Raw genomic sequence first — 144,179 nt, 5'->3', positions numbered from 1 at the left:
GTCCACCCAATGAGGTATGAGATCTGCCTTAAAGAGTTGGGATTCTTGTTGAGTATGGAATAAATGGGTGTTGAGGAGATTATCGTCAACCCTAGTTACTTCCTTCCCATTAATGATATGAGACATGTGTTTAGCAATGAAATGTTACTTTCCTTTGTGTATAACCACGAAAAACCAACTCTAACATAGATAGAAGTCATCGAATCATGAACACTATAGCGTAAGGCTTGCTAACCCAAAGAGAGTAGTGCCTAATGGTTTATCAAATGGGATAGCCAATAAGTAGTGAGATGAAACTTCTCAATGGCATACATCATTGCTAATACTTCACATTTTATTGTGGGGTAATTCATTTCAGCTCCAATTGACTATTTGCTAGCAAAGCTCACCATATGAGAGTCCACATTATGCTCATTGAGTTGGCACAACACAACTCAAATTGGGATTTTGGATGCAACCATATGCACTTGAAAAGTGATTGTCCAATTCAAGGCTTGTAAAATTGGTGCAATCATGAGAGCCTTTTTCAGAGCTTCATATGAAGCTTGGCATTCCTCTATCTATTCCTAAAAAACTAGCAGCTTGTAAAGAGGTTGTGCTATGGAAGCATAGTTTAGTATAGAGTCATTATAGTAGCCAGTATGTTTGAGAAAACATTGTATGCTTTAGGGGTGGTTGGTGGAGGATCCATTATCGTTTTGATTTTAGTTGTATCCATTGCAATGTTGCTCTGATATGCCACATGGCCTAAGATGATGTTGTGTTGGCACTTTAAGGGATACAAAGATAGATGGTATTGCTACTTCACTTGGAAGTGTTTCTCCCAATTGGAATGGACTTAATTTCTTGTAGTTAATGCATACTCAAAATTTTTCCTTCTTCTTGAGTACTACAATAGTAGGTGATACTTAGTTGTTTTGCTCAATCTTATAAATGAACCTATTGTCTATAGTTTCTTTGGCTTTTCTCATATAGAGGGGTTGTTGCTTAGTAGGCCTAGCAGCCAGTTCGAGTAATTCCAAGTGAACACACCATGATATTCCTTGAATAGGTTGACTAGTTCTTATTCATCTTTTTGCACTAGGTCCTTGTTAATAACCCTCAGACCTCGGGTAAGTTACACATGAATATATGTGTGTACCATGTGGGTTCAAAATAACGTATTTTTAAAATACCATTTTTATACATTTTTAACGTACATAAAGGTGTAATATAAAGGATTTATTTATAGATTAAATAGAAAAGGGTTATGTTTTATTTAGGAAAAATTCATAGATAAGGATATTTATCAATAGACCCTGAACACATGTGACAAAGAGGATATACATATAGTAACTTCCTCAGAAAAACAAGGTGAAAAATCCAAAAAATCTAAAGTAGAAGACAAGGCCAAGGCAAAAGTGAAAGGGAAGACAAAGGCGCACCAAAAAGAATCTAGAAACACAAGAAGTGTAGAAAATTCCTAAATCAAGGAAAAAGGTGCACAGGAAAAAGCGCATGTCAACACTTTTGTAAAAGACCACAAGGCGCACCATGATTTATTTTAAGAGCGTCGGGCTCTCACCCATGCAAATTGTAAAGGTATATGGGCGGTGGGAAGGAAGCTTGGAAGATAGGAGGACAATGAGAAAAAGGGCCTAGGCCGGCCATGTAAAAAAGGGGATAAGGGGATGACCACCCAAAAGGGATTTAGGGTTTTGTGTATAAAGTTGAAAAGTGAATGAGAAGCTCATTCTTGTGTGTGGCAAAAAGTAGCTCTCTTCTTCTTCTTCTTCTTCTTCTTCTTGTTCTTGCTTGCTTAAGCTTGTGTTTGAGAGACGAGTGTGAGAGTGTGAGGCTTCTCTTCTCTTGCTTACAGCAATGGAGCTTGGATTGTGGAGCTTGCTTGAAGCTTGCACTTGGATCGTGGAGCTATTGGAGTGCTCAAGAGAGGAGGCAACTCGATCGGGCATGGAGGTAAGCTCACTACACTCGTAGAGATGGATAGCGCGTCGGCTATGTGAGAGGTAGCCATTAGTGCTCGGCTTGGAATGCTTGAAATAATAAGCAGTCAGTGGGTCTTGGCGGTTGATCCCCTCTATAGTCACTCTCTATTAGGTGGTAATGAAGATGGAGACTAAAGTAATTCTTTTTATTCTTCTAATAACTTACTTAATATTGAATTCTTCTTCTTTGAAGTGGGTGTGGGCTGATCTTTATTCTCTTTGGAAAGAAGAAGAGCGAATATACAAGACTTACTATTGATATCTCTATTTAACTTCTTCATAGGAATGAGCTGCATTTATTTAGAATCCACTATATACAAATGTACTTATTGTCCACCTCAAGAAAATTCAATTTGCATTGAATTAAATTCCTTGGTAAACCTTTCAACTATATTTAGTCAATCATAGCCAAGGACTATGTCAATTGGTCCTATTTCTAAGGCTATAATATCAACTTGAATATTATATGATGGTGATAACTCGATAGAAGTGCATGGGTATACTTCATGACTAACTTCAAAAGCCCCATTAGCAACTTGTACCCTTAATGGTGTCTCCATATCCTTAGGTAGTAGCTTTAGCCCATCCAATGATTTTGTATTTATAAGACAATGTGTGCTCCTCCTATCCACAAGAATATGGGCAAGTCTACCATTCATAAGCCCTTAAAGACAATGAGTATTTTCACCTCTACTACCTATCCATGCATCATGAGAGATAATGCACAACATAGAAGAACCACTTGGGTCGAAAGGAAACTTATCCATAGGATCATAAACTCCTCATTTGCAAATTTTTCATCTTCATGTGACTCCTCTAATATAGGCATAGATAGCATTTGAAACAACTCACTCTCATTTGCTTCTTTATTCAATCCATCTTCTATGATCATGTTGATTTTGGCACTCTTTGATTTACATTTTGCCTTATGGTTAGGGGTCCCCCTTCTCCCCATACTTGAAGCACAAACATTTGGTGTACATATTTTTAAGCTTGTCATTAGTTACATGCTTCCCTCATTGGCTATGGGTTTCCCACCAAAGTTTGACCTTTTAAACTCTAATTTAATTTCAACACTAGGCCTTGAATTCATTCCCTAATTTGCACCATAAACTATAGGAAAAGTTGGAACTTTACTATAGGAGTTTTGGAACCTTTCTTGTCTAAATGACTCTCTTTGTTGGTTGAATTGTTGTTCCAACCTTGAAGACTTATTTGAAGGTATAATTTCCACATTTTAGGCTAAAAAGAAGACACCTCTCTATAATATTTTTTCTCAAGGTACCCGAGTCTAGGTATGCATTCTTAAAAGGTAGATAATGTAATGAAGGAAACTTAGCCTTGCCCAAATCTAACTAGAGAATTGGAAATCTATTACTCTAACTATAAGAAAATGGCTGGAAGCCATAGCCTAAACTCTACTAGCCTAAGAAAATGGACAAGAAATTACAAAATAGAACTAACTCACAAAGTTTTGATTTATCATAACGATAGAAGATCCCTACTTTATCATCTTGGGCACTATTTATAGTTCTCCCTAAGACTAGGTAGCATGTGTTATTTACAAGGCTTAAGGTCTATATTTTCCTCCATTACAATCCATTCTTTCCTAGACAAGTTTTGTCCTCAAACCTAAAAATTGCAAAGAGTACAAGGATGAGTCATATGGAGAAGAACTTAATCAAGAAGTAGAAGTGTTGAAGGTACTCCATAAGGCTTGTAAAAGAAGCTCAAGTAGGGAATCTGATCTAAATCTAAAAATTGTGAATGATTAGCATGATGTCTACATATGCAGTTGTAGAAAATTAGCCACATAACTTTGGATGGAGATGTCCAATGAAAGTGTACAAGGTATAAAAATAAAGTAGACATTATAAATTATCCATCCATGACATAAAAATCAAACTCTAATGAAGATAGGCTGATTATTTTTAGCACACAAAATTATTACATCAAGTTGTACCTTATTTTGTGTCATCATGAATCATCCAAACGATCCACCTGGATAGAAAGGAATGCCATCATAAAAGTCATTACTCATCGAATGATGATCATCCTCACCAGGATTGAAAGGTATCTCAACATAATGGCTGTCAAAGATGTAAAAATGGTTACCAATCATATACTACCAACCTCCCTAATCAAATGGATATAAGGAACGATCCCCATAATCACCCCAGAATCCCTCAGATCAAAAGGAAGCATAATGTCATCATTATCTTTATATGCATCCACATCATATGCACCCCCATGATCATAATACCCATGATCATATGCATACAAGGAAGTGTGGAGCTCTTGTCTTGGTTGTTGTAAGCCTTGACTGAACATAAACTAATGCATATCCTCAATCGGCTCATCATGTGATTGCTCAAAGTCTTCAAAACCTACATGATTAGTATAACCATTGATAATCACAAGTGACTTATGTGGTGCTTCACCTATTATGTCATTCTCTTGTTTGGCTTCCTCTTCATTGTCCTCTTTCTTAGCTTCTTGCTCTTCTATATCTTCCTCTACATGATTAGCATAACCATTGATAATCACAAGTGACTGTTAACCCCAACATGAAGAAAGCAAAATGAAATAAAAAAGACGCAGGGCAAAGGTGGAAAAAAGGTAGCCCAACTGAAGAAAGAAGAGGAGAAAAGGCCAAAAGTGCAAGGGCAACCTTAAAAAGTCCAAGGCAAATGCAAAAGGGAGAAGGTGCATTTTAAAATACAAAGGCGCACCATGAAATCTTGTAAAAGTGTGCCAGGCGATGGAAAATCTGGAAAGCTAAAACAGAAGACAAAGACAAAGGCCAAGACAAAGAGAAACGGAAGACAAAGGTGCACAAGGAAAAGCGCAAGTCAAAACTTTTGTAAAAGAGCGCAAGCGCATCATGGTTTAATTCAAGGAGCGCTGCGCTCTCACCCGTGCAATTTGTAAATATAGACCAGCGGTGGAAAGGAAGCTAGGAAGACAGAAGGACAATGGAAAAAAGGGCCTAGGCTACGATCTGCCATGTAAAAAAGGGGAAAAGGGGATGACCGCCCAAAAAGGGATTTAGGGTTTTGTATATAAAGTTGAAAAGTGAATGAGAAGCTCATTCTTGTGTGTGGCAAAAAGTGGCTCTCCTCTCCTTCTTCTTCTTCTTGTTCTTGCTTGCTTGAGCTTGTGCTTGAGAGAGGGAGTGTGAGAGAGTGAGTGTGTGAGGGTGAGGGACCGTGGGGTGGAGAAGCTCTCCATCTTCTCCGCTCTTCTTCTCTTCTCTTCTCTTCTCTTCTCTTTTGTTGCTCGCGGTGATGGAGCTTGGAGCGTGGAGCTTGAGGATGGAGCTTGCTTGAAGCTTGCACTTGGATCGTGGAGCTACCGGAGTGTACGGGAGAGGAGGTAACTCGAACGGCATGGAGGTAAGCTCACTACACCCATAGATATGGATGGCACATCGGCTATGTGAGAGGTAGCCATTGGTGCTCGGTTTGGAATTCTTGAGACAATAAGCGGTTTGTGGGTCTTGGCGGTTGAGTGAAAGCTCCCACATTTTGGTTCTGTTGCCGGGACCAACGGATTCAAGCCTTGAGCACTTGCGCGCTTCGAATGGAGCATCGAAGTAAGGGCTTTCCCTGAACTAGTGCTTGAGATAGGTAGGAAGTGAGGGGATTGAAGATGGTATTCGATCTCCTTGGCAAGTAGGTTTTGTGCTTTCTTGAGATTTATGTTGTGAGATGGAGTAGTGTAGGTATTTGCTTTGTGAATTGGATGCATTAGAGCAGGAGAAAACAAAGAAAAACAAAGAAAATAAGCATTAGGGTTTACTGTTGCAAAACAGGGTAAAACAGGGCAAAAATTGTGCAAAAAATGGGACAAAGCTCGCTTGTGATGCCTAAGGTCGGCAAGTGAGTGATTGGGGGCATCTACACCATACTCGGGAAGGGGCATAAGAGCCAAGAGGCCAAGGGAGAGCTCATTTGTGAACAAGCAACCTGACAAGTCATCATGTCATAAATTTTTGTCTTTTGATGATTAAAGGGACAAACTCCCGACTAGTACACACTTTCTTTACCTATCGTTAATGTATGCCACGTCTTTAACAAGCAATGGAATAGGCATTGCAATTAGCATCATAGCATTTTGAAAAGTTACGTCTTAACATGATTGCATTTGTTCGATGTACTTGACGCAAGCAAGCATATACTCTCATGAAGTGACAAGTGGATGCAGGATGACACAAGTCTTCATGCAAACGTGTTCAACGCCCAGGTCACCGCAAGACCACCAACTGCACAAAGAACCGCAACAAAGCCATGCTGTCGAATGCGAAAAATCACCCTTGTGAGTGCCCACATCGCACGAACCAAAGCATAGCCATGGGCTAGACTCTCTTCTTGGGTCAAGCTCTACAGTGAGCTCACAATGGTTGTTACCTCAATCGTACCAACATCGCAACCACGGCTTCTCTAACAATGGGGCTAGGGCACAATCATCACTGTCATGTCTGTTTCCTGAGCCGTCGAAGCTTGACATTTCCCATAGCCTCAACATATTGCAATCGTTGTACTCAGGCAAGGCAAAAAAAAAAGGAATGAAAAGATAAGAGGCACTCATGATCACAACACCGCACCTAGGGGTCCTCAAATTAGGTGCATCCAGTGACCTTGGTCGGCTGGCTCCATCCCTTGTCCCCTAGCCCCCTAGCACCCCCCACAATAGTTCAGGGCACATCAAGGGTAGACACACCTAAGGAGTGTGTCTCACCTATGGTTAGACCTGTCACCCTGACCCATTCACACAATTCCCTCTTGCACTCTGCCTTAATACCATTGCAATCAATTGTGGTAAGCACTGCACGAATGGCCATGAACAGTACACTATCCTCATCGCACAAGCCCAATGTCTACCAGCTAATAGTGCAGTATTCCTGCGTTCTATTCTGTTACGTCATGCAATTACAATGCACACGATGTTGCATCCACCTTCCCGTGTACTTCTTCCCATCATGGACGACTTTGCTTCATCCACACGTCGTTATGAGAAAACCAGCCCGCGGTCTTCTACCTACGTAATATCTAAGTATGCACGAGCACTCACATAATATCTGCACCGAAGTATATCCACAATTTGGGTCCTCAAGTGTAGGACAATACTCTAAGCTTGCTTAGAGTTCGACCTGTCTCCCAAACTAATTGAACTATGTCTTGTGCACGATAAAGAAGACTAGCACTTCCCCTAGGGAGAAATCATCTATGAGAGGTTTTCAATTGTAGGTATCGAAGACTCCAACGAGGGTGTTGTTCGCTCTTCATCAACACTCAACTCTGAATTCCTATCCGTATCACCCTGTAAGCCTGCCGTTGTACTCCATCAGTACAACTCCCCCAAAGCACAGCCCTACCACCTACCACTTAACCCACCAACGTGTCCCCAACAACCTTCCTGCCCACCACTACCAACACTCAGCCATGGCAACCACAGACGTCCTTGCCACCCACGTCTTTGGTGCATGCTAAACACGTGCTACCTATGACGGTGAGTGCCATGGGGCTGGCACTCGTCTAGGAGGGGGTAATGTTAACCCCAACATGAAGAAAGCAAAATGAAATAAAAAAGACGCAGGGCAAAGGTGGAAAAAAGGTAGCCCGACTGAAGAAAGAAGAGGAGAAAAGGCCAAAAGCGCAAGGGCAACCTTAAAAAGTCCAAGGCAAATGCAAAAGGAAAAAGATACATTTTAAAATACAAAGGCGCACCATGAAATCTTGTAAAAGTGTGCCAGGCGGTGGAAAATCCGGAAAGCTAAAACAGAAGACAAAGACAAAGGCCAAGGCAAAGAGAAATGGAAGACAAAGGCGCACAAGGAAAAGCGCAAGTCAAAACTTTTGTAAAAGAGCGCAAGCGCATCATGGTTTAATTCAAGGAGCACCAAGCTCTCACCCGTGCAATTTGTAAATATAGACGGGCGGTGGAAAGGAAGCTAGGAAGACGAAAGGACAATGGGAAAAAGGGCCTAGGCTACGGCCGGCCATGTAAAAAAGGGGAAAAGGGGATGACCGCCCAAAAAGGGATTTAGGGTTTTGTATATAAAGTTGAAAAGTGAATGAGAAGCTCATTTTTGTGTGTGGCAAAAAGTGGCTCTCCTCTCCTTCTTCTTCTTCTTCTTGCTTGCTTGAGCTTGTGCATGAGAGAGGGAGTGTGAGAGTGTGAGGGAGTGAGTGTGTGAGGGTGAGGGACCGTGGGGTGGAGAAGCTCTCCATCTTCTCCTCTCTTCTTCTCTTCTCTTCTCTTCTCTTCTCTTCTCTTTTGTTGCTTGCGGTGATGGAGATTAGAGCATGGAGCTTGAGGATGGATCTTGCTTGAAGCTTGCACTTGGATTGTGGAGCTACCGGAGTGTGCGAGAGAGGAGGTAACTCGAACGGCATGGAGGTAAGCTCACTACACCCGTAGATATGGATGGCGCGTTGGCTATATGAGAGGTAGCCATTAGTGCTCGTCTTGGAATGCTTGAAACAATAAGCAGTCCGTGGGTCTTGGCGGTTGAGTGAAAGCTCCCATAGTGACTCATGCGGTGCTTCACCTATTATATCATTCTCTTGTTTGGATTCCTCTTCATTGTCCTCTTTCTTAGCTTCTTACTCTTCTACATCTCCCTCTTCTTCATCTTCATGCAAATGCTCTAAAATGATCAATACCTTAGCATTCCTTGCCCAACGTGCATATTCTGATGAGTGACATTGTTCATTGCACATGTAGCATAATCCTCTTGAATCCATATCTCTCAATGTCTCATTAGATAGGTATCTCCTATGGGAAGGAACTCTTTCCTCTTTCATTTCCACTTGTATCAATCCATACTTGTGTTGGCTATAATAGTGCTATGCATTCCCTATTTTGGATTGGCAATCATCATTACAATGGAATTAATCTTCATAAGATTATGCCCATTTAAACATATCCCAAAAGAATATGCACAATCATCATAATTTTGCTACTTCATAGGAAAATGATTCAAAAGGAAAGTGTGCATAAGCATAAGCTTGCTATTGTCCATATGAATTTTCTTGCATAATATATACATTTAGATGCTATTGCTCAACACCAAATGATGGCTATCTATACCCACTAGCATAGTGTTGCCCATGTCCATGACCATGTCAATATATGTACTATGGCTCATATCAATGCTCATCATCCTCATTATCATAATGATACTCTTGTTCATATGGAGGTGGGATGCTCCTATCCATAGTGTAGTTGTTTATGTGGAAGTGAAATGCTCTTGCTTCAAGGATCAATTCCACATGAATTGGGTATGGTTAGCCAACTCTATTTTTTGGATCCTTCTTTCAATAATTTGGAAGACCCCTTCCCCTTACTCTTTAGATGGAAACAATCAAGTCAATGTAGGCCTTGACAACCTCGTGAGTGTTTGCATAATGGGTAGATATTGACTAGCTTGAAAGCCTCTCCATAAGTTGAGACATTACCATTTTGACACCTACTATATGCTGTAAATGTAAACAAGTTCCCAAAGGATGTAGTTTGATTTAAAATTTGCATCATGTTTACATTTATAATGAAATCAAATGCCTTAACATAGGTCTATGAAATGTATTATGCATCTTATTCATATTATTCTTGTTAAAAGAAATTGTTTATGAGTTTCTTGAATGATTTATATAAGTTACTTCTTATGATATGTGTTGGAGGTAATTACATATACATTTTAATGCTAATATAATTGAGGGCCTATGTACATATCTAATTTAAGAACTCATTGCAATAGAGAATTTCTTGAGGCTATATTTCAATCATTCCACTTGTACCTTTTAAATTCACTCTCCTTTTGGAAATCAAAGCAAAGGTTTATAGACATTTCCTTTTATAAAGTATTATAAAAGAAAAAACATGCTCAAGACAATTATTCAATATATTTAGGATGTTATTAGCTTAGTATATGTGATAAACGTATCAAATCTATAATTTATACCCTATGAAGCATTATGATCCCCTATTTAGAAGTACTCCTTGTAAAATGGGTGCCTTAGATCCACCTAGACATCTATCATTATAATTACTCCTTTCTTGGATAATTGACTTAAATGATCATCCACTTAGACCCATAACTACAATGATTTTCCAATTTCATGTGTTAATTTGCATAGAGTATTAGTTTTTTTTTTTCATATTTGAATTGCATGGACCACATATGAAAATATATCTCATTATTAGCATGCTAATTTTATTTCATTAAGTAGACCATATGGATATTCCATAACATGTCATTAGAATAGCTTGTAACATAAGAAAAGCTAGTCAACCTACTTTTTGGAATATATATTAAGTCTTTCTAGTCATAACATTATGCATATATTCAAAATATGATAATGCTCATATCCATAATTTATAGCATTGGGTTTTTTAATATGTTTGAGTGGATATTTTTCTCAAAATACCTCATATATTTAAGTTTTCTTTATTAATGCTACCTGTAACGTATCCCCCTGTCCACTTGTAGGACACGTCTTAGCAGCCCATTGGGAAGAGAGTCTAGAAAGCACCACCTGGCACTCACAAGAAATGTCACGGGGTTTGAGATCTAGGTCTTCCCGAGTCTGCCACGAAGCGGAAGTATCCGGCTGTTCCCACTTAGGACCCCGACCCGAATCAGGGTTTTCCTAATAGTCAAGTCTCTAGGAAGTAGCTAGCGGCGAGCTCCAAACAAACCACTTTGCGCAGAAACATCAGGGTTGAAGCGAATTTATACTGCACTTGGTTTAAGGAGAATGGGAAACGAGAGGGATGCGAAGCTCAACCTCTCTGCCCGTAAGGCATAGTCCCATTCCGTTCCCCTAAAACAACATAAATCGGGACTCTAACTCTATTGATTCTAGGTCATCACTATTTTGCTATCAATTCCTTTGAGAAAAGTTCCCGGCTAACCAGGACCACTCTTCTGTAGGACGGACCTAGAGTCATGTCCACTGCACTTTCCTTGGGTCGCTTAGTTATCTAATTACCTACCACATTATGTTTGACATGCAAAAGCAGCTTCCTTAATTAACCAATTAAACACTAGTTCCTTAACGTAACTTAGGCCGCACTGACATAGAAAAACAATGTCAAGAAAGTTCATTTTTCAACATTTGATCTTTATTTATCATAGTCTTTGGAATACATCAAATATCTTGCTCGAAGGCTATCCCATCAATCCTCAGGATCGCTACTCCAAGTTCCACCCGTTGACTAGTATACGGGCCTCGAGATCCCATCTCGAGTCACGTCGGCCTCTTGTGCAGGATCCAGAGGCAAGGAATTTACGGCTACAGCCTCCCGTGGCACCCAAGCGTCCTCCTGCTCCAAGCAGCACCCACGGAGAGACCTCTCGCGGTGGGTTCGGTCCACGTACCCAGCGCGACTAACAACCCCCTTGGATAGGGTCAGGCAGACAGTCGAAGGTAATTGAACCTGCCTCTCCCTCCAAGCTTTTAACCTGAAGCATTAGTTGTTTTTCTTGAATTAGTTCCTTGACCAAAGAAGTACAAACAGTGTACCTAAGTGTACAATCACAAGCATTCCAGTGGTCGTTCGTACGGCCAACTGCTAAGGTGTGATTCCTTTTCCCCGAATACTCCCAGCATTCGATCTTGGATCATTCGTGACTTGGCAAGATCCCAAAGGTTTAGCAAGCTAGGTTGCTTGTTTACCCTTTTTCCTTGGCTTAGGGTTTATACCCTATTGACCCCAAATTATCACTACCTTAGGTTTCCTTGTACTATAGTCAAATAGATCCCGGACAACCCTGTCGTCCTAACTTGGTTGGTCAATTTGCTTTCTTGGCAATTCACAACTGCCCTGAGCTTGACAAATCAGTCCCCAAGAAAGAGTGTTGTAGTAGGACAACTACTCAATTCTTAGAGAATCTAACTTGTAATTAGAACTTGCCATTCTTGGTCTAAGGTGTAGCAATACTTATCTTGTGATTTAGTCGTAAGAGCATAAGACCTTGCAGACTTGTTGCACGAGATATGTAGCAGTTCCTAACTTGAGGGATTACATCTCTTATCATACGGTATTCCTTGATCAAGAATACCTTTGATCAAGATATAGGATTTGGGAGTCCCACTGACCCCAATCCAATACCCTAATCCCACTAGGCTGATAATTGATTTGGCCCTAGGGTCCCTAAATTGAAAGTCTAGCATTTGGCCATCCGATCCTTAAGGTGAGAACCCTAGATCTTCCTTGCACGGTTGTTTAGATAACCCTAACATTTCGTGAATGTGGGATGAACTTTAAGATTGAAAATATTAAATTGACATCCAAGCGCGATAGTAAGCAGAATTTTAACATAACTTAACCTAATCTAGCACATTGAGGTGATCGTCGTATGCTAACTAATCATGCCTTTATGAATCTCATGTAAGTTACTCAATTACATGCAATTTACTTAATTGATCTAACCATCTTACGAATAAAGATAATCCTTCCTTTAAAGATGCAAATATTTTCCTCTAAAAATTGCAAGTACTTTCTTCTAAAAATTGCAAGTAACTGCAAGATGTATGAGATGTATCATTCCACGCGAATATGCCCATAGGCCCTTCACCATTATGCAACTATAGGATCTATAATGATCTTTCCATGCCCTATACGATTTGCTTGACATTAGGAATTATTTCTTATAAACCTTGCGTTTATGCATCGAGTTCAAAGCTTTTGTATCTTAATGAAAATGGATCCTTTCCCAATTGTGAACCTTGATGGATGCATCATTCTTTCATGACCAGATGCCAATGAATACATCATTGATTTAATCCTTCCTTTATCACTTTACTTAACCTAAAATGTAACTATCATTGCATGTGAATCGCATACTATATGCTTTTTATCAAAGTTCATAAATCTTTTCCTTTCATTGCAACTATTTATTCATCATTAAATGACCTTCTACAATTATCCTATATATGAGTCACAACCAGGAATTTATTACATAAGTGCATCATGTGCTATATGCCCCATCCTTTCCAACAATGTGAACCTCCCAATATGTAAGAACATGTCAAAATGCGTTCAACCTATATGCATGATGCAACAAGGACGTCTTTGTGGAATTGCATCTTTTAACTTATGCATCATATGTTCAAAAATGCAACTACCCTTGACCATGGAAGTGCAAGCAATGCAAGTACCTCGTCATGCAACTGAAGTTTTAAAATTGAAGCAAAATATATAAATTTTCCAATGCATTTAAGTTTCTCTATGTGAATTAAAACATGCTTTATGTATCCTTTCCATGTGAAGATATTTTTCGAAACATGGGCATCAATTATCCGGCCATTGTCCACTCTCGTGCTTTGGGTGGAAACTCTCACGTGTGCTCCTTTCGATTTTTTCTTAGGAGCCATTGATGAAAATAATATCAACTCAACGAACTCTTCCTTGGACCCCTTACGAATTCCGAAATTGCTTGCAGCGCGAGATCTCCTTCGCAGCATAGGAAATAAGCCTTGCGGTACACAATCTATGAAACCCAAAAGCCGCGGGTGAACTTGGTATAGTGGAGCTTCAATAGAAGCTTCTCAAGCTTTTGATTTTCAGAGATGACGTGATGATGATGACGACTAATCGGATGATGATGGTGAAGATGATGATAACCAATCACGTGAGGATGATGAGGATGGTTGTGATGGTGGCAAGCAGCCTGACGGCGATGGCGGCAGCCTGGCGACGACTTGACGGTGTTGGCGGCATGCCAGGACGATGGCCTTGAAGTTTGGGAGGGGGTTCATATAAGGTGGAGGTGGGGATGGTTAAAGGAGTGGGAGGGGGGGTGGCCACACAGGCGGTAGCCACATGCTTTCCTCCCCATGCCTCTCCATATTAGCTCTTATACATTCTCTCTCCCCCCGCCATGCAACGGGAGAAGGAGAGGGAGTTTTAATTTTTTTTTTGCAATTATTCATTATCCTTTTTCCCTTGAAGGGGAGTTCCTGCGGTGACTTGCGGGTTTATAAGCACACGGTTTCTTATGCACAATACGGGGGATGATATTGTTATTACACGAGGATGGAGCACTTAGGCCGGAGTTTTTTTGTTGTGGGAGATCATTTCATATTGTTTTTGCGCAGGAACTAGGGTTTTATAATATTTTGTTGTAGAAATATTACACTACCTTGGCACACATTTTGACTGCTTCCTAGAAGACCATTACTTGTTTTGTCCCCTCTTGAATGCTTATCTACTCCTTTCATTTGGCACACCTAAACTAAAATTTGGTTGAGGTGAAGCATGCCTAGCCTATGAACAATATCAATATATCTTGCATTGAAAAGTTGCATATTTCAAGCCATAGATTTATGACTATAGGATGAAGATCCATGTCATATCAATAGAGAGCCAAACATGATGACCAACTTAACAATTCATTATCTCTAGTGACCATATAACTAGTCTCAAGATTTTGAATCCACTTGCTTGCTTTAGTGGGTTAAATGTAGCATCATCATGTAAGATAATGCAAACATTCATACCTTTCTATTTGAGTATAATCACGTCAAGCTTCTTAAAGTTTGAGGCAAATCATGTTCATCGAACCATCATGTATATTTTGGCATTGGACTATACCCACTAAGTCTAGTTAAATACAAGTTTGAATTTACTAAAATGAAATAGGACAATAAATTTTCAAAGGCAAACATAAGTTAGATTTTATTCATTGGGCCAACCATCATATTTTATGTCAAATATGCACATTGATTTTCTTATCATAAATTCTTGATATGGCTACTAGCAATTGCCTACATGGGAAAGGAATTTGGTTTCTAAAGATTGAGATGATAAAGACAATAAAAATTTGTAAAACAAGATTTGAAAAGTTGATACATCATATGTTCATTTTCTTGATGCAATTGTTGATATTTGAAAGAAATATGATGGTCATAAATTTGGCCTAAAATAAAGCTTGCTAAAATGATTATAATGAAAATGCAAGGTTAATCATTTGGTTATGCGATTAAAGAGATGTATATAGGTCAATCATTATTAAAGTAAGTGTATGATGACATTTTATCACATAGCTTTGTTAATACAAATGGTCTATATATGCTTACATTCAACAATCTACCATCAATACGCCTTTTAAAATCCATTTTCTTAAAAACAATTCTTTTATGATGTGGTAGATTTGTATTCTTGAGAGATAAAAGTAAAACAATTACTACATTTGCAAATTTAGTGTGGCATTAACGCAGACTGCTTAGCTTTTTGCAAAAAAGCATAAAGGTCCCCTAGGATCAAACTTGCACATGAGACACGAAGGGACAAGACATTAGACTCACCTCACTCATCTCCCAACCATAGAGCCAAATGGGCTCTCCCCAAGCCTAGAAGCTAGCAACACTCTGTAAAAATTACACGACGCAACGAACAGAATCTAAGAAAGAGATAGAGAGTACATAACAGATAAGAGGAGAATTTAAAAAAATTCTTTAGCTCCAAACAATAGATACAAAGATGGCTTTGTCCACTCATGTGCTTCCATTGTGAAGCTTAGATGGCAATCTAGATAGAAGATAGGTGAAGAGCTTAAGGTTAGCTAGAACAACTCTGGCAGGGTGAAAGGTAGATGATTGATAGCTGTGAAGGGGTTTAGTTTTTATAGAATGTGAAGGGGGTCATGATGGATGACCTTCCATATGCACCTCTATCCATTGACCTTCCATATGCACATGTGTTTGTTGACTTTCCACGTGCCCATGTGTTTGTTGACCTTCCATATGCACATGTGTCTGTTGACCTTCAATGTGCACCTCCACTAGTTGGCTAGTGAATATTCCAAGGAATATTCCCTTTACCATTGTCTAGGGCCCCTGATAACTCCCTTACCTTGCAATTCGATGCAATGTGCCTTGAGTTATTACCAGCTTAACTACTCTATCTGACCCAAAGATTAGACCCACAATGGTCACCTTTTTGCCATGCAGTCACATAGAACTATCTCCTCAGCCCAATGCTGGGTCTCTAAAGATGAACTTGAAGCAGATCCTTCATATGTCCTTTGGTGAAGATATCTGTTCCATTCTCCTCTGTTGGATAGTAGACCAATTCCACTATCCCATCCTCGATCAAATCATGCACATAGTGATACTAGATCTCTATATGTTTGGTGCATGCATGAAATACTGGATTTTTGGCAATGGTGATGCAACTTTGATTGTCACATCTCAACATAGTTGGTTCTTCATCCTACACTCCCATATGCCATTGGATCCTTCTCAATTATACTACTTCACATGCAACAAAACAAGCTACCTTGTAATTTGCTTTGGTAGAAGACAATGCCATTGCTGCTTCTTACTAATCTAAGAGAGAATTCTGGAACCCAAAGAGAAACAATAACCAGAAACTGACTTTCTGAAATCATTGTCTCTTGCCCAAACTGAGTCACAGTCCCCCCACAATAGAAGTTCCAGAATTGTATGTGATACCATAATTAAGAGTTTCCTTCAAGTATCTGAGCACCCGCATCCCAACTTTCCAATGACTCTCATGAGGTTTGTTTGAGAACCTACTTAAAACAGCAATAGCAAAATTGATATTTGGTTTGGTGTTACACAAGTATCTCCTCATGTACCTCCCAATGTCTGCTAGTGCTTATATATCCTCAACGGATAACTTTCCATTCACCTCCATAGGTGTAGCTATCTCCTTGCACTCGGTCATGCCAAATGGATTCAGGATCTCCCATGCATACTTCTTCTGAGAGATGAAGATCTTCTAGACTTCAATCCCCAAACAATAGTGTAGCAAGCCTAAGTTTGTCATTTCAAACTCAGAAGTCAAAGCTTTTCAAGTTTGGTTGATCATATCTTCATAGTAACCTGTAATAAGAAGGTCATCCATATATAGGACAATCACTATAGAATTTTCATCCTGTAAAGATACAAGTTAACATATGAGGGACATCTTTTGGAGTTTAAGTTTAAAAATAACTGATCTATCTGCTGGTACCATGCTCTGGGGGCTTGTTTCAGCCCATAGAATGCCTTCTTCAGCTTACACACTTTGTTCTTAGAATGGGGGGCCTCAAACCCTCGTCGTTGAGCCATGTACCATCAACCTATGAAAATGACTCTTGAAAATCAAACCCTTCAACCTGTGAAAATCCTTGTGCAACCAATTTGGCTTTGTACTTTTCTAAGGTACCATCAGCCTTGTACTTTACCTTCCAGATCCACTCAATGCCAATAACCTTCCGCTTTGCTGGCTGATCCACTAGCTCCCAAGTATCATTCTTCATTTTGCTGTCATACTCGACTTGCATAGCTACCTTCCATGCTGGATTTATAAGTGCTTCTTCTAAGTTAGTTGGCTCGTTTACTTCTCTCATAATCTCAGCCATCAAGGCAATATTGACTATGTGAGCAGAAGCCCTCCTTTGCTCCTCTATTCTTTGAGACCTCCTTGGTTGCATCTGCCTTCTCCTCAACAGATGTAGGCATAGTTTATTGTGGTCATAGAGTTGCTTCACCCAACGTGGAAATGGCTTTTCCGTTGGGGTGATGTCAGGTTGGTGAACTTTTTCCTCGTCATCCGAAGATGATGCTTCCTCCTCCTTAAGGATAAGAACAGCTCTCACGACAAGTTCATAGTGGACTACTTCTTCGCTTGATGATAAAGTGGAAGAACATGCCTTCTCCTCCTCCACTGTATGTGGCTGCTCTTTGAACACCACATCATAGCTCGTGATGATATTCTCTGCCTCTTGATCATATAATTTGTAAGCCTTTTGCTCATCACTATAACCCAAGAAGATACATTTTCTACTTTTTGGTTTTAACTTGTTTCTCTTCTCATCTCGAACATGTGCATAGCATTCACTTTCAAAAATTCTGAAATGTGAGACAGATGGTTTTCTTACCAGTGTAAGCCTCATGAGGTGTTTTTCCCTTGAGAGCCTTTGTGTAGCTCCGATTTAGAATGTAGACTGCAGTATTAACAGCTTGAGTCCAAAAATGGTTAGGCAATACCTTGCCCTTTAGCATGCATCTTGCCATCTCCATAATGGTGTGATTCCTACTTTCCACAACACCATTCTACTAAGGTGTGTGAGGTGTCATCAATTGACGCTTGATCCCTTTGCTCTTGAAAAAGTCTTCAAACTCCTTTGAGTTGAATTCACCACCACCATCTAGTTTACCCCCTAGTTTGAAACACAAAGTGTGAGTAAACTGTTATTGGAAAATCCAAACCACATTTGACAAATACATGCTTTGACTTTCAAAACAAAAGACTTAAGGCTAAAGAGTGTGTATTTGCCAAGTGGGGGGGACTAGCTATCAATAGCCATAAATGCCCAAAATCTAGCCAAAATCTGGCCGACCTCCACTTGATGAAGAATTGTAGCTTTAGTTCCAAAATACAACTTGTCAGAAGAGATGAGAGTCAAATTCCAAATATTTCAACCCTAAAAAACCTCTGCATAGTTTGCAATCCCACATTTATGCATGCAGTCTACCATAGATAGAGCACAAATATTAAACTTCCAAAGCACATATCTCCCACATACTTGCTCGGTTGGCTACCAAACTTGGTAGAGATGTTTGTTAGGTGTGAAAGCACACTCTCAACATGTTGTCCATCATTTGAGACTCCCCAATTAACACCAAATTTTAGAATATCAAAAGTTTCAAATATTGCTAACTATAACAATCTACTCTATGACTTGTATATACACTACTAAAAACATTTGTATTGACATGATTCTGCAAATATATTTCTTGAGATAGAACACATTGATCTTGCTCTATGAACTATTCTATCTAGATCTTGTAACAAATAAGTACCATTTTCAAACTTTTGCTTAATCATAAAGTGTCCTTCCCATTTGACTTGAAATTTAGTTTGAAATGTAGAATCCAAAGTGTTGTCATATCTAAAGACTAACATTTCCTTAGCAAGGTTCTTCCTCCTCAATTATGTATTGAACCATTTTCTTCTTTTCAAAATTTGTTTCTCATTAAAATCCATTGCTTGTTGCCTATCTAGCCATAGTGTATGTAATCCTAGTCCTCTGTCAACTTCCAATCCTAATGGATCCAATTGACATCTTCTTGTAAACTCCATTGTGGGAAACGTGACATTCATAGGCATTATAGCCTCCTAACCATATACTAAATGAAGAGGAGTGAAATATGTACTTGTCTTTTGAATCGTCCTACAAGCCTATAAAGCTTGATGTAGATACTTGTCCCAATCCTTGGGATGGTCTTCCACCAATTTAAAGAGAATCTTCTATAAAGTCCCATTGAATGATTCTACTAGCCCATTATAGTGAGGGTAGTAAGGGATAGCAAACCTATGCTTTAGATCTAACTTCCTTGTCATTTCCAAAACTAGTTTATTCCTTAGATTGGGACCTTGATTTGTCACTATTTTCAATGGTACCCCAAAGTTGAAGCATATATCCTCCGTCAAAATTTGCAGTATATTCTCTTTCTTACATTTTCGAGTAGCTTTCGCTTCAAGCCATTTGGTCAAGTAATCAATTGTAGTAAGGATATATGACTTCCCTTGTTTTAGTACCAGGCAAAGGTCCAACAAAATCCAAACCCCAATTGTCAAATGGCCCATAGGCAACAATAGCTTTAGCAGGTTTGGGAATCAACTCCCTTTAGCAAATGATTGATAAGCAGGACAACTTTTACACCAATGAGCAACATCAGTTCTCAAACTAGGCCAAGTAAATCCTATTAAGAGGATTTTTCTTTTGGTTAGTTGAAATCCAAAGTGACCTCCACATCCTTCTTCATGAAAAGAAGATTAAAAAATAAGAATTTTAGAATTGTCCAATACTCTTCTCAGTACATTGTTAGCTCCTCTTATATAGAGCTGGTCACCTATAAGTGTGTACGACTTGGCTTTACTAACAATTGCATATCTTTTACACTTATCAGCCTAAGACTTCAGCTCCCTAGTTTTTAGGAACTCTTCAATCAAACAAAGGCTTTCCTTGCCTTCATATCAAGTATTGTTTACCCTCACAGTAACAACATAATTTGGAAGAGCATTTTCAACCAACTGATGAGCTCTAGCATTAATTTCCTTCTCAATATGCCAAATTTTAAATTTTTGCAACTGCTTAATTAGCCCCTTTATCTTGAACAACCAGTTCCTTAAAACTTATTTGTTAGCTTTCCAAACAATTTGAACTTGCCCAATAACTAATTTAACATCCCCCTTTGCCGCCACCTTTCTATATCACCGAAGAAGGCTGTAGAAATGCCAAAATCACTCCACAGATTAGGCTTTATCAACCATCTTTTGATTTTCTCCATATACAATGCGCCATTTCCCAAACAAGTACTTTCATTTTCCTCATATCACTCTCCTAAGACAAGGGCAAGAGATTAAAGTGATCTTAGATCCAATTGATGTCATGGAATGCATGAAGGCTTAAATCTTGTATATCTAGCCAAGATTTCATGCTGTGCATGTGAAGAGCATGGGAACTCTATCAATTGAGTTCATAGGTATGGGGATTAAGCCGAATACCTCTAGTCAAAGAGGGGCCATTGGTCCTAGTTCCTAAGTTAATCCATTTTGAGTTAGCTATCAAAGCACATTGATCTAACCAATGCATGTGCCACCTTGGACTTTGTAATTTTGATTGGAAGATGGGTCGAGAAAACTACATCCTACCAAATCAATTCCAAGCTACAAGGGTCCTTTGATGTGGATGTTAGCAATCCACAACTTGACAAGGCATGGAGCCATTGATCCTCTTCATTAGTTGAAGGAAAATCCTTTTTGCCCTTTCATATAAAGATTCCAATCCAACTCCACCGCGATTAGCAATGGGCACATCCATCCTATGTAGGTGCATAGCCTTGTTCTTCCGCTAGATAATTTCTCCACTTTTGACTATGCTATTTTGTTAAAATTAAGGAGAGATCGAACATAAATAGTAGTAGCTACTACTATGAGCACACTTTTTAACTATAGTAAGTCTATATACAAAAGTTAATTAGTTATTAATTTTCCCTTCAAGCTTCGTGAAGCACTAATGCATGGATATTCTTATCCTACTTGAATAGCCTAGGTATTGAATGATTTCTGCCAATTTGACAACCCTAAAGCCATAAGAGCACATCCATTTTTTGGATCTCCCTAAGATAGTAGAAATTGTTCTATATTTGAATGATTAATTTTAGAGGTGGAAAACTGAACAAAATCAAAATATACCTCCCCACATTGTCATCCACAAAGAATTGGGCTACTACACAAGTACCATTAAGTACGAGCAACCCTTTGATCCATTCTATGTTATTTTGTCAATCTTCCTCAAGAGAGGACCTATGATCATGGCAAGGATGAGGGGGGCCAATAGATAATTGTGTTGAATTGATATTCTAAGAAGAAACAAGTTAGATATCAGTCCATTCACATTTTACTATAGTAGAAGGATGCTCAAATAATTAGAAACCATGCCAATAATAAAAGCCCAAATAATTCTATCATAGGCTTTGTCCAACTCCATATTGACTAGGACAAAGATAGTTTGCATGCATATATCATTCCACCAAGTATATTGAAGTAACATGGAGAGAAAGGGTCTACTTGACTCAGTGGTTAGAGTATCAATTTCATACGGTGAGAGTCATTGGTTTGAATCCAATAGTAGGTAAAAATTATTAGGTGCCCCCTGAAAGGGGAACACTAGAATACAAGGTTAAGTACATTATCATCTATGCTCCTCCAAAATATGAAGCTATACTATCAATGGTGAATGATCCTTGCAAGCAATTATTTGATTCATAGTAAATGTTTTGGCCACCACCTTATAAGTAAATTTTAGCATTGTAAGTGGCCACTAGTTTTTTGGCTTTTCCTCATTGAGTGCTTTTGGAAATAATGTAATTAGGCCATGATTGAAGCACTCTAGTGTGGCACTTGACTTCCTAATATGGTTGATCATGTTAACCAAATAAATGCACATGCATCCCACATATTTTTAAATGCCTTAGCTAGTAAACGATCTAATCTAAGTACCTTGCATGGCTTAATCTGCATAATCACCTATTCCATCTACTCTTTAGAAAAAGGAAAATCTAGAAGTAGTGCCTCCTCTACTAGGATTGGGTTAGCTATATCTCTAAGAAACTCTTCTAGTCTACAAAATTAATCCATTGGTTCAAGGGGCTTTGTGTCAACAATGGTTGTTAAGTGATTGTTGAAAGCTATTACAATAGAGTCATCATTAGAAATCACTACCACTAGAATGACTATGTAGATGGCAAAAGAAGAGTAAGCCATGACCTGAAGTCATTCTTACAGCAATGCTCTCTCTCTCTCCCCCCTTTTTGGGGGTTGAGTTTGGAAATCTAATAAATTTCAAAGAGGAAGCAAAGAGCCATCAATATCCTCCACACACACATGATGGTTTATTTCTATTATTTCATTTTTACAGAGTTGAAGACTAAACTCATAGGAGCATCACCATTATTTTTCCAAGTCCCTTTGAGTTGTAACCTAGTTGCATGAACATTCATCTTCTCCTTAAATACAATGTAGTGTCCTTCAATAATCTTTGTTGATGCAAATCATTAGGGGTAGTGCCAAGGGAATTTAAGATGCATGATCTATAGCTAAAAGATGATTCCAATGTTGGGAGTAAAGGTGCCAGTGCTGAGCCACCTATGTGTTACTTACATTGATAGTACCCACATACCCGCATAGTTGTACACTGCGCATGACGGGTGCCAATCATTGTCACTTCATTCTTTATTCTTTCACCGACATTTGAATAAAGGTAAGACCAGTCACACATTGTGATGGTTAGAGTTTCCACACCTTATGTGTGTCTCTCTCTCTTGCTCTTGTTCTTCCACCATAGCACTTGCTTTCACTCCGTGCTTCCACTTTAGGGCTCACTCCCTTCAATTGGTATTAGAGCCATCTTCCTTGAGAGCTTGATCTCAACCCAGCATTACTTCATCAGCATGTGGAGAAAAGCTTTAGCTCACGGTCTCAATGGGCATCCATGGATTCTTCTTCCCAAGGTATGAATCTTGCTCCCACTTCTTTCTTGGTTGCTCCCTCCACTTGAGGCTTGTTCGAGAGCTTCAAGACCATTGGCTGAGCTTTAGCAAGTGCTCAATAGCACTTAGCACTAGATCAGGAGTAGCAATAGGGATATCAATATTAGTATGATTTGCACATGTTTGCAGCCCTCTTCTTCCTAACCAATCTGCCCCATCTTCCAGCTCTTAGCACTCCTTCTGGCTCCGCAATCATTTGGAAACTTCCTTGACATTTCCCCTAGGATTAGCCATTGATTCGTAGTTTGTGACAATTTGTGTCATACAATTTAGGACAACACTTCATTCATTGTTTGGAGGTCATTCATGCTTCATGGGATGTCTATTTGATGTTGGATCATCTGGGATGTTATGCCAATGTATTGGAATTCTTTGGGATTGATTTGAGCACTCTTTTGCTCAGTTTTACTTTATAACCAAGGCTAAATGTTATTTTATCAGTGAAACCATGTGCCAGTTGCTCTCCTGGGTGCTTACTAATTGTTTCACGTGATATATTGATGCTTATGGTTCATGTTACATGCTTGGTTATGCTTTTGAATTGCCTTTGAGCTGATATTGGAGCCTTTGAATCTTGACATTGGCTATTATTCATTGTTATGTATGGTTATTTGATGCTCTAGTAAGAGCTTTGCAAGATACTTGGGTCAGATACTGCTAGATGTATGCTACTTGGAACTTGGATTTATGGATTGCTTCCACATTATGTTTTGAGCTTTGTTTTCTCAATGACTTGCACATTATGCTTCTTGATTAGTCCAAAGCAAAACTATTTATGTAGTTCCAATCCAAATCCCCTAATATTCCATGAGCAATATTGACCTTGGCCATCATTTTGTCTCTCTTAATACATGCCATTTGTTTCACCTAGGAGTGCATGTCCATCAATAAGGGCAAAATAATTTCTATAAACTAGGGGTGTTCTAGCAAGTTTCTTGAGTCAAAATTTGCCCTTTGCTTTTTTGCTCTTCTCCTTGAAGAAAATTTGCTTGAGGACCTTGATTCTCTTTATTGTGTTACACTAATAGCCTTTGAATTTTGGGTCTCCCACCTTCTTGTGCTACCATTCTTCTCTTGCTTGAGGACTTTGTTTTCTAGCTCTTTAGTGCTGACACTCTATGCCACTTCCTTATGCATGGTCTTATCAGTTATTGGTTTTTTCTTGCATCAATTTTAGTGAGCCTCATCTTGCACTCTTTCTCCATCCTTGCTACTACTAGTATTAGCATGTGTTAGGGATCTCCACCACATGCTTATTTAGACAAGCCTAGGAAAAACGCCCATGTTCTTACAATGGTCACATGAATCAAGGAATGGTGAGAAACATACACCCTAGGACAATCTTGAAGCCTCTAGGATCTTATAGGTGAAGAAGTTTAGGTAGATCCTGGCATCAATCCCATAATATGCACACTCTTTGCTCACTTTTGGGAAGGCTATAGGGAGTGGTAGTTATTGGTACACAGTGGACTTTGCCAAGAGTAGTGACAATGGTCGTTGCTTCTTCATCAAGCCATGAAGATGAATTGGTGAATGTGATCCATACAAGATATTTATTTTGGAGGACACCCTTAAGTGAGAAGCATGCACACCACGATAGAGTGTAGACAAGATTGCCTCAATAGCCAATAGCAAAGGCCAACATCCATTCTTACTCCGATCTAGAATCCAAAAGAACAGGATAAAAACCTTTGCCATTAAATATCAACTAGACAAGAGATGCCTTACCTTGGTATGTTGCATCAAACCATTTGATGAAATCCTCCTCCATTGACAAGGAACCCATAAAGTGCAGCAAGATGCTAGAAGATAGCAAGCTCACACATCTATGCTTGGGCTTGCAAAATGATAAGCCAACTAATGCTTTGTGAACTCTAGTTATACTAGCTACCTTGGCCTTGCATGCCTTGTTATATTACCTTTGATTCTTCTAGAGATTAAGCTCCACCTCTATTGATATCTTACACCCAAAGTGCTAGCATATAGTCCAAAATATGTATGCTACTACTTTTGAGTCATCCTATAAACTCATAGCATTTTCTACCATAACTTGCATGCAAGGGATGTGTAGTGCGGTGAAATTAATGCCACATAAATGCATCGCTACCACACGAACAAATTATTGACATAGTAGAAAACTCATGTGCACAATATGCCTGTCAAAGCTCCTTTCACTCCACAAGTTAAGAACTTGTACTTAGTGGGTCTCTCTTTGATTTAAAAAATCTTAACATTGCACTTCAATTCTTGCATTTGAGTTTAGTTGATTATCTTAATAATGGATCTTGGCCATCTCAGCCTTCTACTTATTGGACTATGGACAATAGACCTAACTAACCTTCACATGAGAAGGTAAAGGATAGCCAATAGGCTTGACATCCTATAGGAAGCTACAAAATTGGTGTATATATATGACTAGAGTAGGTAGGGTGCATGCCATGGGACTAGTCTTCTCAACACCAAGAGGCCACAAAGCAAGCCAACATGTATGGCTAGGAAATGAGCACTAATGATTCATTAATGTCCTAACATCTAAAGGTTATACAACTTGCCCACAAGTGTAGTTAGAGTGTGGCCACCAAGAACCTATGGCTTTTTAACCCTTGAGGTTTGAGTTAACTCAGAAATTGGCTAGGGTGCAAGTACCAAGAACTTGTACGAGGTTCATAAGCTTGGATGCTCCATGTCTAGCCATGGCTAGGGTACAAGTATCATGTTGGTGTAGCATGCACTTATTATATGTAATAGATTGATTAGTGTAGCATTTACTTATTATCATTATGTAATAGGTTTGACTACTAGTCATAAAATTTGCACTTACTATTGTGTAATATATTGTTTACCTATAAATTTTATGCTATGGTATCATCCTTAGCCTACATATGCGGCTAGCATTAAAAACACAAAGCTTAAGTTACCTATTTAAGATGATTGCTAAAATTAGTCACTAGGAAAAAATAAGTAATTCTAGCCTACTACACTTAAGAGTGCTCATATGAATACTACATTGCAATATGTGAAGCGCATACTGATAGAATCTTTGATGGAAATAGTTGTGAAAAGGTCTATAAATGTTAGTCCTCACCATCCATATAAACATCAAAATACTCATCATAGTGGATATGTGAATATCCATCAAAAAGACCATTAGAATGTCCATTAGTATGGCCATTAAATTGTAATGTCCCCATTGCTTAGTTTATTTTAATAAACAATGTGTGTATACATTCCAAAGAAAATTGATTTATGTTGCACATTTTTAAAAAAACTTGCTCTAATTATGAAACTAGCTCTAATTATGAAGATAATTGTTAGTATTATATGGTAGTTCATGGAAGAAAGACTTGGAAAACCCTCCCAAGACTAGCTTATTAAAACTATGATTGTAGTATAGAACAACATAAAGAACTAGCCTAGTGGATAGTCACTTGTTGGCAGTTAAGTGCACTTGGGTGACGACACTGTCAGGATGGGTGATCTCCTAGGAAGATTTTCCTATACAAAACAACAAGCAAGTCTTCTACAACCTTTCACAATAAGTGCACAACGATATACAAGCAATCTTTTTCACTGAGTGCTCAACAATATATGTAATCTACAATCGGTTTGCAGATAAAACTTATGTTTGCTTTCCTCACAAACACCTCAAATTTTATAGATTCGAAATCTACGACTTATGCACCCACTTTCAATCAATACAATCGAAATCATAGTATATCTTGAAATTGTTGTCTATTACCTTGTAGCTCTAAAATGGAGCCCAAAATGCGCCCAAAAAAGCAGGAGCAATCCTTAAAGGGCCTATTTGCAAAATATATAGTGCTCTGCTTACACACTAAATCTTATAGCAATTTGAGATTTTCACTCTGCCCTGCTTATGGTGCCTCCACATGCACTATCTAAGAGAGAGAGTGGAAGAATGGGAGAGCTTCTTACCCACTGCTTACTTGCTAAAATCCTTGCTTCTTCTCCTTCACTTCAGCCTTCAAAACCAGCCTCTCTCAATGGCATTGCTCTAATACCATGTCAAAAATCACGTGGTGGGGGACTTGCTTGAGCTACTGCGCCAAACACACATTGTACACACAAGAGGAAGCTCACTCAAGAACACAAGAAGAGAGATGGAGGTCCAAAATTTTTATTGCTGGTTCTTTTTTCTTCTTCTTCCAGACACTATACAATTTACACAAGGTATAGATCAGATATACTATAAAGAAAAGTGGCCTACTAAGTCAGATATAGTGCATGACTGACTATACTAATTTTCTAGCACTATAACTATGCCAGCTATAGGTAGGTGCAACAAACTAAATATAATAAGTGATAAGTCAATGGCCAATTGAGGATCATAATGACCACTGACATACTAAGTGTAGACATGCGGACCTATCTAGCCAAGCAGTCCATCATCAATGTCCTTGTTGAGCTTACCATCTCAACACTTTGTAATCTACTACTTATGTCTGTGTAGGGAGTATTGCTTGACACTCTGGTACATTCTTCTTATTTTCAATATATTGTTTCCATACTCTTCCTTGACTAACCATAATCCTAGACAAAAGCTATTCCTTAAAAACTGGAATCAAGTCAAGGATTTGTTCAATAATTAATTGCAATGGACATTTAACTATTGCTTTAAAGAATTCATGTGAGCCTTGACCATGCTTATCAGAATTTAAATTTCCTTCCAAGTTATTTTGCTACTGCAATGAATGTTGCATGACCTGCTTCTTTGAACCACTATGCTCTTGACTTTCTTGTAATCATTGTAGCAAGTCTGTGGTGCTGAACTAAAGTACATGCTTTCACTTTTGCAACTTGAACACTTCTTTTGTAGCTACTTCTCTAGCCTTTCCCTACTCCTCCCAATATAACTTATTCTTAGCTTTAGCTTTGGCTATAGTAGCTAAGACTTCCATGTCATCCAGATAGTCCTCCACAACAATATAGTTGGAACAATCACAACCAACATGCTTCTCCAATCCTTGCATTTTTTACTTTGAGTCTATATCAACACAACTAGCACCTCTTTCTCCTTAGTTTGTTTACTCTTTTTCTTCAGCTATTGGTTGACCACCTCCCTCTTTGTGATCTTTGCAGGAATCTCCACTAAGACCATTGTTGTGGGTGCCAATGGTTGTTGACTATGGGGTGTTCCTATCGATTGCATTTCATGTTGATTCTTGATCTGTGTCCCTCTCTCAACCATATGGCATATCCATAACTTACAATTTGGTTGTGACACATGTCCCTATCTATTACAATAGTAGCAAGACCCTCATTGCTACTACTGAAGATTATTCCATTGTCTAGGCTGGTCATTACCCCATTACTTTGGTGGTTGACCTTTCTTGCCAAAACCTCAAAATCCTCTTTGTTGTACCATTTTTGGTACAATTTGATTCACTAGTGCTACCGACAATGCTTCTTGTATTGTAGCATTCCGCACCATTGGATTATACTAGCATTCTTTAACCTCATGGCCCATCTTTTGACTAGATGTGAGATGATTTAACATTTCTTGTGGTAGTAACCACTCCCATATCTAGAAATTGTTTCTCAATTTTCTTTTCAAGCCTCTTTTCTAAACCTGATTTATCTTTTTAACCATTACTCTTCTTCTTGTCCCTTGATGATCCTCTATCCTTGGACTTCTTTCTCCGACTTCTTTACGTCCTCTTTTCTCTCTCATCATCTAAATCACTTGACTCCATATCTAAGTCTAAACTTGGATGAGGAATCTTCATCATCACTAATGTCCTCTGAATTTAAATCTTGAAAATCAGAGCCAGAAGAATCCTTAGTTGCTTTCTTTTTAGACTTTCTCTTGCCAAGCCCCTTTTCCACTCTTTGTGCAGCATCTGCCAATACATCAATTGTTGCATTTTCCTGCAATTCCATATTGGCAATTGCACTGGCAATGGTTTTATCCAAACCTTTAACAAAATACAAACTCTACAAATCTAAAGAAGGATGTCTACATCATCCAATATATTTAAAATATTATTAGATTTTTGTGCATAATCTTACACCAGCATTGACCTCAGTTTAATATATTAAAACGTCTATAGCAGTCTTATGTTTCATGAATCTACTAAGAAAAGCAAATTTTAAGTGTAGTATATGTAGCAAAATGAGCAGCATCATAGGTACTGTACCAATCCATAGCCTTTCCTTTGAAGGTTAAAAAATTGTTGCAACTTAACCAAATCCCCATATGCAGTATTAAAATCACTTGCGATCCATCATGTCTCAAATTGAGAAATGTGGCAATCCGAGTCTTCTTTCTTCTTTCCAGAGAATTTGGAAGCTCTAACCTTGGGATTAACACACTAATTGGGGTTCATTGTATTCAACTTTTTTGACTTCTTCAATGGAGGTAAGGGATTGAAATGCAAAGACTTATTTGCTACAACTATTGTACTCCACAGTAGTACTACCCTCCCAAGTACTAAGTATTAGGGGCTGAAACATTTTAGCAATTAACATACTATATCATTAAAATAACCTAAAACTCAAAAATAATGACACAAAACTATGAGAATACATTCTAGGGCACTCATAGCAGCAAAAAGAGAGATAGAAATCAGAGAATAGAACTCGAATATGATAGAAAATAGAGATAGAGCATGGCGCCAACAACTGTCCAGTATCATAAATTATTAGAGAATCCCATCATGCACATAGTCATGATCATGCAAAATGAAAGTTACATAACACCTCTTCAGGTCATGCTTGAAATATAATACCTAACTATACTTCATGAAACATCTAACTTCATGAGACATTTAAAGTATGCTCACATAGGAAATATTCATGACTAAAATATTAACTACGCTAAGGATAATCATTGTTAAGCCATGGCTAATAGTCTTTATCCATCTCAATAGTAGAGATCCTCAAACAACCCTTCGGGCTTGTCAATTGTAGAATAGTAATTCCTATCCACAAGGGGAATATGTGCAAGCTTTTTTAGAGAAAACTCACATTTCTTCTTGCTAGACTTTGGCTTTTGCTTAATCAAATGGGGGTCCAAGTCTTCCTTGTTATGTGTTGCCATCTCTTTTTCTTTGGAGGAGTCCATCTTTTGCTTACTAGTGGGCTACCCACTAGTGCCACTCTCCTCTTTCTTCGTCCTAGACTTCTCAGTATGTGTAGCCTCCTTTGTTGTAGGCTCTCCTCCCTCTATCACATGCTTGCTCTCAACTTGGCTCTTTGTTTGTGGTATGCTATCAGCTTGACTCTTTCCCTACAACTCTGTAGCTCTGTTAGCCTCCTCTAACTTCAATGGGCATTCTTTGGAAAAATTCCCACATTCTTGCACAAGTAGCATGCATTAAGCAAAATGCCAAACTTAACCTATAGAACAATCTCAAGCCTATTAGGATCCCAAAGCTCCACCTATTTACATGGCTCAAGGATGTGGGGGTTTCTCTTAGCTTTGAGAGCACCCACAATGGATGTTGGCATAGGAACATATAAAACCTTTCCCAATCAACTGGCCAATAGTAATACTTCCTCATCCAACTAGATAAGAGGATCCTTGAATGTTACCCATATGGGATATTCATGTTGGAGCAAAGCTTCAAGAGCAAACATTGGACTCCACAACTGAGAGAAAGAGTAGATTTCCTCTAAAGCCAATGATGCATCCAATCACACAATATCACTCTATAAGAGAACTCAGTAGTGGTATAAGAAAGCCTCTATCCATGAAGTGGATTTGCTAAAGCATGGATTTCCTTTGAAAGGTAGCCAAGAATCATATTTCAAATTCCATCTCCCTTGGAGGCTTCCCCATAAAATAGAAAAATGTGCCACAAGATGGGAAATCAACAGGTCGTTGATTCATATGATTAAACGACAATGATACCATAGCTTAAAAGCATTTTTCCTAATAGCATAGGCTACAAGTCAATGTTGTTCATTGAGAGCATGCTGCTCACATCAAAGTTCCTTCTTCACCTTTTCCAAGTTGATTGCATAGCCTCTTGCAATAGTGATGTTATCCATTTCCATGGTGCCTCCATCCTCAGTCACATAGAGCTTTCTTAGGTTGTCCTCCATCACCTTATTGAGAAATGGATCACTTACCTACATAATGCATGCATGCAGGGGGGCCATAACGTCAACCCCCATGACCTTGCTTGAATGACCTTAATGGCTACTAATGTGGCCACTCTCATCGCAATAATGAATACCACATTTTCTATCTTCTCCTTCGTCTAGTTTCCTATTCCCTCATCTCGCCAATTGACACTTTCTTTTTCATTTGTGTGCTTTTTCATTGCTTTTTTTTGTGTGTCTAAAAGACCTTAAGAAAACCAATTTTGAAAAAAAAAAGTTGCAAGGGAAATGCTCAACTGCACTCATATGCATGCCCTTAGTGTATTCATTGTCTCATGCATGAAATGTGAGGGTAGAGGTGATGTTAACATCTTCACATTATACAATTGTATTTTTTTGTTTAAACTTGATTGGATATACAAAAACAATAATAAGCATATCTTATGTATCCTTGAGAGTATATCTCAAAATATACCATAAAGAAGAAATTATATTACCAAAATATATGCATGTTTCTTTATACATTCCCAAAGTGTGTGAATGCTTTGTCAAAAATTCTTTATTGGTGTATTGGATCTTTGAACCTTAATTTTATCATTCAAGAATATTTGTGAATTTGAGCCACTGAAATCATCATTGGTCTCTCTCTCTCTCTCTCTCTCTCTCTCTCTCTCTCTCTCTCTCTCTCTCTCTCTCTCTCTCTCTCTCTCTCTCTCTCTCTCTCTCATGTTCATATAGGAAAAAAGGGAAATGCTCTTGCGCATGATAGTGCACCTTTATTTATAAATTACAATAGGTTTTTTATTGCTCTTTGTTGATGGTTTTCTTCTAGTTTAACATCATGTGACGTATACATTTTTTAGGTTTACATGGACTTTCATCAAAATTATTAATTGCCTATGGTTGTTAGCTATTACCTTTATCTATATTTATTCAGAAAGACACCTACGTCTTAGACAACATATTACATAATGAGGATTAATCTCACTTACACTCTCATGTATGCATATGTCATGCATGGGATATAATACATGCAAATGCTATTATAAAACCACACAAAATTTTGGGTTAGTGTATGAAGTAGACTTCACTTTTGTAGGTGCATTTGACATGCATTGTAGTGGTCACATGCTATCCTATATAAGGAGTGTCATAAATAGAAGAAAGATAATCAATTTAGCCAATTACAATGTAAATCTTTTAGATTGGTTTAGACAAGTAAGAAAGTCTTTGTGTGAACATGGGCTAGAGCTTTTGTCACTAGTCTATCTCAAGGAATTAAAGATAATGGAATTCTTAAAGTTTTATTATGTTTTGAAGTAGTTGTGTTTGCCAAAACACACTACAAGGGAATGGGCCAATAGCAATGGTCCGTTTGACAAAAAATATCGGCATCACTATCAACGTTACTATTAGCATTACTATAAGTGTTGTAAATTAAAATTAGTGACATTGATAATGATACGATAGCGATGCTATTTGCGACATTAATAGCAATGCAAGTAACGGCATCGCTCTAGGAAAAAAAGTGCCAAAAACCCAAGCATGGCATTTGTTGAAAGCATTTGCGAAAGAGAATGAAAGAGAGCGTGAGAGGGGTCAAAGCTGTGTGTGTGTGTGTGTGTGTGTGTGTGAGATCATCATCGCCTCCGCCATACACAAAGAGGAAGGAGAAGGGTACAAAGGAGAAGGGAAGAAAGCTGTGAAAAGGATGCACAAAGGGTTTCATCTTCGAGCCTTTGAGGTAAGTACATTGCCTCTTCTTGCTTTTTTTACATTTTCTTCTTTACTTTCTTTATTTTATTTGTGGAGAGATGCACTGAGAGAGAGGGAGAGAGAAGAAGGGAAGGGGAAGAAGGGAGGGAGAGCAAGAGAGAAAGAGAGACAGAGGGAGGCAGGGAGGAGGGTGAGTGAGAGAAACAATAAGGGAGAGAGGGGGAGGAACAAAGAGAGAGAAAGGGAAGGAATCAAAGAGAGAGAGAGAGAGAGAGAGGGGTGGGGAGAGAATTAGAGAGAGAAGAGATAAAAATAGAGAGAGGGAGAGAGAAGGAAGGGAAAGAGAGAGAAGAGAGAAAAGAAATGCAAGGTAAAGAGAGAGAGGAGAGTGAAAAGAAGAGAGAGGGAGGGAGAGAAATAAAGACATAGAGGAAAAGAGAAAAAGGAGAGAGAGGGAGAAGAGAGATAGAGGGAAAAATAAAAATAGAGAGGGTGAGAGAAATAGAGAAACAATGAGAGAATAAGAGAGAGAGGAAAGAGAGAAAAATGAAGGGAGAGGGGGGAGATAGATATAAAGAGAGGGAGGGAGACATTGCTACCCATTTCTTTGTTTTTTAAGTTTCTTATTTTCTCTCTTTACTTTTGTTTGTAGAGAGATGTGTTGAGTGAGAGGGGGAGAGGGAGGGAGGGAGAGGAATAGAGAGAATAAGGGAGAGCGAGGAAGAGAGAAAGGAGAGAAAGAAAAAAGGGGAGAGAGGGGGCTTCATGAGAGAGAGAGAGAGAGAGAGAGAGAGAGAGAGAGAGAGAGAGAGAGAGAGAGAGAGAGAGAAATAGAGAGAGGGAGAGATGGAGAGTAAGGGAGAGAAATAATGAGAGAGAGAGAGAGAGAGAGAGAGAGAGAGAGAGAGAGAGAGAGGAAAGAGAGAAACAATGAGAGATGAAGGAGGGAAACAAAGAAATGGAAAGAGAGAGAAAGAGGGGTGAGAGAAATAGAGGGGAAGGGTGAGGGAGAGAAACAATGAGGGAGAGAAAGGGGGAGATAGAAACAAAGAGAGAAAGAGAGGGAAATAGAGAGAAAGAGAGAGGGGGGGGGGAATAGAGAGATGGAGAGAGGAAGAGAAACAATGAGGGAGAGAGATAAACAAAGAGAGGGAAAGGAAGGGAGAGAGAAAGGAACAAAAAGAGAACAAAAAGGGAGAGAAAGGAAGGGAGAGGGAGGGAGAGACAAATAGAGAGATAGAGGGAAAGATAAAAATAGAGAGAGAGTTATAGAGAGATGGAGAGAAAAAAAACAACGAGAGAGAAAGAGGGGAAATGAGAGGGAAAAAGAGATGGAGGGAAAAGCGTGAGATAAAGAGAGGAGGGAGACATTGCTTTCCATTTCTTTGTTTTTTAAGTTTCTTATTTTATCTCTTTACTTTCATTTGTGGAGAGATGTATGGGAAAGAAATGGAGAGGGAAGGGGACACAAATAGAGAGATGGAGGGAAAGATAAAAATAGAGTGCGAGAGAGAAATGTAGACAAAGATGGGGGAAGAGTAACAAACGCATATTGTTTACTATAACATAGACGAAATGGATAACGATGATGGCGATAATATTCAAGATTGTGAGACGTATCTCAATCAATGTGTCCTGTGCCCTTGCACTCAGTGTAAGCTGGCAATTCAATAAAAGTGTCGCTTGTCTATAGACCACATGCAACTCTTTGGCGAGTTTCAATTGGAGATCATTGACCAAGATATCTCAAACTTTGAGCTAACGATAAGAAAAGTATGTACCAACCTATAGAGAGGTGCCATTCGGTCCCAAGGAATGCACCTATTATGGACTGTAAGAAGAGTTTGTAGGTGTGCAATGGATGGAGTACCTGAGTCCATAAAATCATTAGAAGGCATGATGCTAATTGCACCCTTTCATTAGAAGGCATGATGCTAATTGCACCCTTGACACCAGAAGAGATGGTGGGCCTTTCGAACCTTCCTCCAATCCTGGAGCCCGAGATGGAGGCAATGATCGATGCATTACTACCCATGGATACCAAGTCATTTGATCGACTAAGCTAGAAGACGTCCATACCATTATTTGATTGGTGCTAGGTATCTTGCTTAAAGACGTTACTTGTGCTCCTAAGTGTACATCCAAAGTATGGATAAAGCGATATGAGTGTGATCGAGTTGTTCAGGTATATACTATGTTTCTTTGTCTTTGAATCCATTATAAAAATGATTTTTATGCTCTTCAAATGTGCTTGTGTTTTTTCTTGGGTTGCTAAAATATCACATATTACCACTTGAAAATATGATGCTCGAGTCTCATAATGATGCACAACTGGTGTTATGAAAGCTTGGCATGGACTACAATCATATTCATGCATGTGTCAATGATTATGTGTTGTTTCAAGGAGACTATGAGAGTATGGAGACATGTTCAAAGTGTGGTGCTCACATGTATCGATAGAACTTACAAAGGTAAACTATCCCTCTCAAAACATTCTTAGATACTTTTCACTTATACCACGTATACATCACATGTTTCACACATCAAGCATGGTGAGCTTGACAATGTGGCATGCACAAAATAGATCCATAGATAGAGTCCAACCAATAAGAATAGATTCATATGCATGGATTCACATTGACTCCACCTTTCTAGGCTTTGCACGAGGGCCAAGGAATCTTCAGCTTAGTCTTGCTATGGATGGTGCAAATCCATTTGGTCTCCGCTTAACTTCTTATAGTGTGTGGCCTATAGTCCTTGTAAACCACAACATCTCACCATGGCTTTCTACGAAGAAGGGATACCTGATCCTTAGCTTGCTCATTCCTCCCGAGTGCTATAAAGTCAATCACATGGAAATCTATCTCTGTCCATTAGTTGATGAGCTTAAGATTTTGTGGGAGGAGGGGATCACATTACAAGACATGAACATGCATGTTGGTTGGTGGTCTGATAATATACGACTGATAATATACGAGCCATTCTTATGTGGATCATGCATGACTTTCTGGGATTCAGGGAGTGCCCATGTAAATGAGATTCTGTTCTCATTTACTGATATGTAATACGGCTTGTTTATATTTGTCTTTACTAGATAGAGATATTGTGGCATATCTCGTTACCTTAGGTTATTATGCATATCCATTGTGTGGATCATAGTTAGACTCCCAAAGGTTGGGGAGCATGAAGAAGATGGTATATCAAGGACACACTGCTTTCTTGTCGGAGGACCATGAATTAATGGTAAGTTTTCTTAAACGATCTTTAGCACAAATGGATGCCCAAAGCTGATAGTCCAAGTTGAAAATGGTCCATGAGGAGTCACTTCCAAGTATAATGCGGAGGTTATCTATTTTCTATGAGTTGCCATATTGGACCTACTTACAAATCAACCATTTTTTGGATCCCATGCACATTTTTAAGAATGTGGGCAGCTTATTATGAGACCATATCGCAGGAAAGAGAGACACTGTGGGCACGGATGAATTTAATGTAGGCAAGATGGAGGCGCTTTGGCCATAGTCGATGAGCTTTGATGGTCATTTAACATTACGCCATGCTCCTTAGGTCTTTTCCAGTAAAGAAGAGTGCATGGTGAAGCAAATTATCAAGTCTATTCAACGGGTATGATGTATTCCCTTGTAGTGGGAGCTCACGCTCAACCGCCAAGACCCACGGACCACTTATTGTTTCAAGCGTTTCAAGCCGAATATGCAATGGCTATCTCTTACCTAGCCGTACGTGCTCTCAACCTATGGGTGTAGTAAGCTTTCCTCTATGTCTGATCGAGTTGCCTCCTCTCCCAAGCACTCCGATAGCTCCACAATCTAAGTGCAAGCTTCAAGCGAGCTTGATTCTCAAGATCCACGCTCCAAGCTCTATTGTTGCAAGCAAGAGAAGAGAATAGAATAGAAGAGAATAAGAGAGGAGAAGATGGAGAGCTTCTCCACCTCGGTCCCTCACCCTCACACACTTACTCCCTCATACTCTCACACTCCTTCTCTCAAGCACAAGCTCAAGCAAGCAAGAAGAAGAAGAAGAAAGCTACTTTTGGCTACACACAAGAATGAGCTTCTTCATTCGCTTTTTGCCTTTTATACAAAATCCTAATCCTAATTCCCTTTGGGTGGTCATCCCCTTATCCCCTTTTTTACATGGCCGGCCCCTCCTTTCCCACTGTCCTCCTATCTTCCTACCTTCCTTCCTACCGCCCATCTACCTTTACAATTTGCACAAGAGGGAGACTGATGCTCTTTTACAAAAAGTTTTAGGGGCACGTTGCATTTAAAAATGCACTTTTACCTTTGACTTAGCTTTTGAGGCTGCCCTTGCGCTTTCAGTTGTTTCCCTTCCTACTTCTTCCGTTGTATCCAATTTTCTTCTGTGCCACCTCTTTTAGCTCCTGACTTGCACTTCTTCACTTTTTTCTCTTTTTTCTTATTCTAAGGTTAACATTCCACCCCTCCTAAATGAGTGCCAATCCCATGGCACTCACCGTCGTAGGTAGCAGGCTTCGGCATGCATAAAAAACGTGGGTGGAAGGGATTACTGTGGTTTGCCATGGAGGAGTTTCATTGGTGGTGTAGATGAAGGTCCTTGTTGATGGCACTTTATTGGCCTAATTGGCTAGTGACAGGGTTGTTATAGTTGATGATAGGCTTGTCTTTTGTTGGGAGTTGCACTCATGACTGGCACATGTGTTGGTGTTTTGGGAATTTTGCACGTGACGATTCTTTGATGGGCTTGCATGATGATAAAGAACAAGAGTTCAAACTTGAGTGTTGATGAAGAGCTGATGATACTTTTGTTGGAGTCTTTAATACCTGTAATTGAAAACCTTTCATATGGTCTCTCCCTAGGGGTTAGTGCCAGTCTTCTTATCGTGCACAAGAGGTAGTTGGATTAGTTTGGGAGACAAGTCGCAAACTCTAAGCAAGCTGAGAGTATTGTCTTGCATTTGAGGACCCAAACACTGTATAAATTGTGATGTAGATATTATGTAAGTGCACATGCATACTTAGATATAACGTAGTTAGAAGATTGCTGGTCTAGTTCCTCATAGCAATGTGTGGATGAAGCGAGGGTTCAATGGGGTCGAAAAAATTGTTGGTGTTGTGCTATGATTGTGGGTGCCTCTTTTTTTCCCTTTTTTTCTCTTTTCTCTCTCTCTCTCTCTCTCTCTCTCTCTCTCTCTCGGGATAAAATGAATACAATCAATGCGATAGGTTGAGGCTATTAGCCTTTCATTTGGATTGAGAAATGTTGAGATCCAAAGGCTATGAAAAATGAATATTACAAAGATGATTGTGTTATTAGCCTTGATGCTAGAGGAACACTTGTTGAGATGAAGAGATATCCTTGAAATTTTGCAAACCTCTTTGTAACATGCGAGATATCGGAACAATTGAGGTAGCAACTAGAGTGAGCTATGCATGGACAAGGGATAGAGCATCTGGCGAATTGAATCCTAGTTGATGAAGAAACATTTGTCATTGTTAAGAGCATGGATCCTACCCGGATGTAGAGTTTGGCCAAGAAAGAGAGAGTAATCAATGACTATGCTTTCAGCCATGCTCAAATGCAATGTGTGCTTTCTACAGGGGTAATTTTCTCTTCCAGTGGGGCTTCCGTCATGGCTCTTTGTTTCTTGGTATTTCTATCACTTTGTCCATAATGGTTCTTTGTGGGGTTGGTGGTCTTGTGGTGACTTGGACATTGAAGGCTTTCGTACAGAGACCTCTGTCATCCTACATTCACTTGGCAACTCGTAAGAGTACATGCAAGTCATATGCTTCAACCATAATGAATAGGTGCAACTCAAAGAAACATCACTTATTTGAATCCCATAGTGTTGACTTTGATGCATATCACCTGTGCTTGATTATCATTGCTTGTGTGTGTGGTGCTGGCTTTGCTTCTTTTGGTATTATTTATATACGGGCACAAAACACATTATTTATATATGTACACGTTTATGAATCCATGTCACTTCGTGAGGATAAAAACCAATTGTAGAACTCAGGATTGTATTGGAGCAAAGTGCTTCATTGAATGTCACAGTTAAGCATAGTTTATCGGCTTCCTCATCAGAGATGAGTTGCATGCGTTCATATAAGAGCTTATCATAGTGCCCATTAAGATATTCTTGCTCTTCCCATGATAGCAGATATGGCAAATATTCCTCAAGCTGCTCCCTAGGGAATGTGCCCATGTCTACAAGGATGTAGGCACGTGCGAATAATTTGAGTCTAGCATCCAACTCGATCAAGCACTCTGTGGCACTTCTATGTTCTATGAGGGCTTGCTCTGTTGCTATCTCATGCAAGGTTCTAGGAGTTTCCCTAGGCTTTAGCATAGCTAGGGGATGGGGGCTCAAGTCTAGATGAGAAAGATTGGTCAATGCTAGGATTGCTTATGTCCTCAAGGTTTTCATGTTTCTCTTAAGGCTTTGATGCTATTGTATCATGGTTCCCCTCAAATGTGACTGGTATAGTTTCATCAACCTATTGTGAAAGTGTTGTATCCACTCGATTGGTCAATGTAAGTTCTGTTGTCGATGGATTGAGCATTGCAAGCAACCGTTGATGGTATTGGTTACTTTGATTTATTAGAATACATGGACATGTCTGAGGTTTCACTACCGTTAAGAGAGATGGCAATGGGTTCATTCGTGGGTGGACTCAATGCTTTATTCCTCAGCTCTTCAACACTCTTGGTCTCAATCTTCTTGGCATCTATAGCCACTTGCAACCACCGTTGTTTTCATTGTTTTCTCCTCTTTTTCTTGGGCAATCGAGGTGTATCCTTTAAAGACTCGGGACCCTGAAATAGATGCCGTTGATGTGCTTGGTTAGGCCTTAGCATTCTCTTTTTCTTATGTGTCCTCATGGGACATAGCTGTAGTAGCCTGTTGAACAGCCTTGCTAGGTTGTGAGGGTACAACTATCTCTCTTTTTGAAGAGTCTAGCTCTTCAACTAATTCCCCTCTATTTAGCCCCTCATTCGATTGCATTGGCAGTTGGGCATTTGCTCTAAACTATTGTCCTTACCCATTGGAACATGCCTCCATTACTTCTTATCAAAGCGTGTGTTGTGTTTAGAGTTGTTTTTCTCTTGCTATGGGGATTCGGGTGACTCTAGTGTAGAACCAAGAGATGGTTTAGGGTTCTTGTTATGTAGGCTTGGATGAAACCAACTGAATAAGTCAAGGTTATATTGATGGGAAGCATAGAGATCTAGGATTGTAGGGTCTTGAGTGAGGTAGAAGACATATGCGCTAACATCAAGTACCATGCTCCCTACTCCTAGCCTGCTAGCCATGTGTGGATGTTCTTCTAGAAGCAATTTATCGTACAAGGGATGTTTTTGGACAAGGCAGAAAGTTGAATCTCATGGATCATTTCCAACACTCTTAATGAGGTCGGGGCAATATATGTGGGATCATGTATTGATGTCCAAAGAGCTTTCCTTTGCTCAGTGAGGAGTGTCATTAGTCGATGGCCAATTTTGGATGACAAACTTTGGTTGAAGTACCATTTCTGCACAAAATCACCTTGTCCTTTCCCTTTTTGCTTGATTGCTTTGAGCTTTTCCTTGGTTGTCTCACATTGAGTAGTATAAAGTGAGGGTATTAAGTGCAATTCTCTAGCTATGGCTTTTGGGATGTCCTTTATGACTTCTTCAATGTGACAGCTACATAGCGGGAGCAATCATGTTGTTGCTTGTCCCAAGTTAGTGGTTCGGCTATATGAGCTTTGTGTGCTTTAATGTTAGCCTTTCGATGTCCACATGGACATACACACATGTGATGGCTGTTAGCTGGTGATCAAGCTTCATCATGCACTTCATCTCTGGTTCATTGGTCAAATGCGCTATCTCTTTGGCCAAATCTTCGTGAGATTTCTCCTCAAGCCTAGGCTTTAGGTGCTTTGGAACTGTTGGAGGTGTGTCAAGGATGTTGGTTGCGACATCTCTTCAGCAGGTGAATTGCTAAGAACACATTCCGCAAGGGGCGTCGTCACGGCCAAAGGCTGTGACTATTGTAATTCCTGAATCGAAGTAATAGTAGCTAGTTCAGTGGATTGGCTATTGTTGGTAGACTGCGGTGTTAAGTCCTAAGGCAGATCATAAGTGGTAATGTCTTTTGTTGCCCTTTGCACATTCACTTGTGCAGATCGAGCATTAGTTATCTTGAAGCTTAAAAAGGGCCCACTTTACAAATGGCATGCTTTTGCTTTTGGCATTTGCATTTTCCCAAATATAAAGTAAAGCGTTTGGGCATCCAAAAGTCGGGCTCTGCCACCCAAATACAAATATCAAATAATGAAATATTTAATCGAGTGCCTATGCCCATACAAGACAATAAATTTTTTGTCATGTGCTTTAATAAATAAGCACGCTTAAATAAATATTGGCACCATGCCTTTAGTGATAAGGCAAGCACCCATAAAAAATAGTAATTCTTCTAAGCATTTGGATTCACGCTATTGTCCGCTGCTACCCAATGCCACTGTCGCATTCTCTACACATCAACTGAAGCATTCACAATTTTTAGAAAATAATTAAATAAAACCCAATAAAAGTGAATACCTAGCAGTCTTCACAAAATAATGAAATAGGTTGGAACTCTGTCCTAACCTTAATTTAATTCGAGTGCGCACTCTAAACTCGTAAGCGTCCGTCTTTCAAGTTTCGAGCAATTGAGCTTTTAAGTTTTATTGTGACGCCAGTAAAGAAGAAGTCAATTTGGGGAAGGATACGCTTGGCGCTTGCCATGATCCTCTCTCTTGGTTTTTCGAAAGTGAAGAGCATTACGAAAAAGCATATCAAACTGGACTTGTAATTCTCTTTCTCGAAGTGAGGTGGAGTGCCACCTGCTTAAACCGGACTACGTGGCGCCAAACCAATCGTTAAGGGCGGTTTTGGTGCCAATGGTACTGTTACCACTCTTGGATGGACACGTGGATGCCTCGAGACTCTCCTCCGCCACGTTCTCGGCGGACAAGACAACAGTCACAAACAAGGACATTAACCTGAGATGGCACCCTCAAGTGCTAGTTGAGGTGGACCTGAGCAAAAAAGTGCACAATTCCATCCTAATCAAGAATGGCAATGGATTTGTTCTAAGGAAGCAAGAAATTGCTTACAATAACCTCCCCAATTCTTGCTTTAAATGTCGCAAACAAGGCCATTTGATTAGGGACTGCCTCGAATGGGCTAAAGAAGATGACACTAGTAGATTGAAAGCAGGGGTGAAAAAAGTCCCAGAAGCTGGGGTCAATAAGGATAAATCTGATAGCTTTCAATCAGTATAGAATAAGAAATCAAAACACCCCAAATCAAAGGACAAAGTCAAACAGGCCTCCATTACAACCTCTATTAATAGGTACTCTCCATTGCTTATGAGTCTGGAGGACTCTGAAACACAGCGCAAGCCTAAAGGCAAAACACACCCACTGATGTCTGACGCATTAGATTTGGACAACGAGGAATTTATTGATGGTTGCCAGTTATTTAACGAAATGGCAAGCTCTATTGAAGGTTCAGATAAGGGTTCGGAAATAGATTCCCCTCCACAGGGTGAGACCGGGTAGGAGGATTTAGAAGAGGAGGAGGAAGAGAGTCTCCCCTCCTCCAACCATAGGGTGGGACATCATGAGGCTTCTCTCCCAAATAGCGAAGGTACAGAAGAGCACAAAGAACACCACTTTGGGCATGAGGGACCCACTCCAATGGAGACGAACAACAATAGTAGCAAAAAGTAGAACACTTCGGGTAAAGACAAACGTAAGAAACCAAATAAAGTAGGTAAGAAATGAATAACCTAAGGATTATTTCGTATAATTGCAAAGGACTCTCAGAAAAGTCCAGAGCGCTAGTATTCCATAATTGGCTACATCTGAATGCCATTAACCCTGACATCATTTGCCTCCAACAAGTCAAAAAAGTTGATGAGAGGTTGAAGAAAAACCTCCTAACCATTAAAAATGAATTTACATGGTACTCAACCAAGCATAAGGGGGGTGTAGGAGGAGCTGCAATTGGTGTAGGCTCCAAACTACAACCTTATATCCAAGAAGTTCTCTTGGATCTGGGCAATTTTTGGGTCAGTGTTAGGCTCAAAGACATGGAGGAGGTTGTAGTTATCTTAGTATATGCTTGGGGAACAAATAAAGATAAGCCCAGAATATGGGACTCGATTCAACTCCTAGACTGCCCTATTACCCTTGCAGGGGATTTTAATTTTGTTGAAAAATTAGAGGATCACTTTGAAGCCAAGGGGAACATCATCTCAGGTAAGGAGAGAGACTCATGACTCAACCTCAAAGGATTCCAGAGCGTCATCGAACCTAACCCGAAGGCTGACTTCACTTGGTTGAATAATCAATGTGGGAGCCTTCTAAGGAAAGCCAGACTAGATAGTTTCTATGTCACATTAGGATTGTTGTCCACCTATATGGATGCCAAGACCAAGACATGGCACAACATCTCCCTCTCTGACCATAAACCAGTCCAACTTACTCTTTCCACTGCAAGTCACACCGTTAGAGCGGGGTGGTTCCACACTGACCAGTCCTTGTTCCAGATGGACTTCATCTAGAAACCCTTGGAGGCCATATTAAGGGGAACTTTCACACACTTCCACTTGCCCCAGCTAAGGCCTAGGAATTACTGGTAAAGGACACCCAGAGATTCCTAAGAGAGGCCAAAACTTCAAGTTACCCAACAGAGAAGGGAAAAAAGAAACCGAATCTACCAATAGGTTATCTTGCTGGAAAAAGCAGTGGAAGAGGGTCAGATAGAAGCACAAGTTAAAGTGTTGGAATCCAAAAGCCGACTTGGGAATGAAGAAGCGAATCCCTCCAGGTGTACTTTTGAGGGTGGTGGGTGAGTAAAATTGATCGCTCCACGAAAGAACAATTTAAGCTACTCAAGCTCAAGAAGGAGAAGGACAAAGTCCCACTATTCATAAAGAACGATGGATCCTAGGTGCTCTCATAAGTGGAAAATCTTGAGATTGCCTATGACTATTTCACAAGAATATTCAGTCAACCCTCCTAGTCTCACTCGGTCAAGAAAGCTGTGGGGGTTGAAATAGCTAGATGTTGGCACTCAATAATTCCCGAATCCACAGCAAAGCTTTTGGAAGAAGACCTAAAGGAATTAGAACTAAGCGACACCATAGACTCTTTATCAAAAGGGAAATCCCCTGGCCTCGATGGCTTCCCCAATGAATTCTTCCAAGAATTCAAGTGATTCCTCCTCTCCCCTCTTACCAGGATTTGGAAGGAGGCTATGACTAAAGGGTCTCTTCCACTATGCATCAATGAAGGGGTAGTCAGATTGATTCATAAGAAGGACTCCAAGGAAGACCTGGCTAATTGGAGACCTATCATGTGTTTATCATCAGCCTATAAAATCTTTGCCAAAACTCTAGCTAGAAGGCTAAGTACCCACCTAGATAAGTGGATCAGATGGGAACAAAAAGGCTTCATTAAAGGTAGGTACATTCTTGATGCAATTATAGGTCTGTGGGAGGGGATGGAACATGCTCAGAGAACTAATCAAGATGTCATTTTCCTTAAGATCGATTTTGACAAAGCATATGATAGGATTGAGTGGGACTTTATCCTACAATCTTTTCACGATATGGGTCTCGGGTGTAGATTCATTAGATATGTTAGTGTGTTGTTCGGCAGTGCTTCAACGAGAATCTCCATCAACGGAGAGCTTACCAAACCCTACATCCTAAGAAGATCTATCCAACAGGGATGTCCTTTGGCACCTCTACTATTCGCCATAGCTGCGGACGCACTTGGATGGCTACTAGAAGACCAACTCAACCAGGGTAATATCTAGGGTATCCAACTCCCAAGCTTAGCTAGACAGATGCTGCTCAACTTATTTGCTGACGACACAAATGCAACTGTAAAAAATGATGATCGTTCACTTAAAACCTTCTGGATGTGCCTCCACAAATTTTGTCTAGCTTTAGGATCTAAAATAAATCATGCTAAAACAGGCATTCAATCCATGCTAGCCCCCCCACCCCGATGGCTACTGGATGAAGGATGCCAAGTTATCCAAGAAGGGAAAATATTTAGACTCCTAGGTATCCCGATGGGTTTTGGGGTCACTTTAAAACAAAGATGGCAATGGCTAATGGACAAACTCAATGGTAAGCTCGATCGCTGGAAGGGCTTTCAAAATGGGATGGCCGTTAGGAAGTTTGTCCTACATCACTTTGTATACTCAACATGTATCTACTTCCTTGCGTGTTGGAAACCAAGTAATTCATGCATTAAATAGTTAGATGCCCTGTGTAGAAACTTTATGTGGGGAGGAAACTTTCATAGATATAAAATGCCTAAAGTTGCTTGGGGATACTTGTATACTAGAAAAAAAAAGGGTGGCTTGGGGCTTCCAAATATAAATCTATTGGCTTCCAAACTAGCTGCAAAATGGATCATCAGGAGCTAGCTCCTTCCGGAAGATGATTAGGCCATACTTTTGAATCACAACTTCCAAAAAGGGGTTGTCTATGAGGGGATCACATTTCAAAACTTATTAGTATTTAACATCCTCTTTAGTCAAGCATGCCTCCATATTAAAAAACCATCACAACTTCTCAGAACTATGTGGGATGTTTGGTTACAATATAAGATAGAGTACCCAATTGAAATCAAAAGGAAAAAAATTCATGCATGGGACCTAACGACTCAGTCTGGTTTAGTCTTACCTTGCCCCCAATCAAGGAAGATCTAGCCAAATTAGTAGGCAAACTCCATAAGAAAGGAATTCTCATGTGGAATAACCTTTGGGATAGCACACATAAGTCATGGAAAACACCATTAGCTCTCAAAACGGAGTTTAGACTAAACAATCAAGACCTCGATACAATCATTAATAGAATTAATGTATGGGATGCTTCTAATATTGGTTGGATGCTTAGTAATCTTTAGGTTAAAGTAGAGGACATTTGTTGGAAAGGAAGTCTTTGACTTCCCCCCTCCCGCCCCTTCGACGAATGGACATAAGACTTGTGGGTAAGCTCAATAAAAGGTGGAACATACAATGGTCAAAAGCTCAGTGGTACTACATATTCGAATAGGCATGGTCGGTCCCCCCCCCGTGTCCCCCCCCCTAAACAATCAATTCTGTTATGGACTATCCTTCATCATGCTGTGTGGACTAACAAGAAGACAACCCGAATTGGCAAGGGCAATGTACTATGCCCTCACTATGCCCCAGGTGTGGTCATTGGTTAGACTCCATTCCCCACCTATTTATCTCATGTCTAGCTAACCAAGAATGCCTTCAAGAACTACATAGAATACTCTTCCCCCTTCACCCTACCTCTCTCTCGTGGAAAGAAATCCTCCATGGTGAGGCTAATCGCCTTCCCCTAGTTATTTGGATGGTGGTAAGAGGAGCATATCTATGGGCCATTTGGACCTCCAGGAACGATTGTGTTTTTGAAAGGAAGTGCTCTAAGCCTAAATGGATATTTATCTCCCTTGTTTGGTGGCAAATGGCTGAAATGAGGATGATTAGAAGAAGCTGCGAGGAGTCAATACTTCAATAGGGAAGAAGGAGAGGAAAGACGCATTGATGGCAAAAGAAAGGTAAGCTACTGAGATACTCCTTTCCCTAAAGGAAGCCATCATGGAGGCCCGCCCATATTTAGCCTCGGATTCATAGAGTGCTTTTATCCACGCCAGTTGACCCTTGTCATCATGGAGGCCAGTCCATTTTTTGTACCTTCGCCACCAACCCGTGGTTATACGGTCACTTTTTGGTTAGAAGCCTTTATAGTTGTTACAGTGTATCTTCGCCTTCTACGTATATAGATGACTGAATTGCTGTTACTGCACACTCATGTTCATAGTCCACTAATGTCTGTTACTAAGTGTCGCTCTTCGCGGTTCTCATCCCTAGCTCATTAAGGTTGACACCTCCCCTTGTATAAACCTTTTCACTTAATACAATTCAATGTTTTCTCAAAAAAAGTTTAAACAATAATGTCCTTCATTTTCGTCCTTTCTTTGTTCTTTTAATGATTAGTGGAAATGATTATTTTTAATGATCAGTTTATTATAGTTAGTGAGTATGATTAGTTAGTCTTCGTCCTTCTTTCATATAGTTAATGAGTATAAGTAGTTAGTCTTCGTCATTCTATCTTATAGTTCTTTACGTCATAGTTTAAATAATTAGTTTAAATGAATAGACTAGTTATCATGATCATTATTACTATGCTTATGACTTATAATGCTAACCTTTTGAGTGAAGATTGCTCGCATGCTACTTATTTTATGACGATGATGATGATTATTATGCCGCATAATCTTAGCCTTTTTTAATTTTATGATTATGCTGATTGCGTTGTACAATCTTGACCTTTTCAGTAAAGACTGTTCAGTCATGAGGTTGTTCGGACATGCGTTTTGCATGGGGTGACGACTCCCTTCACTTACAGCTAGCAGTTATCTCAGCGTCTGTTTTGTCCTTCCATCATCCATTATCATGCAAGGAGAAGAAGAACGAAGAAGACGAGGAAGGAGGAGGAGGAAGAAGAAAAAGAGCTCTCTCTCTCTCTCTCTCTCTCTCGCGGAAGGAGGAAGACGAAAAAGAGAGGTTTCTCTCTCTCTCTCTCGCGCGCGCGCTTGTAATAGAGAAGAAGAAGAAGAAGAAGACAACGACGACAAAGAAGAAGCTACCGCTGCTTGAGATCGGTAATCAGTATGGACGCTTTCTCTGGAACTATTGCTATTTGTCCTCAGTTTCGGGAAGCCTTACCCCTTTTCGGAAACTGCACCAACTCTTATTCTCACTAATAAGCATCTGTGTACGCATTAATCTCAGTTGTGAAGTACTATCGGAATTCAAATACGGATGAAAAGGTGATTTTAAAGCTATGCCTCAAATGGATACTCATTTGTCCATGCTGCAAGTGTCACTCGTAAGCATACTTGTTCCGCTTCTGAGGGCACCAGAATGAATGAAACCTTGACATGCCATTTTCAAGCTGTGTCATAGAATCAAAATGAACGAGAATGACTTTATAAGCTCTTTTCTTTGTCTTTTAGAGAGTATCAAATGATCGAATTTTGTAGTGTTGTGTCTTTTTGAAATCCAAATCACGGCTGATCTCATGTACAATGTGACTTCAATATTTGTCTCCTGCTGCATTTTGGATGACAATAATGATTTCCTCCCATGGTTTTCAGTTGCAGTGAGCAAACATGAAAGAAAGCACCTTGAGTTCTTCTATGGCGCAACTCAAACTGAAATTATACAATGAACCAACAAGAAAACAGCAATCTTTAAGCAATAGAAACTGACAACAGATTGCAATAATTTTGTAAGGGATATACAATTTGTAGGCACAAATCATTGCGATAATTTTCTAGGGGAGAATGCTGATCAAAGCAGGCTCAAAAGCCAATGAATCTTGATATGGATGATGTTGCCCTATTATTCACGTCAGGTCTGATACCTCTTCATATAGAAAAGGGGAAAGGCAAAGACCTCCTCACCAGAAGATGTCAAAGATGTCACCTCCATTGAAAGGGTGGGTTGACGAGCCCCAAGGAAAAAGGCCTTTGCCTAGATATTTCAGCCCGCCCATGCTTTGTCTCCACAAGACAAGTGTTAGGTGAGGTTGTTTTCTGCATCATTTTTGCCAAGTGAGGTTGTTAAGGGTATCGTTTCTCACCTGGCTAGGCTGTCTCGCTTGGTTTTCATCAAGATGAGTTGATGCACCACATACCCTAATCTTTTGCTGTAGTTCTTCATGACAGTTTTCTTCTAGAAGCTATCTAGAGTCTTGCCAGCCTTCGTCCTTCATAACCCAGGCTGTTCTACTCCATTTTCAGCCATCTTAGGCTCTGGATTCTGAATGCTGCATTTTTCAGAAGTCTAGAGCTGTATTTGATTGACCATTCAAGGATCTGAGATTCTAAACTGCCTTTTAGAAAGGCATGGATTCCAGCAAAGTCAACCTTGCCTAATGTTGTGTGATAGTGTCATGATAGAATATGTATATTATCGTACATGGTTATAATGCATGTGTATCATGCAACATTTGCATCCACTTTTCTTTTTCTTCAGTTAACAAAGGCGACTTGTGGTGAGCTATTGTCATCAGGTCATGGACTGTTAGCAAAATCACCACACAAGGAAGCAACTTCAAGTAAGGTGTAAGTGCTGATTTTGATCCAAATGTCAGCCAACCTCCCCATTAACCCAACATTACACGATTATAATTTGCCAAGTTGGTCATTCTATGCAGCACTCAACAACACTTGATAGAAACTATGTAAGGTAGTACCATGTATTGCCTGCAAAACCTCACCCCCAACCATTCCCCCATCCCCTTCTCCCTACAAACAAAACCCCTAGTCCGAACACCCTGCGCCTTAAAACGTCCCCCTAGGATCCAACTTGCACATGAGACATGACACAAGCTGTATAGATGACAATGAACATAAAGGAAATGGACATCAATTTCACCTCCAACCATAGAGCCAAAGAGGCTCACCCTTGCGCCTAGGAGCTAGTAGTGTACTACGTAATGACCATCCCAAGAGGTAGCAACCCATACCACCAGCCCACACTGTCCCAGTGTACAAACACATTGGCCTACTAGCTATAAGTATAAGAGTGGTGATTGCACAATGATGTGCACAATAGAGCCTTGAGTCCTGTAAATAGGACTTGATTGCCCTAAGCCTAAAGTGTACCTATTGCATTTGCACTAGGCCACTTTATGACTAATGTGACCAATGCTGCTAGCATCCATCTAAATATCCAAGTATATAACTCAATGAAAGATCCCCGTAGTATCCCTCCTACATAGGAGGCATGATACAAGCCATACCCACAAGAGGATGACAGAAGCCTTAGAGTCATTGTCATCCTCTTGTGCATTGACAAGAGGAACTGCCTCTACTTTACCTCTAGAGATTCCTGAATCCCACCCCAAAGTAGCTAGGGCATCAATCAATGGATGCATGTTGGTTGTCAAAGGGTCTACCAAGACTATAGATGCAATGGTTATCTTCTCTTAAGAGCCCAAGTTTTTTTGAAACATTTTTATGGATTTTATATATTTTTTCCTTTTGATTTTTTTATCCCCTAATTTTATTTAGTGAATGTTTGGGAGAGATGGTTAGCTCAAATGGGTTTCAGGAGAAATACCCAACCACCCGCATGGGTGTCAAGGAATGAGATGGAGGGAGTGGTGGCAATCTAGTGGTTACAATCCAAGATCAATGGCTGTTCTCTATGATCTCTGCTCTTTGGTGTAAAAGGATGAAGCATGTTGTACAATGCACGGTTTTTCGGCTTATAAATATGAGTGTCCCTTTCAAATGCACAAGGAACATAAGCACAATGCGTATGCAGGTACAAACAAGATCATGCAACAAGGTCCACTCAAGCAATGCCCATGTAGACATCTTTTGCATTAAGTGCTTTTACAAGAAGTATGAATCATCTATGCACAAATGATAGGGGAGGCGATGAAAAAGTATACACAAATGACAAACCAAACCTTGAAAATACAATGGAGAAGAGACAATCCTCCTCCTACCAACTCATTGTTGATGGTGGACGAAGAGTTTAGACTAGTTTCCTAATTGGATATTGAGGCGAGATAACCTATAGTTGGTGTTGCAGGAAACACTTGTAATTCAAGAAAGGAAAGAACTCCACTGGAGAGAGAACTTGTAAGGAAGAACTGTAGACAAGATGATAGCTGAGGGTGCCCAAAAATCGACCTTGGGAGAGAAGCCACTAGCTCCGAATCCATGCTAGGAAGCATGCAAAGGCATGCTTGATCTTGAGTCTCTAGAGAGATGATACTATTCTCACCTCTATGATGGCAACATACAAAGTTGCAATCATCAAATCACGTCCGAAACATCCATGGCTCTCATGTAGGTAAATCCCATGGATCTTGGGAGTTGGTGTTCAAAATAGTATAGAAGTAGACCAAGGCTCTTTGACGAGACATGCAAAGAGTGACCCCCTCTGAAACTAAAGGAATTAGATTCTCTTTGAATCCCCCTTTAAAATAGATAGGGAATTTGGTAACTCATGAATCGCAGCCTTTGGTGTGTTTGATGATAAAGGAAGGACTGTGAGAAGTATCAAAAAATATATTTAAGGCTTTGATGGATCAAAGGGCTTGACAACTCCTAGAGGTGGCCTCAATTGAGTAGAAGAGGAACGAGAGAAACAGATATGATGGGTTGACTCAGAAAGTGAGGAATGGGTATCACAAGTCATCTCCTTGATGCCCTCATTGAAGTTAGTGTCCATGGAGCTATACAAGGGAGGGGAAGTGTGTAGCTTTGATTGACTAAACTCTTTTTCTTTGATGTCTCAAACTACTGGAAAATACTAGATTACTTGAGAGATGCCAAGGGGATGAGAGAGGTTGCTGTAGAGAGAAATTTCAAAGTTTCATTGCGAGAAACACTGAAAAATTGTTGTTGCCTTGCTCAAACGACCATGGAAGTTGTCACCTAGAGCTTAGAACCACTAGAAAGACTACTGCCCCCTCTTGTATGCTGTCATCTGTAGGAGGACCTTGGGCTGCTGTCACCTACTCTTGGAGGGCTCCAAACGATTGTCACATATTGTAGGACTAATCCCTGGTGGCTGCAAAATCACATCAACAGTGTCTCCTTGCTCTCTAATAGTCTTCTCCTCTCTCACAATGATTGGAATAGACTCCACTAGCCCCTGAAAACATATTTCCCACTTGCATTGGCAAGTGGCAATCTTTTAATCCAAATTTCAGGCATTATGCAGCTTATTAAATTATTTTTTAGAATATTAATTTTGAAAATTAATTTAATAATTACTCTAGTGCTCAAAAAATTAATTCCACCAGCCAGTAATTAAATTGGTTAGAGTATCCCTGAGTAGTTACTGACCCTTAGACCGGCATTACTTAATTAATTAATGCTTAGTCTCTAATGTCACTACTAACATTAGTGGCCAATAAATTGGTGGAGGCCTAAATCTCATAATTATTTTTGTCTCCAAATTGAGGCAAAAAATCATGCCAAACTGATCATAAACTGATGTAAAAGTATAGTTTCAAAGTCATGGTAACAACCATACTCATTTGCATATATCTCACAGTGACTAGTACATTGAGTAGTGACCTCATGGCAAACATACTATCAGCACAATACCTTGGATGCATGTTGAATACATCCGAGATTCACTACATACGAGAGCTGTCCACAACTGGAGGAGTGGAAGTGCTACCTTCCCTTTGAGCATTAGGTAATACTTTGGACCCCTACTATGAGATCCACTACATACGAGAGCTGTCCACAACTGGAGGAGTGGAAGTGCTATCTTCCCTTTGAGCATTAGGTAATACTTCGGACCCCTACTATGTTGAACCTGACTAAGTTCGGACCAAAGTCAGCTCTAATTGAAAGGCATCTCGGTAAAGTTGCAAAAATTGAGGATGGTTTGCCAAGTCATCCTTTTCCATCCACTTTGTATCTATTGGTGAAACATTACTGAAGCTTCACCAAGAAGCATATGGAAACTTTACCTCTAACTTTACTTGCCTCGAAACCTCCACTAGGTTGTAGGCCTTTCTTCCCCTTAAGCATTGCGACGCTTTATATGTTCACACTGATGTAATTCCAACTTAATTAATATGCAACATTGTATCTAGTTGACCAACCCCTTGTGTATTTGACATGCTAGGAGCACCATATGAATTAGGAAACATGTGACTCTGCATGGGAATTTACATACTACCATCCATACCAAGATACATTTCCCATATTGCATGCATTACTAGTAGCATTTTTGCTTATGACCAACACTATACGAAGCATTTGCATGACTAGCATTAATACCATGAGTCCCAAACACAGTGGGCTGCATATATGCATTGCCAAACTTGCCACATTGTGCCCTAGCATCATGCCAACATTGTTATACACGGGGTTATGCATATTACCAGCCATATCTGGATACATTGGGCCTTGCACACCACGCATTGTTTGCTATATATGATAAGGAGTTGTGTCATACATCCCCATCTGTGGTTCCAAGCCCACCATAGCATGGAAACTAGTGCCACGACCAAAGTATCATGGTTGCCCCATCATTGCATGCATGCCTTGCTGTCCAAAAAGCATTGGATTGGCACTTCCAAGTTGGCCTTGCATACGCATTAATTGCCCCACTGGCATCATTTGCTTTTGCTCACTACCCATGTTTGGAACGTCATGCTATTGTATTGGCTCTTCCTTTTGTGCAGCTTGCTGTCTTGAAGCTCTCAAAGAAGATTTCCTCCTCTTGCCTTTGCCACCCTCCTTTAATGGGTTCAAAAAGTGCATTATTAGCTTGCTGTCCATACTGCGTGCCTTGTCCAAGATCAGGCACTGCATTTTCCCCAACACTTTGTGCATTTTCAGATTGAGAAGCATCAATCTTGCTTGATCCCATCTCAGTATTTGAAAAGTTTCTTGTTGTAATGCTCAGCTGAATACAATTTCAGCACTATAGAAAAGCTTTTGACCTTCAATTAGGTGCCTCAAGCTCACCAATTCGAGGGAATTGATGGCATCTTGGTGCAGGAACCATGAGACCAATCTTCCTCCTTGGATAGGATGTAAATAACCTAATTAAGTACTAATTACAGCAAGCATAAAATTCACATAAATTGAAAATGCACACTTTATCACTTTAATCCTAGATATTAGACACCTGGTTGGCCCCAAAATTGGCACCCCTTTTGGTATTTCTTTATCTTATATTGCAAATGGAAGGGATACAACTTAAATCCTCTAATCTTCTCCGCTAATCCAATTGCCTCTCTTGCTGTCAAAACTAACCAACAAGCCTTTAAACCTATTTGCCCCTTAGTTTGCTTGGGGATTGGCCTTCACCCTATACAAATTACATAGTGCAGTGAATAGAATTTGAGCAAGAGATAGAGAAAGAGAATACACAACAGATAAAAAGAGAACATAAAATTTCTTTAACTTCAAACAAGCTGATACAAAGATGGCTCTATCCACCTGTGCGTTTCCAATGTGAAGCTTAGATGCCGATCTAGATAGAAGATAGGTGAAGAGATTATGGCTAGCTGTAATAACTTTGATTGGGTGAAAGGATGGATCATAAAGCTGTGAAGGGGTCTACCTTTTATTGCCTGTGAAGGGGGCCATGATGGATGACCTTCCATATGCACCTGTGTCTGTTGACCTTCCTTGTGCACATTTGTCTGTTGACCTTCCGTGTACACCTCTACTAGTTGGCTAGGAAATATTTCAAGAAATATTCCCTACCCTTAGTCAAGGGCTACTTCCGTGGCCTTCAGACTCAAAATAGGGGTCCCTAATAACTTTCTTATCCCACAACTCAATGCGGTGTGCCTCGAATTGCTACCAACTTTAACTACTCTATCTAACCCAAAGACTAGCGGTCACCTTTTGGGCATCTAGTTACATAGACCTCATCTGATATACAAGTCAGGACCGACCAATGTCCAGACTCACACATGGCTTCTTCTCATAATGGGAGCCTTACAATTTTGAGCACCATGGATCATTGGTAGCACCTTACGAGGGTAGAGCATTGAGCATATCTAATATATACCCCCTCTTCAATGTCCACCTGTAGGTGAACTAACTTCTTGGTCCAATGCAAAGTCTTTGAAGATGAACTTGAAACAGATCCTTCGAGAGTGCTTTGGTAAAGATATCTACTCCATTCTCCTTTGTTGGTGGACAGTAGACGAGCTCCACTATCCCATTCTTGATCAAATCACGCACATAGTGATACTGGATCTCTATATGTTTTGTGTGTGTATGAAACATTGGATTCTTGGCAATGGGGATTCAACTCTGATTGTCACACCTTAGCACAGTCAGGTCTTCATCTTACACTCCCATATGCAATAAGATCCTTCTTAACCATACTGCTTCACATGTAGCAAAACATGCTGCCTTATACTCTGTTTCAGTAGAAAACAATGCCACTGTTGCTTGCTTCTTATTGATTCAAGAGAAAATTCCTAAACCAAAAGAAAATCAATAACTAGAAACCGACTTTTTGGAATCACTGCCCAATCTGAGTCACAATACCCCATAAGAGAAGTATCGGAACTATATGTGATACCATAGTCAAGAGTTTTCTTCAAGTATTTGAGCCCTTGCATCCCAGCCTTCCAATGACTCTCACGGGGTTTGTTTGAGAATGTCTCAAAACTCCAACAACAAAACTAATATCTGGCCTAGTGTTGCATAGATCAAGTTGCCAACCAACCTCCTATACTTCCCAATGTTTGCTAGTGCTGACGTATCCTAAAAGGATAACTTTGCATTGATCTCCATAAGTGTAGCTATCTCCTTGCACTCAGTCATACCAAATGGTAATAACCTCCTCCTCTCTCTCAATGGTTGGAATAGACTCCACCAGCCCCTAACAACGTTTTTTCCACTTGCATGGCAAGTTTTGCCAAGTGGCATGCTTCTAATCCCATTTTCCAGCATTATCCAGCTTATTAAATTAGTTTTTAGAGTATTACTTTTGAAAATAAATTCAATAATTCCTCTAGTGCTCAAAATATCAATCTCACCAACCAATAATTAAATTGGCTAGGCCAATTTGTCTTTCAAGTATCCTTGAGCAGCTATCGACTTTGAGACTGGCATTAATTAATTAATTGATGCCTAGTAGAAAAAGCTCTGAGTTCCCAGCCTAACATAGCGAATAGCATCAATTTCCAGCCTAACATAGTGAACAACATCATTAATCCTCAATTTGCCCCTTGTTTCTGAATGCTTGGGGAGTGAGTGATCAACAATTGCATGCAGGTCATTCTTGCTGTAGATGATCAAAATCTCTTCAAATTTGTCATTAATCTTTAGATATGCAGCAACAATCCTTCCTGTAAGACTGAAATTTGCTAGCATGCATCCCGAGACAGCTAGTAAGTCCTAATTTCTGCTGAAATTAGTTATATAACAGCAGACTACGGCTGAGAAATTTAGGTTTGTTGAGGCATAATAGAAATTCTCCAGCTTTTCAGGAAAGAAATGCTTGCACAATAGTCACCCTCTGTTTCCAGCAACAGAACATATACTAGATCAGGTTGCTTTTCTGTTCCAGCCCTAGAAAGTGCTGTAGATCAAGTCACCCTGCTTAGTTTAGGATTTCTTGCTGTTCTTTGCTCCAAAAACAGCCCCAAACCTGCTCAGCCTGCTGCCCTGGTGGCTCAGTCGCTCTCTCTTAGCCCACAACAAACTTCACCCTCAAAACATGCCCCAAACAGCTAGATTGCCCTCAAGAAATTGAGACAAGTCGACAATGGATTGACTCCAAAATGTTGGCACCCCTTGCAGAGACCCAAATTTCCTTGAGAAGATGCCCATCCTTGGCTTTAACTCAAGAGACACTCTCAGACATTCTGATTTCCAGCCCTAAAACTGTGACCAGCATCAATTTCCAGCCTAACTTAGTGAGCAGCATCATTAATCCTCAATTGCCCCTTGATTCTGAACTCTTGGGGAGTCAAACTGAGTCTTCATTAACTATGATGTTGGTATCAAGATCTTTATGTTAAATTGCAAGTATCTAGCTTTGATGTGTCCAGTGCAGGGACAAAGCTTATCCAATTATCTGCTCTCTCTCTGGTCTGCTGACGAATGGCTGGTCTGAGAAATGAGCTCTGATGAATCTCTCTCTCTCTCTGGTATGCTGACGAATGCTCTGACAAATGGCTGGTTTGACGAATGCTCTGACGAATGCGCTCGCTGGTCTGAACTGACGAATGAGCTCACTGGTCTCTGTCTCTCTTTCTGGTCTGAACTGATGAATGAGTTCGCTGGTCTGAACTGAGGATGGCGTGACGCTGGTGGATGCAAACGTGAGGTGACGCTGGGATGCTGGCGTGAGGTGACCGCCCGACTGGACGCTGGTGTGAGGTTATGGGATACTGACTGGAGGGAATGCAGGAACGGCAGTCTGGCAGACAGGAGGTTGGCGTGAGCTGACATGTCACGTGTGAGAGACGGGAGCTGACGTGTCTGGCGTGAGCTCTGATGGCACTGACGTGAGTGCTGATGCGAAGGTGCTGCTCTGCAGGGTCATGTCTCTGCGCAGAGAGACATCCACTGTCTTGCAGAGTCACGTCTTTGCACAGGGAGACTCTGGATGCCCTGAAAGCTGCAGAGGTATTGGCAATTGTTTAGGAGTGTCTGCAGGGTCAATACAAGCACACTGAGTGGCTGTCCCAGACTGCAAGATGGCAGAGACTACTGATAAAGAAACTAGTGGACATGAGACCGAACTTGAAAGTTGATACACAACCAATCGGGCCAACCATAGGATGCACTGCATCAGGAGGGTGGTACCAGACCCCCACTAAGGATGAAAAGTTCTACTATAGACAAAATAGGAGAGCTTGTGAAAATGCCACTCCCACAAGTGCCAAGTGATGGACAAAGATGCAAAGGCTGATTGCAACAGATGGATTGGATGACATGAAAGCCCTCATAAGAGCTGAGATTGCAGCAATATGTATGCCAATGTTTGACAAGGTGACAAGTGACATGAATCCGATGCATGAAACATGGGGAAAGGAATTGAATGCTAAAATGGATGCAAACCTGAAAGCGTGCATGAGGGTGTGTGGCAAGATGCAGCAAAAAGTCATGAATAACATGTACACAAAGCAAAAAGATGTATATGGAAAATTGCAGGAGACATTCAGGGAGGAACTAAGTGATGCTGTAGAAGCAAATAGAAAATCATGCTCTAATGGCTGGGATGATGCAAAATATAATGAAATCAAGGCTGACTTTCAAATGGATATGATAGATAACCCCAAAGAGGATGCTAAAATACTTTGTTCTAAGATGGTTGCAGACAAGACATGCATTATGGATGCTTGGAGGATAGGTGATCCAAATGACAAAAGAGGTCGGATTCTCATGCTAAAATTTGGGGACATGGATAGCAAAAGGGCCTTCTTATAAAAAATAAAGGCTTTTGAAGGGTGAAAAGATTTACCTCGATGAGGATCTCACACCTGCATAGTTAGAGCAGAGAAGGACTAGCATGCCAAAAGTGTTGGAGGCACGTAAAGAAGACAAGTATGCTGTGTATAGAGATTGTAGAGTAATCATGGTAGAATGGAGGTCACAGTGATAGTATGAGGCCCATGAGGTGTTAAAAATGTCCCTTTGGAATTGTAATGGTTCAATGAGACTTGATGCAAGTTATTTTGAGGATACTTTTCGTGGGATAGACATGGCTATGTATATAGACACACATTAGTGTACAAATTCTAGAGTACCAGATGTTGTAGGATGCAAATGGGAGAGCGTATACAAACCTCAACCCCGTAGACTAGGGGGAACCAAGGGGTTAGGAGGGGTGGCTATTCTTTATCGTGAGAGCCTCCAAGACATGATTCACATGGTGTCACGACTCATGAGATGTGCATGCTAGATATATGTGGATAAGGCTGAGGATAGGGCACCCGAGGGATCTATATGTTGCGGTATGCTACTCTCCTCTTGCCTCTTCAACATTTGCTCCTAGGAAGGGATCACCATTTGAAGTACTACATGAAGATACTATGAGATATGCAAGTATTGGGGATATACTACTAGTGGGAGAAGATTTGCAAAATTTTGTGGATCAAGGGCTTGTCAGGACATCTCGAGATAAGGAGGTGGCCTTTATCTGCTAGCTTTAGGAAGTGCTCACGGATTGCCTATATTCAAGGGCCTATTAGGATGGCCGGGAGTGGATGCTTTCACTTGTTGGAATAACAAAAAATGGGCCAATGTGGTGGACTATGTAATGGGCTCGCCAGCGTTAATTCTACAAATTAAGCAATTTGAGATATTTGATAAGCCGGTCAGCATAGCGGCCGACCATGCGATCCTAAAATTTACTCTAGCATGTAGTCAGAGACAAGAAACATGCACATAGTGACACACATTCCCGCATTATGAATTTCTAGAGAAAATGTCGCATATCTATAGTGATGCAGTACGAGATGGCTTAAGGCAGCTAGACCAACATGAACCACTGGAAGATGTCACTAGATCTGTAGCCAAGGTTTTACATGCTGCACCTTCAGAGGCATTCCCATGTAAGATGGGCTCTACTGCAATACGTAGTTGTACTGTCCCTCAAAATACTTGGTATGATTATGAGTGTAGACAGACTAGGACCTGCCTATAGAGGGATATTACACTAGGGACATGCACACATAAGCATGCACGGAATGTCTTTCATTGTCTTGTGCGGAAAAAGAAGAGAGATTATTCAGCCAAACTAGAGTGAGAGATGCATTAGCTTTTTTTGAGCAGAGATAGCAAGAAGGCATGTAGGAAATTTCACGGGAGACAACCCCCAATTCAATTGACATCACCTATGTTATGGCATGAACATGCTAGGGCACTATATGATGTTCCATCACAAGAGCAGATACTTTGTCCATCAAACTCTAGGTCAACATAGTGTGGTTTCTTTACGGATAAGATGGTGAGATATGCCATTTGGAGGTTGAAGAATGGGAGAGCACATGATCAAGATGGCCTTGTGGCAGAGCATTTTGCACATGCATGTTATGCACTGGTCTCTATCTTGGCGAATCTCTTCAATAGAGCCATATGTGAGGGGTTTCCAGTAAGTTGTTGTGACCACACAATAGTTTCGATTTTTAAGAGTGGAGATCCATTGGCTGCTAACAACTACCGCACTATTATGATTGGCCATATGCTAGCAAAGACATATGAGTTGGTGGGTTGAAACAAAGAAAATACGGTCTACAGGACAAGCTGGCTTCTGCCATTGATACAATACGCTAGACCATATATTCACGCTAAGGGCCTTGATTGAGGAGGGATGATCATAGAGGCAAAAAATCTATTGTTGCTTTGTGGACCTCCGCAAAGCCTTTGATATTGTGCCACGTGCAAGACTCATGCAAAGATTGCGAGCCATTGGGGTCCCAGAGGATATGTAGTGGTGTATTTGTGCATTGTATGAAACTGTGACAGGGAGAGTACGAGTGCTTGGAGGCACAAAAGACTCAATGTCTAGCACGATGAGTGTAAAGCAAGGCTGTCCCCTCTCTCCTTTGCTGTTTGGACTATACATTGATGAGATTTCTGATTACATGCAGAGATGGGGTGGTATGGGAGTCAGCTTGGTTGGGGTAGTGATACCAATTTTGTCATATGCTGATGATATGGTGCTTATCTCAAATTCACTAGAGGCACTAAACAGCATCTGGATGCATTGCATGTGTTCTGTGAAGCTCAAGGATAATCTTGGAAATACTAAAATTATGGTCTTTAACACCTTAGCAGCTTGGGTGACATGCTTAGAGCACCACTTTATGTATGACGATCAGCTTGTGGAAATGGTTAGACAATATGTATACATTGGGGTCACTTTCAAAGGGCCATAGTTTTCATGGAAGGAGATTTTAGAGGCTAGGCTTGCACGGGCATATGCAGCTTTGGGTGCTCTAGAGCAGTAGTGTGCACACATATAGTTTCGAGAGTCTCATACCAAATTGTGGCTTTTTGACACTTTAGTTATGCCCAGACTACTCTATGGGGCAGCCATTTGGGGCCCAAGCCTTTATCATACTAGATGGATGCCACTTATGGACTGTGATGGATTGGAAGCACAACACTATGATGGCTGGGAACACATGGAAAGGCCACTGGTCATGATGATAGCACATATGATAAGGGCAAAAGCCTCAGTACCCCAAGAGATCATCTGGTTAGTATTGGGCGTTGCACCCATGGTAGTTGAGGCATTATTCCAAACAATTACTTTCCTCCAAAGGATATGGCAGCTCCCTAAAGACCGATATTCTAGACTAGTTCTGGAGTCTTCAAGACAGCTTGCAGCAGAGGGAGATTGACAATGTTGGTATGCACATATGAGGATGTGGCTGAACTTACATGGCATGAGTACATATAGATTGCCACCATCCGATTATAGCCTCGATTGCCCTACTTTGAGCTGCCTCAGTCTTGTAGAGCTGAATAGTGTGATCAGGGCAGACATCACTAGAGTGGAGACAGAAAGGACTTGGTCCAAGCCCCCTTTCCCATTAGGCATGAAAATAGCACAATACCAATGTCACTTCTTGTAGCTTTCTCATGACAGTTTCATAGTGAGGCTGAGATATATGGATGCTCAACTTTCCCATTGACTCCGAGTTGCTATTGGTTAGATTCGCACCTCATTGCATCAGCTGATGATTGAGACAGGTCGATGGAGCCATATTGCAGCCAATGAGAGGATGTGCCAGCTTTGTGGATAGGAACCAGAAACGGAGGAGCACTACATTTGTAGATGTACTATATACTATGACATCCGAGGCCGCTATCATTGCCTCTTTAAGGAGGGATTTGGACCACTAAGACGGGTAATGGACTATGACGACCAAAGATATTTGGGCCTTTTCTTATTGGAGCTCCAACAACGTAGAGCATTATGGTTATGGGATAGGAGGCGACCCTAGTGTCATCCACTCCTCTAGAGAACAATTACAAACTTCTTCAGCGTAGCTGAAACCCCAGCCACTACCACCCCATACACTACATCTCCTATTGATAGGTGTTGAGGTACAACATCAGACGGCATCACATTTGATAGAGCTACAGCGTTACACAGAGCATGACGCCCTAGAGTACCTACTTGGCAACATAGGTGTGCCCATATGTGTCACATTCGCATCACGATTGCCCATTACAGAGGCAGATTGGCACACTGACTCAGTAAGAGGTAGTTTGCAGAGTCTTGGTGGATTCCATAGACTGAGGGGGAGAGACTCTACACTCTTTTTATCTTTTTAATCTTTTTAAACTTAGTTTTTCCAGCTTTTTCAGTTGCCATACTTCTCATTCCAATCTATCATGTAGACCTACACATAAATTTCATCTCTTCTTCTCTGATGAGAGATGATGATACGAGTTGTATTGGCTATGGTCTCATAGGCCACTCTAGCTTTTTATAGACGTTAATAGATCTTTCTTTCTTTTCTTTCTTTCTTTCTATGCATCATCATATCAATCTAGCTTGCTAGTCAACTATCAGATGTGGAAGAAAGTTAGGGATTATTTATATTGTATTGGACCCTTATTTTCAGGGTTCCCTAAGTTAGTCTTATTTCAGGGTTTTGTCTCATCATGTACAGAGGATGCATGTTATGTTTATTTTAAGATGATGTTACTATGTTTGACAGATGTTTTTCTGTTCTTTTTACTTTGCAGTCCTTGAGAATACAGGCCAATATATTTTGATTGAAGGGTGTGTATCTACTTTTAAGGCTTTTCAGAAGTGGAAGACAAGTTCATCAGTGAAGCACTGTGCTCATTTACATGGGGTTATTCAGAAGTGCAAAGAAGGCTAGTGTGAGACAGAATATTTAATATAATAAGCTTTGCAAGTCCTGCACTGAACTGAATCTCTTCAAGGTGACAAGTGTGAGCTATAAGAAGGGGGCACATGGTTAGTTTGAGGTTTTGAACAAGAAGCAGTGGTTTGTGCCCACTTGATAGCTGTTTATATAAGCAGTCTTATGCAATCTCACCTCCACGAGTATTTTATTCTTCATGCAACCATCATGTCTCTATGATGACTAGCATGGAGATGTCACTTGGGCTGGTTCTACATACTTCAGCAAAGTTTTAAGGAAAACAAGGTTGATAAGTTTGCAGTTCGAAAAATCCTTGGAAAAAAAAAACATGTACTTTGTTGAGGATAGAAGTGGGGCCATTATTTTAATGGTCCTTTCTTTACTCTGTCTTGGCTCATGGCCTGTATTCTTTAATATTCTAGAACGGCGAGGCCGTTTGCCTCAACACACATATTTGGATTATTCTTTCAGTACATTTATCACAGCTGCAGCCTTTGCCCTCACTCTTGGGGAGATTGGCTATTCTCCACAAAACTTCACTATACAGATCATGCAGGTTAGAATCTTGATCTTTTCATTCAAGTTAAAAATTTTCAGACGTTCTTTTAAATATGTGAAAATTCCAAAATGCTGAACCTATGAATAAGATAACATTTAGATATTGCAGAAATGTTAATTAGTTATCTGATGAGCATGTGAAAAAAGTGTGACTATAATATCATTTAAATAACTTGGTTCTACATGACAATGGCTGTTAACTTCCGAATGCAGACCTCCAACTTTAAAAGAGAGATTTTTCAAAATGGGTAAGATTTTAAAGCTCATTTACAAGGAGACCAAAACAATTTTGATTGCTTTCTGAAGAAACTTGAATTCATGTTTTCATGCTAGCCTTTTAGTGGTAAGGTCTTGGATTCGTATCCATGATCATGTAGGTGCATGTCCCCCCAGCATCATGGATATTGACTCCTATGTTTCTGGGTTTTCAGGTCTACATGCTTCTTGAACCTTCCAAGTGGGCTCCTAGCTGCCTGGCCAAGCATGTTCTTCTTCTCTCTGCCTTGTGAAAGCTTGCATAAGTGTTCACATGTAGACATAACTGTTGAAAAGTGTTGGCTCTTTGGAGCACCACCTTGAGGCATCTCGTATGGGTCTTCTCATGCAGATTTAACTGTTATTGAAATGCTCATTGTGGTCCTCAAATCCACATCTAGAAGAAAAGAAAATATGCAACTGAATGAGTATAATGCTTCTTTCACTTCAAATGGCCAGATCGTTTTTGTCAAGAAGCTCAAATAGCTCTGATCCATGCTGTCAAAAAGCTGAAAGAGCTCTCCATTAAGAAAGAGCTCTCCATTAAGATGTTATAATATCTCTGATATCAAGTGTCATGTGGTAAAACACAGCAGAAGAATGCTTGGATATAGCCAAAATGAATACTAAACTAGCCATGAGTGGCTGAAAATGATAATGCGAAGAAAGTGACATTTACAGCAGATAATTAGAACACATGCTCTACAATGGTGGGATATTCACTTCCTACCATGGTGGATCTGTAGAGCCCTTACCTTGCTAAAGGTGGATTAAGAATCCCAAAAAATGGTGTGAACCAAGAAAATGATAAAAAAAGGTACAATTCCTTTAGGCCTCTGTGTATCTAGAACTAGGGCTAAGAGAACCAAGGAGTCTGTGATGCTGGAGTGGCTCAAGATAACTACCTTGTCCTGAAGCTGAGGTATGGAAGGAGGAGAGAAGAAGATGGCTATGCTCTATTGACACATGAAGGGTGGTCCATATGTAGATAAAAGCCATGTCCACTATCTAAGTTTGTGCCACTCTTTTTACTAGAGATGCATGGGGGTCTCAACAGAATTTACTAATATTATTCAATAAGAAATACATCTTTTTATTTGTAGGCAAATTCTGTTTGCAATTATGTATGATTATATGACAATAGTGCCTTGCAAAGTTAGCTCATAACTAAAGTATAAGCCTAGCATGTAAGTACTAGAGAGATAAGTTGATGACTTACATACTGGTGCTGCAATGATACTTTTGGTGCTTTAAAGTAAGGGTATGATGAATCAGCTTGGGAAGAAGGAAGGGTCTCGCTGCCAAATGGTAGGCATGCTTAAAATGTGGGAGAGGAGAGGGAAAAGATCAAGAATGTGCAATAGAGAATGAAATATCCCTTTTATCAAAAAAAGTATGCTTGAGTGTGCCGTGCATGGTGTCGGAGTCCCATAGTTGGGAATGACTTTTGTGTCATGCTTAGTGTTGAAGACAATCAGACGAACACTTTGAAAGTGTGCCATAGAAGTGTGATTGTATTGGACATTCCCACTTGCAGGCTTTTGTGAGATGAATGTGGCTTGGGGTGGGTGTCATGGAATGTTTGACACCACTCACAGAAATTTGTTGGATTGGATGGCCATATTGGAGGGTGGTGTTGTGTGGTGTGGTTCTCTATTAATTGTGAGTGTGTATTTGGTGGCAACTCAAATATATGGGCTAGGAAGTTATCATTTAAATGCTCTAAGGAGGCAAGATGGGCAAGAGGGTCAAAATCCATTGGTGGTGTTAGCAAACTAGCTAGTCAAGCCTCTAGAAGTTGTCAAATGTGCTGGCTGTAGGGGTTGTCCATAATACTTATGCTGCATTACCAGCAGGTTGCTAGTAATAAGTGCAAGCACCTTGTAGGTTGGGGTTGGTTTTGTGGCACCTTGGTGTGGAATTAAAACCCCATCTTGGCTGCCAATGAGGATAAGTAAGGTTGGTTATTTCTTGGTGGGTATGAGGTCCTAGGAGTAGAAGTATAGCATTGATTACTTTGGTGTTGTCCACCTTTTGTGTGAGATTCTTCGTTAGTATGGATAGACCTTAAGCAATTGTCACAAATCTGATGTTTTAGAAATGTAGTGCTAGTGGTTTGTGGTTGTTGGATTCGAGTGTTGTCTATGGAAGGCAAGCTGCCTTTTGTAGGACTTGCCTTTGGTTTTGTAGAGTTCTTGCCACTCCTTGATTTTTTCTTTGTAGGAGTAAAAATTAGGTCCCCTTCCAAAGTGGAGGATGATTTTTTGTGGGCTTAGTTAGGTTATGGTGCAAAACGTAGAAACTGACACTCAAACTCATAAAAGTTTGGTATGGTAGGTAAAGAAATAACTTGTTAATAAGTTAAATAATGTTGAAAAATGGGTTTAGAAGGTTGCTACTTGGCCAAAATGCCCATGCAAACTGAGAAAACGTTTTTAGGGGCTGGGTCTCAGCCATTCAGTTAGTTTACAGCTTGAGAGAGAGAGAGAGAGAGAGAGAGAGAGAGAGAGAGAGAGAGAGAGAGAGAGAGAGAGAGAGATTTACGAGAGATTTACGAGAGAGAGAGAGAGAGAGAGAGAGAGAGAGAGAGAGAGAGAGAGAGAGAGGTGTTGGTCCATTTTTTGATTAGAGAACAATAATTTGCTATAGAAGACAGCCTTGTGGGAGCCTTAATTGGCAGGGGACAGTAGGGAGACACCTTCTAGGGGCTGGCAACAGCATTGCTGATCAGGTGACAACTTTTTGGAGGTGCCTGGTAGTAGATGATTGTATTATATTCTGATTGGAGCAAGTAGCAGGTAGATTTTAGGGTCTTCTCGGGAAGAAAATTGGATTTCTATCTCATTGTGGCTCTCTCTCACATTCTTGAGTAATTTCTCAAAAGATCTCAGCATTTCTTAGCCATTTGGGAGCAGATCTCAGCCATATTTGGTGGACAATAAGAGGATTTTTGTTGTAAACCCTAAATTTAAGCAAAAATTAGGGTTTGGTGGCCACCTCGAGACTCGTGCCAATAGGAGAAGGCATTGTACACTGAATTCAATACTTGAAATTTGTGTAATTGTCAAGGAATTCAGATGCGAGCCCATTCATTGTAAATTGGGGCAGCATTTGGCCAGTTTGTGGTTCTAATTGTGCAAGTCCTGGGTGAAAAGTCAAGGGGCAAATGGCTCGAATTGCTTGTTGATTGTTATTATAGCAAGGGGCTTTTGGAACAACAAAGGAGATCGTGGGATTTTAGGTGTACTCTTTCCATTTGCAATATAAGATAAACAAATACTGCAAGGGGTGCCAATTTTGGGGCCAACAAGGTGTCCAATGTCCAAGACTAAAGTGATAAAGTGTGCATTTTTAGTTTATGTGAATTTTATGCTTGCTGTAATTAGTGCTAAATTAGGTTATTTACCACCCTATCCGAGGAGGAAGGTTGGTTTCATGGTTCCGTCACCGGGATACCATCAATTACCTCGAATTAGTGGGGCCGAGGCACATGATTAGAAGCTTTGCTCTAGTCCCGAGGTTGTATTCAGCTGGGTATTACAGCAAGAGTGTCTATAGATAGTGAGATGGGATCAAGAAGGGATGATACTTCTCGATTTGAAAATTCACAAAGTGTTGGGAAAACGCAATGCTTGATCTTGGACAAGGGACAGAGCATAGGCAGCAAGCTGATAATGTTGGTTTAGACCAGCATGTGGTTCCTTCTAGGCCTTTAGAAGCTGATGATCAGCAAGAGAAAGAGGAATTTAATGACTAGTTTAAAGATCGGCTGAGGACATCAGCTGAAATGTTTATGCAATTGGTAGATGGTCCTTAGTTCATGCACTTTTTGAATCCATTATAGGAGGGCAGTAAAGGCAAAAAGAGGAAATCATCTTCGAGAGCTCCGGGATAGCAAGATACACCGAAGAAAGGATCAATACAGTAGTGTGATGTTCTAAGTGTGAGCAGTGAGCACAAGCAAATGATGTCAGTGGGGCAATTGATGCATATGCAAGGCCAACTTGGAAGTGCCAATCCAATGCTTTTTGGAAAGTAGGGCATGTACACAATGATGGGGCAGCCAAGGTACTTTGGTGGTGGCACTAGTTTCTATACTATGGTGGCCTTGTACGGGGATACATGGCCCAACTCCTTATGGTATACGGCAATCAATACGTGGTGAGATTTTTGCTCCCACTTGCATCATTGTATTTTATCCCGATGATAGACTACTCCTTTTGTTGGCCAAATAAGAATTTTAAGCTGATTTGAACTCTTTGAGATGCTAGATTTGGTCTTGTTAAATCTTTGCTTGGGCACATTGTTCTAACCATGTGATGATGGAGATATTGCTTCATTGCAAACAAAGTACATTGAGATGTTCTTGGGTAGATTTGGAGTGGAGGATTGCAAACCTATTGCTATCTTTGCAGAAAGGATTGACTCTTAGCATTCATGATGTGGAGTTTACTTTGATGTTGTTCTCTATCAGCAAGCTATGTTATGCCTCATCTATGTGTGCATTATAAGGCTAGGCATTCAGTTTGTAGTCTCATAGATGAACAAATTTATGCATAGCCCAGGCACAAAGCATTGGCAAGTAGTTTTTTTTTTTTTGATATAAGACACACATGCTCAAATGCCCACAAGGGGGAATTATTAGCACCACAATTGGATGCCCTTTCAAATTTAGACTGGGCTGGTGATTATAAGAATTCTCTCTTCTTTGAAAAAGAATATTGTGACAAGTTTTCCAGCTAGGCTATTTTCCCACATATTAGACTGTCATTTTGTTTGTACTTGTGAATTGTGGTCAAAACTGAAAATTGCTTGCCTGAACCCAAGGGTCAGATTGTCAATCTGGATCAGTTTGTCTATCATTTCATTTGGATGTATAGTAAAGGTGACTGAAGGACCATATAAATGGTAACTTGGTTGGAGTTGCTGGCCTTATCACTTGTGTATGTGCCTGTCCATGAGTTGTAAAGCAATGAATGGTTGCAAGTGAGCTTCAGTGAAATGAAACTCCACTTGAGATTGCAAAAATCAGAGTTTACAAACGTGCAATATTCCTGACTGAACTACTGTGCCATATCAACAAAAAATTGCAAATAGAAATCTGACCATTGATGCAGGAAATAACCTAAGCAAACCAGTTGCTGCAAAGAGAAACCTCAATCATACTACAACTAGTACAAAGCTGTCCTCCATAAATAAAGGTCATGAGCACAACAGGGATCTTCTCTTTGTAGAAGGTTAGACTATTCAACTCTTTGTACAAAGCTGTCCTCCATAAATAAAGGTGCATGGAATTGGGACTGGCCACGCTAAACACGGTCGTGGTAGAAGGTTAGACTATTCAACTCTAAGAAGCATACACAGACCTCTGTAAGTTATATTTATTGAAACTACATTTAGTGACTGCGATAGAATTCTGATCCTAGAAAAGTGAGGAAAATGTGGCAAGACTTGAAATTGACCATAGGTAAGATAAGCCCCCCATATTTTCTTTACGTAAAAACAGAAAATTGAAATACGAATGCACTTGTTCAGAAAACATAGTGAAACAGCATACCTCTATATTGTCAGATGGTCAGCAAGAAAACAACATTGGATTAGATCTACTCTTGAGAGACAGGGTTCTCTCTTTTGGCAGTCAATGTGGAGAGGATATTGGTTATCAGAAGTGTCACCAGAAACATTAGTTAAGGGAGCTTATGACTTGATGCTTATTCATGTAGCTGTCTGAATTGCAGAAAATTTTCTGATTCAAAAATACACACAGTTCAATAAGAAGAGAATCCTTTGACAAAGAAATACAAACTGAATCTGTTTTTTTGCTGGATGCAGGTCTCAAAAAATGGTTATAGTGTGATTTTTGCAATGCTCGGAGGTGTCACACTTTGTCTTGGCAACATCATGATGCAGTATTCTCTTGCTTTTGTGGGCATCTCATTGACTGAGGTGGTGTCTGCAAGCATAGCTGTTGTAATTGGTGAGATTATTATCTTGTGTGAGAGTCATAAGTTAGAACATGCATGATATTGAGGATAGCACATGAAATGGCCACATAGTTTGTACACATTCTCAAGTTAGTTCTTTAAGTTCTTATTTCACTTAATTTACACACAACAGGTTGTGATGAGCTGTTGTCGCCCCAAGCCGCCGCGCCTGCCCGGCCAAAAAAAAAAACCCAAAAGAGGCAAAAAAGAAAGAAGTAAAGAAAAAGAAAAAGAAGACCCACCAAAACCCACCCACTTGGGACACATATTTTTGTTTGATTGAAGGCCTCAGTTGTGATTTGGCATTATAATCAAGTTCTCATTTCATTTAATTTACATACAACAGGTTGTGATGAGCCGTTGCGGCCACCCAAACAAATGCATCATGACACCAAAGCAATAAGTTCTCGTCAAAGGATCACAATTTAGCACATTATGCTAGGAGATAATACATTTATTGAGATCCAGCATTGTGTGCATAGAGTACAAGCAGTTTACAAAATAAACATAAAAGAACAAGCCACTCACAAGAGAGAGTCCAGAACATGGTCACAAGTGACGGCTATTTTTGGACTTGAGGATTTGTGGGGACGGTAGCTTCTTTCCGTCCCACGTCCCATTCCATGTAACTATATAGTCACAAGTAACAACAATTTCTCCCCATCCTCCGTTTCCTGTCTTGGTCCCATTTTGTGTCACTTGTGACAATGGTCCAGAACAAGGGCTTTAGGGAAAGTAAATATCATTCTCTATAATGCCAAACCATATGTCACTATGTGGAAGAAGGTGCCAAAGTCCAAGGTATCAAGAAATGCATATTTTCTCCTCCTCATGTGCCCAGAGCCACCTCTCCCATCATTGACATGGAGTATTGTCATAAGATTCGAGATAACACCCTCGACCTTCTTATATACTTAAAAGATATATGGTGAATATTATGCTGGGGCAGAGAGAGAACATATGAGAGAAAAGAAAGACATGGAGAGAGAGAGAGAGAGAGAGAGAGAGAGAGAGAGAGAGAGAGAGAGAGAGAGAGATTGACAACACACTAGGACAGGAAGATGGGCCCGTCCCTCCCCCTTGTGGAGTTATATTATTGACAAGGAGCAAGCTCCTCCATTACACATAAATCAGTTCTTAACTTGTAGATCTCTCCACTTCTAGAGAATCATGTCTCTCGTCTTTCTTAGTGAGAGAATTACCTCTCTCGTCTTTCTTAGTGAAAGAATTACTTCTCTCCATGATTCATTAAGAGAGAAAAGACCTTAAACCTTGACTTGTAAGGGAGAGGATGACCCCAAATGAATGCAATGCTCATTACACTCAAGTAAATGTTTTCAAGCGTCTCCGAATGCACACATAAATACATACACACAATGCTAATGCACTTTCTCTTCTTAGAACTCAATCCATCTTCATTTATGTGTAACTCCTTGGTTCTTGTGTACACTCTTACACTTGGCAGACACTTTCTTTCCCCTTCATAACTTGTACTGCGTATACCAGATATCCCCGTCATAGTGCTCTGATCACCCCATTAAGTGATGCACTAGGAATACTAGTCTCTAAATGGTCTCATGGCCATGCTAGATCATCGTCAAGACTTAAAGAAAAGTGAGCCATTAATTTATTGACATAAATTTACTAAATAGAGAATGCGTAATAAGCAATCAATTCAGTAACATCCCTTCGGCTTCTAAACAGTTGACCTCAACTGTAGAGGGGATACATAGTCCTTAAGAAGATCTGGAAAGTCTTGTAGTTCTCTCTCTCAGTCATAAATTGAGCGTCCAATGGGGGATAATTCTTAAACTTAACCAGGTACTTCCGTAATACCTTACCTGACCTTAGAGTATTGTCTTGTAGTTTCTCCTTTTCAGGTAAATCTTTCTTGATTGGTTCCATTGGAGGTTCTCCAATATAGGGACGCAGTAAACTTATATGAAAAGCATTATGAATGTTCCAATGACTTGGTAGATCCAAACAAAAAGTCACATCGGTTATCTTATCTATGATCTTGAAAGGGCCATAATAGCGATTAGAAAGCTTAACCACTTTACCCTTTTGACATTTTTGCTTTTTCAAGCGAGTCTTCTCAAACTTAAGAAGAACATACCGTGCAAACTTGAGATCTAACTTACGACGATGCTTATCAGCTTCGTGTTTATGCTTCTCTTGTGTCCTTTGGATAGCAGCTTTTACTTGAGTGAAAGCTATACCAATGTCTCTAATAAACTCATTTGCTGCAAAGATCTTATCTTTAGTAAGAAGAATGGGTGGAAAATGAGGCTTACTATAGATGATCTCAAAGGGTGCCTTACCAGTACTAGAGTTCACTGTGTTATTGTATGCGAACTCTACTAAAGGCAAATACTTTTTCCGTTCTCTTTGATTATCAAAGACATAGGATTTCAAAAGGTTTAGAACAGTAGAATTAGCACTTTCACTCTGCCCATCCGCTTGAGGATGATAAGAGGATGAAAACTTTAACTGAGTCTCGACGTTCTCGAAGAGAGCTTGCTAAAAGAAGCTGGTCATGCAGAGATTTTGATCACTTATAATGGACTTAGGCATGCCATGATGCTTGAAAATATGAGCAATGAATAGCTTGGCCATATGATTGGCTTTGATTGTCTTTCGCACAGGTATAAAGTGTGCTTTCTTACTGAATCTATCAATGATAGTTCAGATTGCATCATTGCCTGCTTGTGTGCGAGGAAGCTCCTTTATAAAGTCCATGGCTATACTTTTCCAAAGCTCATTGGGAATAGGTAATGGCTTCAGTAGACCAGGTGGTTTATGCTTGTCATACTTTACTTTTTGGCATATTTTGCACTCGCGGACATATCTTTCAATGTCAGCTCTAAGAGTGGGCCAAAAGAAATATTTTTCAAATGCTTGAGTAGTGGGTAGAATACCCCTATGTCTAGCATATGGAGATGCATGTGCTTCATCCATTACCTTGTGTTGCAATGGTAATGCTACATAAATTTCTTAATGATGATACAAATAACCATCTCGAATCGAGTAAGGTGTAATTGATTGACCTGAGTTAAGCTGATCTTATATGGTTGAGAAGTTGGAATCAGTTGCATACATTTTGGGTAAATCTATGAACTCGTTATGGCAAATAGTTGTGATTGCATTTACTTGAGGTCGCTGTGATAGAGCATCTACTACCACATTCTTAGTTCTAGATGTGTGAAGGATTTGAAAGTGAAACATAGATAAGAAATTTGCCCAACGCATCTATTTCTTTGAGAGCTTCTTCTGAGTGAGGAAGTATCTTAGACTTTGGTGATTTGTTTTAATAACAAAATCTGCACCAAGTAAATAGTGTTTCCATACTTGAAGAGCATATACCACCGTTATAAGCTCTTTCTCATATACTGGAGTATGTAGCTCATGATTCTTGAGGTGTCGGCTCTCAAATGCTATTGCATGATGCTCTTGGTTAAGCACAGCTTCAATGCAATCCCTAGAAGTATCGCAGTGAACTTCAAAAGGCTTTTGAAGATCCGGAACTTTGAGAACTGGTTCTTGAGTCACAAGAAACTTAATTATTTCAAAGGCTTGTAGTTGCCTTGATCCCTAGTAAAAAGGCATTCGCTTCTTAGTAAGGTCATGTAGAGGAGATGCAACATACGCAAAACCTCGTATCTTGTGTAGTATGAACATAGGCCCAAGAAAGTTCTAACTTCATGTACAGAAGTAGGTGTAGGCCATTCAACAATGGCTCGAATCTTCTCAGGATCCATTCTCACCAGATTGTGAGAAACAATATGGCCCAAGTAATGAATTTCCGAAAGGAAAAATTCACTCTTCTTAGCATTGACTTGTAGTCTATGCTTGCGAAGCTCTTGAAAAACAATAGATAGATGTTTTCTATGCTCTTCTTCAGACCGTGAAAATATTAGAATGTCATCAAAGAAGACACTGTGAACTTTGAGTGAGATTTGAAAATTCTCTCCATTATTTGATTGAATGTGGCGGGTGCATTAGTCAAACCAAATGGCATGACTAAGAACTTGTATAGTCCAAACGTTGTATGAAAAGTTGTCTTATGAACATCTTCAGGTGCTATTCGTATCTGGTGATAGCTGCTCTTGAGATCAATGCGACTAAAGATACTAGCCCCTTGTAACTTATCCAAGATATCATCTATACTTGGGATAGAAAAATGATTCTTGATTGTGATATTGTTTAAAGATCTATAGTCTATGCACATATGGAAAAAATTACATTTCTTTTGAACAAGTAAGACTGGAGAGCATATGGAGAAGAGCAAGGTTGAACTAATTCTTTTTCCAATAGTTCGTTTACTTGTTTTAGGATCTCCTCTTGCTGACTTGCACTTACTCGGTAAGGCTATTGGTTAGGTAGTGAACTACCTAGGATAAGATCAATTGTGTGATCTTTTGGGCGCTTAAGAGGTAACTCTCCTGGGAGTGAATCACCAAAAGAATCTTCATATTATTTAACAAAATTATGTTTGGCTTGATCAATTAAAGAGAGGGGTTTTTTTAAAGTCTGAGACTTGGAAGCATTAGTTGGTATTGTGTGTTCATTAGAGGCATTAAGTGCCCTTGAATGATTAGCTTCTTTTGACTCTCTCATAAAAATCATGTACGCAGAAATAGCTTTTTTCATTTCTTTAGAAATGCTAACATGACTAACCATTGGCACATGCCAATCTTCAGCATTAGCAATGCATACTATGTTCTGACCCTTGAATTGAAATGCAAGGGTCTTCTTAACAAAATCGGGAAGAGGTCTAATCTTGTAATGCCAAGGCATACCTAAGATAACATCACAGTTACCAATGGGTGCAAGTAGAAAAGATTATTGGTCGCGGTAATCCCCAATTCTAAGATTCAACTTCCCTTGGATAGGAGTAGAATTGGTTGTAAGTCCTTCAAATGCCGAATCTGATCTAATTGGTGTTCCCAATCGATCCGGTGGAATTTGTAGCCTTTTAGTAGTATTTACTGATACAAAATGATCTGTGGACCTTGGATCAAAGAGTATCAAAACTCATTGATTGTTGAGTATCCCCCAATCCTTTAAGAGTTGTCTCTTCTTCTCATTTGAATGAGTGTTAGCTTGCACATCCGGAATAGAATTTGAGGATGGCGGAGGAGGGTCTTTAATTACATTTGCTTTCTTCCTTTTGTGAGGACAATTAGGCTTCATATGTCCTAACTTCACCTTCCTTCCTCTTTGTACTTTTGTATCTCAGAGGATGAGAGATACTTACGCTTCTTTTTGTTACCCTCTGACTTTGAATATTGGTCATGGGTAGAGGTAGGTCTTCTTTGATTAGTCCTGTCTCTTGGTTGATCATAGGGGTGCGCTTGTCTAGCTATATAAAAACTAATCTCCAACTTTTGAAATGTACTAGATGTATGCAAACTTTTAGCTATGATGGCAAACTCCATCATGCGAGATAAGGTTTCATGTGGATACACCTTCATGGTTCTGTGTAAATGAGGGAGTAGGCCAGCTTCAAACTTCATTTTCTTCTCTTCATCGCTGATCTCCATGAAAGGAGTAAACCTTGAGAAGAGTAGACCAAAACTTGTCCACATAACTAGTGACCTTCTCATGCTCTTTCTGGCCTAGCCAATTCTACTCCTTAACATCATTCTCAAAATTAGGAGGCAGGAACTGAGCATAAAACTTCTTGAATTTTTTCCAAGTTGTAGGTTTCCTTTCCTCCAAAATGAGAGTCAACCACCAATTGCTAGCGGTGTCTTTCAAGTGCATGTCTCTATACCTGAGCTTGGACTTTTCTGAGAAATTACCATAAGAAAAAGCAACTTCAAATTGCTGACAAAGGCTAACGCCTTAGCAGGATCTCTTTTACTGGAGCAAGAATCAAACTTTATGTCCTTATCCTCAGACTTGAAAGTCTTAGTCTTCTTAAGCTTGCTCCTTTTATGGTCTCTCTTTGTCCATTTGCAGATTGCATGAGATTTAGAACCAAGAGAGTAGGAACTAGAAGATGATGATGAGGAGGAGGAACTTGAGTAATCAGGGGAGTAGCTGGTTGCTGAGGGAGATGGCTTTCTCCTTATCCGCCTTACTCGAGGTGAGGTCTTTTTACTCTTCTTGACCCGAAAGTCTTTCTTTCTTCAAGGAAGCTTCTCAGCAATTGGATGCTTTGTACCTTTACCATAAATTGGTACAATGGTGTTTTCTCCAGTATCACCATCTTTTGGAGAATCCAGTCCTTCATAAGTAGCTTCTTCCCTTGCTCTTAAGCTGTCAATCAATTGACGTACTTTGGGAATCTCCAACAAGCTATGATACTCTACCAATTAAGCTTGTAATTGCTCACTTGTAGGCACTTCATCAATTGTCATCTTTACCTTCTTCTTGCAAGGATCGCCTTTACTTTGAGAAAAGTAAAGAGATCTGCTTTGATACCACTGCCATAAGATCCGAGATACACGCTCGACCTTCTTATATACTTAAAAGATATATGGTGAATATTATGCTAGCGCAGATAGAGAACAGATGAGAGAAAAGAAAGATGTGGAGAGAAAGAGAGAGAGAGCGAGAGAGAGAGAGATTGACAACACACTAGGGATTGGAAGATGGGTCCGCCCCCCTTGTGGAGTTATATTATTGACAAGGAGCAAGCTCCTCCATTACGCATAAACCAGTTCTTAACTTGTAGATCTTGGGAACAAGATTACGGTTCCTTGCAAGGTATACAGCCGGCTAACACTTGCACAACTTGGAAGTTGGCATCTTTTGATCCTTCTTGAGTCTCTCCTCTTATACACAATATGTGTAGGGATCTCCTCTTGGAGCTTGATTTCAGCAGAGCTTCCGCATCACTTGCACCTTCTCTCCTACACAATATGTGTAGGGATCTCCTCTTGGAACTTGATTTCGATAGAGCTTCCGGAGCACTTTGTGAGACTTGAACCGCCTTCTCTCCTCCTCTTGCATCCATGCAAAGTGATGCTTCCTTTACCTCCTCCATACCCAAGGAGAGCCTCCTTTTTATAGGCTCCAAGAACTTCTCTTCTTAGAGAGAGACTTGGGTGCCAAGATTGGAAAGGTTGATCGTCATGCAAGATGTGGTTGTTTCAAGATCTACTCTACAGCACCAATTTTGGAATATCTCTCTGTGCATTGCTCGGATGGAAAAACGTCCAACACAAAAGTTGTAGATCTTGCCTTTTCTGATAACCCTCGCGGGCCATTTTTAGAGATCAACTTTCTATCGCGAGATATTTTAAAAATGGATTCACCATGTCTATTTTAAGAAAAGTAGCTTTTTAAACTCTATTCTTAACTTATGGTCCATGCAACCACCTTGAGCCATAGATAAGGAGAGTTCATTAGATTGCCTTGGGCCTCAACCTTAAGATTAACTTCCACACAAAAGCTTGTGTCATCTTAGACCTTAGAAAGGGAAAATCACTTCTCTCCACTTCCAGAGGATCACGTCTCTCGTCTTTCTTAGTGAGAGAATTACCTCTCTCGTCTTTCTTAGTGAAATAATTACTTATCTCTTTAATTCATTAAGAGAGAAAAGATCTTAAACCTTGACTTGTAAGGGAGAGGATGACTCTAAGTGAATGCAATGCTCATTACACACAAGTAAACGTTCCCAGGCGTCCCCTGTTGCACACATAAATACATATACACAATGCTAATGCGCTTCCTCTTCTTAGAGCTCAATCCATCTTCATTTGTGTGTAACTCCTTGGTTCTTGTGTATACTTTTACACTTGGTAGACACTTTCTTTTCCCTTCATAACTTGTACTGCTTATACTAGATATCCCCGTTACAGTGCTGTGATCACCCTATTAAGTGATGCACTAGGAATATTAGTCTCTAAATGGTCTCATGGCCATGCTAGATCATCATCAAGACTTAAAGAAAAGTGAGTCATTAGTTTATTGACATAAATTTACTAAATAGAGAATGCGTAATAAGCTAGTTTATCTATCACTTGCCCAAACTACAATTTGTGCGTCATCATGCCCACAATTTAACTGAGATTCACATTTGTACAACTTAATTGTTCCAAAAAGATTACATCCCGTGACATCTCCCACTTGCCATTAGGGGCATAGATGACCAATAATCCAATGAGCATCTCATCAACCCTCATTGAATTCCATAGGGCCCTCCTTGAGACTAGGATGCCCTAGTCTTGAATCGCACATAACCAATGCTTGTCCACACAAATACAAACCCTTGCATAAACCTCTAAGGTGTCCATAACAAGAGCCAATAAGTGAAACTTCTCCCTAGAAATAGCTTTTCAATGCACTAGGTGGGGAGATCGGCGGGGTGTGTTTGCCCAACTGGGTGAGTACTCGTTCGCACTCGAGAAATGTGGTCCCGGGGCATCGCCTCGTAGCAGCATTCCTTGGCGAGGCGATGCTGAGGTACTTGGGAGCATTATATTCGTGATCCCTACCCTTCGCGGGTAGGGAGATGACGATATCCTCCCTTTGCGATCTTGTGCGCAAGCTTGTACTCGTACCAATTGAGTACGACGGGACACCACCTTTGAGCCGACGCCCAACCTTGGGGTATGGCATCCCTTTGAGGGAACCCGCCGGGATCGGTGGTTTTAGCTAGTGAGAGTTGAGCACTACCTGGACCCTTGCACCGGGGTGCTAGGTGCCTACCCACGCTCCACTCATTGGGAGGAGTCTTCCAAGGACCTGGGTTCTGAAGGAAGTAGCAAAATCATAAGCTAGTGGCACAGGGTTCCGCCTTTGAGTCTGTTTAGGCACCCGGCTCAAAAAACAAAAACAAAAACAAAATGGAGACCATTGCACACTAGTGAGGTTGACATATCAAGCACTATCGAGGGCACCAAAAGTGGGCTGACAGCCACCCTCATGTAGTCACTATTGTCAATGTTTGAGAAAATTGGCCTTTAGTCACTAATGGCCTAGGAGAGGGGGGTTTTAGGCACAGCTCTGTTTGCTACACTAATATCGATCATAAAACTATTGCTACATCCCTATAAGAGGTAAACCTAGAGGGGGGTTTAGGCAAAACTCTCTTTGCTAGCATTGATATCGATCACACAACTATTGCTACATCCCTATAAGAGGTAAACCTAGAGTCCCTAACAACTCTCTAAGCTCTCTCAACCTAGTGCACTCGTCCCAATCTCTCTTCTTGCCTTTGTCTCTATCTCCTCCTCCATCTAGCAACATGCCTCCTCTCCCACACTCTCACACTCCTCTTACAAGGCCCTCCCCTCTCAACTTGAACAATGCTTGGGCCAACCCAGCAATGCGTATACATTACCACATCCTTGGGCAATTTGTTGCAAGGGGGCCCACTATCCTACAGGCAAAATACTACCTTGGGAGGGCAACCTAGTATACCATTTGTAGCATGAATCCCCTATGTACAAAGAGGCTCGAAGCTCCACATGGCTTGAGGAAGATAATTTCATGAAGAACTAGGGACAATAACCCTAACAAGTGGATGTTGAGAGTGCCCCTCCCCAACTGGATAGGAAGTACTCATCAAGGCCAAGGCAATATGATAGTTGTTCCATCCTTGAGCATGGAATTATCCTTGCCCTAAATCCACATGTCCAAGAAGGCCACTGTTGTCCAAAGATCCAGTGCACTAGTGGCAAGCAACGGCCTCATCCTATTCTAATCTATCAAAGCTTACCCTAAGAAGCCTCTTCCCTACCAAGGTTACTTTCAAGGGATGTCTAGGTGAGAGCTACATGTATCCTATCTTTCAATAGGTGTGTTGGTTTTCTATCACCAACCAGGCCCCATAAAACATGATGCCTCCAAGGCCACCACTTTGTCTCTAGTATTGAGCTCTACATCCAATTCGAACCTAATAAGTGGAATAGTATTTGCCATGGGAATCCTTGAGGCTGCATTGGAGTAACCAAAGGTAGAAGAGGGACTAGCTACTATCTCATGAGTCCAATGTACTCATGGCAAGAACTGCCTCATCCTACTCCCCAATCTATTAAAGCTTACCCTAAGACACCTCTTCCCTAGCAGGGCTACTTTCAAGGGATGTCTGGGTGACATCTACGTGTCCTATCTTTCAATAGGTGTGTTGGTTGTCTATCACCAACTTGGGCATACCAAAAATGACACCTTCAAGACCACTACTTTGTCTCTAGTATTGAGCTCTACATCTAGTTCGAACCTAGTAAGTGGAATAGTATCTGCCATGGGAATTCTCGAGGCTGCATTGGAGTCCCTAGAGGTAGAAGAGGGACTGGCTACTACCTCACGAATTAAGTTTTCTCCTCCTTGGAGCTGTGTGGGTTCCTATGTTACTGAATTTTCTATGCTTTGTTGGTCTTGTGCCGTCTATTGTGAGGAGGGAAGAGGTGAAAAGGAACAAGGAGAGACCATCACATATAAAAATGCTGCTAAAATGGGGGAAGTAGGAGCCATTGATAGTACAAGGAGGTAGGTAGAAAAACATGCTAGGGGGGCAAGAAAGCCGGGAATGGAGGTTGTGGCGTGTCAAGTAGATGAGTAGGAAATATAAGAGCTAGAGGAAGATGCCTAAGCAAGCAAGGAGGAGCTAGTGTGTGATGTCTACACAAGCAGACAAGTAGGGAAAAGAGGGTGGGGGTAATCAAGTATGAGGTTAGGGACAAAGAGGCCAAGTAGAGTTGGAGCAGTAGGCAAGGCAAGAGAGGCAATGTCTGGGTAGCTGGGCAACCGGCTATGCAGGGAGAATAGGGCAAGTGCTATCAAGCTCGAGGTGCGAGGGGTGAATGAGTGGCTAGAGGCAAGAGAGGCAAAGGGAAAGAATGGTGGGGCTAGAGGGCAATTGTTGGGTGGTGGCATGTAGCAGGGGCAATTGACATGCAATGAACAAGCCTCTTATGTAGGAGCAGGGTGGCAAACAAGAGGGCAATTGTTGGGCGGTGGCCTGTAACAGGGGCAATTGACATGCAATGAACAAGCCTCTTATGTAGGAGCAGGGTGGAAGACAAGATGGTGGCAGGTAGGAGTGGAGGCAAGATAAGTGAAGCGGCAAGTCTTTTAATGACACTTGGTAACTAATTTGCTCACGCCACAACATGACTTGGGTTCCTCATGGGACGATAGCTTGGGTGCCACATAAAATTGGCATCAATCAACAATGGCTTGTACCCTTGCTTCTAACTAATGATGGACTTTGACAGAAGTTGTGGTGCATAATTGCCAATGGCTCTAGGCCCTACACATTAAATGTGCCCTTGGAGTTGGCAATTAAATCTAGGTCAATTTGGTATTAGACTGTCCAAGATTAAGTGGTGAAGTTTTCATTTTCAGATTCATCATCTCCCTTGTGTAGGTGGGTGTGAGTCACTTGTGTGCAAGCGAGAGAATTTGCATTCTTGCTGAAATTGTCATAAGCTAAGTGCATTACAGTGAGCATGCCATCATACAATGGTTCAAGTCATGATGATGTCTCACAGTCTAAAGGTACACAAAGCAATAGGGGAAATGTGGCATGCAACAAGGGCAACAAGGAGGGAATGTGGGTCTAGAGCAAGAAATGGGTCCCTAGGTCACAAAATGCTGATGACGAGCGAGGAGATGAAGAATATAATGACCAGTTTAAGGCTTGGTTGAGGATAATAGCTAAAATCTTTGCCCAATCAGCCAAGGATCTTGAATTCACATTCTTTTTCAACTCCTCCAAGAAGGACAGCAAGGGCAAGAATAAGGTGTCATTCTCTAGAGCTTCCGAACAGCAACAAGTGTGAGATGGAGAGAGGATCGAAGCTTAGCTCAGAGTGCAGTAGACAGTGTGAGAGTGAAGCACGACACCCAATGCAATAGACTAAAAGAGTGTAAGTTGAAAGTACAAAGTACAACCCTTAAACCTTAGGGTTGTAGGGGGTGTTCACACCCGAACATGATAAGTGCCCTTAAGTGTGTGACAGAAGCACATACGAAATAAGACAATAAGTCTTGGGGACAAACCTCTCGTACCGAGAGTAAAAAGTGCCCAAGTGTCCTACAGATCACCGACACTCCTATGTGAGCATAGGTGTAAGTGAAAACCCAACAAACCCCCCTGGAGTGAAGAGTGATCAAGAGTACAAGGATCATCCGCCACCAAATGAGATCAAATTTAAAGCATTGCGAAATGCTTCAAATTTGTCACGAGGAAGAGCTTTGGTGAAGATGTTTGCCACATTACTGGTGGTAGGACAACAGACAAGGTTGATATCACTTGCATGTAGCCTCTCTCTGACAAAGTGATAATGCATCTCAATGTGTTTCGTGCGTGCATGAAACACTGGGTTCCGTGCCACTGCAATGGCACTTTGACTGTCAGTGAACAAAGGAGCAGGCTTCGTAATAGATACATCCAGAGGTCTAATCCATACGCATTCATTACCAATGTGTCTTGACAGTGATAAACCAATACCTCTAGCATCATGTCTGGAACTGAATGCCCAAGTAATAATGCAAAGACCCCAAGTCAGACATTTCAAAAGTTTGCTGCAAATTTTGTTTGAATGCTGAAATCTGATCAGCATGTATCCTGATAAGCAAAAGATCATCAACATATAGACAAATGATCAGCATGGATTCCCCCTCTTTACATACATAAAAAGTAGACTTAGATGAGCTTTTTATAAATCCTTGGCTGAGCAAAAAGGCATCTATCTTTGCATACCAAGCTCTAGGAGATTGTTTCAAACCATATAAAGTCTTTTTCAGCTTGCAAATCAAGTGTTCGGATCCCTTAGCTGCAAAACCAATGGGCTGTTGTACATATACTTCCTCATGAAGTTCCCCATGTAAAAATGCAGTTTTAATATGCAGCTGATGCACAGTCCATCCATAATGGGCAACCAAAGCAACCATAGACTTGATGGTCGTCATTTAGGAGGTACGAGCAAATGTCTCCTCATAGTCAATGCCTTTCTTCTGTGTATAGCCTTTAGCTACAAGCCTTGCCTTGTATTTGTCCATGGATTCATTTGCATTCCGTTTCAGCTTGTAGACCCATTTTGTTCCAATGGGTTTCTTTCCAAAGGGCAAAGACACTAAATCCCATGTTTGATTCTTAGTGATAGAATCCAATTCAGCTTGCATTGTTGCCATCCAATGCACACTTTATTGTGCATCCTCAAAACATTCAGGCTCCTTATCATAAGTGTGCTTGCTGCCATAACAAACTCCATGGTATGTGCAGTATCATGCATATGAGCTTGCCTTTTAGTACGACCAGCCATGGGTGCATCTAGATGACTATCTTTCATAGTCTGTAAGTACCATCTAGGCATTTGTCTTGCCTCCTGATTGTGCATAAGCTCTTATTGAATTTCAGCTTCAGCACTTTGCTGATTATTCAGATCAGCCAATGGCACCACTATTTCTTCTTGTTTGCTCCTTCTCTAGAAGCAAACTAACTAATTGAAGAAAGAAAATAGGCTGTGGGGCTATCCTCATTGTGAGGTTTAGGGCAGTGTGGAAAGCCAAGTGCGAAGGAGGTAATGAGTTCAATGTAGTAGATATCAGCGGTGCATCTGAATAGTACTTATCAACGTTCATGAGTTGCTCATGCAAGTCCTTAATTTTATTCAAGTGATCCTGCATAGAATCATCCATTTTCAATGTCTCTAGCTCTTTCTTTAAGAAAGAGATGCGAGTCTCATTCTTACCAATAACATCTGCTCCAAAGCTACCCAACCTTCTTGTGAAGAAGCTGCAAAATGAATGTGAGGGATGATGGACCGTTGAACTGCCAATGCAATCAGTGACAAAGCCTGTGCATCCCGTGTATCCCATGCTTTTTGAGCTGCTGATCTTTGGGGAAGTGGTTGAAGTGGAGTAGGCTGAACAGGTTGAGGTGCCTGTTGTCCACGTCCTCCTGGAGGAGGAGTAGCAGGAGCCACAACTCCGGGCCTAACTTCTTCTCCATTGATGTAGTCCCAAGGATTTTTCGCAACAAGCACGTTCTTCATCATGAAGGACCAAAGTGAATAATTGTTACCATCCAATCTGTCCTCCTTGGATACATAGGTAAATACATTTCCTCCCTGATTTGCCATGATAATCAAAACCAAGAGAATCAAAAGAGCAATGTCCAAGCTGGACTAACCTGGAAATCTCAAATTTTCCAGAAATTACATCAAATGGCTTGCTGCAATTAGTACATTGAGGTACACTCTGTCAAAATTGTCTGTAATGCTCGCAGTCCAAGGTGCATTCAGTGTTCAGTAACACTATATGAATAAATACCCCAAAATTTCTTGCCCCTAAATTGTCCAAAACAGTCTATCACTGACTGAGACTGCAATACATGTGCCAATGTCTGCAAAACCTTAAAAGCCCCAAAATTTTTGATAAATTTCACAAGAAGTTTGCATCAACCGTATCCTAGACACATATCCAGAGGTTCTGTGCCTGTTCGGGCAGAAGCCCCTTTTTCCAGAGATGAATAAGGAATAACAAAGTAATTTTTACTTGAAAAAATTTGTACTTTGCACAGAAACCAGTCGTGCTGGCAATGGGCGGCCTTAGCAAGTGGCGGATGGTGGCCGATTGGTGGTCTAGGCATTGAGGCTGCAGGGGCGGCGCTGGCCACAGGCAGGCAGCTCAGGCACAGGCGGGCTGCGCTGGTTACAGATGGCAGTCAGGCGCAGTTGGCGCTGGCGCTGGTACAGGATGCAGGTCGCTGTCTCATAGGGGGCGCTGGGTGCAATGTTTTTGCTGCAGACAAGCTGGAGGAGGCGTTGGGTGGTGCAGTTGGCAAGAGTTGTTGGCTGGACAAGGCGTTGCTGTGGTGAACCTGGGGGGCAGTGGCGACGGGGGTAGAGCTAGACTGAGCAAAAACTCCCAAAGGCTGAGTAGAGCTGAACTGAGCTGAATTCAACTCTGATACCAAATGTGAGATGGAGAGAGGATCGAAGCTCAGCTCAGAGTACAGTAGACAGAGTGAGAGTGAAACACGACACCCAATGCAATAGACTAAAAGAGTGTAAGGTGAAAGTACAAGGTACAACCCTTAAACCTTAGGGTTCTAGGGGGTGTCTACACCCGAACACCATAAGTGCCCATAAGTGTGTGACATAAGCACATACGAAACAAGACTAAGTCTGGGAGGAAAAAACCTCTTGTACCGAGAGTAAAAAGTGCCCTAGTGTCTTATTGATCACTGACACTCCTATGTGAGCGTAGGTGTAAGTGAAAACCCAACAAGAATCTCCCAAATAAGATCCACCGCAGCCTCAAGATGCACCAAATGTTGGTGATGAACATAGTAAACTCATATTAGTGGGGCTGTGGGCAAGACATGCAAATGCAAGGCCATTTTGGTAGTGCCAATCCATTAGATTTTTTTTTGGACAGCGAGGCATGCATTCTAATATGGGTTATCCAGGATACTTTGGTGGTGGAACTATTTTCCATATAGTGGTTGCAGTTGGTCAAGGACTGCATATTGGGATGCATGGTATGAATCCATATGGTATGCAATAACCAATGGATGGAATGCAAAACCCAACGTATTTAGGTATGGTAGTGGAATGCAAAACGGTGTGTACAGCAATGTTTGCATGTTGCCTGAGGCACAATGTGGCATGCATGTAATGCATCTACACCCCTTGGTGTGGATGGGGCTCAAGGAATGAATGTTGGTCATGCAAATGCTTCATATGGTGCTGGTCATAATATAGATATGGCAAATGTACTCTTTTTGCAGCCACTGGTTTGTGACAATTTGACACCAAAGGGGCTACCAAAGGACTACAATGAGGGTAAAAAAGGGGTGAAGTTTGAGACCTTTAGCAGTGTGCAAGATAGATTGAAAGTGTTGACTTTCATTCAACAGTTTGATGTGGTATACTTCAGAGGTAACTTTGTTGAATCCTCTAAGATTTGAAAGGTAGCCATATTTTTGAAAGGGAATGTATTACAATGGTGGTCCATGCTCCTGATGCAAGGTAGAGCACTGTCAATGTGGGTACAATTTAAGCGATTGTTTGTTTCTAATTGGTTGATGAGTACCTTTGAAGTCGATATTAGGTGTGCTTGAAATAAGATGGATGCATCACAATGCAAGAATTTGAGCAATACAATAAGAAGTTTGGGAGACATTGTTGCTGGTCACTTTTGATTGTGCTGTCCCCTTTTGGAGAAAATTGAGAAGTATTATTATGGGCTGACCGAGGAAATCAAGGATTTTTGCATAAAGACCATTGTGGCCAGCATGTCACAACTCATTTAGACGGCATGTACAGCATCGCATGTAGGTTCAATAAGCAAGCCCATTTTATTTCTGTAAGGAAGAAGATCAAGGCTGATCATATGGCATGGTTGTTTATGAAGCATGTCTTTAAGTATCATGGCATGCTCGAGTCGGTCGTGAGTTATCGAGATCCGTGGATGACTAGTTTGCTTTGGAAGGGGCTGTTTGAGAATGTAGGTATCATAGTGAAATTTTTTTCTCCTTCCATCTAGAAAAAGTTGGTCAGTCCGAGGAAGAAAATTCTATAATCTTCGATCTTTTGAGGTGCTATGTTTTAGACCATAGGGCAGAGTGGGAACAATTTTTACCCTTGGTTGAGTTTGCATGCAATAACATAGTCCATAGTTCCACTCTAGCAAGAATTCTTTTGAGATTGTTGAGGGTGGAGATAATGTTCCACCAATCTTATATACAAAGGACAAGATTTTTGAGGTTGATAGGTATGTGGAAAGCACGGATGCTACCTATCAAAAGGTGAAACAAGCACTTTAGAGGTCACAAGAGGTGCCAAAAAGAACAGCTGAATTGCCATAGATATGCATTAGAGTTTGTAGAGGATAATTGGGTATTGCTGTGTTTTGAAAAGGCCAGGTTGAAATGGGTGTAAGGGAAAGAGTATTTGTGTCGAAAGTTGAATAGAGTTATTACGGGAAGTTTCAAGTTTTGGAAAAGATTAGAGATGTGGAGTATAGGCTGAAATTGCCTCCACGTTGGTGGATATATAATGCTTTTCATGTGAGCTTGTTGTGGGCTTTTCATGGTGATGTGTTGGAGGATGTGTTTGCCGAATTTCAGTTTAGAGGTTGAGTTGGATGAGATTTTGGTACCCGAAAAGATTTTGGCACATAAGGAAATGAAGATTAGAGATAAAGTTTCTAGGAGGTACTTCGTGAATTTTCAGAACTACTCAGTGATGGATGCCAAATGGATGGAAGAGGGTGACTAGATAGACCACTCTCAATTGTTGTAGCTTTACCTAGAGATATTTCAGCTAGAGTTGACTTTAGATGGATCTTTTTTAGGTTCATTAGAGTGAGAGGTTAGAACACTGCCCTAATGCTCAAGGGAGAGGTAGCAATTTCACTCCTAGTGATGGACACTCTGTATGTAGTGGATTGTGGATGTATCTGGTATGCATCCAAGGTGTTGTTTGCTGATAGTATATTCTGCCATGAGGTCACTATTAATTGTATGAGTCACTCCAGTTGGTATGCAGATGGGTATGGCTTTTACTCCAGCTTTGAAATTGTACATTTGCATCAGATTATCATCATCAAAGATTGATTATTAGTTGCTGGTTTTCAATGGATGATCGTCAATTTACTAATAGATTTTAGTTGAGTTTTCTTGAACAATAGTGTTATATAACATCATTGATAGTTCAGCCATGGTTCATGCTTAATTTATGCTTTTACTATGATTTTTGGTGACAACACTTTTGATTTAGAGTTAATGGATGCATCCCATGTCCTTATGACCGCAGTTAAGGTTGACTTTTGTTCAGTAATGACTTAGTTCAATTAGTTGGGAACATCAGCATGTGTTTAGTAGTAGCATAGTTGAACAAACAATAGCTGATATTCTTCGACTATAATGCCTATGCTTTTTCCAGTTTAGTATTTCTTTGCTTTTGTCACATTGCATTGCAATTAGGGACGATTGTGGGGATTTCAAGGGGGAGGTTGGTCTCGGAGACCGGCATTTGTAATGCTTAGCTTTGTCATTATTAATAATTGGTGCACATGTGAAATGCAAGATAGCTAAGTCACGGTGACGGTCGAAGTACCACAAGTGAGTAGTGGGTGACATTAGCAAAAGTTGTGTAAAGTCATGTTGGATAGGTACTTGTGGGTACCTAGTGTCTAGTGGTGACATTGGCGGACTAGACATTAATTAATGAATTAATACTAGTCCAAGGCAATTTATTTAGGTGCAATTAAATGTACCATGGGGTTTAGCACATTAAATGTGAATGGGCACTAGCTAGTTCTTAGGTAGGGACAAAGGAGTAATTAATTAATTTTCAAATATTAAATTCTGAAATCTAATTAATTAATGCTTGAAAATACAATTACAAGGTTGCCAAGTGGCAAACCTTCCCATGCAAGGTTGGGAGTGGGAGAGGATTGTTGGGGTTAGCTGAGGGTCATTTCAGCCATTCGAAGGCTTGTGGAGGCTGAGAGAGACAGGAAAGGGCTGTTGACAGCAGGTGCCAGCCATCGGAGGGCATTTTCAGCCAAGAACAAGCTTCATTGGTAGCATTTAAGAGCAAGGAGGAGAGCTAGCCAAGCAGCTTGTAGTTGGGTGGCCCAAAGCATGGAGATGCCATGAAAGAGGCCATATCGAAATACAAGTACCATGCAAGGGCTTCCTCTTGGACATGGGCAAGGGACAAGGTAAATAATGTTTTTTTCCACACTACATGTTCTAGGCACTCTAGATAGGGTGCTAGGATACTCCAGAGACCAGATGGATCTCTAGCCTAGGGGCCCCATGAGTTTTACATGTGGTGAAGCTGTCCAAAGCAAGGTGCTGATCTGAGTGTCGGGATGGTGTGCCATGTTGAGGGATGCTGTTTTGGGACTGAGTGAGTGGTCTGGGAGCTGTTTTATTCTTATTTGGTGTGGTATGAGGCATTTTGGAGAGTTTCTCTTAGACATATTTTGTCAGATATGGTTTTCTTGGTGAGATCTAATGTTGGGAGATTGGTCTTCTCGCACCTCTATGCAATCATAGTAGTTTTCCTCAGATCTAGTGTTCATGGTCTTGGCTAGTGAGAGTAATTGGAGATAGGTACTTGAGCATATTAGATCCATGAGTAATTTTGCTAGATTGGCCTATTGAGGGCTGAGTTGTGGAAGCTAGTGAGTAGGACTTTTTGAGTAGTAATAGTTGTAGGCAATTTAGTAGTGATGAGTATGATGAAGAAATACCGCAAGGGCTGCCATCTTTGGGGCTTTCTTTCTGTTCAAAAGTAGGAGCATTCTAGATCCACTGTTTGATCTCTTTTTTCATTGCTGAATTTCTTTTTTCAATAGCATGTGCTTGTGAGTTAAAGTTCATTGCCCTTTGATTCAGCAAAGGCTGGTTCGCTTTTTGGTAACTTTTGATGAGCTTGCTTTGCTTTCTTGTACACGCTATACTCTCAACATAGTTATTTGCCTCAAAGATTTTATCCTTTGTATGGAGAATTCGCAAAAACCTTCTTACCACCCTGAACAATCTCAATCGGAGCCTTGGCAGTGGAACTATGCTCTAGCAAGATAGCTTCCGTCAGATGGAGTCATGCAATGGGATGCATAGCAGATTAGGTGAAGTATAGTGGATTAGATGCAAATGTTTTCACTTAATCATAAAACATGTCAATGGACAATATTGAGACGAGAGATAAGGACAAAACATTGCTTTATTAGATGAAACTCATGCCTTGATTATGCTAATACAATGTGATTTTCAGCCAGTGGTATCGAGGGTAGGTCAATGAAAAGGGATAAATAGGTGGAAGGTGGTTGTAGTAAATATATCATCAGATATACGTTGAACTAGTTAGACAAGGACCATTTTTATATAGGCGTTTGCATCTCAAGAGTGTGAGATGACTTTGTTTTTTTTTTGTTTTTGTTTTGTGGAGCTAGATAGTGGTTGCAATATTATGAATAGATTGCCTCTTGAATTGACCTGCTCATAGATTGTTGTCTTTGGACTTCATTTTCCTGAAGGATGCTAACTTTTGAGAAAATCATGATGCTCACAGAGTCAATGTTTTAAGTGGATGATATTTATGTAGAACATTTTGGTAGTGACAACTGTCATGTGGAAGGCTCAAATGAATTCTCAACTTTAGTATTTGTAAGGAATTTTAATTACTAGACTGTTTTATATTTGATAGGTATTTTGTTTAAATATTCTTTGAGCTGTGTTTCAATATGTTTTCAGGGACAACTGTCAATTATTTTTTGGATCGTGGGTTGAATCAAGCAGATCTCCTATTCCCTGGCGTTGCATGCTTTTTGATTGCAGTTGTGCTGGGATCTTTTTGCCATGCATCCAATGCCACAGATATTAATATTAAACTAGGGTATTCTTTACAAATTGGGTGAGTATTCTGAAAATCTCCTAATAATAGAAAGGCAAAAGCATTTAACAAGTGGACATTTCAAATCTATATTTTTATGTTCCTTACCACTAATCCTTCAAATTCTGTTTCAAACTAGGGTTTCCTTATAAATGCATGGCACCTTCTTGGGTGGTTAGATCATATGACAAGGGTGGTGAATAGCCCTTTTCCAGACAGTGATTTTTGCACAAGCTTTGGAGCCTCTGGAGACAGAGATACTATAGACTTGCTCTAGAGTCATCTAGGGAGCTATCTTAAAAACCTTGCATGCATGATCAAACCCTAAATAAACAGCAACCAGCAGCTGCAATTGCTCCTGAAATTATCATACCAGCACATCCAAACAACATGGATTCAGCAAATCTTGAGCATGGGATGTTGAGCTAAAAATGCATTAAAAACTGATTAGCTCTTTAGAACAGCCCCAAAACATGTATATGAGCAAAAGTTCCATTAGACGGTGGGTGGTCCTAGAGAGTTTTGTCCCATAAGCAAAACCCTAATTTGGGAGGTTCTGTCTGCATCCATAAATAGACAGGCTACCCACCATTTAGTCCATTCTTTTGTGCAGGTTTCTTACTCTACTGTGCAGATTTCAGCCATCAGCCACCTACCATTTGCTGTCTAGCCATTATCAACTGCATCCCATCACCATCCAGCCCTAGGCAACTTGTTTCTAACCATCGTCCTGTTGTCTAGATGTCTCCATCTACTGTGTCATCATAGCACCTGTTCAGCTTGCATTTTCAGCATTTGGTGTTGGGTGACTGGTGTTAGGTGACATGTTTCTACCATCTCTCAGCACACACCTCTCCTGTTGTTGCTGATAGTTCTTTGCCTTGGATGATCAGTTCTCAGCTTGTTTGGGTGGTACGCTGTTACGTTTACCAGATTTCAACCTTCAGGCTGCTGCATTTTGGTGATAGCATGCTACCCTTCATTATTCAACACTCTCTCAAGTCTCAGCTTCGATTGGGGATTACATCAGTTGGGATTTGTCTTTGGTGGATGCCACTCTCTGACATCATTCATTGCTCTAGAATTGAGCATTTTGTACACTCTTCCATTTGTTTGCAACATTGATTCATTTACTTTAGAGTTTTGTTCTCTCTTTGTCTGTGTTTAAGTTTTTTGTTTAGGGTTTGTGTTTATTGAGTTATTGTATTTTAGTCGTGTTCGTACATTCTATGCTTTGTTTGTGTAAACCCGAGTATGTATTCATATGGTATTAGAGCTGGTGCTCTTTTAAAGAGTAACCTATGGTATTGTGGAGGCTTGGTTTTGTGCGAGATAGACAAACGATACGTAACCAATTCACAATGTCTTAGACTCCTCCTCCTTGGGATGCAAGTGTCTTTTTAGGCTTCTCCATCACTGGAGGTCTTGAGGAGACAATATGGACTTAATGAGGAAGACAATGCTTCACTGTCACCTTCACTTTCTTCTCCTTTTCCAAGCTTCATGACAGACGAGGAATTGGAAGAATTCATGTGTATCAAGTATGGTCCCAACTACATTCCTCTCCTCCTACCAGTCTTTCTACTACGTTAGGATTGGTTAGTGAGGTTGGCTACCTTTTTGATCAAGGAGGACATATGACATTTAGGACGACTAGTGAACCATATTCTTCATCTCAGCTACGCCCAATGGTATGTTTATGTAAACCCTTTGAGTCGCATTAATAAAAACCCATCCCTATTTCTCCTTTTGGTGTGGGGGATCCAGATAATTTTTTGTATGTCAATTTTAATCGAGGAGGCTCTAGACGTAGATATACATTTGTAGGTCTATCTAAATCTGTATCTTTTGTTTCTTTAGAGCATGAAATCGACACTTCTCTTTCACACTTCCCTCTCATTCCACCCTCATTTTTTGAATTTTTTTTTTCATTCAATGATGTAGGATTGCACCACTTTTGCATCCAACACACTAGGAATTGGATCTTCCATCTTTGCTTCTAGTTTCTTCTCTTTCTCTATGCCCCATGTCCCCTATCCTCAAGTGAATGCCACTTTGCGCCCTTGGTACATCGTTAGGTGGAATGCCATTCTTCAACACTGTGCCTTCCACATACCTGCAAGTGAGCATATCCTTTTACCGTGGGAAGGTTGTGATGGGTATTCCCTTCACTTTTCCCAAACACTCACTTCCATTGATCTCTAAGACGTAGGGATTTCCATCCTTTGCTTATGGTGTGTCGTCACATACTTTGTGTGTCACTCCCATGCAGGGATTTCCATTCTTTGTCCCATGTGTTCCTATCCCTTTTTCATGGGCTACTCATGGAGTAACCATATCCATGCTTAGTGAGTCCATTTCCACTTTTGGATCCATTGTGTACACTTCACGCATGCATGGTGGGCACTCTAGAATTAATCCCCAAGCGTACTCCTATTGCTATGGCCAAGAATCCCTTCATGGATAAGACTTGTTTTAGCAAGTTGAATTTCACCACTTGGCCTAACTTTATGCAACAAGTGCTTGAATCTTAGGGTCTTTGGGACCTAGTCATTGGTCTAAAGTCTATGTTGAACCCTTGCTTGGCTCACCTTGATCACATCTGTCAATGGAGAGCTTGCAATGCCATAGCCAATGTTGAGCTAATATAGGTGTTTTAGCATTTAATAGCACACACACATACACACACATACACACAGAGTAAATAAGTAAACAATAAGAGAGAAGAGCACTGGATGTCACGTCCACTATGTAAGAATGATGTAGTACAATCCTTAAGAATGATATAGTACAATCCCTAAGGTACTTAGGATCACACCCACTGACATGTTCACATAGAGAGAAAACCCTTCTCCATCTAGAAGGTAAAAAGTGCCTATGGATAAGGGAGCATTCACACCAGAACTTCAGAGGAACACGATAAACCTCCTTCAGTGATTTATGTGGGCGTATATAGGGAATAGGCAGATCAATCCCAAGATGGTATCAAGTCTAGAGCCTTGTGAAAGGCTTCAAACTTTTCTCTAGAGAGAGCTTTTGTAAACACATCTGCCAAGTTGTCATGTGAAGGGACATAAACCAAGGCAATCTCCCTTGCATGGAGTCTTTCCCTGACATAATGATAATGCACCTCAATATGCTTAGTATGAGCATGAAGAACTAGATTTCTTGAAATTGCCATGGCACTCTGATTGTCAGTATATATAGGAGTGGGTGACTTCTCCCACACTAAGAGCGATCGAGAGGCATTTGAGCCATACACATTTCCCAAGTAGTTGTAAATGTTGCCCCAGCCTCATAGCTAGATGTAGCCATAGTAGATTGCTTCTTGCTTAGCCAAGAAATACACGAATCATCAAGCATGAAACAATTACCACCAGTGGACACTTGTGTGTCAAAACAACCAGCCCAATCACTGTCTTTGAATGCATGCAAGCAAAGAGAAGTGTCTTTAGGATTAAAAAAGGCCCAATGTTTGAGTGCCTTTGAGATAAGGAAAGACACGTTTCATTGCTTGCCAATGTGTAATACTAGGTTGTGTATAAAGTGTGACTGAGAAATCCCAATCTAAATATTTGGCTGCGTATTACACAAATACAATAGATAGCCAACGGCTTGTTGATAAAGAGAAGCATAAAATCTATCTCTTGCATTCTCAAATGTAAACATGTGGCCTGTCTTAATAATTGGAGTAGAGACAGGCTTGCAGTCTTGCATTCGAAAACGCTCAAGGAGTTGCCCAATGTACTTAGAATATTGCTAAATAATGCCCCCCTCAACAACAGTAAATTGTATGCCAAGATAGTAGTGCAAATGGCCAAGATTCATCACGTCAAAATCATGTTGCAATTCAAACTTTAAGGCTGAAATCAGTCTCTCATGAGGTGTAGCCAATAGTATAACTTCCACATAAAGAATGAGAATCAAGAGGTTAACCCCATCTTTGGAGACATAAAGTTTGCTTTTAGTGTGTGAATTATTGAAGCCAAGAGTAATCAAATAGGTATGTATCTTTTCGTACAATGCCCTAGGTGCCTGTTTTAAATCATAGAGAGCCTTATGCAACCGACACACTTTGCTCTTTGAGCCTTTTCGAACAATGCCAGGAGGTTGTGCGACATAAACCTCCTCATGAAGATCACGGTTTAGAAAAGCTGTTTTCACATCCAATTGATGCACATGCCGATCTCAATGATAGACAAAGCAATGACACTGTGAATGGTGGTCATATGTGAAGTGGGTGCAAGCATCTCATCATAGTCAATCCCATGCTATTGGACATAACCTTTGGCAACAAGATGTGCCTTGTAGTGATCAATGCTACCATTAGATCTGTATTTTAATTTGTAAACCCACTTTATGCCTATAGCATGCTTACCATAAGGAAAGTCACATAACTCCCATGTGCCATTTTTATGAATAGAGTCCAATTCTGACTGCACAGCTGCCATCCAATGCTCGTCCTCTAAAGCACCATGTAAAAAGAGATGCTCTTCATTGCATGCAGTAGCTATGAGTGCCTATGCAACCAAGTTACCTTGTGCATGGCAAGTGGCTGCTTTAGTTCTATCAGAAAGTGAAATGGATTGTTGGTTGTCCCATAATGTATCTAACAGCCATCTAGGGACTGTTTTAGCTTCTTGAATAGCAGCCCTCTCATCGGCCACTTCAGCATCAGCAATGCCTTGATCAATGGGCTGAAAATGAGGCTGCTATTCGGCATGCATTTGTTGCTGTAAACTCTCAATAGGTAGTCAAAATTAACCAAGATTGGATGCACTTTGGGCTGATTTTTGCAGTCTATGAAGGGCTGATCAGCATGTTCAACGAATACCACATCTCTACTAACAAAAATCTTGTTCATGGAGGGTTGATACAAGTGACATCCTTAAGTTTTTGGATTGTAACCAATAAAAATGCATTTGACAATCTTGTTTTGCAATTTATGTCTTTGGGGCTGAGGCACCAATGCACATACAAGACCTTTTAAGTTTTCAAGCATGATGGTTTTCTCATCTATTGCAATAATGGGAATTTGTCCAATGCCTAGAATTGCTTACAATTTGTGCGTACAATTGATCCCCTCTTTTGTACATCTACATATGATACAAACAATTCATGAAAGGATGTTATGTGCTCAGAAGTTGTGCTGTCAAAATACCATGTGTTGCTGTTTTCAACCATTGATAAACCAGGTGTATGTGAAGGAGGATTATATGAACAATGTCCAAACTTGTTAAATGTACTAAGCTTGTGAAAGTTGGCAAGGAGAAGAATAGCTGAGCGTGAGGCTCAACAATGTCACATCCACTACGTGAGAATGATATGAAAGTACAATCCCTAAGGTACTAATTACTACACCTATTGATGGGTGTTTACAAGCGGTAAAAAACCCTTCTCTAGCCAAAATGTGAAAAGTGCCTATAGATAAGGGAGTGCTCACACTAGAACTTCGAAGGAACATGATAAGTGAAATAGCAAAGGTTGCTTCTTGAGTTCGACTCTCAGTTCCAACATTTTCTCCTTGCATCGGAGAGTCAGAGTCATCTTATTGATTACTATGTGGTGCGAGATTGCACTAGATGTATCAATCCCAACTTTGAGCTTTAGGAGTTTTCCATTAAGGAAGGGGAGCCATTACTGCATCATCATAGCACTTGTTCAACTTACATTTTAGGTGATAGGTTTCTGCCATCTCTCCCACCAAGCAACTATTGTAGTACCTACATTTTTGATGTCCAGTAGGCCACCTACATTAGCTTACACCCCTCTTGTTGTCGCCTGATAGTTCTCTGTCTTGAGTGATTAGTTCTCAGCCTGTTTGGGTGGTACGCTGCTGCATTTACCATATTTCAGCCTTTGGACAGCTGCATTTTGGTGATAGCGTGCTGCTCTTCATTATTCAGCACTCTTTCAGCTCCAAGTGGTGATTATAGTAGTCGGGATTTGTCTTTGGTGGACATCACTCTCTGACATTATTCACTACTTTGCCCTTGAGCATTCTATATACTTTTTCATTCATTTACATAATTGATTCATTCACTTCAGAGTTCTCTTCTCTCTCTACCTATGTTTGAGATTTGTGTTTAGGGTTTGCATTTATTGCGCTACTGTGTTTGAGTTATTGTGTTTAGTCTTGTTTGTACATTTTGTGTCTTCTTTGTGCAAACCCTAGCATATCTTCACAAGGGATAGGAGCTATTGTATTGGAACAGAGAGAGATTATCACTAGCTTGAAGGGATAGGAGCTATTGTATTGGAACAGAGAGAGATTATCACTAGCTTGAAGAGTGGTCATGGCTTTGCCAGCCCCATATATAGTCTAGCACTGTAGACCTCATGATTGATTATTCATTTAGGTCTTGTAATAGACTTTCCTTTGTTATATATGATTTTTGGGTATGGAAGTCCCATCTAGGGCTGCTTTGTACTTTGTATTTTGCCTTTGGATACTTTGTCTCAAGGAGATCTATTTAGAAAATTCTTTCTTATCTTAAAAAAAGTCAACAAAACTGAGTAACAAAGCTGGGAGGTCTTCTCAACCCTTTAGAAATTGCTTTGAGAAAATAAGAGAGCCTCTCTGTGGATTTTTGGATTACTAAGGACAAAGAGGGGATACAACTTTGTGTGGGTAGTTGTGGATAGGTTGATCAAAATGGCTAGGTTTATTCCAACCTCATGCTATTTTAGAAAATTCCAACATTGGCTAGATTGTTTGTAGAAAATCTATATCAATGTGTGGCCTATTCAAAAAATTTTGTTTTTGATTGGGATAGAACGTTTAATAGTCACTTTTGGAGAGTTGTGTTTAGATAGCTAGATACTAAATGTGTAGCATGAAAATGGTGTATCATCCACAAATTGAAAGGCTTAAAAGTAAATCCTCAAAAATATGCTTCATGCATATGTAAGTAAAAGGCAAACTCATTGAGGAGTAATTTCAAGCACTCTTCTGTTGGATATAGTCCTTGTATACTAACGTATGGATTTTAGCCTAGAGCTCCTTATGTAATAGGACTACAAAGGAGAAGGTTCAGGCAAACCAAGATCTTAAGGGATGGATGAAATGTTAAAACTTGCACAAAGCAACATTAGGAAGGTACAAGATAGAGCCAAAGCATGGAGAAAATCTCGTGGTTGATGATGGAGAGCAAGTGTTTCTTAGGGTGCCTAAGCAATTTGAAACCATGAAAGGAGGACAATGTTGAGAGCTGCTCCTATGTATTGTGGTCCATTCACAATACTCAAGAAGATAAGTGAAATGGTTGGTAGACTCCAACTTCCTACTGCAGGTAAGATATATCCAACTTTTCATGCAAGTAAGTTTAGGAAAAAAGCTTGGTGAAGTTAACATTCTCATCTAATGGATGAGATAGTGGAACTCTTTGACAAGCAAGCTCTTCCATATGAGCCTAGACGATTTTAGACGTTTGTTCTAGATGAACTAGGAATATCTTTACATTTTAAGGAGATGTGACCGTGTGTGTATTATATAGTATGCATGGATGGGTTCAATGGGGCATGACTAATAGCATACGCAAGTAATATGTATGACCAAGGGCTCAGGCCATTTAAGGCATGAGGTCCAACCAATTGATGTGTGTGCACAGGGGATATAGGCAAGTAAGTGGGTTATGTGGTAGGCATGCACTGCACTTGCTAAGGATTAATGCAAGTAATCATAAAAGGGTCATGCCAAGGTTGGACTTGAATCATGCAAATCCTAAACTTTTTTCTTCTCTTTGTTATGCAACTGCTGATTCGTAGATGAGATCGGCAAGTGGTGAAGTCTTACTTTACAGATGTCCTCATATATGAATACTCTTCTTTGAGAAAACATCTATGACATGGGGGGAAAGAGGATTTGAAACATTTGGAGTGATATTTTCTAATCATTCCACAACCAACAGGGAGGGCTTGTCAATGCGTCACTGGAGCCACGACATGCTGGGAGAATGTCCCATGTGAGGTAGCCATTATTAAAATCTGCTGTCTACTGATAGCCAAGAGAATAAAGACTATTCTCCAAATCAACTAAATAGAAGCAGTGAATGGCTATAGAACATGGTTTAAACTCACAAAAATTGTATGGTACCCCAGCGTGCTGCTCTGTTGGATGGCCATACAAACAACAAAAGGATGCAAAGAGCTGTGATGATGTTTTCTAGCACCAGGTAAGATCGATGCACTCTCATGCAATTCATTTTCTTTTGTGATGCATTCTCACAACCCTCTTAATGGGTACACTCAGCTTAAATGTGGTGGGTGTTGTTCAAACTGGGGGTATGCTGGCTATCTATGGACTGACCACATTGAGAGTCCTTAATAAAACTCACAATTTTCTCCGATTGGGATAAGGATTCTAAATTCATAACGTCATTGTATCCAAGGTAGGGATAGGTGCATCAAAATTAAGAAGGTTGAATTGTTGGGGTAACCTCATACATTTACTAGTCCTTGAGTACGCAATATAAAAACTATGATGCTACTCAAAGAGTTCTTTTAAATAAAATCAATGTGGGTTTTTGAATGTAGGGTGCTGCAAACAACCCTAGCAATTTTTGGGTTCTTTATTGCTTCTTTGTTCGTAAAAAGGCACCATTTCCTTGCCAATAAACATATGTTGTCACAATTAATTCTTATGCTTTTGTTTTTCATACTTTCTTCTTGTGTGATGATCCATGTCCTCTTTTTGACCAATTATGATGCATAATGTTATGTTGATGCTATAGCTCTATTTGTCTCTTTTGCTTTTTGTGAAGATTGATAAATTAAAATACTTAGATGTACAAAGGGTCTTTTGGCTTGCTTCATGAATCAAAATTGGAGGTGAACAGACTCTTGAGCTAAAAATGCATTATATGTTGATTAGCCATATTAAACAACCCCAAAACAAGCTTAATTAATTGAATCACCGAACTTTCATAAAAAAGAAATGTGATTGTAGAGAGTGTTTGTGTCCCATAAGACAATTCCTATCCATCTATTAATAGACAGGTTGCCCATCACTCAGCCTCAATCTCATTTTTGTAGCTTGTAGGTGCCTTGTCTCTGCTGTCCACACCCCATTTGTAGAGGACATCTCAGTTCGAGCTGCTGGCTATTGCTTCCCATCATCAGGTGTCTTTGTCCAGCCCCTTGCTACTATTGGCGACTGGTTTTCAGCCTGTTCATAGTGCTGTCCAGCTGGTAACTGCTGCCCACACTTGCTAGGACTCATCTTGTGCTGCCACATATCACATCTGTTGCGTTTATGCTATACGACCAGCTGAAAGGATGTGTATTGCTGTTTGCAACATTGTTTGTGCTGGCATGAAGGCTGTGTTTTGCTGATCAGCTCCCTTGACCGCCTGTCACGTCATTAGGTACTGCTGCATTTTGCTGTTTCATGTATTTTGCGCTTGTTTGTCACAATCATCTTGCCATCACAAAGTTGTATTTGTTGCTGCCAGACATTCTCGAAGGTTGCTTGTTATGTTTTGAGATCTGTCAAAGTATGACACACTCTTTTGCTCATTCTCTTTATCCCTATCCATGAGACATAGGAGTTTGAGGGTCAGTATTTATCTTGCGTAGTGTGTTTGTTGCATTGAGCATTGTATTTGTTTCACTATTCATATTTATTCATCCTTTGTGTTCATTGTCTTTATGTTATCCTAAAACCAACCATGTTTCTTTATCAATTTGTGCGTCTATTGTACGATTGTGTTTAAATTCTACAGTCGAGCATTTCTTTACGTGGTATCAGGGCTAGATAATCATTGAAGAAACCTACGTCCTTAATCGAAAGGCCCGTCTCTAGAAATATGTACAATAGAGGAAAGATGACATCAAACACTTTCACATCAACTCAATCTCCAAAGAAACTTATGTTGAGAATGGGATAGGATGGGTTTCATAGCCTACTTCAAAAGTGGGGTAGGTTTCGACACGGGTGGAGATACCTATGTATCCTAGAGAAACAAGATCTTATCCTATCACAGAAGAGGAGTTGCAGTTGATAATGGCTCATAGAGCCAAGATGATCGAAGAGCTTGACAGAAGAATAACACATTGACAACTGCTACTCAATGAAGGTATATATGATTTTTTCTGTTCAGGCGTTGTGCATAAATTTGATGATGTTGTAGGGTGATCGAGACCTCTATCAAGGATGGATCCCCCTGTTGGAAAAAGAGATTCAAAGTATGTTTTCTTCTTTCAAATTCTTCCATCTACTCTGGTGCAAGATACATGAGTTTCTACTTTTGTCCGTTTTTTCTCTTTTACTTCTACTCCTTTGTAACATTTTGGTAAAGCTCATAAAAAAGATAAGAGTTCAATTTGCTGATCATGGAAAATGTCATTTTGAAGATGAAGTTTTATATGTTAACGCATGTAGAGGGATAATAATAAAAATATGGTAATTCTCCTTCCACTTTTTCTTTTTTGAATTATGCTCCTAAAAGGCGGAATGAGTTTGGCGTTTCCTTTCAATGCATTCCACATCTTGATTATTATTTCAATTTTTGTAATTAAATCAACAAAATCAATTTAATATATCCGCATCTACATCATTTATACCTCAATTTTAAAATCCACCCATCCCACCCACTTTTTCAGTTGCTTCTTCATTACTATTTATACCATTTATCTTTCTCTTTCAAACACCATGTGCCACACTAGGAGGTTGTTCAAGCATATGTACAACCTTTAGGACCCCTACACTTTCACTTTTAGGTGGTGCGCACATATCTATAGGGAAGGTTTATGCTCCATCTTACACACATTCGGGATATTCACAATATGGGACACCTACCCAAGCTTACCCATGTGTGGATCAGTTGATACCACAATTTGTTAACCATGGCAATTCTTAGTGGACCATCTGGTTATGCTATTGGGCCTCAATCAACAATTGCGCAAGGTTTGAGAGTCCTTGTGCCTTCTCCATAGGCACTTGTGGGTTGCTCTCAGTCTATTTCTACATATCCACCCTATCCCCTTTCCTATCCCTACTATCTCCCTTCTTTCTAGACACCTCACAGTTCTTGGTTCTCATCAACCAAGCATATTTTTACTAACAAGACTCATTTTAATGGGTCTAACTATACTACTAGGTCAAATTTGATGAGATGATTCTTGGGATCTTGTGTAAGAGTTGGAATCCCAACTAGATCCGTGGCTTGTTTCACTAGAGGTTGCTCGCTCATGGAAGGCGAGAAATATCCTCCCTATAGTTTAGTTGATGGAAGGTCTACTCCTTGAATTTTACTCATAGCTATAGTATTTTAACCCCAGCATTAGAGTGGCAGGAGAATACTCGATTATTTGTTATGCAGCTTGGGATAGGACTCATTGCATAAACCTTGACCATGAGCTTCAAAATTGTAAAATCATTGACCAAGATGATCTTAAGATCAAGCTGGTTGAGTATCGATGACTTCTCATTGAATTCTTCACTACAGGGCCTGTAAGTTTCCTTGTGATCAAGTTACTTTGTTCTTGAACGAGTTGCCTTAGAAAATACTCTCTTTTGGTGAGGCAAGTGATCTCACAACGTGCTATGGCTACGTTCTATAAATTTGAGTGTTAGTTACTGCATTATGCTTGGTTGTTTGACCTGTTTTGGAGCCTCCTAATTGCTGCATTTGCTGTTGAGAAGATTGCCCTGCTGTCCAACCTCTTCTTGGCCTATTTTCAGCTTGTGTTTGCAGCAGTGCAGACCCAGACTACATCAGATAGACCTTCAGCTGTCGCCCAGCTCTGTACTACTGTATTTGACTAGTGCACTCCTTCAGGTGGTACATTTCTGTGGTTATCAGTTCGAGACCTCTAGACTGCTGCATTTTGGTTTCTAGTTTGTCGCCCTTCCATTTTCAGCATCATTTCAGCTCCCATTGGCATTTACAATCCTCCGGATCCGTCTCTGGTGGATGTCACTCTTTGACTGCTCTCTCAACCTACTCCCATGAGAGTCATTGGCTGTTGGAAAGTTTTGCCTTTGAGCATCTTGTGCACCTTTCATTCATTTACTTAAGAGTTCTCTCTGCTCTATTTGTGTATTTGTGTCTTTACATCTTTGTTTGAGTTATTGTGGTTTAGTTGTGTTTGTACATTTTGTGTTTTCTCCACACAAACCCTACCATATCCTCACAAGGGGATGATGAGGAGGGTGAGTTATAGGATTCAAATACATAAGAGGAGCAAGAGACTTCATTGTAGTTAGATTTTTATATTCTCTAATGGTTCTAGACTCTCATGTAGAAGTTTGGATTCATTATTTTCTAAAGACCATTTAGGATGGCCTTATGAGATCATAGAGATATTTGCAAGGACAACAAGCTACATGTTGATTCACTTAGTATAAACTATACACATGATTATGGAGGATAGAGAGCCTACTTTAGTTGAAGAGGCTTTGAAAGAGGATACTTCGCATCATACCATGTAGGATGAGCTTGATTCTATTAAGTAGAATCACATTTAATATGTGTTAGCTTTATCCTCGTTTGTGAACACACATTATTGCATGTAAAAGTGCGTGTTGTAATGGGCCATAGGAACCCTTCCAAGAATTTTAAAAGGAAAATTTTTATTATCTTAGTTCAATTTTTTTTTATTCCCCCTCTCTCCCCGCCGACAGTAGTCGGGGGAGGGGGAGAGAGAGTGGGAGTGGTGGATGATGGGGGGAGACATGCAATCTCCAGGTGGAGGGTGACCATGCCACCTATCTCCTCCTCTCCCCTATATGAGGGGAGGACTTCTCCCCTCCCCGGGCAAGAGAAGAGAGGAAACTACGCCCCTCCATGCACGTTACCCCCCCCCCCCCCCCCTTCGTTCGGTGACGCGCACTCCTCTCCCCTGGTCTTCATCCATAATCGTCAGTCGCCGCCAAGGCCTCCGAATGCTATCTCTACGTTTCCGCTGCACGGTAGCTGTGGGCAGACTCGCCGTGCTGCCACCCAAGGGACGACTTAACCCCCCTTCGTCATTCCGAAACGGGCCCTGGGCCCTCTGACCTTAGTCACACCCCCCCTCCCCCCCCCTTGACTATTTCGTTGCGGAACCCTCCCCGGGACCTCCAAACCAACCGTCTCCCCTCCGTGAGCACCACCCTGATGACCGTGAAGAAAAAGGGAGAAGGAGAGGCGGGCCCTCTCAAAAACGCCGCCTTGGGAGAAGGGGAGGATAAGACGTAGAAGAAGGAGAGGATAAGGAGTAGGAGGAGAGGATAAGAAGTAGAAGAAGGAGAGGATAAGAAGAGAAAGAAGGTGAGAGAGAGAGAAGAGAAGGAAGAGGAAGAGAGAAGGAGAAGGTGAGAAGGAGTGGAAGAAAGAAGTGAGAAAAGGAGGAGGAGGTGGAAGAGCAAGGAGGGAGAGAGAGAAGAGGAGGAGTGAAGTAGGAGTAAAGGAGGAGTAAAGAGAGAGTAGGAGGAGGAGAGGATAGGAAGAAGAAGAAGGAGAGGATAAGAAGTAGGAGGAGAGGAGTAGAAGGAGAGGATAAGAAGTAGGAGGAAAGAAAAAGGAGGGAGAGAAGAGGAAAGAAGAAGCGGGTAGAGAAGAAGGAGGTAGAAGAGCAAGAAGGAGGGAGAGAGAGAAGAGGAGTGAAGGAGGAGGGAGGAAAAGAAGGTAGAGGAAGAGGGAAGTAGAGGGAGAGTAGTAGAAGAAGAAAAGGAGTAGGAGAGAGGTAGGAGAAGAGAAAGAATAGGGAGAGAAGGAGGAGAGGAGAAGAAGAAAGGAAAGAAGAGAGGTAGAGGAAGAAGAAGAAGAGGTAGAGGAAGAGAGGTGAGAAGAGGTAGAGGAAGGAAAAGAGGAAGGAGCAGAAGGAGAAGTGGGAGAAGGACAAGAAGAGAGGTAGAGGAAGAAGAGAGAGAAAGGGGGTAACCGCTACGAGTCACCCAAACCACTCTCCTCGCAACAAGCCACATCCGGTGGTCTTCCCAATCGATCATGTCTAACCAAAACCGTTAAGGTCCGGACTGCCCAATCTCCGCGAGGCGAATGGCTCCAAAGAAGAAAGTCGTGGGAAGCATAGGCGCCTAAGCCACCGGTAATGCTGGAGGGACAAGCGGAACGACCAATGCAGCACACACGAATCAAGCCCAAGTTCCAAGCATTAAAAAAGTTAATTTAGGACTTAGTTCTCATGGAAGGATTAATGTCGTGCATAAGGTTTTGTTTATACTAAGAACTAAGTTGCATGCAACAGTAGGGTTGAATTCGCATAAGATTTTACTCACATAAAATGATAAGGTTATCGCCTTACCTCACATGAAATGATAGCTTCTACACACATAAAATGATAGGGATATCGCCTTATTTCACATAAAATGATAGCTTTTTAACCAGTTCAGTGCATGAATAGACATTTGGAATTCACGTTTCGTAATCATGGTTACAAGAAACACATGAAATGTCAATTTCTGTTTATAAGATACACTTGCATCGTTAGACAAAACCCTAGGATTTTCATAGATGCAAGTCACATATGATCCGGTGCATTAGAAATAAGTACTCATTGCCAGGAATAAAGAGAGATAAAAGCCGTTTAGGGGGTACATCTACACTAAATGCACAACGTGCTTAATGGTTGGGAAATCCTGCATAGAACCGCACTAAGAGAATTGGAAGGGTTGCTTGCATCTAAACCATATCTTGGAAGTTTAAATGAGGAATCATTTGTTGCCATGGGTGTTAACTGAACTTGGCTGGAATTAGAGATTAAAAGACCCTTGGTTGGGTTGCGAATAAGGCATGTCCATTGCCTTGACTGACCAGCTAGTGCTTGAGTTAGGGACTAAGATACCCTAAGAAAAGTACAAGTCAACTTACCAAGACTAGTTGCTCTTGTTAAAATTATTGGGATTTCGCCAAGTCGCGGAAAGACTCAAGATCGTGTGTTGGGCATTCGGGAAAAAGGAGTCACACCTTAGCAGCCGGTCGCACAAACGACCTCTGAAATGTTCGTGCTTGTACTTAGATACATTATTTGATTTCTTTGCTCAAGGAACTAATTCAAGGAAAACACTTAATGCTTCAGGTTGAAAGCCTGGAGGGAGAGGCAGGAACAGTTACCTCTGACTGTCTGCCTGGCCCTATCCAAGGGGATTGTTAGCCGTGCCCGGTATATGGACCTAACCCGCCGCACGAGGTCTTTCCATGGGTACTGCTTGGAGCAGGAGGACGCTTGGGTGCCAGAGGAGGCTTTGGTTGTAAATCCCTTGCCTTCGGATCCCGCGCAAGGGACCGACGTGACTCGAGATGGAATCTCGAGGCCTGTGTACTAGTCAATGGGCGGAACTTGGAGCAGCAATCCTGTAGATTGCTGGGCTAGCCTTCGGGCGTTATATTGGATGTACTCCAGGATCCTTTTTTTATAAGGAGCAGTTATTAAAGAAAAAGGAACTTGCTTGGCATTGTTTTTGTGTCAATGCCTAAGTTACGTGAAGGAACCCGTGATTAATTTGTTTAATTAAGGAAGTTGATTTTGCATGTCAAAACGTAATGTATTAGGTAATTAGATAACTAAAGCAAAATTGAGGAAAGTGCGGTGGACGTGACTTAGGTCCGTCCTACAGAAGGGTGGTCTCGGTTAGTTGGGAACTTTTCTCAAATGATGAGATGATAAGACAATGAGGACCTAGAGACTTGCCGGTAGGAAAGGAACCCTGACCTCAGGTTGATCCCAAGTGGGAATGGCTGGACACTTCCGCTCAGGGCAAACTCGAGAAGACCTAGATCGCAACCCCTGTGTCATGCCCTGCGAGTGCTAGGCGGAGCCTTTTAGACCCTCCTCCCGATGGGCTGCTAAGACGTGTCCCGCAATTGGACAAACGGGCACGTTACACGTATTTAGGTGTGAACACCTTTTACATCACTTAGAATTAAATTATGGTAAAAGGTATAGGTGGATACCTTAGCCTATATATTTAAGCCCTATCACTTGCACTTACATTCTATATATCTCATCTATAATTATCAATCTATCTTTCAATTTGTGTGTACTTACAAGAACTCTCTCTCTCTCTCTCTCTTAGGCCGATTTTGTCTCATATGCCTGACAGGATGCTAACGCTTGATGCGTGATGGGATGCTGTGACGCGAATAACGCCTGACATGAGTGACGCCTAACGCTTGATGCCTGACGTGACTAATGTGGACTTTAGCCTTAGTGGACGTTACTCTCTCTCTGCCCAACTGGATGCTGGCGTGAGGACGACAGCGTGAGGACGCTGACGTGGATGACTGCGCGATTGGACGCCGGTGTGAGACGGGTGCTGACGTGTCTGGCGGGAGCTCCGACGGCACTGACATGAGTGTTGACATGAAGGCGTTGCTCTGCAGGGGCACGTCTCTGGGCAGAGAAATAGTCACTGTCCTGCAGAGTCACGTCTCTGCACAAGGAGACTCTGGTCAATGCAAGCACACTGAATGGCTGTCCTAAACTGCGAGATGGCAGAGACTACTGATAAAGAAACCAATGGACATGAGACCGAACTTGATACACAACCAATCGGGCCACCCAACCATAGGAGGGACTGCATTAGAAGGGCGGTACAAGACCCCCACTAAGGACGAAAAGTTCTACTATAGACAAGATAGAAGGAGAGCTTGTGAAAATGCCACTCCCACAAGTGGCAAGTGATGGACAAAGATGCAAAGGCTGATTGCAACATATGGTTTGGATGACATGAAAGCCCTCATAAGAGCTGAGATTGCAGCAATATGTATGCCAATGTTTGACAAGGTGACAAGTGACATGAATCCGATGCATGAAACATGGGGAAAGGAATTGAATGCTTAAATGGATGCAAACCTGAAAGTGTGCATGAGGGTGTGGCAAGATGCAGAAAAAAGTCATGAATAAAATGGACACAAAGCAAAAAGATGTATACGGAAAATTGCAAGAGACATTCAGGGAGGAACTAAGTGATGTTGTAGAAGCAAATAGAAAATCATGCTCTAATGGCTGGGATGATGCAAAATATAATGAAATCAAGGCTGACTTTCAAATGGATATGATAGATAACTTGAGCAAGGTAAGGGACGCTTGGAAAGTAGATATGGATGCATTGAAATCTGATACAAATGCACGCATAGCAGCCAAGGACATGGAGATTGGTGAACTCAAAAGGCAGTTAGAGTCATGTAAGAATGAATTAGTGACATACAAGTCAATGATGGATGCACAAACAACAATGCTAGATGTACCAGAATTAAAGAAAGAGGTGGAAAGTTTAAAAAAAGACATGCACACGTGAGTGAATGTGGTAGAGGAAGCTCAAAAGAAAGTAGAAAATGTTCAGCAAACAGTGAATGAAAATTTACAATGGATCGAGGTAGTCAAAAGAAACAAAGGGGTGCCTTAGAACAAAGTAGAAATGATGAATGCAACACTAGAGGAGGAAGCAAAGAGAAAACTCTGTGCATTGCGTGTACGTGTGGTGGGATGGGCTAAAAAAGGAAACCCCCAAGAGGATGCTAAAACACACTGTGCTAAGATGGGTGCAGATGAGACATGCATTATGGATGCTTGGAGGATAGGTGATCCAAATGGCCAAAGAGGTCAAATCCTCATGCTGAAATTTGGGGACATGGATGGCAAAAGGGCCTTCTTATGAAAAAGAAAGGCTTTGAAGGTTGAAATGATTTACCTCAATGAGGATCTTACACCCGCATAGTTAGAGCACAAAAGGGCTTGCATGCCAAAAGTGCTGGAGGCACGTAAAGAAGGCAAGTATGTTGTGTATAGAGATGGCAGAGTAATCATAGCAGAATGGAGGTCACAATGATGATACAAGGCCTATGAGACGTTAAAGATGTCTCTTTGGAATTGTAGTGGTTCAATGAGACTCAATGCAGGTTATTTTGAGAACACTTTTTGTGGGATAGATATGGCTATGTATACAGAGACAACATCAGTGTACAAATTCTAGATTATCGGATGTTGTGGGATACAAATGGGAGAGCATATACAGATCTCAACCCTATAGACCAGGAGGAACCAGAGGGTTAAGAGTGGTGGCTATTCTTTATCGCGAGAGCCTCAAAGACATGATTCACGCGGTGTCATGAGATGTGCATGCTAAATACATGTGGGTAAGGCTAAGGATAGGGCACTCGAGGGATCTATATGTTGGGGTATGCTACTTCCTACCTGCCTCTTCAACATTTGCTACTGGGGAGGGATCACCATTTGAACTACTTCATGAAGATATTACGAGATATACAAGTATTGGGGACATACTACTAGTGGGAGACTTTAATACTCGAGCAGGAAGTGAGCAGTCTGCCTTTCATGATACTGAACATGAAATGTTTAAGGAATTGGCATTGGATGAACTAGGGCTTGTCAGGACAAGATAAGACATTGACATCATATGGATCCCATCTACTAGCTTTGGGAAGTGCTCATGGATTGGCTATATTCAATGGTCTATTAAGATGGCTGGGAGTGGATACTTTCACTTGTTGGAACATAAAAAAGGGGGCTAGTGTGGTGGACTATGTAATGGGCTCGCCAACGTTAATTCCAAAAATTAAGGATTTTAAGATATCTGATAAGCCGTTCAGTATAGCGGCCGACCATGCGATCCTAAAATTTACTCTAGCATGTAGTCAGAGACAAGAAACATACACACAGCCACACACATTCCCGCATTATGAATTTCTAGAGCAAACGTCGCACATCTATAGTGATGCAGTACGAGAGGGCTTAAGTCAGCTAGACCAACATAAACCATTGGAAGATGCACTAGATCTCTAGTGAAGATTCTACATGTTGCAGCTTCAGAGGCATTCCCATGTAAGATGGGCCCTACTGCAATACATAGTTGTACTGCCCCTCAAAATGCTTAGTATGATGATGAGTGGAGACAGTAGACTAGGACCCGCCTACAGAGGGATATTACACTAGGGACATGCACACATAAGCAGGCACGGAATGTCTTTCGCCGTCTTGTGCGAATAAAGAAGAGAGATTATTTAGCCAAACTAGAGTGAGAGATGTATTAGCTCTTTTTGAGCAGAGACAACAAGAGGGCATGGAGGAAATTTCACAGGAGACAACTCCCAATCAAGTTGACATCACCTATTGTTTGGCATGAACATGCTAGGGCACTATACGATGTTTCATTACAAGAGTAGATACCCTGTCCATCAAACTCTAGGCCAACACAGTGCGGTTTCTTGACGGAAAAGATGGTGAGATATGCCATTTGGAGGTTGAAGAATAGGAGAGCACATGATCAAGATGGCCTTGTGGTAGAGCATTTTGCACATGCATGTTATGCATTGACCCCTATCTTGGGGAATCTCTTCAATAGAGCCGTATGTGAGGGGTTTCCAGTAAGTTGGTGTGACCACACAATAGTTTCAATTTTTAAGAGTGGAGATCCATTGGTCTCTAACAACTACCACACTATTATGATTGGCCATATGCTAGCAAAGATATATGCCTCTATTGTGGAGCATGAGTTGAGTTGGTGGGCTGAAACAAAGAAAATATGGTCTATAGGACAAGCTGGTTTCCGCCATGGATACAATACGCTAGACCATATATTCACGCTAAGGGCCTTGATTGAGGAGGGACGATCATGGAGGCAAAGAATCTACTATTGTTTTGTGGACCTCCGCAAAGCCTTTGATACTGTGCCACGTGCAAGACTCATGCAAAGGTTGCGAGCCATTGGGGTCCCAGAGGATATGGAGTGGTGTATTTATGCATTGTATGAAACTGTGATAGGGAGAGTACGAGTGCCTGGAGGCACAATAGACTCAGTCTCTAGTATGGTGGGTGTATAGCAATGCTCTCCCCTCTCTCCTTTGCTGTTTGGACTATAGATTGGACTATAGATTGACGAGATTTCCGAATACATGCAAAGATGGGGTGGTATGGGAGCTAGCTTGGCTGGGATACTGATACCAATTTTGTTATATGCTGATGATATGGTGCTTATGTCAAATTCACCAAAGGGACTACAACGGCATCTGGATGCATTGCATGTGTTCTATGAAGATAAAGGTTTCAAGGTTAATCTCGGAAAGACTAAAATCATGGTCTTTAACACCTCAACAACTTGGGTGACACGCTCAGAGCGTTACTTTATGTATGACGGCCAGCTTGTGGAAATGGTTAGACAATATGTTTACCTCAGGGTCACTTTCAAGGGGCCACAGTTTTCATGGAAAGAGACTTCAGAGGCTAGGCTTGCACGGGCATATGCACCTTTGGGTACTCTAGAGCGGCAGTGTGCATACAGTTTCAAGAGCCGCGTACCAAATTGTGGTATTTTGACACTTTAGTTAAGCCCACACTACTCTATGGGGCAGCCATTTGGGGCCCAAGCCTTTATCATACTAGACGGAGAACCTTTGGACAAGTTCAAAGCCAAGCTTGTTGCCAAGGGTTTTGCATAGAAGCCTAGCTTGGATTGTTAACGTTTACCTTTGACAACTTGTATATCAACCATTAGGATGCCTAGGGTACTAGATGTATGTTAAGGAGACCTTGAATGATGATCTTTAGGAGGGGATTCATGTTGAGAAGCCAATAACTTTTGTATCCTTGGACTAGAGGATTAGGTTTACTATTGTAGAAGGCTCTCTATATCTTAAATCAAGCACTCCAAGCTTGGTATCAATGGATAGAGATGCTTCTTTTTGACCATGGATTTTGGTGCTCAGATTATGCCCCCAACCTCTATGTAAGATTATTAGATAGTTGGTGGCCTTTGTTATTCTTTATGTAGATGACCTGATCATTTTTGGAAGCCATAGCGAGCACATTGCGTATAGTAGAGAGATGTTGAGCATGGAGAGATGATCTTGGTCTCCTTTATGTTTTCCTTGGGCTAGTGGTATTTCAGACACCCACTAGCATTTTCATGTCACAAAACAGTTGTGTGGCTAAGTTGTTGACAGCATTTGGTATGACTGCTTTGCACTTTCAGGCTGATTTTGTGCCCAATGGGCCTAGAGTCCAATTTGTCTTGGCACATCTGACATGTAGTAACAAATGTCACTAGGTATAGATTCTCGATTGGGTCATCGATTTGGCTCATTCACACCTTACTAAGATATTTCTTATGCATTCGCCATCTATAGACCTCTTCAGCCTCATTCACACCTTACTAAGATATTTCTTATGTTGGATGAGATTGAATTTCCATAGCCATAGTAGGACAATTCTTCACGGTGATAGCTAGAGCTGCTTTGTGAGTGCATTTGGTATGGGGAGTTGTAGTGGATTTTGCTATCCAACAACAAACAATGTAGTATATATCTTTACAAAGGCTCTTTCATTGCCTGTGCTTCTTCGTCATATGTCCCTTGCAAGCACCATTAAGGATCCGAGAGGGAGTATTAGTGGTTAGGGTCATCTCATGGTTGGGAGTCTTGCATTGAGTTTGTGAGGGACATTAGGAGCTCTAATCAGCTCTACTTGTTTTGGTCACTTTTATTCATTTTGTTCTTTATCCCTATTTCTAGGCCCTGCCTATCTTTTTCGGCTCAAAATGCTGTCCTAGAGGATGTGATCACTAACTAAGAGGAGTTTAGGTTAGTCTTGCCTATTTATAGACCTCCCTTGCCAGTTGGTTGATATCAATTTAGTCATTGACTTCTATCTCCTGCATTCTCTTTCCCAATGCTCTCATTGTAGCTACAACTTGCAGCATATGCAAGGGCTCAACTTTGTATATAGCTTTCTTTCCTTATTCAAGGGAGTTTCTCTTCTTACCTTCAATTTTTCTCAATATTTCGATGCATCCTCTTCCAATGCAACTCTTTTAGCAATAGCAAAGCTCCTAATGTCTCTAGATGTGCCCTAGCAAGAGCTGGAGGTATCCAAGCTAAAGCAATAATGAATCAAGCATCAATAAAAAGAAGAACTCGAGAGAGCCATTTGTGTACCAATAAAGATGAAAAATGAAGAGAATTGTGTGCTTCAAGGAGCAAATGTGTGGAGACTCCACTTAGCCCTTGATGAACTTGAGGCTAAACCTAGCTAAGCTATAGGACTCCCCTTTTAGTTGGTCAATATCACTCCGGTTATTGACCACCTTTTGTCTCCAGACCTTCTCTCTCCCAGTGCCATCATTGTAGGTATGCCCTATAGCATGTGCAAGGATTCAATCTTGTATCATCTTCCTTTCATGATTCAGCTGAGTTTCTCTTCTTACATTTGGTGTTACTCATCTTGCTCAAGTGCATCCTCTTCTATTCTCACTCTCACAATGACTTGTATGAGACAGCAATGCTTTTATCGCTTTGGAAGCATCCCAGCATTAGTTGTAGGCATCCAACGTAGAGCAAGAACAAACCAAGAATAAAGAAAAAGAAAAAATATTGAGAGCCATTTGCACGTCCATAAAAGATGAAAAACAAAGAGAATGTTTTTATTTGAAGAGCAAATGTGTAGAGATTGAATAATACCTCCAGTTAGCCCATCACAAATACAAGGATAAATCCAACCAAGCTACATCTATCCAAAGCAATGAGCCAATTGCAACCTGCTTTGAAAACTATCAAAGCTAGTGCAATCCATGTACCACCAAAGTAGCAAGTGTAGAAATTAGCTTTTCTCCATTGCACCCAACCAAAGCGACCAAAAGTAAGAAGACCTTCAATCCCTCAGCAACCAACTCGAGGAAGCTAATGATTGCTGAAACCTTTATAACTATTTCTGAAGCTAATGATTTCCATTTCTGAAGTTAATGATTGCTCATCCTTTATAACTATTTTCAGTTTCCCTAGGCTCCTCATCCCTCTCCTTGAAACCTCACATATCCTAGAAAAGGATTGCCTACCTTGGCTCTTCTTTTCTACCAATGTTGGAATAGGCCCACCAACAATGGTGTGATTGTCTCTGTGTGCACTTCTAATTATTGCCTAGAATTTTTTAAAGTTATGAATTAGAGTTGTGCTCACATCCCTTGCTTGTGAGCACTCCTCTATAATGGCAAAAATCTTTTTACCAATGCCTCCTTAGCCATGCCTTTCTCTCAAAGTCTTGGCCTATACCTCCTCCCCCACCATTTTAACCCCCAATTCTTTGTTTGTGCTTAGTACTCTTTAAGGCTGCAATAAAATAAATTAAACCAAAGAGGAAAAAAAAGAAACTAGTAGTGAAAGAAGAGAAAAAGCACACCAATGCACCTAGGGTCTGTAAGTTAGTGATTCCTCATAACATTGGTTGGCTTGCTAAGCCCCTAACTCCTCTTGAGCATATACTCCAAGGCACATTAAGGGTAGGACACTTATAGCTTGCTTGGCAGACATGACCCCTTGGACTCACCACACATCTCTTAGATTATACACCCATTGTGTCCTCAAGTGTGGGACATATGTATGGGTATTTGTCACCATTTAAAAGTAATTAACAATAAAGATAGCAACCAAATTAGGGAGTTTTATGCCAAGGTGTTAATGAATTCTTTTACAATTTAAGTTAAGGATGGACAACTTATCTTTAATTCACTTTTGGTTGTTTGTATAAGTTGTCCAACTTGTTGGATTTTGTATGTGACTGTACCTTTTTATTTGGATGAACTGACCATACCTCTTTGTAAAGGATTGATAAAACATTGCCAAAGAAAATGTGCCATTCTGGCTAGATTCACATTTCTTTTCTTTTCTCTACTTTGGGATCCTAATTGCCTCAAAATACTAAGTTTTGTATTTATATTGTTTTATTTTCTTAAACAAAAACAATAAACTATAATAAACTCTTTGCTTTCTTTGAAAATTTGAATCAGGTCAAAGGAAGAGAGTTCAAGTGGATATGATGATTTGTTGATTTCATCAGCCAAACTAGTAAAAACGATTTCAGGTGATATAAGATATCTTGCATTCACTTGGAAAGCAATTGGTGTGATAGTAGGTCATTAAAGCATATTTAGTATTTGGTGTATAAAATGAGGCATGATTTGTTCAATGCTTGTCAGTAAAGTCCCTTTTCATGCTAAGTATTTGTTTGGAGACTTTAAAGGTCCCTTTTCATAGTAAAGTATTTGTTTATAGGCTCCTTCTGGGATGAGTATAGTTGGTGATTAGCAAAGCAAAAAAAAAAACGTTGTAGCTCTATTAGGGGCTAGTGTCTCCAAGAATACCGATCGCTAGGGTCTTCTAAACCTTTAGGATAGTTTCAAATCCTATTGGGCGTAAACATGCCCTATACTATCTAGGGGTAAAGCACTGTTCTGGTGCGGATACAACTTGCATGGAGACTTTCTAAATTTTCTCAAGTTATGCTCAATGGCTTGTAAGGTATTGCCTTATACTACTGTGTGGCAGACCATTGCGGATTAACACCTAAAGCATGGAGACAAGTCCTTGGACACCTTTTGGAAAGGCCTTTGGTAGTGTGACACAAGATCCTCTTTTGTTTTTGTCTACTTGGGATTATGATATATATGGTGGACAAGGAATGCCTTTATTTTTATCCTACATTGGGCATTTGTTTTGCATCTGGCAAGGATTCAAGCCCCCCTCCTCCTAGATACCCATAGATTAGGATCATCATCCCCAATGATTCTATAGATGACCTTTCTCGGCCTATCAGGATTCCATCCATGCATGAAAGGTCCCTCACTATGCAAATTTCTTACTTGGGCCTACCTTCATTGGATGTGTCAGAGACGGATCTCTTGTTAAGATGAGAGAGGTGGCAGACCTTAGCCTCACAAGAGGAGTGGGAGAGGGTAAAAGAGAAGGCCAAAAAAAAAGAGGTGAAGAAGGAGATAGCAGCTGAGGCAGAGAGAGCAGATGTCAAATAGAGCCAAGGCAGGGGTTGAGCAAAGATAACAAATATAGAGAGGATTAAGGAAATAGAGGCAAGTAGAGGGGAAATGGAAAGTGGTTAAAGATCTCAATGCTGCTGAATGAGCGACAACAGGAAGCCCCGCAACCACTTGCGCCTATGGCTCCCCAAAGCCCAAGGTAGATGCTACTTAGCTTCTTGCACTTGAGATGTTTGATCCCTAGTGTGTTCTTGACTCACCAATTTCTTCAACACCTACAAGAGACATAGATCTCTTGATTGAGAGACTCACATCTCCAGCTCTAGCACATACCCCAAAAGTTAGTCTTCCAAATTTTATGCTCAATGGTTAGTGCCACTCAATATACAAAGGGAATGATCGCTCAGAGAGAGAGCTCTACATCCAGGAGCAATAGATGGCATATTCCATGATTGAAAGGATTCCCTGCCTTGCACGAGGACTTTAGATTGTAGAGTGGAGGCTAGACAGATTATATACTGGGAGGTGGAGCTGAAAATGCATGGAGGAAAGGTCATGCAGGTGAGCAAGTGCCAAGGGCTGGAGAAGGTAGCAGTGATCTATGGACAGGCTGGACAGCCACGTGAAAGGAGTAGACTGAGTAGTGAAGGATGGAACTCAATAACGGAGATGCTAAGTGATTGAGAACACCATCTATTTAAAGATGAAGAACTGACCAAACAAGGGAGTTTGCTTATGGGACACAAAAACTCCTTTTAGAAATAAGTTTGATTTTTGAATTTGTCTAAATGAGCTAAATAAGGTTTAATGAGAAATGATCATTTTTTAAATTTAACATCCCCTCTCATACCCAAAATTAGAACCAAGAAGGCATTGCAAGTGTAGTTGACGTGGTGTATACCCTGAGATGTCCCACCCCAAAAGGTAGCTAGGGCATCGGTCTATGGGTGCACATTGGCTACCCAAGAACCTACCAAGACTGCAAAGGTCTTAGCTCAAGAGTCCAAAGTGCCAGCCCAAAGAGACCAAGGTGTGTGACAAAGGTTTCTGGGTGGGTGTTTGTGGCCTACCAGTATTTGCAAAGATGATGCAAAACTAGTTTGAACTTTTCTTTCTTTTGGAAGTAACTGTACCCATGGGGGGAAATAAAGGGTCAATTATTCCACAAATCACAAAATGGATAGTTTGTACTCAGCCACTTGCAAGGGTGTTGATGATGAAGGAAAGGGGTGAAGAGGTATGTAATGCTGGTGGAGATAGCTTAGGATCCAATGTGAGCAATGTGCTCCAGGGTACTTTGCACGATGAGTTGTGTAAACCTCATGTCATCCCTAAACTGAAATACAAAGCTTGGCATATAATTACCAAAAAAGAAGAGAACCTGTATACTAGTGTTTCATAGTGAGATGTTTCAGTGTGAAACAAAATAAAAGTGGAGAAAATATAAAATGAATAAGGAAATGTGTAGATGTAGAGGAAGACAAATGAAAAAATCCCAAAGCTAAGTTGCCTAAGGACAAATTAGCCTATAGGCGTGACTCATTAGCCTAATGAACTAAGTAATTCTAGACTAGCTTAGAGTATCCTAAGGGATTGAGAAGATGCTAGCCTAACGGTGTGGCCACCATCATGCACATCCATTAGTAGGTCTTCATCAATGAAACTTGTGATGATGTGGGGACGTGGTTCTAAGTTGGAGGTGCATCAGGAGACCCTGGAATAGTGGTTAGGAGTATGTGTGGTGAAAAGTCTAATGTGGTAGGATTAGTAGACCAATCAGCCAAACCTATAGCGGCTTTATAAGTGGGGGAAGAGGGGGTTGCCATATGGCACTTGTCCAATGGTATGCTATTGAGGTGGTTGTGTATCAGAAGTAGCTACAACAATAGATGCAATAGTTAGAGGAGGCTTTTTTCATTGTCTAGGGGGAGTATTACTCATGGATGTAGTCACAACTTCGTGTGAATTTCAGGCGGGAGACCTTAGGCCATAGTATGATACTTGTCGTCTATTTCAAGAGGAACAAGAGCACTAGATGCATCTATTGGAGGAGGGCTTTCTTGAATTGTCCAAGTGGAGTACCATGTGTGGATGTAGTCATGGCTTGGTTTGAAGGGAGACCCTAGGCCATAGTATAGCACTCGTTGTCCACCTGGCTGGAGTGTCTATAGTGTGTGCAAAACCTATTTTGTTTAGGGAGTTGCTACTAGATGGGTTTAGGTTCTTTGGTTTCTTTGTTCCGTTTGAGGAAGGGGTTTCACCATTGTTTTGGATTGGCTTTTTGTCTTTGCATTTGCCTAAAGATAAGAGCCATGGGTGGGACGGCATCACTAATGAGTTGTTTGAAACCTATGTAGCTTACTTGGCTGCAGTTTGAGAGCTTTATGTTAGCATGTTTGGATGACAAAAAACATGCTGTGCTCTTGAAAGGACTGTGTCATTAAACTGATTCCCAAAGTGTCGTCCCCTTTAGCTTCAAAGCATTGGCAAATGATTTCCTTAATGGGCTTTGTGTACAAGATTTTCCACACGACAAAATCTTGTCAAACCTCTTGATCCTTTATGTCTGTCTACTCCCGAGGTGCCTTTTGTACTCTCGTCTTTTTGTTTTGCTGAATCTGTTGTGTCTAGTTGATACATGATGGCTTAGAGCCACCTTGCACTTTGTGATCTTGTTATCCTATACTTTTTTTGTAATTAATATAACTACTCATTACGAAAAAAAAAAGAGACAGGCGCAACTTTTAGATGTGATCTCCAAATAGGGTTTCAAACCAGGTGTAGACAGTGGACAGACCAGGGGACCAGGGACTGAGGATGAGAAATCTGCTATATGTACATTCAGTGGTTAGATTGCAGACTTGACCAAGGACTCCATAGTTGCCTTGTACATCGAATGAGCCTATCCATACAGTACCGTACGATCTGTACAAAAGAACAAAGCATTTATGTCCACCGCACGTGGTGTGTTCTTGTGTCCGGTTAAAGTCACCTGCATCACGTTTTTTACTCGTTTTTCCCCACATGGCACTTTGGAGTCGTTGCTACTTGCCACTTGGACCATTGGTTGCCCACTGCTACCCCAGCCCCCTTGAATTCCATGCTCTAGCTTTGGATGCTCTTCTTTCACACTCGAGTCTTCTCTCTTCTTCCACCTTGGATCCCTCTCTTCTTCTACTCTCTTCTCTAGCCTATAAAAGGTGCTCCTCCCCTCCATCCTTCCACACCAAATCAACAAGCATTCTCAAGCTTCTCTCTTCAAGCCATCTTTCTATCTATCAATATTCAAGCCTATCCCGATTCCCACCCCCTCTCTCTCAAACATTCAAGCCTATTCCATCCCCTCTCTATCTTAACTTTCAAGCCTCTCACTCTTCCTGTCCTTCTCAAGGCTCAAGCCTCTCACTATCCCTTGGGTCTCTCTCTCTCTCAAGCCTCTCTCTCACTCACTCTCTTCATTAGCATCATGACTCATGAGAAGCACAAGGCCTTCAATTTACATGCGATCCACATGGAGAGAGAGACAAAGAAATCCAACTCCCACCATTGGACGTGCAAGTATTTCTGGAATCACTAGACAAGTGGTGCGACCTGACTTTTCAAACATCTTTTCAATATGCCGGGGAGGGGAGGGGGGATTTCCTCGATGCAAGGAAATCCCTCAAAACATTGCAGACGAGATTCTCTCCAATATGGAGGGGGATCCACTAGAGGTAGAGGAAGTGACATATCGGTATCAATACCTATGCCTACTAATGAGGAAGCATTGAATGTGGGTGTGTCTTCAACTGATGTGGGTGAGGCCTTCACTATTGGTGGTGGGGGCTTCACATTAGTATCCGGCTCCGGCCAAAGATAGAGTGGAGACTCATGCGGCATTGCAGAGGCAATTGTATCTCTCTCAAGCTCCCGATCATGTGTATGGATGAGTTTACTTTCTTAGAGAGGCAATGACTTGCGGATCCTATTTGGACTGCATAGACAAAATATGATTTCTCCATTCTCATAGACGGATGGAGTGATCGTAAGAAACAAGGCATAATCAATATACGTGTCTCATGTCCACTTAGTACTTACTTTTTGTGGGCCATAGACACCGGCAAGAGGGGGAGGAAAACAACATGTATATTTATCTATCGCCACATTTGGTAAGCTATCAGACTGAGTTGGATGCCATGAAAGAGCAATATGTTGTTGATTTGGACTTTGCTAATGTTTATAATCAGCTTTGCAATGGCCAAAGGCATAAATACTTTGTGCTAAGAGATGGATTTTTGATGATGCATGGATGACTGTGTGTCATAAAGCAGTTAAGGCCTAGAGTTATCACTGAGAGTCATGGTCCTCCATATGCAGGACACAAAGGTATTGATGCTACTGTCAAGGCAGTGAAGCATTTCTTTTATTGGGTATCTTTGAGGCATGATGTAGAACAAATTTTTAAGATATGCATCGTATGCCAGAAGGTAAAGCATGATAGGTAAAAGATGTTGGGTTTGTTGTAGCCCTTGCCTATCCTAGATAGGCCTTGGCAGAGCATTTCAATGGACTTTATTTTTTAGCTTCCTAAGATACCTAGGGGGAATGATAGAATATGGACTATCATTTGCAGGTTTAACAAATAAGTCCATTTCATTCTGGTGAGGAAGAAAATTAAGGTTAATCATATGGCTCGATTGTTTTTGTAGCACATCTTTAGGTATCATGGTATGCCAGAGTCGATCATTAGTGATTGAGACCCTAGGATGACCAGATTACTTTGGAAGGGGTTGTTTGAGAATATGGGTACCATGCTGAAATTCTCATCATCCTTGCATCCACAGACAGATGGCTAGTTTGAGGAAGCAAATTCCACATTGTTAGTTATTTTAAGATGCTATGTTGCAGACCACAAGACACAGCGGGAGTAGTATTTGCCCTTGGTTAAGTTTACTTACAACAACACAACACATAGTTCTATGGGCAAAGCTCCATTTGAGGTGGTTGAGGATGGCAAGAAGGTACCACCTATTTTGCAAACTAAGGATAAGATCTTTGAGGTTGATCGTTATGTGGAAAACTTGGATGTAGTCTATGCAAAGATAAAATATGTAGTTCAAAGATTGCAAGAAAAGTAAAAGAGAGCAATTGGTCATCACAGATGTGAGTTTACAGAGGGTGATTATGTATTGCTGCGTTTTGAAAAGGCAAGGCTGAAAAAGATAAACGGAAGAGAAAGATTATATCCGAAGTTGAGTATGAGATACTATAGGCCCTTCCAGGTATTGGAAAAGATCAGGGATGTGGCATATCGGCTGAAATTACCTCCACATTGGCGGATACACAATACCTTTCATGTCAGGTTGTTGAGGCCTTTTCTTGGTGATGTGCCAAAGGACATGCCTGCTGAAATTTAGTGTGAAGTTGAGGAGCTAGATTAGATTTTGGTTCCGAGTAGATTTTGGCATATAAGAAAAGAAAGGTTGAAGGTAAAGTTTCCAAGAGATACTAGGTGAAATTTTAGAATTATTCAATTCACCAATGGATGGAAGAGGATGACTTGGCAGACCATCCTCAGTTGTTCCAGCTTTACCTAGATGCTGTTGGGTTTTCACTTACGTCTATGCTCACAGAGGAGTGTCGATGATCAGTAGGACACTTGGACACTTTTTACTCTCGGTACGAGAGGTTTTTTTCCCCTAGACTTATTGTCTTATTTCGTATGTGCTTATGCCACACAATTACGAGCACTTATTGTGTTCGGATGTGAACACCCCCTACAACTCTAAGGTTTAAGGGTTGTACTTTGTACTTTCAGATTACACTCTTTAAGTCTTTTTCATTGGGTGTCGTGCTCCACTCTCCACACTGTCTACTGCACTCTGAGTTGAACTTTGATCCTCTCTTCATCTCACATTTGGTATCAGAGCTGAGGCTCTGCATAGTTTAGCTTTGTTCAGCCTCCAGGAGTCCCGATTTAGTGCCTCCTATCCACTGTCAACTCTGGAGCTGCTCTGCCCCGCTTAGTTAGCTAGCATCACTCTAGAAGCAGACACCCTGGATGTGCCTCCATAAGCCCCTTTAGCGCTGCTTGTGTCTGCTTGTGTTTGCTCTTGCTGACGCCCCTGACTAGCGACCTGGGCCACATAGCCTTTGGTCCGCCCGCCCCTTATAATGCCAAGCACCGCCCGAGTCAGTTGCTTGTCAACTCGTCTGGGAACGCTGCCCGTCCTCCTGCGACTCCTACCCTGTGCCCCTGCTTGGTCCCTGCGTCTTCAATCCCTCTACGTAGTCTGTCTCGTGCTCTCTTCTACCTGTGCAGTGCCGCCTAAGCCTATGACTTGCCCCAGCCATGCCTCAGCAGCGCCCGAGCCGCCACGCCAGCTGCACACGACTACATCTAGCCATCTGCGCCTATCTCTGCATCTACTGCCTCTCCAACTCGACATTTTTGAGATATTTTTTTTTCTTAAAATTTATTTTTTATTCGAGATTCACTTCTAGAAACAAGGCTTAAGCCTAGGTAGACACAGAACTCTGAGTACATGTCTGGGATACAGTTGATGCAATTTTCTTGGCAAATTTATCAGAAATTTTGGGGCTTTTGAGTTTTTTGAAGACATTGGCACATGTACTATAGTCTCAGTGAGAGATAGACTGTTTTAGACGATTTTGGGACAAGAAATTTTGAGGTTTTTGCTCATATAGTGTTGCTGAACATTGAATGCACCTTGGACTGTGTGCATTACAGACAATTTTGACAGTGTATCTCAGTGTACTAATTGCAACAAGATATTTGCTGTAATTTCTAGAAATTTTGGAGATTTCTAGGTTATTCTAGCTTGGACATTGCTCTTTTGCCTTCTTTTGGTATTAATTATCATGGCAAATCAGGGAGGAGATGTATTTATCTATGTATCTAAAGAGGACAGATTGGATAGTAACAATTACTCACTTTGGTCTTTCATGATGAAGAATGTGCTTGTTCGGAAAAATCTTTGGGATTATGTCAGTGGAGAAGAAGTTAGGCCTAGAGTTGTGGCTGTTGCTACTTCTTAGGGAGGATGTGGACAATGGGCACCTCAGCTTGCTCCACTTTAGCCACTTCTCCAAAGATCAGCAGCTCAAAAAGCATGGGATACACGGGATGCACAGGCTTTGTCGCTGATCGCATTGGCAGTTCAGCGGCCCATCATCCCCCACATTCGTTTGGCAGCTTTTGCACGAGAAGCTTGGCTAACTTTGGAGCAGATATTTGCTGGTAAGAATGAAGCCGGCATCTCTTTCTTAAAGAAAGAGCTTGAGACATTGAAAATGGATGAGGGTGATTCTATGCAGGATCACTCAGGACTTGCATGAGCAACTTATGAATGTTGATGAGTACTATTCAGATGGACAACTGATATCTACTACATTGAACTCATTACCTCCTTCGTACTTGGCTTTCCACACTGTCCTAAACCTCACAATGAGAATAACCCCACAGCCTATTTCCTTTTTTCAGTTAGTCAGTTGCTTCTAGAGGAGGAGTAAGCAAGAAGAAATAGTGGTGTGGATATCATAGCCTCTGAGTAGGCTTTTATGGCTAGACATAAGGGCAAAGGCAGCCAAGTAAAGAATGCTCTGCAGAGCTCTAGGACTTTAGGCACCTCACAAGGAAGTAAAAAACAAGGGGGCACGCAAGCCAAAAAGTGCAAATGCCATTATTGCAAGAAGCCAGGCCACTACATCACTGAGTGTAGAAAGCGCATCGCCAAGGAGAAGAAAAAGGAGTCAGGAATGTTTGTTTTTTATGCTCCTTGCACTGCTACTGATTCCACGTCCTTTGTTGCAGACAAGGACTATTGCTTTTACACATGCAGTTATGACAGTTCTTGGGCTGATCAAGCATTTAGCTCTACTAAGGATGTAGGCACTTGGTTTTTTAACAGTGGTGCTTTTAGGCACATCACATCTCGCAGAGATTTTTTTTGCTTCATTGGTGCAGCTCCAGTTGGCAAGTCTGTACAGTGTGCCAATAATGCATCATACCTTGTTAGAGGTATTGGGGAGATTGTGCCCACAACCATTGATGGCTCTATTCTCTGCCTACAGGATGCTTTGTTTGTGCCCGGTATAAAAAAAGATCTGCTCTCTATTTCTTCTATGGCACGTTGTGGATTTGCAGGTCACATTTGATGATGATAGATGTATGGTGAGAGACAATGAATGCATGACTTGGGTCTTGACTGGTACTTTATATTATGAGTTATATGAGTTGGATGCTCTTTTAGTTGATCAGTCAGCATACTTGGCATCCACTCTTACTCCTTCTATGATACATGCAGAGTTATGGCATGCTTGCATGGGGCATGTGAACTTTGGTAGCTTGATGCTTTTACAGCGTAATACACAGATGCTAGATGGATTACCTCTTCTGGAGAGACCTCCTGAGCACTTGTGCGAAAAATGTATTGTGAGGAAAATGCATCGGTTTTCGTTTCCTTGTGATGTTGCTTTTAGAGCCACAACCATGTTACAGTTAGTGTATTTAGATGTATGTGGGCCTATGCAAACAAAGTCATTGGGAGGATGTTACTATTTTATGACTTTTATTGATGATTTTACTCGATTCTATTGGGTCTACTCTTTGGTGAAAAAGTCAGAAGTGTATGATGCATTCTTGGCTTTGGTTGCACTTGTTGAGAACCAATTTGGCTGTAAAATAAAGACTCTCCGTTTGGACCGAGGGGGGGAATATATGTCCGCTATGCTGAACTTTGTTTTGAAGTAGAAGGGCATTATTCATTAGTTCACTATTGCTTATACTCCACAGCAGAATGAGGTTGTAGAGAGGAAGAATCGGTCACTCATGGAGATGGCCAGATGTATGCTGAAAGCAAAGAGCTTGCCATATAGTTTTTGGATGGAAGTTGTAATGTGTGCTTGCCATGTTTTAAACAGATGCCCCACCAAAGCATTAAAGAAAATTACACCTTTTGAGGCTTGGAACAGCCAGAAACCTTTTGTTGGACACTTTCGTATCTTTGGGTGTCTTGGATATGCACACATTTCCTAGGTACTCAGAAAAAAGTTGGATAACAAGGCTGTCAAATGCATTTTTGTGGGATATAGTAGTGAGAGCAAAGACTACAGACTCTATGATCCTGTCTCTAAAAAGGTGTTTGTCAGTAGGGATGTACTCTTTGATGAAAAATTAGAATTATCCCTTGCTGGTTTAGACACATATCAGGCTGCCCGTGATGCATTTGAAGGGCTGCTGCCCATTACATTTGGTTACTCAGCTAGAGTTTCAGCAAGTTAACTCAATGTTCAGCCAGCTGCTCCGTTAGAAAATGCAGAAAATCAGCCATTTGCTGATTTGAATAATTAGCAAAGTGCTGAAACTAAAATTCAGCAAGAGCTTATGCACAGTCAGGAGGCAAGACAAATGCATAGATGGTATTTATAGACTATGAAAGATAGTCATCTGGATGCACCCATGACTGGTCGTACTAGAAGGCAAGCTCGTATGTATGATATTGCACATACCATGGAGTTGGTTATGGTAGCAAGCACACTTCATGATGAGGAGCCTGAATGTTTTGAGGATGCACAACAAAGTGTGCATTGGATGGCAGCAATGCAAGCTGAATTGGATTCTATCACTAAGAATCAAACATGGGATTTAGTGTCTTTGGCCTTTGGGAAGAAAGCTATTGGAACAAAATGGGTCTACAAGCTAAAACGGAATGCAGATGGATCCATTGAGAAATATAAGGCAAGGCTTGTAGCTAAAGGCTATGCACAGAAGAAAGGCACTGACTATGAGGAGACATTTGCTTGTTCCTCCCAAACGACGACCATCAGGTCTATGGTTGCTTTGGCTGCCCATTATAGATGGATTGTGTATCGGTTGGATCTTAAAACTGCATTTTTACATGGGGAACTTCTTGAGGAAGTATATGTACAACAGCCGATTGGTTTTGCAGTTGAGGTATCTGAACACTTGGTTTGCAAGCTGAAAAAGGCTTTATATGATTTGAAACAAGCTCCTAGAGCTTGGTATGCAAAGATAGATGCCTTTTTGCTAAGCCAAGGGTTTATAAAGAACTCATCTGAGTCTACTCTTTATGTATGTAAAGAAGGGGGATCCATGCTAATCATTTGTCTATATGTTGTTGATCTTTTGCTTACAGGGACACATGTTGATCAAATTTCAGCATTCAAACAAAATTTGCAGCAAACTTTTGAAATGTTTGACTTAGGGTCTTTGCTTTATTACTTGGGCATCTAGTTCATACATGATGCTAGAGGTATTGGTTTATCACTGTCAAGATACATTGGTAAACTTCTTGAAAAGTTTGGCTTGCAGGATTGCAAGCCAATCTGTACACCAATGGAACATGGACTAAAGCTGTTATTACATGATGACAGTGATTTGTTTGATATATGCACATGCTCTAATAGTCGGATGTCTTATTTACCTATGCAACACTAGGCCGGACATACAGTTTGTAGTTTCAGCCCTGAGCAGATATATGCATAAGCCACGCATATCACATTGGCAAGGCGTTAAGCGTGTCTTTCGTTACTTATAGGGTACTAGATCTCTTGGATTGTTTTATGCCAAGGGGGGACCACTGGGCTGGTGATTATGATTCACGTTACTCTACTAGTGGCAATTATTTCTTTCTTGGCTCATCTTGTATATCTTGGCTTAGCAAGAAACAATCCATTTTTGCCACATCGTCATGTGAAGCTGAATACAAGGCAGCTTTCACTACCACAGTTGAATGTGTATGGATTAAACCTCTGGATGTATCTGTTACAAAGCCTACTCCTTTGTTCACTGACAGTCAGAGGGCCATTGCAGTGGCATGGAACCTAGTGTTTCATGCACGCACGAAACACATTGAGATACATTATCACTTTGTCAGAGAGAGGCTACATGCAAGTGATATCAGCCTTGTCTGTTGTTCTACCACCAGTAATGTGACAGACATCTTCACCAAAGCTCTTCCTCGTGACAAATTTGAAGCATTTCGCAATGCTTTAAATTTGATCTCCTTTGGTGGTGGATGATCCTTGTACTCTTGATCACTCTTCAGTCCAGGGGGGTTTGTTGGGTTTTCACTTATGCTTATACTCATAGAGGAGTATTGGTGATCAGTAGGACACCGAGGCACTTTTTCCTCTTGGTACGAGAGGTTTTTTCCCTAGACTTATTATCTTATTTCGTATGTAATTATGTCACATTCGGGTGTGAACATCCCCTACAACCCTAAGGTTTAAGGGTTGTATTTTGTACTTTCAGGCTACACTCTTTTAGTCTATTGCATTGGGTGTCGTGCTTCACTCTCCACACTGTCTATTGCACTCTGAGCTGAACTTTGATTCTCTCTCCATCTCATAGATGCCTTTTAGTTGGAGCTGACTTTAGTTCGGGCTCTGTTAGATTCAGCGGAGTAAGGGTCTGAAGTATGATGCTCAAGGGGGAGGTAGCACTTCCACTTCTCCAGTTATGGATAACTCTTATATGTAGTGGATCTCGGATGTATTCAGCATGCATCCAAGGTATTGCGTTGACAGTATATTTGCCACGAGGTCACTACTTAGTGTACTAGTCATTATGAGATGTATACAGATGAGTATGAGTTTCACTCGGGCATTGGAACTGTACAAATGGTTGAGCAACAATGCGCAATGTTGTGTTAACTATGATACCTTGTGGAAATTCCAATCCACTATTTTGCTTTTGATATATTTAATACTACAAATGAGGACGATATGAGGACATTCATTTTTGAAACCTCACTTAACATGTGGATTAATTTTTAATCACATGGTAAAAAGCAAATGTTGCAGATGTGAGGTGTAACTGGGGTTAGAGTAAATTTATGAGCCTGTAATTCGAGAAATCACGGGATGTCAAAGGCAAAAGTTACTATAAGTTATACGGCACAGATACTTAGTGGTATTTGGTGCCAGTAACTAGCCTAGGTCATTCATTTGGCTATAAGTGTTAGTTGGTGATACTAGAGAGGTGGCATTTAATGGTACCTAATGCCAATGTGATGGTCAAAGATGGTGCAGAGATACTCGGGAATGAAAGTTGGCTAGGCAATTCAATTATTGATAAATTAGATTGTTTTTTAAAGATACCAAAATAATTATTAGATTAATTTTTAGTATTTAAAGACTTAAAATTAATATTTAATTATGGATAATGCTGGAAAAACCATTTGGAAAGGTTGCCACTTGTCAAAAATGCCCATGCAAGATTAAAAAACGTCTTTAGAGGTTGGAGAGAGGCATTTTAGTGCATTTAACTTGCAAGAGAGAGGGAGGAGATATTGCTGGTCTGATTGGCAGCCATTGGAGGATCTTCTGAGGCAGCTAGGGGCAGGAGAAGACCAATCAACAGTAGATGATGGTATCTACAGGCTGTTGAGACGAGACAACAGCAGTAAATGACTGATTTTCTTCAGTTCTTTGCATCTACAAGTTGTTTAGACAAGGCAGGAGTAGTAACTGTCAGATTTTCTTCAGTTCTTTGTGAAGTCTGAATTTTCTCTCTCCTCAACATTCTCTCTCATTTCTCAGCCTTTCCATAGCCTTGCTCCAAAGATTACAGCATTGAGACCATGAGAGACTGAGAAATTTCAGATTTCTCTGCTATAAACCCTAATCTAGAGCAGAAATTAGGGTTTAGTAGCAGCCTCAGGAAGCGTGCCAAAATTTGGAAGCTCTAAGACTTAGATTAAATAGGACTGAAGCTGTTTTTAGTCAAATTCAAGTGGAGGGACTAGCAAATCTATGAATTTGGGGCATTTTTCATCTCCATCAAAGCAGGTAAAGGCCAATTGATTGCCCAAATCAAGGGACGAATCAAATTGAAGACTTGCTAGTCATTTTGGACAGCAAGGGGAGTTGGAATACTAAATGGGATTGGGTGAATTTGATGCTTCATCAAGAATGCAGAGTTACATACCATGCTTGACAGGTCTTCTCTATTGGCAGCTCGATATGATTGAGATGGCGGATATCCTCCCTTGATAGGATTTGGTTTCTTGGCACACTGTAGTTTCTTTAGTCCCCCTGCAGGCCACCTAGTTTCTTTGTACTTTTGATTGTGATTGTATCTTTGTACTCTTGGAACTATTATACTTTTGAGATTATGTTTTGGTAATTAATAAAATTACCCTTTACGAAAAAAGAAAAAGAGAGAGAGCTCAATTGGTTAAGTTGAACACATGGTGATTAGAGGGTCTTGAGTTCAATTCCTATATTTGCACAATCATTTAGCAGAGGAATAAAAAAAGGGAGATTTGAACCCGGTTAGTGGGTTGATAAAACAAGTGGCTTACCACTCAGGTAGCCATTTGATTACTAAAAAAAGAGAGAGTGACTTGTCCATGAAAATCTAGTCTTTGTTTTAAAAAGTAGAAACATGGTGCGCACAACCTATGTGCAGGTATTAGTAAGTTCTACATTGATTTGGAGAGGCTATGCAGAAAATGTCGGATCTAGAGCATGGCTATGGAGGTTGAAAGAGGAAGAGTGAGCTCATGAGGTAACAAACATCAAGACTAAATGTCACACAAATGAATTGGGTTTCAAGATGGAAGCTTGGACTCATAAACACAATCTTGTGTAGTGGACTGACAATGACATAGACACTTTGTTGGGAGTACAAAAGTACTATGACATCTCATTCAAAAAGAGCAAGTACAATGCTTTATAGGAATAGACTAGGCTGCACTTTCCACCACTGTGCATATGGGATTTTGCATCCCGAGCCCACACTGCTCCATACAAAGAGGCTAAGCTAGGTGTGATTGCCAATATCTCAACACCCCTTCTCAATCACAATCAGAGAAGTACAAAGTGTATAGAGGCTTTAGTGAGCAACTACTTGAAAAGTGTGGGCACACCACAAACATGGTAAGTACCAGAGGCTGTTACAAAGTGAGCAACTACTTGAAAAGTGTGGGCACACCACAAACATGGTAAGTACCAGAGGCTGTTACAAAAAAGGCTAAGTGTGGGTACTAAAGACGTGGTGGACATCCAAAGGTTGTAATAGGGGCCTCACAAAGTGTACAGAGGCTGTCGTACAAGGTTACATGAGGAGTTTACAAGCTTATGTCAGAAGCATTAGGGGTAGGCAATACAAGGCTAAAAAAGTCTATCAAAATAGAAGGATTGATGAGGTTTATCCTTCTCCTAGTGGTCTTCTTTTTCTTTTGTTCCACGATTTTCTTATTCTTTAACAGCAACTAGATAGGCCTTTTGGGACCTCTTGGCATGACAACATTTCTCCGTGTGCTCGATCCTTTTGCAGAAGTCACATATTAGTTGATCTTTCTTGCCCTTGTATCTGGTATCTACATATAACATTTGTTCGTCTTTAGAGGTGCTTGGTTCTTCTTTGGATTTTACATTCTTTTCTTCTCTAGCAGGGAGGCCTTAATGCCAACCAGTTTAGGACTAGGCATGTTGATCAATATAGTTGACACATTATTATAGTCAGGAGAGGGATGCTTTTTAACAACACACCAATACAAATATCTTTATCCATCTTGAGATCAATTCCTGCAAGTTGAGTTAAGAGACTTTCCATGTAGTTTAAGTGAGTTGCAAGAGATGTGTTTAATTTCATATCTAGCTTGAAAAATTCAATCAGTAATCCATACTTAGATGACTTTGATTGTGCACTAAACAAAGTATCTAATCTCTTCCATGTATCATTAGAGGTTTCACAGGTATCCACATGGTGGATGTAACTGTCATCCAATTCCAGCTTAATGATGGCCTGTGCTTTGTCATCATTCTTTTACCAAGTAACTGCAAGGTCCGCATCTCGAGGCTTCTTCTCCTTGCCATTGGTAATGGCCCAAAGACCCTTCTTCATTAGAATGAACTTGATGCAGGTTTGCCAGGTGTGAAACCTAACCTCTTTGAACCGAACAGTTGGAGAGTCTGCCCATGCTGGAGTGGAATTTTCTCAAGTCCTCTTGGCTGAAGTAAGTCACCTATATGACCAACAAATTTCCTATGATAACTCTTGGAATAATGCTCACAGTAGGGAGAGAGAACATGTCCAATTTACAACAACGAAATTTGCGCCAGATCTGTGTTTTTCAACAATGTCGGGCACTATGTTTAGCAATTTTGGGCTGGAAAGATGCGCCTTGACTTAAGGAACAACTCTTGAGAAGAAAGTTCGAAGAGATATGGCCTGGTTGAAGAGAGATGACTGCTCCAATGGAGGTAGGTAGGTGTTGTCTATGGCAGCGAAGAGAGAGAGAGAGTGAAGATGGAGGTGGAAGATGAAGGGTTTATGTCAAGCTGAGCTAACCAAAGATTGAGAGGAGCTGAAGGAGTGATTTGTAGAGCTGAGCCATGCTCGACTGGGCTCTAATACCATGTAGAAAATGTCGGATCTAGAGCATGGCTACGGAGGTTGAAAGAGGAAGAGTGAGCTCATGAGGTAAGAGACATCAAGACCAAATGTCACACAAGTGAATTAGGTTCCAAGATAGAAGCTTGGATAAACACAATCTTGTGTAGTGGACTGAAATGACACAGACACTTTGCTGGAAGTACAAAAGTACTATGACATTTCATTCAAAAAGAGAGCAAGTACAATGCTTTATAGGAATAGATTAAGTTGCACTTTCCACCACTGTGCATATGGGATTCTGCATCTTGAGCCCACACTACTCCATAAAAAGAGGCTAAGCTAGGTGTGATTGCCAATATCTCAACAGGCTGGACTGTTCATATATTTGAATGCCCACCATATTTCTCTTGGAAAAGTAGACTTGGCATTGTCTTATGTGCCTTGGGAATCTAACTCTACCTACGGAGGCTAAGAATAGTGCAATTTTGTGCATTTTCTCACAATTGGTTTGTATGGTCCACTTCTCAGATTGATTCCTTTGTCTCTGATTACAGAAACCAAAAATAGTGGATTGTTCCTCTTCCAAGGTGGATTCGACTCTTTTAATGTCAGTTGCTCTTTAGCTCACTCGATAAAAAGAGAGGAGCTCTATGTCTTTTCCAAACAAAGGGCATAGACATTGTAATATAACCTTTTTCTGCTTGCTACTTTTTGTTCACTACAAAAGTGGGCCTTGGAGAGGATTGGATTTCAAAAGAGCTTATATATAATTTCAGATTCTGTTTTTCCAACCCTGGATTTTGTGGTTTGTAGGTTCTGATGTAGATGAGGAGCCAAGATCAAGAATCTTCCCGAAAAAGAGGAATTACTCTGTTGGAAGTGCAGAATATCTCCATCATGTGGAGAAAAATAGAGCCATAAAGGTTCACACATGCATTCTAACAACTTTGCATCTCATCCCTGCAATGAACAAGAAGTTCTCTGAATGTTTTAGTTATAGGACATAGTCAATTGGTATTTGTCCTGTACAGTTATGTGAAAGGTTCTTTTAATGATTTAATGCTAACACATCTGCTTTGTTTCTATCATTGGCAGATCAGAGACACTAGTGTGGCATTTGGCCTTTCTGTTGCCTTGCTGACAGGCTTGTGTTATGCATTCTTTTCACCGCTAGTGAACATAGCAACAAATGATCAATTTCATCTTTTACAACAGGGTGTGGACAGGCTTAGTGTTTACTCAACTTTCTTCTACTTCTCTCTGGCTTTTCTGGTGGTTGCTGTAGCTTTCAACGTATACTTATTATATCATCCAATCCTTGGCCTTCCAAAATCCTCGATATCCTGTTACATGAAGGATAATAGAGGCCGGATCTTAGCAATTTTAGCTGGCCTTGTGTGTGGGGTTGGAAATGGGTTTCAGTTCATGGGTGGAGAAGCAGCAGGATATGCTGCTGCAGATGCTGTGCAGGTCAGCTTTGTGTTGAACAGCGCTTATTTCAGCTACAGGAATATTTGGTTCTTTCAGTTCTTTGCTAATGTCAAGTCTCAATATATCACAATGTAATGGCATGTGATCATAAAGAACACCAAGATCATCAAAGCTCGTTAAATAAGTTGAATTATGTATCATGTAGAAAGTTTTTGGTTTATTCAGTTCAATACAATAAATCGTTACTGACACTAAGTACTTGTGTGTTTCTAATTCAGGCATTACCACTGGTGGGGACATTTTGGGCAATACTGTTGTTTGGAGAGTACCACAACTCTTCTGGAAAGACATACGCTCTTCTTGCTGGGATGCTGTCGATGTTTCTTATTGCTATAAGCCTTCTTATTGCATCTGCACGACAGAGAACTGTATAGCTAATATGTTCTGATGGCATACTTGCAGAAACTCTAGGGCTCGAGTGTCAGAAAGGGTTAGGGACTGCATGGCAATTATGCAGTGGAAAATTTTGCAAAGGGTTTCTGTGGAGGGATTTTGTGTAGATGTTTGAGTGCTTTGATAGAATGTGTTCGGCCTGCACAGCCTCTTGGCTTGCACAGTATGTTTAGATTTTAACCTTCAAAATAAAATGTAGGATTACCATTCGAAGTTCGTAGCTTCCCTTTCAATGTACCTCATTATCTCTGAAAAAAATGCATCAGGATCCACTTAATTAAATCAAACATGCATATCGTTTATCGCTCAATGATTCTTTTGTATCCTCCATTGAAAAGTGGAAGTGCTTGAGCCATCCAGGTTACAGGGGGGCCAATAGAGTGCGATCTATCAATCCCCCGTTATATATGTTTTTTCAGAGTCAGTCACACTTATTTCCTTGTAGTTGTATATATCAGATGGATCTTTTTAAAAAACACTTTGGGGCATTTTGATATTTTTATCAAGTAGACCTAGTTACAAATGAAAGGTTCACAAAGAGTGACAATAGAGGCCCATAAGAGGGACATACAAGGATAGATTGTCTTAAGGTCTTATAAAGTTTATAATATAAACAAAGTTGTGGCTCAATTGTTTGACCCACATTAAGCTTACATATAATTTTAAAAAAACTGTATGTGTCTTGAAAAGATACGCCATTTTTGCAAAATTGTTACTAAATTAGGGTGGGATGCGTTTTGCTTTTAGGGGGAGCGTTGTTGTATTGGCCCCTTTACCCTATGGAAAACTAAAGGTCCTGCAAAAGATCCTTGGGCCTCAACTAAGAGGCACCAAAATGATCTGAGAAACACGTGAAAATAGTCAAATGCACCTTGGCCTTTAAAAGTATTTTAAAACATCTTTTTAACATGTTTGTCTTATGTCATTGCTTGATTATTTGTGTGCATTGAATATCTGGACCTTGGAATAGACATACAAGGTGATAAAACTTGCAAGGCCATGGGCTTCACATGTGATATGAGGGGCTTTGGAACATACTCTTATTCAAGAGCTTCAACACATGCATTGGTGGTTGCCTCTCACATAATTGTCATACTTGCTCTAATAAAAATCGAGGCTAAAATTGATATTGAGCATAGTGAGTAATGATTTACCTCTTCATTCTAGTCTTTCTCCCATGCTTATTGCAAACTCCATGATGCTCCCTATGTCATCAAAGCTATTATCACCAACTTCACGTGCACATGGAGAGGAGATAGAGATAGTTCGAAGATGGGCAAGAAGAGCTTCACTCTAGTTTCTCTCTCACACACACACTCAACCTCATGCATAGTCTCTACTTAACCTCTCACCTAAAAGAGGTGGATCCTTAGGCTAATTCTTATGTCAAAATATGTATGGAATTCATTTTAATTAAGATTTAGTATCAACAAGTAATTGATAAGTCCTAAGGACAAAACCAATTAAAAAATAAGATTGTGTAATAAATTTGATTCAAGAAATGTGTGACATTTAGTTCAATTGTATCATTTGTCTATACCATCTATATGAACATGGTTTTTTTTCCCACTTTTTTTTTTTGGGGAAGGAGGTTGCAAAACTTGGGGAGCTCGTGCTACAAGGACCATCGACGTGCATACCTCCACTTGGAGAGAGAGAGAGAGAGAGAGAGAGAGAGAGAGTGAGTGAATATATATATATATATATATATATATATATATATATATATATATATATATATATATATATATATATATATATATTCATTCTCTCTCTCTCTCTCTCTCTATAAGCTTATTATTATTACAAATCATAACAATTATTACATATGATTGATATGTTAAACGTTTTTATTATGATTGTATACATTATTAAGGACCATCGACGTGCATACCTCCACTTGGAGAGAGAGAGAGAGAGAGAGAGAGAGAGAGAGAGAGAGAGAGAATGAATATATAATTGTTATGATTTGTAATAATAATAAGCTTATATCAATACATTAACAACACTAATATCAATATTAAGTGATGTATATTACTATGCTAATAATATTAATATATATCTATAATAATATTAGTAATATTTAATATTACTAAGATATAAGTAATAATTTTAATGTGCATAATAATAATAAATATTATCAATATCAATATATAAAAGTAACATTTTTATGTCTATTAATAATGATAAATAGTATCGATGTATATAATGAATTATCATATAATTATGTTATATAACTATTATAAAATTATAGAATATGGTTTATATTATTGTATTATATATTATAATGTATAGGTTATATATATATATATATATATATATATATATATATATATATATATATATATATATATGATTACATGTGTGATGTAATTATATAATACGATGTAGTGTATATAATTGATAATATATATAGTGCACACACACACACACACACACACACACACACACACACACACACACACACACACACACACACACACACACACACACACACACACACACACACACACACACACACACACACACAGAGGATCATATTTCTAATGAAGTCTATTCTTAGGTATGGGTCATATTACTCAGAGCATACATGAGATGCTTCCCTCTTGACTCAAGCTCCATTTATGTTGCATTGGTATGTAGGCTCCTTAATATTGATGTTGCTAGATCATTTTTTACTTTTAATAGAAGCTCCTGTTAAATTTCAAGTTTTAATCTTATTTTGGAGAGTCAACCTAATAAGTTGATAAAACATACATGTGTGTGTATGCACATACACAAAACAATCATGCTTAAAACTTTTACTTTCTCTCGACGCTTAGAGAGAGAAAATGGTAAAAGCTTTACTAAAGAGGATAAGAGCTTACATTGACTTTATATAATGTAGATTTGCATAGAATTTTGTATAGTGGGTACACTTTTTGGTAGACATGAACTATATGTGTGCTAGGGTTTAAACTTTGATTCCATTCTCTACTTTTCTACACACACACACACACACACACACCCACCCACCCACCCACCCACCCACCCACTCTCTCTCTCTCTCTCTCTCTCTCTCTCTCTCTCTCTCTCTCTCTCTCTCTCTCTCTCTCTCTCTCTCTCTCTCTCTCTCTCTAATACCCCCACCATATTAATCTCCCTAGCTCTCAATGCCCTCTTCCCATGTGTCACCAAAACTTTGAGTCATGACTTCTTGGCTCTTGAGATGCTAAACCAGACCTAAACCCTAGCTTCACCAAAAATATTAAACCCCTCTTTCCCAAAGAGGGCTATCCCATTCAATAACTATAGACCTCTTTCTATCAATCTTAATCCCTTGGCCTCGAAAATGCTAGACCCCTTGACCTAACCCCCACATGAAACTTAACCACCTACCAAACACTTAATGCTTTTCACTCCCATTCCTCCTCTAAAAAAAGAAAGCTAGATCTCGAACCTAACCACCCACATGAAGCCTAACTACCTCCCAAAAACTTAATGCTCTCTCTCCCCTTCTCCATTTAAACCTTATGATCTAAGATGTCCCCACCAAAAAATCCTAAAATACCATCCTTAAAAATCCTAAAAAGTCATGTATCATCACGAGCTTCATCTCACATAAAAGTTTGGGGTCTCTCATGGTTGGTTTTGTTGCGATTGAAGTATCCATAAATCCTCTTTCCATTTGAAACAAGCCTTCAAATATGAGTGCAAAGCATCAAAGAATACCAGGCCTGAAGAATATGATGCCAAGTACTGGGAGAATCTAGGTGTGAAGCACCTAGTATTCATTGTGGAGATATTTCAAAAAGGGATAAAATTATAAAGGTAGAAATGTCCTTTATTTTGAAGTTGGGGATACACTTTTATGAAAATGTATAGGAAAACTTAACATCTCAATATGATTAGTAATTATGATTGGATAATTGAGATAAAAACAAGCAATTGCAAGGCGAAAACTATTGTTCCTTGTGAACTTATAGAATGATATTCTTTTATTTGTCTATCATTTGATCTTGGGGACTAAATTATTATAAACATATAGACGATAATTTTACTTTTCAATGAAAGTAAAACTATAACTTAAATGGTAACTAACATTTGAGATGCATCTTACAAGTAGCTAATCTTATGGTGAAGATAGGATATTATTTTTCACTTTGATTTGAACTATTTTTCACTTGGATGCAATATGTGAGTGGGTTTGCATATGAGATGTTTTCACACACACATACACACACACATAGTGTGTTTGTGGATCTGGAAAGAGAGATGGATATTCAATAAACGGGCTTAAAGGGAAGTGATAGAGTTCTTACAATTAATATCATAGGAATGTAAATTGTCTAAAAGTAAAACATTTAGTGAATGTAAGTAGTTAAGACTAATAATATTTTTTTGGTTCCTTAAAATTTTAAATTTGAATAGTCTAAATAAAATTATTCACCCCTTACTTGTCACGAAGGGCTTGAGTGGGGTAGGGCAAGAAGCTTATATATGATTTTAGATTTTGTTTTTCAAATCCTAGTTTGTAGGTTCTTAAATAGATGAGAAGCTATGATGAAGAATCTTTTTGTAAGAGAGGGATTATTTTGTTAAAAGTGCATAACATCTCTATCATTTATAGCAAAATAGAGCCATAAAAGGTTTCAAAAGCATGTACTTTAACAAGTTTGCATCTCATCCCTTTGAATGTATTACATATAGACCATTGGTATTTTTCCTCGACAATTATATGGAAGATTTTTTGTGAATTTTTAATGTTGACATGTTTGCTTGTGTCTAGCCTTGGGATTGGCCTTTATGTTTCTTGGTTGATAGGTTTGCTTTATATATTCATTTCACCTCTAGTGAATGTACCAACCATTGGTCTGTTCCATTTTTTAGAACACTACATTCTTTTTTAGAGAACATTTGAAAACTTTCTTGAAAATGAGATAATAAATGTATAAAATATTTTAATATTTCATGTTTAAAAATACTATTTAACACTAGTCTTGTAGCAAAAAGGCCAATTTTGTGGCAAATTGGACTCTTTATAAAAAAATTCAATTTCTCAACAATGAGAAAGATTACGAACAAATGGTTTTAGAAAAATGTAATCAACACAAGATAGTAGTTGAAAGAAAATAGAAAGGGTGAAAACATGCAAGGAAGTGTGTATTTTTATGTCCATATTTAAGACTATTTATGCAAAAATTTAAAAAATTTTAGTGTTTCTAATCAAAACCATCCCAACCTTTTTTAATCATGCTAAAACTTTTTTAAATCATCTCAATTGTGAACTTGTTTAAGAGTTCCAAATAGTGTTGTTGAGTACACATTTGAAAATTCAATTTTTGTAGACAACAATGAAGTTCCACTTTAAACATGTTCCTAATCTTTTATTCTACTATATTTTTGTATAGTATGCTGGTAAACTCCCATCCAATTTTGGTATCATATGCACATGCTATTTTAAATATAATGAAATAGTACCTAAGCCAATGGAGTGGCTTGCAACCACTTTTGTGGAAAATTAAAAGACTAGTGTTAATGCCAAACATGGCTATAGAGGAAAAATAAATGTGCAATTTATTTTGAATTTCATACATGAAATTGTGCATGAAACATTTTGTGATACTTCGTGTAGGGTTGTACATACATGCCTTTCTATTAGTTTATTTTCATATATTTCAGCTATCTCATCAATTCTAGATTATATAGATAATTTGATGAATCAATTTTTGAGTGTATTTTTTGGCAAGGGCTCCAACAAATAACCACTAAAGTACACTCTCTTCCTATAGGTTCCAAAAAGTCATTTGTACTTTAAGTTTGAGGGTTATAAGAAATCAAATGAATAGTTTGATAATGTTGCACCTTAACCTTAATGCGAATTAGTAGATCCTTGTACATTAGATATGGTTCAAAGCTTATCTCTCTATAGATCTAGACTTCATTTTTAAGTTTATAATTTTTCAAGAGCTGTATACCTATAGTAAACAAGTATATACATTAAAAAAATTATTTGGAAAGAAGTTATACATACTACTTAATAGATATAGAAAAATGCTGGCTATGCTTGTTATTAAAACACGTAATCTACTAAATTTGGATAACTAATCATTGATACAAATAGTACTATTTCATGGTTATCATCTTACCCCTCTCCCCTTTAAACTTAACCTTAGGATATAAAACTAATAAGGGGATACCCCTTAAGGCTTCACTTGTATAAGTCGTTCAAGAGATCTCTTCTTTCACTCACATGAAACCTTCTAGCATGGCAACTATGATGAATCCCCTCGGGTGCCAACTTAAGTTGTAAGGATAAGCTTTCTAAAATTGTGAAAGAACAAAAATTTTGGATATTTATCTAGATTCATTGTCAATGTTTCTTGCAAGTATGCATCATTTGGAAAAGAAAGGTGTTGAGACTTCACTCAAAAGAAAGATTGGGCAAGATCAATGGACATAGCATCATAGCAATCATAGCGTTCATTTAATCTTATAGGATCTTAAAGAAGATAATTAAGAGATGTTCAATTATTTTTGTCATTGTGAGAATTTACAGGTATGTACAAATTCTTACATGTCACACCCAAGTCTATGGTTGGAGGACAACCTCTGTATAAGACTAATGATCAGGATCAATTATTCTAATGGGTTTTTCATGAACAAAGTTGTGTTATAACTTAAGGTTTCTTGAATTTCATTCAATATATGAAGGATATGTATCCTTGCAAAACAATATAAATAAAATGGTTTACATTGGTGTTGGTGGTACCAACATTAACTACTTTCTCTAGTAATGGGCCATAACTTGAACTTTTTTTATTGATGTTTGCACTCATTTTCTATAAAATCTGCATATCTACAATGCTCATAGCCCTTTGTAGGTAGTTTGATGATTTTTTTGGGCCCTTGGCTGCTTTAAGAAAACTCTTGGAAAAATAAAACTATGCATGGGATGACCCTTTTTGCCCTTTGGGCTATACAAATTTTGTGATAGTGAGCCCAATGCTTGATTTATAATGTAATATCACATATGTTGTAGGATTTGCAAATCTATCTAATTTTTACCAAATTCTAGGTTTTACATTAACATAATATTTTAGTAGCATAAAAGCCTAGAATAACTTTGAATTTTGTCTTGGTATTTTTTGGCTCTTGCTTTAACATCTTGTAGCATCTTGACCCTTATGATGCCAACTTGCTATTTCTAGGAATTTCTATTTTTGATAGTTGTTATTTTTAGTTAGTTTTTTTAAAAAGAAGTTAGACCCATTTGACTCTTAATTGAGAGATTAGATTTGCATCTTTAACATCTCTCTAGCTTATTTGATCTTTGATTTTGACTTTGGCCTTGTGATCCCTTTGCCATGGCTTTTTGCATCATGATCAATCTCTTAGCATGTGTATATAAGAGTTTTATTAATAGCACTTCAAAATTTGGAGAATTTATTCATTTTTATACGCATACCAATAATGAGAAAACTTATCAAAAGGAGAAAACTTCTTTTCAAGCCTCTTAAGGTGACACCTACTTAAGGGTTAACTTGCATAAAACATATTTATCCAAGATACATGAAGCATTTGCTAACCGCGCTTTAGTAGAATAAGATGAACGTGAATCATCACAATTAAATCTTCTTGGTTGCCATAATCATGACCCAAGATAGCCATTGTTAAAGAAAAAAATTCATATGTCATGTGTATTCAAGCCCCTTGAAACCAATTCCCCCCCATACATTTTTAGAAAAGTCTACGGAATCCCTTATGTAGAAGACATCTTTTTACTAAAGAGTCTATGTATGTATAGTTTTCTTTCTTAGAATTTAACCAATCCCTTTGTAGAAGAACCCAAATAAAGGCATCCCCCTAAGTATCTTTAGGTCTCAATATGTTAAACACGTATGTTCATTCACATGATATTAAAAAAAGTGACCACCCTAGGAGTCATGATTGTTTATTATTTTAAAAATCATAAATCATAATCACATTGTCATTTTTCTAGAGTCTTAACCAATTATTCCAACATTATGTTTGCTATCCTCATATCAAAGCAAACTAGTTTGAAAGCACTTGCCAGGATCGAGACAAAGTACAATGCAGAACTGAGTGTAGAAAGAAGAGTGAGTTGAAGGAGTGAGTGCACGACACAATTAGTATTTCGTACAATGACTGGTGTACCACTTTAGGTTTAGATCATATATAAAGTACAAGAGTATAAGGGTGTGTTCACACCCGAACATCGTAAAAGGAACGGTGAGCCTTTATTCCCAACAATCTCCCACCTAAAGGCAATGTGCCTGAAGGTAGATAAAAGAATATGCTAAGTCTATGTATGTACAAAGCTGAAATACACATACACTATCCAACCTCCATCATCTGGTAGCAATGAGCAAACTACTATGTTGGAAGACCCTTCATGAGAAGGTCTACATGTTTATCATCTATATGTACATTGACAAGATCAATGATCTTGCTGTTAAGTACATTCCTAATAAAATGATACTTCACATGTATGTGCTTTTTCTATGCATGCAAGACAGGATTCCGTGCTAGCATGATAGCACTCCGATGTCATAATGGAGGATAGGAACCTCTGTAATACCAAGCTCTCTCACTAGATGTGAAAGCCATAAATCCTCTTTGAATGCCTTACTGTGGTAGCCACATACTCTGCCTCTGTATGTAGACAATGCAACACACTTTTGCAGCCTGGATAACCAAGAGACTACTCCACCTGTGAACGTAAACACATATCCTAAAGTAGACTTCCTGCAGTTGGGATGACCAGCATAGTCTGCATCCGTGAAGCCAACAATAGATGAATTCTTCTTACCAAAGAAGATACACAAATCCTTTGTGCTCTTAAGGTATCTCATGATACCCTTCGCTACTTCCCAATGCTTTTTGCCAAGATTTGCCAATGTATCTGTTAACAACTCCCACTGCAAATGCAATGTCACGACATGTAGCAACCATAACATACATCAAACTACCAACATCTGAAGCATAGGGTATCTTGGCCATTTCAACCTTTCCATTATCAGATGTAGGGCTTTCATCTGCACTAAGTTTCACATATGGAGGAAATTGTGTACCAATTTCTTTCCCCCCTCCATATTTAAATGTTGCAAAACCTTAGTGACATACTCTTGATGTGACAGATAAAGAAGACCCTTTGATCTCTCGTTGAGTATACACATGTCAATAATGTGATTGGCCTCACCAAGATCCGTCATATCAAAGATATTGGGTAAACTCTGCTTCAAGGAGTCCAAGGTATGAACATCCCTGCCTACATCCAACATGTCATCCACATACAAAACCAAGAGAATAAGGATGCCGTTTGCTGCCTTCTTGGTGTATAAGCAGTGATCAACTTGAGAGCGATGAAATCCTTGAGATTGCATGTGTATTAATTTTATGATACCATTCTCTTGGTGCCTATTTCAACCCATACAAACTCTTGTTGAGTATACATACCATGTGCTCTTTTCCCTTTGCAATAAAACCCTCAGGCTGTTGCATATAGATCTCCTCATGCAGATCACCATGTAAGAAAGTGGTTTTCACATCCATCTATATGAGCGCTATATCTTTAGATGCAAGTAAGCCCAAGATGGTTCACAATGTAGTAATTTTGATTATAGAAGAAAATATTTCATCGAAATCAATTCCATGTTCTTGCTTGTACCCTTTAGCAACTAGGCGTGCCTTGAACTTTGGCAAACAACGAGAAGTGCCTTTCATTTTGTAAACCCATTTGCATGGTAGCACTTTCTGCCCTTTACGCAAATGCACCAAATCCCAAGTGCCATTTTTCATGAGAGATTCCATCTCTGACAGCATTGCCTTATGCCATTCTTGCCGTCTTTTCTATCCATTGATTCCTAAAAGCATAATGGCTCACCACAATCTGTCAACATGATATAATCAGCCACATAGTTAACACCAGGAACATGCCTATTTGGCATTCTTTGCACTTTGGTTGACCTACGAAATGGTCAAGATTTGCTAGCTATTCAACCTATAAATCTGCATTAACAGCTTGCTGTTCTTTAGGTTCAACATGCTATACAACTAGTTCTGGTTGTTCCAAAGGCATATATTCTTGTTGAATTTGTGGTATATTATGGAAAAGATCTTGCTGATCATTTTCAACATTATTCTCTACATTTACAACAACTATCTATTGCTGCCTAATGGGCATTCTTTGCTGTCCTATCGGTATATCCTTCAGGAATACAACCCTTTTGACCTTCTCTATCTTTTCGGGCTGTTTGTGCATGCGATCTTCTCGGAAGATAACATCATTGTTGTGTACTACTTTTCTTTTCTTGGGATCCCATAATCGATATCCCATCTCATCTTCATCACCATATTCTAGGAAAATACATTTACAAGACATTGGCTCAAGTTTGCTGTGTTTTTTCTTGTGAATGTGCACAAATTCATTGCAACCAAACACTCTCAAGTGAGTATAGAAAGGTAGCTTGCATGACTAGGCTTCTTTAGGGACTCCCCCTCCCCAAAGACCTATTTGGTGATCGATTAATCAAGCATACAACTATCATAATAGCCTCTCTGGCCCAAAATCCATGAGATAAAGCAACATGTGATAGCATTGTACGGACCTTGTCTTGAATGGTCGTGTTCATGTGCTCAGCAACACCATTTTTGGGGTGGATTATGAGGAGCGGTGACTTTCCTTTTAATCCCTTTGCTGTCACAAAAGTCTTGAAAGGCTTTGGAAATATATTCCCCATCATTGTCAGAGTGAAGACACTTTAATGTCTTGCTTGGTTTGATTTTCAGCCAAGTGTTAGGAAATTTTTACATTTATCCAAGGCCTCCTCTTTATGACGGATTGGATAAAACCATACTTTGCATGTGGCATCATCAACAAAGGTAATGAAATACTTCTTTTTCCCTAGAGATAATCTTGGCATTTGACATACATATGAATGTACCAACTCTAAGGGTGAAGACTTTAGAGAAAGAGTTTTCTTATGTGACGTTTGAGCATGTTTACCATAAATACAATGATCACACTATTCAAAATCAACATACCTCAAAGACAACAATGAACCCAAGTGAGAAAGCACTTTCATTCTAGTTTGACTCATGTGTCCCAACTGGCTATGCCATAAAGAAACACTTGGATGCTCGATTATGGCAACTACATGGTCATGCACACTAGATACATGAAAAGGATACAAAGTATCACTTTTGGAGCCCTTGGCAACAATGCGAGAGCCCTTACAAATTTTCCATTTGCTATCCCCAAATGTTGTGTGATAGCCTTCATAATCTAGCTTTGTTCTTCTCTCTTCTTGAGTTGAGGTACACGTCTCACATTATGTAAAACAAACACGGAGCCATGCTAAAATTCTAGTTTCACACTGCCAATGCTTGCAATTTTATATGCATAGTTATCCCCCAAGTGGACAACACCACATGCACCACCATTGTAGTAAAAAAAACCACTCATGATGTGGTGTGGCATGAAAGGACGCAGTTGAATCAAGTATCCAAGTGTTCATGTCATCCTCAGAATCTACAATCAATGCATGTGCACTCAAAGAAAAAGAAAGAAGTACATCACTGTTGCTGTCATTCTCATGAGTGACTACATTGACCTCTTCTATTTTTACACTGCTTTTCTTTGCATGTTGGCTATCGTTTTTCTTAGCCTTGTTGTCTTCAATGCTTTTTTTTTGTCTTTCTCTTTCTTCAATTGAAAACAATCCCGTTTGTAGTGCCCTTTTTTGCCACAATGATGGCACTCCACATTTTTGCTACGAGACTTGCTGTGTGCTCTATTTTTTAAACTGCCCTTTTGCTGAAATTTGCCTTTAGTGTGCAATGCATTAGAAGACTTATTTGCTGAATTATTTTACATGTTGAGTTCTTCCATCACCAAAGAACTCTCCACATTAGAATATAATAGCTAAGTATTCGAGTTACTCAAAGCTATCCTAAAAGCATCCCAACTTTCAAGCAAAGTGCATAGCATGAAAGTAGCCTGGAACTCATCATCAATACAGAAATCCAAAGCAATCAGCTAACTGAAAATTGAGTTGAACTCATTTAAATGTACTGACATGGTTGTATCTTCTTTCATGCGAAAGTCCATTAACTTTTTCAATCAATAAACCTTGTTGGGTGCACTTTTTTGAGCGTACAATTCTTCAAGCCTTTGCCACATTGCATATGCTGAATTCAGCTTCTGAATGTTAAAGAGCAAGTTGTTTGAGACTGAGAGCTCAATGGTAGAGTGTACAAGCTCATCCAAGTCATCGCACTCGTCTTGTTCCATGTTTGCTAGTTTTATTCCCTTTGTTTTGATGGGCTTCACATGTTTCTTCTGCACTAGGACATTGTAGCACTATTTTTGCTATATTGCAAAATTATCTGCACCCTCAACCTTCTTGATGTGCAAATGATTGTTGTTATTGTTTCCAGCCATAATTTACAATACTAAATTAACTAAAAAGTCACCAAATGCAAATCCAAGTGTCACACAAGTAACCACGGTACACTACTAGCACCAATTAGTAATGAAAATCTAGAGATTGCGGAAATTTTAGATATGCAAATAGATTTTTAGAATTAGAGAGTGTTTGTTGATGCACTCATCAAGAAATTATTGATGCATTTAGAGGCCTTGCGAGGCATCAATTACATGTGAAATCCTCAAAATTTGAATGCAATTTCTACTCCAAAAGTATTCTTAGGCACAAATTTGACAATGAAATGGAAGAAATTTCACTATAATGTGAAAAGCCCCAAAATTTCTTAGGCAAATGTGCACCAAATGTG

The 144,179-nt window shown here is 40.1% G+C and overlaps 1 protein-coding gene across 5 annotated transcripts; it reads left to right on the top strand.

The window, feature by feature from the left end:
- The first annotated feature begins 47,312 nt into the window (after positions 1-47,312).
- On the top strand, positions 47,313-131,668 carry LOC148021714 (ureide permease 1-like). Of its 5 annotated transcripts, none has more exons than XM_087697230.1 (9): positions 47,313-47,577; positions 47,708-47,745; positions 62,152-62,853; positions 68,943-69,087; positions 89,271-89,430; positions 113,147-113,220; positions 130,311-130,420; positions 130,593-130,967; positions 131,207-131,668. In XM_087697230.1, the coding sequence occupies exons 3-9, from the start codon at positions 62,626-62,628 to the stop codon at positions 131,360-131,362; spliced, it is 1,248 nt and encodes a 415-aa protein (XP_087553356.1). In that variant the 5' UTR covers positions 47,313-47,577; positions 47,708-47,745; positions 62,152-62,625; the 3' UTR covers positions 131,363-131,668. The 5 variants fall into 5 exon arrangements, with proteins under 5 accessions (XP_087553356.1, XP_087553352.1, XP_087553354.1 ...); XM_087697226.1 differs by having other exon boundaries at positions 47,708-47,804; XM_087697228.1 differs by having other exon boundaries at positions 47,313-47,584; positions 47,708-47,804.
- The last annotated feature ends 12,511 nt before the right edge of the window (positions 131,669-144,179 follow it).

This window comes from Lygodium microphyllum, chromosome 17 (assembly GCF_053477565.2).
Source record: "Lygodium microphyllum isolate KBCC chromosome 17, Lygodium_microphyllum_v1.1.10, whole genome shotgun sequence".
NCBI classification, from domain to species: Eukaryota; Viridiplantae; Streptophyta; class Polypodiopsida; order Schizaeales; family Lygodiaceae; genus Lygodium; species Lygodium microphyllum.
Note: the sequence above shows the minus strand (reverse complement) of the source record. Positions and strands in the feature narration are given on the sequence as shown.

Coding starts and splice junctions, on each gene's coding strand:
- LOC148021714 (XM_087697227.1), top strand. CDS start 62,626: ATGTACTTTGTTGAGGATAGAAGTGGGGCCATTATTTTAATGGTCCTT. Junction 89,431..113,146: donor GGGTATTCTTTACAAATTGG/GTGAGTATTCTG, acceptor AATTTGAATCAG/GTCAAAGGAAGAGAGTTCAA. Junction 130,968..131,206: donor CTGCTGCAGATGCTGTGCAG/GTCAGCTTTGTG, acceptor TTTCTAATTCAG/GCATTACCACTGGTGGGGAC.